This window comes from Mastigoproctus giganteus, chromosome 8 (genome assembly GCF_048544385.1).
Source record: "Mastigoproctus giganteus isolate SK-2022 chromosome 8, ASM4854438v1, whole genome shotgun sequence".
NCBI classification, from domain to species: Eukaryota; Metazoa; Arthropoda; class Arachnida; order Uropygi; family Thelyphonidae; genus Mastigoproctus; species Mastigoproctus giganteus.
Window position 1 is genome coordinate 10,858,250 of NC_143582.1, and position 144,179 is coordinate 11,002,428.

General features: G+C 36.5%; 3 protein-coding genes across 4 annotated transcripts in view; 1 reads left to right on the forward strand and 2 right to left on the reverse strand.

Annotated features, from left to right (window-relative positions):
* Positions 1-843: 843 nt before the first annotated feature.
* On the forward strand, positions 844-18,868 carry LOC150081244 (uncharacterized). Its single transcript, XM_090379793.1, has 5 exons — positions 844-908; positions 6,137-6,175; positions 7,753-7,835; positions 14,180-14,443; positions 18,308-18,868. Exons 2-5 carry the CDS (start codon positions 6,139-6,141, stop codon positions 18,830-18,832), a joined length of 909 nt encoding a protein of 302 aa, XP_090235919.1. The 5' UTR covers positions 844-908; positions 6,137-6,138; the 3' UTR covers positions 18,833-18,868.
* Positions 18,869-21,872: 3,004 nt separating this feature from the next.
* Positions 21,873-73,750, reverse strand: Pex7 (peroxisomal biogenesis factor 7). The gene is made up of 10 exons (XM_090378983.1): positions 73,448-73,750; positions 63,906-64,081; positions 59,960-59,995; positions 48,935-49,012; positions 44,214-44,322; positions 34,400-34,509; positions 30,139-30,252; positions 28,517-28,572; positions 23,198-23,294; positions 21,873-22,014 (listed from the first exon to the last, which is right to left on the reverse strand). Exons 1-10 carry the CDS (start codon positions 73,557-73,559, stop codon positions 21,952-21,954), a joined length of 951 nt encoding a protein of 316 aa, XP_090235109.1. The 5' UTR covers positions 73,560-73,750; the 3' UTR covers positions 21,873-21,951.
* Positions 73,751-138,905: 65,155 nt separating this feature from the next.
* The window catches only part of LOC150081246 (glutamate receptor ionotropic, kainate 2-like), a 53,097-nt gene continuing 47,823 nt past the window's right edge, over positions 138,906-144,179 (reverse strand). The window contains exons 11-15 of one of the 2 annotated variants that reach the window (XM_090379527.1): positions 143,262-143,623; positions 142,189-142,387; positions 141,253-141,478; positions 140,835-141,103; positions 138,906-140,717 (exon numbers count right to left, since the gene is read on the reverse strand). In XM_090379527.1, the coding sequence (XP_090235653.1) occupies positions 140,553-140,717; positions 140,835-141,103; positions 141,253-141,478; positions 142,189-142,387; positions 143,262-143,623 (1,221 nt within the window). In that variant the 3' untranslated portion in view covers positions 138,906-140,552. The remainder of the gene's footprint in view (positions 140,718-140,834; positions 141,104-141,252; positions 141,479-142,188; positions 142,388-143,261; positions 143,624-144,179) is intronic. The other variant, XM_090379526.1, reaches the window with a different exon arrangement.

Genomic DNA, 144,179 nt, shown 5'->3' on the forward strand with positions numbered 1-144,179 from the left:
TTGAAGTATGGGCGCTCAGTCGGTTTGTGGGGGAACTAAGTTAAACCAGCGTCAACGCTTCGCTGACGTGGGTTGTTTTCATGTTACATTTTTAAAAATGGGTTCGAACCAAAGTTCTGAAGGCGTCTGCTTGCTAGTCATTCAAACTGTAACGTTCTGGCACTTGCAATCCAACGCAAAAGTTGTCTTAGCCATCTCTACAATAAGGACCGACTTCAAATTTAGGATTAGAACCAGAATCTAAAATTTAGGATTTGGGATTAGACCTAGATTAGAAAGGACCACTTACGAATCAAGGGTATTTAAGCACAAATAGGACGAAAGTATTGGAGAATACGCATGATTTGATTAACTTGGATTTAACAGAGTGATCGTGTGGAAAGATAAGACGAAGAGGAATAATGGATGAGAATTGGACCGAAGGTGAATGTAAGCTCGGTTATAATGAAAATGCTATGTATAGTACGAAGTGGACATAAGAATCAGTTGCTAAGCAACCGGTTGACTGGCAACGTGTGCAGCATCAATGGAAAAACGCAAGCCATCTGCGGACAGATAATAATAAACGCTTATTTTAAATGTCGCTCTCCGTTGTTTTGCGTTCTAATTCCGTGATCGGAGCGGGGGCCCGATGCAGTGTCGGTATTATGTTCGCCATGGTCAGCACGTGGCTCAATAGCCGACAATCACAAAGACAATGCAGTCACTATCAAGGACCACTAACCCATTTTTGAGGAGAAGAGCCAATTAGAGAATGACAGGAGCCACCCCGGCTCCACCCACCTATAAGATAAAACGAAGGTTCCAGTGGCGTTTGTCCGTACACATCTCGTGCTGCTTCGAGTGGGAAAACGTGACGGATTATTTTCGAGATCAGCAGGGACTTAAGCTGGACTGCTACAAGACAGGTGGGTGCCCTTCGGTTGCTTTCGGGACTTCGTTCAATTATGAAATAACAAAACGTTTTTAATGAATTTAAGATAGTTTAAGAGTAAAAGTGTAACATTTCTCTGTTTATATTTCTCTCCCTCTTTCTCTCTGTGTTTCACCTTATCTCTCTCTGTACCTCTCTCTCTCTCTCTCTCTCTATCTATCTATCTCTCTCTCTCTCGCTCTGTTTCTATTTCTCTCTCTGTACCTCTCTTTATTGTTTATATTTCTTTCTACATATGTTTCTGTATTTTTCTTACTTTTTTTTCATGATGATAACTATTTCTCTCTCTCTCCCTTTCTTTATCTGTTCCTCTATCTTTTTCTTCTGCCTATCCGTCTTCTTCTCCGCTGCCTTTCCCTTTTATCCCTCTCTCTCTCTCTCTCTCTCTCTCTCTCTCTCTCTCTCTCTCTCTCTCTCTCTCTGTGTGTTTCTGCCTTTCTCTCTGTTCACTCACTATGTGTGCCTCTCGCTCTCTTTCTTTCTCTATGCCTCTCACTTTTTCTCTTTATATTTCTCTCTATATATATTTCTGTCGTTTTCTTACTTTTCTTTCTCTCTTTCTTATATCTCTGTGTTTCTCTATCATTGTGTTTCTATTTCTCTCTCTCTTTCTAAGTTTTTGTCTCTTTCGCTCTCTCTCTCTCTCTCTCTCTCTCTCTCTCTCTCTCTCTGTTTATATTTATACCTTTCTTTTACTTTCTTTCCCTTTCTTATCTCACTTTTTCTTTCTCTTTCTCTCTCTTTCGTTCTATTACTATTTTTTTCTCTCTGTGTTTCTCTCGCTCTGGTTCTATTTCTTTCTCTCTTCGTTTCTATCTGCGATTTTATCTTTCATTCTGTGTTTCATTCACTTTGTCTCTCTCTCTCTCTCTCTCTCTCTCTCTCTCTCTCTCTCTGTGGCTTTCTTTTTCCCTCTGTATCTCTCACTTTTTCTGTTTATATTTCTCTCTCTCTCTATATATATATTTCTGTCGTTTTCTTACTTTTCTTTCTTATATCTCTGTCTTTCTCTATCTTTGTGTTTCTATTTTTCTTTCCCGGTTTCTGTTTCTTTTGCGCTCTCTCTCTCTCTCTCATCTATTTATAGATTTATCTTTCTTTCCCTAATCTATATAATCATTTGCTTTATGTCCCTTTGTCCGGAACGCTCTTTGAACTTGAATAACTCGAAGACTAAACGAGCCTTTGACCTCATTCCTTTTGCAATAGGTTTTATTTAACAGTAAAATTCTGTCATCGCAATCAACAAATCTCAGGGTCACACTTCAAAGCTGGAAGGATGGACAACTTTCTAACGTTGTTGTTGTGAAAGGGTTGAAATGTACTCACCCCGAAGTTCAATACACTTATTGCCTCAACGCTTGTTGGAATCCAAGTGCCAGTGACCAATTGGTTGTGTCTCGGAACCAGATCACCAAAAATGCTGCAATCCAAACGGATATCCCTTTCCCAGTCAATGGCCTGTCTGTCCATGAAGGAGAACACAAAGCCAGAAATCCGAAATGAGTCAATAACTAAGTCTTTTGCACATGAGTCGCAAAATAAATTTTTGCCTGTATTAACTGATAAACTGCTCTTAGTGATCTGTATACTAATATGCAAATCAAAGACGGATGCTTCAAGGCTCAGGAGCCTCCAAAAATAACCGAACCGACATTCAAATCATCACCCAATCAGCTGAGCTAGTTATTTTGACTTGTCACAATCCCACTGAATTTTAATGTCGTCCAAATACTTCAAATACTCAGAGAGTCAATCACCTTACAGATGAACCTAATTTTTCTAATTTAGCAATCAACCAAGTTTTAGTCATGAATCCATGTCACGCCCCTGAACAGACATGCTCCCCTCCAACTGCTGAACAGGCCTGATAGCCGTGAACGATCGATATAAGGATGTCTATAAGATTCTATGACAACAAATCCCATTCTTCCACCAGCGCAGACCTTAGCTTACCAAGTGACCAAGGAATTGACTGTCGTTGGCGACGTACAGGGGACATTCCACATTTATTCAATCGGATTTAAGTCTGTTGATCGTGCTGGCCATGTCAGTCGTTGAATATCTTCCACCAACACGAGAAAACCGCCTCCACCATAAGTGTCCCTTTCTCAGATGGAGGGATGGTACCACATTCCTCGTTGTCTACAGGTGAAATAACGTCTAGAATCTGTTTGTAAGCTAAAACGGGACTCATGAGAGAAGAGAACTGTACCCAATTTTTTCCCACTTCATCGCAAGCTGCACGAGCTACACCACTTTTTCTACGTGCTCTCTTAATTTTGTCGAGCAGTGTATTAATATATCCCTGTTCTCAGAAATCTTTGATCACCTCCTGTGTCTGTTAATGAAGTTCATTTAGTGAAGTTTCTCCATCTCTGGCGGTCCAAGAAATGAAAGAAAAATTGCCCTCAATATTTTGCAAACAAACATCCAGCATATAGAGTACAATGTTATCAAAAAGATCTATAAAATAATTCTATCTTTCTTTCATACACAACGGAATTTTATCTTGATAACTGCAAATGCTAACTAGAGACTTGCTGTTCTATAAGTCTTGGCTGTTATCCAATTCTGAGCTCGCAGTTCAAAGAGGTAGCGGATTTTAGATGGAAAGAACAAGCTATATTAGGGTCTATCCAGTTTTGAACAACCATTGTGTAGAAATCCATTTTTATAGGTCAAACAATTTCGTCAGAACAGCAAAAGAAATGCTATAACGAACTTGGATTGAGTTCATTATAGTAGAATATTAATAGAGGTAATTGGAAAAACAAAAAAGAGAAAAACCCCAATCATTCCAGAATTATAAGGTCTGCTATAACATCATTGATGGAGAAAACTTGCTTTTCCATTTACCGTTACTGTTTTCTTTCAATTTATACATGTGAAGGGGAAAGTTGAACCTCTTATTATTTCCTTCAGAGGTCACCAATTACCGAATACGTAATTTCTCACTCTGAATGATTCAACTGTCCTCTAATTCAATGGACACAAGTGTTAACAAACTCTTTTGATCCTTTCTACATCTTTGATGCCACACGGTTTCACTGAATGGATCCATAAAAATGACAGACAACCACGATGAATGTCTCATACAATTGGAGTTTCGGACATTTTCAGTTCTTCATAAATGAATGTTCACTGTACCAAACCCATGCACTGACATCGAACTCATTTCCATTTAATTGGCTCTAACGTTTTTTAAACGTTAACGTACTCCAGTAGAGGTCCAGTGAAGCGTGTGATGATATTCTTAACCACAATAGAAGTGGTGAAGAATTATACCATTCTTTCAGGTGTACTAATCGAAGCAAAACGGGTGCAACCAAAACTATCTGAAGGGCATCGCTTCTTGTTATGGACGCTTAATGCAGTTGAATGGGCGCTTTGGTCGCCCTGGGCTTTGATTATCTAAGTGCTTGTGATCCTTTTGTAGAACTGAGAGGCATTGAAAGATATTTCGGTATTCGTGGCGTGAAAAAAGGTCCTTAAACTTTATTGGAGCTGGAAAGGTTTCTCTATTATCCAAGCAAACAGGGAAAGTTCACCTGATAATACAAGGATGGATCTTCTGCCGAGATTGTTTAATGGGGTCAAGGTATCTGTAAGTTGTGCCAGACTTATTCATTGATCTCTTTCTTTTAATATGGAAACTTCTTGTTTTCTTAGAAGATCCTAAGGAAAAATGACCTTACTCAATTTAAAGTTACAACTCATAAAGTTATTTTTGTTCAAGATTTTGGCGTTCAAAAAAACGCCAAAAAAAGTGGCGATATTAGCATCCTTCACCAATCTGGTTGGCTTTTTTTCGAATCCTTTCTGGAAACTATACATCCTCGTTCAAATGGCTCCCAGATCTCAACACAATATTCCAAATACAGTTTCGGCTTATATAAGAGGGCGTTTGTAAAGTTCATGCCTGAGCATGAAGGGTTTACTTAGGAGTCTTCTAACACATTACTTTTCAACATAGTCCACTTTGGAGTCAATAGACTTTTTCCACCAATGCTGTAATGCATTAATTCCATCTTTGAAGACACTTTTATCTCGGGCCTTTAGGAATTCATCCACGGAGCAATGATGTTACTGTCAGTTGGAAAATGGACGACAGCCAAGTATTTTTTAAAATTAGGAAATTGTGCAAGTCCGATGATACTAGATCTAGTGAAGGGGATGGTCCAAGATTTGAAAGCCGCATTCATGCAAGGCAGCCATAGCAATGACAGACTTGTGATCAGGTTAGTTATCCTGGTGGAAGGACTAATCTTCTCAGTTTTCCTCAGCGTTATTGTCTCTGATGTTTTCACGCAAACGCCTTACAACATTTGCGTGTAATATGCTTCTGTGACTATCTGCTCTTTCTGAATGCAATCCACTAGCAACTCTCCATCAGCATCCCAAAAATCCAACGCAACCCTGCCAGCAGAAGGAATCGACTTGGCTTTCTTTGGAGGGGGGAAGAGTTTCCGCTGTTTGGAGTGCTTCTCTTGTCTCTGGCTGAAAGTGGTGGACCACGTTCCATCCATGGTCACAAATCGTGACCATGGAACGAACGATGCAAATATTAACTTGACTTGACAACTCTTGTGTATTTTTCAGCTGCTTTCAACAACTTTGGGTACCATCATGTTTGAACCTTTTTTCATAGCGAGAACCTCTGTTAATACGTGTTATTAACAGCTACTAACAAATGTTCTCTCTATGATCTTGTTCTCCCTTAATCTTTTTAATAATCTCTGTTATTAACACGTTCATATGAGATGCCCAAGACGTTGCACTGAACAGTCACTGGTCGGTTACTCAAGACTGGATCACGCACCCTATTATCAACTTCTGGAGTGATATATATTGCAGGTCTTCCACAGAGTAGGCCATCTTCCAAGTTTCCCTTCCTCCTTTAAATTCTGCTACCCACTTCTTAACCATAAAAATAGGAAGGGGCATCAACCCCAAATGATTTGACCACATCCTCATCAATTGCCTTTGGTGTTAGTCCTTTTCTCTCAAATAGTGGATGACTGATTTGGCCCGTCTTTCCTCAATCATACAACTTTGTTGGCTTCAGGATTGGTAATTTTAAAAAAATGGGTTATTGAAACTACATGAAACTTGCTGAATGTAATCAAATATATTTTTGTTTTTCTAACAATTAAGATAAAGAAGGTATTAGCTTTTCAACTGCTACTTTCTGTATTTCAGATATGCTTTGGAAAATGCTGTTGTTTCTTCCATTAATAGGTAAGTAGAAAATATTTATCGAGATATAAGTAACTCAATGTATCAGAGAGACTGATTGTAATAAATAAAACCATTAATGTCTAAAACAGTGAATATTTTAAGTCTATTAATACACTGCTCGACAAAATTAACAGAACACGTAGAAACCGTGGCGCAATTCAAGCAGCTGGCCATGAAGATGGACAACATTTGGTGTGGTGGTGGGGTAGAAGACGATAAAAGATGCTCGAAAACATGGTCACATTAAGATTCTGTAGTAACAAATTTAAGATTCTATGGCAATAAATCCTATTCTTCCACCAGCGCAGACCTTAGTTCACCAAGTGACCAAGGAGTTGGCTGTCAGTGTACAATGCGAAGCCCAAGGGCGTCCAACACATTTTGATTGGATTTATGTCTGATGATCGTGCTGGCCATGGCAGTCCTTGGATACCTTCAGTTTCAAGATATTCCTCCACCACTCTATGTGCAGTGGTGTTGCCTTGTATGAAAAGAAAATCTGGGCCAACCACACCCCTAAAAGGTCGCACATAGGGTTCGAGGATCTGTTCTCGGTACCTCTGGACAGTTACGATACTCCTAACAAAAACATGGAGGGGTGCGGCCGTTAATTATTATACCGCCCCACACTAGAACATCGCCTCCACCATAAGTGTCCCTTTCTCTGGTGTTGGAGGAATGGTACCGCATTCCTCGTTGTCTCCATATGAAACACTAGAATGTTTGTAGGCTGAAACGGGACACATCAGAGAACAGAGCTGTACCGCATTTGCCAGGACTCCAAGTCACATGTTCATGGCACCAGTTTCGATGAGCACTGCATTGGGTTTGGGGTTAATCGGAACAAACCACTGGGTTCCTTGCATACAGTCCACTTGAATTAAGCCTTCTGAACTGAGAGTCCGGTTGGAAGTGTTGCCAAAGGTTCGGTTGGACCTGTGGCCGCAGCAACCTCAAGAGACTGTTGATAACAGGACATTGTAGAGTTTCGTTTTCCTGTTAAAGCCAGATAGCAGTCTGTTCTGGATGATAGAGCTCGGGACCTTGACCAGCTTTCTTGTAATGGTTCCTGTCTCTTTAAATTGTTCTCATTGCTCCAAGATGACACTGCGTGACACATTAAACTAAAGTGCCGCCCTCGCCTATTAATGCCCGTCTTAAAGTGCTCCAACGGCCTGCCATCTCAAAGGATCATGCCCTGCCAACCTGAGTATTGGAGGTGTGGCTGTCCCACTGAGCAAGCCAAAAAACTGGAATGAAGTGATGTGGTCGCAAGCTGTGTTTTTATTGGCATGAATAATTTGCATCATGTGCGGCTCTGTAAGGTGGTAGATCGATTTCTATTGGATATTCAGAATTTGCATGCCACGATGCCTATTGTATCCAATAATCACCTTCGATGACACTTTTCACAATAAAATATTCATGGAAAACATTTTGTTCTATTATTTCGTCAAGCAGCGTATAAATGATAGTCATTCTCTGACATTAGACTAATCGAAGATTGCACAAAAATGTATAAATCTAGAATCTAGAATACAAATCATGACAGCTATTGTGTTCGTTCTTTTCTTTAGGAATATCGAATAGTCTTAAGAAAGAAGAAAAACAAAGGATCAAAGAAGCAAAGAATGCAACAAAAGATGAACACCAACAGTCGGTATGCATTCATATATTTTAATATTATAAATATCATTCCAGAATGAATGATATTAGCAGGTTTTAATAAAAATCCTATTAATATAGAACAATCCCATCAGGGTTACTATTTGAGGAAAAATCCCTTAATACCTCCGTCATATCAACTCGCAGTGCCTAGTCTCCAGAAGCTGCAATTGCACACCTGAAGCCTTTCTTGGCAAAAGCACGCCTCTGTTCCCCTCACCAATCTCGTTGCTCTTCTCTGTACTCGATCCAGCAGCTCCACATCCTTATTAAAATGCGACCTTCAATAAATTCAAATAGATGAGGTGGTAGCTGAAAAAGCTATTTCATCAGCCTTTATGCGTGATTGATGAGAGGAATTCTGTGGCACTCTACACTGTGCTGCCACTTTATTAGGTACACCTACCTAGTAGCGTGTTGAGCCTCCTTTAGCCTTCAAAACAGCCTGAATTCGTCTAAGCATGGATTGAACAAGATGCTGAAAATGTTGTGCAGGAATGGAGTACCATGCAGACATGAGTGTGTCGCCCAGTTCCTTGAGATTCGACAGAGGTGTAGGTCTGCAGCGAACAGCTCTTTCCATCTCATCCCAAAGATGTTCAATAGGATTGAGATCCGTGGACTAAGCGGGCCACTGCAGCAAAGAAAAGTCATTATCATGTTCCTGGAACCATTCCATAGTGATTCGGGCTTTGTGCACTGCGCATTATTCTGCTGGAAGTAACCACCTGACTGAGGATAAACTGTCAACATGAACGGATGCACTTGGTCAGCAACGATGTTTAGGTACGATGTGGCCATACGTGAATCGATGGGTATCAATGGACCCAACGTGTGCCAAGAAAACATTCGTCACACCATAACACTGCCCCCAACACCTTGTACAGTAGTCGTCAGACATGACGGGTCCAAGGATTCATGTTGTTTTCGCCAAATTCTGAGCCTTCCATCAACATGATGCACCAGGAACTTCGACTCGTCAGACCAAGCAACTGTTTTCCAATACTCGATAGTCCAGTGCTGGTGTTGCTGTGCCCACAGGAGGCGTGCTCTCTTGTTCTTCATTGATAACAAAGGTACGCGATGTGGCCGTCGGCTGTTGTAGCCCATTCGCGACAACGTGCGACTAATGGTCCGTTGCGATATTCGGTTATAGCTGTATTCCGACGTTATGTGCGACATTGTGGCCCGTCTGTTTGCTTGCACAATTCTAGCCATCCTCCTCTGACCTCTCTCATCAACAAGCGATTTTCTTCCACAGGAGCGCCATTGAGAGGATGTTTTCTGTTCGTTGCACCATTCTCGATACATCCTTGAAACTGTTGTGCGCGAAAAGTTCAGGAGAACTGCCGTTTCAGAGATGCTTTGTCGATCACGTCTTACACCTACTACCATGCCACGGGCTTTAGATCACTCGTTTTCCACATTCTTGCTACGGTTTGTACGCTTAACTGATACTAGAAAGGTTGTTGTGCTGTATTTATATCCGCAACTGTGGTCATGTGACTTGCAACGTTCTTGGGACAAACAATTTGTGTGCACAACAGGGGTGTACCTAATAAAGTGGCAGCACAGTGTATGTTATCCATGATGACTAAACAGCTCTCCAGGAATGATCAGCAATTGACAAGTACATTCATTACGCATGCGGCACTTTCTTTCTTTCAACGTTTTCCAGCTATTGTTTGTTATTTAATTTTAGCATACAAACTGCTTTTATTGAAGTGTCAAAAGATGGGTTGAATCTTTACTTTCTTCCGCGGATACTTCATTCTTGAAGAGAATTAAAAGTGCTCCAAAAAGTTCATTCAAATAACCTACTTCATTCGCTTGGCATTGCTGGCCTTTCTCCTCTGTCCTTTTGATGCTTATTAACTTAGAGATCAGTGACCAATTCAAACAATGCCCATTAACCACCCCAAATGACACATCGTGCCCAGTACCAACAAATCAAAGTCATCAACCAAAACTGGACTAGATGTTCTCATTCATGTTAACCTATTTGGTCACTGCAGACTAATGAGATGCAATTAAAGAGTCCGGTTTTGTTTTATTTTTTTATACAAACTTGTGTGTTCTATGGGTAACCCTTTGCAGATAGAGAGCGCTGTTTTCAAATGTCTGCCTCAATGCCTTAAGGTAATTTTCGTAGGTGGGCACACAACGTGAAATTTGTTACACTTCGTTGAACACTGACTTTACTTTTGTTTTATGGCGTTGGGACTCAGAGTAGAAGCTTGTAAAATACAAAACAAACTATACTAATGAGTTGGTGAGATAATGGCAGAAAGGAGAGGCAAGAACGAAAGAAATAGAGTAGAAAAACAGGAGTGTAGATATTTAACTACCTTATACAATATAACGCGCTTAAAATGCAGGCACACGTTTCGAAGTATGTTCCAATTTGATCGAAATAACAAAGACGTTTTTAAGTAAATTATAAATTAGATTGGTTTCGATTTGGATTGTTTAAATTCTAAGGCAGCTAAGGGTCGTGGGGTATCAGTCCATGACAAATACAGCATGATGGGACAATGTATTACGCCTGAAATTGCGTGTCTTCTATGGCTTGGTTTTGATAGGGAGGATGGGCTATGCTCATAGTTAAGAAACACATAAAATCTAAGGAAGTGCAATCTTCTGTCAGTTTGGCACTGGGAAAGGGAAAATGAGAGTAAGAATGTGTTATAGGCCTAATGACTGTCATCGGTATATTGACTGGACCTTGTGGATTGGTCACTCGCACACTAGCAAGGCTTTTGTGAAATAATTGGATGATTGTTTTATACACAGCATGTTCGAGGGGCAACCAGAGGGAGTAATACTCTTGATCTGATTATCAGCAATGATTGTTCATGCATTAAGAATCAACAGATAAAAGAACCACTAGGTGGAGATGATCACAGCGTATTGATTTGAGATTTACTTAAAGAGGTAACTGCAATCAAGGGTAAAGGGAAGGTTTTTTGCTTTAGTAAAGGCGACTACAGTGGTCTCAGACAGTTTTAAGTTCTATACAATGGGACCAAATGATGGTGTTTCCAGTGGTGAATTCTAAATAGGAAGCCTTCAGGGACTTAATCTTGGAGGCTACTAGGCTTTTCATAACAAATAAGAAACACTGGATGTCAGATGAACTGATCAAATTCGTGGCAGAGAAGAAATTGCATGGAATGCATATAAATTATCGAGCGACACAGAAGCCTATGGCAGATATAAGTTAGTCTGTAATCAAGTCACAAAGGAGGTTAGGCAAGCGAAGGCAGATTACGAGAAATCTTTGGCAAATGTTTCAAAGAAAAACAGCAAACACTACAAGGAAGGGAATGAATCAGATTGGTTCACTCGCTATAGATGGTTTGACTGATGATGATCCTGGTGAGGAATACTTTAGGGAAGGGGATGCCAGAAGTTCGTCAAGCAGAGATATATGATTTTGCAATAACTGAGAGGAATGTGGAAGAGAAATTGTGCAGTAACATAAGAAAGGCACCCTGGGGTGGATGAAATCTATTCAGTTATAAGGGAGGCAGCGAAGGAAGTAAGCAAACCCTTAGTTATAATTACGACAGCATCGTTGGATTCAGGGGAGATCCCTGTGGACTGGAGATGTATGAATGTATCCCCAGTTCACAAAGGGGAATGAAATGGTGACACAAGTAATTATAGACTAGTTAGTTTAACTTCTGTTCCAGGTAAAATAACGAAGTCATTGGTAAAAGAAGTAATGCAGGATCATCTAGACATGGTGGAAGTTAGCAGCATGGGTTTGTTAAGGGGATATCTTATCTAACCAGTTTGATTGGATACTACGATGTGGTCACAAAAGAACTTGATGCAAAAAAAAAAATTTGATATCATATACTTGGATTTCGGAAACGCTTTAGTGTTGTACATAAAAGACTGTTGTTCAAATTTTAGCAGAGTGCCATTATTTAAGTCCCTCAGGGTTCGTTGTTGAGCACATTGTTGCTTTGTACATTTATCAATGATATTGATGAAGACATCAGGCCTAAGGTACAAATATTCATACGATATTCAGTTGGCAGAGTGGTTAATAACAGTAATGAGAGTACGTTACTGCAACAGGATCTAGAAATATTAGGCTGAGAAATGGTAACTGAAGTTTAACATTGAAAAATGCAAAGTACTGCATATGGATAGCAGTAACCCCAGAGTAACGTAAACTGTGTAATACCACACTCAGGAAAATGAAAAAGACCTTAACGGAATTGTGCAGTCGGATATGAAGTTTTCTCAGCAATTCAGACAGGCTGCCAGGACAATGATGTACAGGAAATTTGTTAGAAAAACGGAGGTGACAATTAAGAAAAAAAAGAAAAGAAAATAGAAATAAGAAAAAATAAGGTAATTATCCCATTATTTTAAGCAATGGTCAGCCACATCTTGAAAACGCATACAGGTCTGGAGGTTTCATTTTAGGAAGGATGTAGAGCTGCTGGAACGAGTACAGAGAAGGTCAAGGAGATTGGTGAGTGGAACAAAGGGATGCTTTTACCAAGAAAGGGTTCAGTTCTGCAAATTGCAGCATCTGGAGACTAGTCTATCCTCTTGCTCAGACTACACACATAAGATGGTACAAATTAAAATTTAGATAACACAGTTGCAGGATAGATCTGCGGTAGTTTGCCTATTAGCCAGCGACTGGTTTATTGATAGTTTAAATAAACGGAAGAAGTAGACAAAACTATTGGAGGGATCATCATCATCATCAGCCATTTTCAATCCACTGCAGGATGAAGGCCTCTCCAGCAACTTTCCAGTTCCTTCTGTTTTGAGCACTGGCCATCCATTTACTACCCACAAACTCATGAATTTCATCTATCCATCTCCGCCGTTGTCTTCCAGGTTTTCTTCTAACTCCTCTTGGATACCATTCTGTTATTTTCTTAGTCCATCTGTCATGTCTTCGAGCTATGTGTCCTGCCCAAGACCATCTTAGCTCTTTAGTTTGCTAAGAATGTCCTTTACTTGAGTTTGCTGCCTAATCCATGTGTTTCTCTTCTTATCTAACAGTCTGATTCCCAATATAATTCGTTCCATTCTTCGCTGTGTAGTTCTCAGCTTCTCTTCCATTCTTTTGGTGAGTTGCCCAAGTTTCACTTCCATAAGTCATGGTGGGAAGTATACATTGGTTCATTAATTGGAGGGAATGAATAGACAAAATGGGAGACGTCGATATATATATATATATATATATATATATATATATATATATATATATATAACGTACTCCATTTCCGACCCCACATTGCTATATGATTTCGAGTTGTCAGGATGTACCCTACCCCTCTTAGAAGTTCTGAAACGTTTAACTGAAACATCCTGTATATATATATATATATATATATATATATATATATTTTAGCTGATGCTGTATAAGCTTGGTTTCTGCATCATTTACCACTGCTAATGCTAATTAAGCCAATAGGTGATCACGTAAGGCACCAAAAACCTCATACATTTTCACTTAGATTTTTGGGGACCAGTGCAGACTGTATGGTTTGCCCAGGACACTAGTTGGTAACTAATCTAGGGCTGCTTCTGCAGAAGCTGATATTACTACGTGGACGATATATAGGGACCATATCTAACTGGATTATATGGAAAAACTACAGCATACAAACCGAACATCACAGTTTGGCAGAGGTAGTGTCATCGTCTGGGATTTACTCAAGGTTTCAGCTTGGATTATTGGTCGTCGTTCCTTTATCAACGAATTCTGTGGTACATGGACATTTTGGACAATTCTGCTCTTTGTGCACTGCTGCTAGAGCTGGAACGGCAGGATTTTCCAGCACGACAATGCTCTGTCCCATACTGCACAGCGTGCAGTGACTTGATTTGAAGACATGGGCATGTATATTACTTCTCTCCTGAAATTGTTTTCTTCTTTGAAACATCACATTTGTGTGGACATTTAGGACTCATTTGCCGCCACCAATAATTTACGGATACTTCCATCTCTTTTATCGTATTTTACCACAATAGATCATTCATATAGGGACCAAGTTCCATTGATTACAAAATTTTACTGAACTGTGCCTGGTATCTGATCATAATCCTCGTAAGCGATGCATGGTCAGCCCACCATAGTTACATATTAGTCATGTATGCATTTTTAATAGGTAAAAATAAATTTTCCGTTTCTACTCAGTTACTTGATCAATTTGCACCATTTCAGTTCAATTTAAAATACGTAAGCACGACTCTAACTTTTGTCCATGAATGTATTCACTATATCCTATACTTGCGTTTCTTAAAATATAGCATCTCGAGTTATTTTTGATGTCTCATAACATCCATTTTGTATTCCAGGAAACCCAATACTATCCAGTATATGCACCTGATGCACAATCTCACTCTGAGTCCGACCAAGACATCTACTACGATGATCCTTTTTACATTTCTGGCCCAGCTCCACCCGAAGATCTGAGCGTTGAGTACCATTATAAGGTGAATCCCATTCCCGGAATACCAGGCAAGGACTACCCAATATTTGACAAAGTTCCATATACCAGTTTTAGCTGTAATCGCGTGAAACATCCAGGTTTCTATGCTGATGTGGAGACAAAATGCCAGGTATTGTGTCAAACTATACCAATTTTAAATAGTTGAAGTTGAAGACAAATCCATTTTGACATTAATCGTCTAATATTAATTATTATTTTGGGGCCGTAGCCAGGTGGGAAGGAGCAGCAGTGCGCTTAGTATAGACATACGCTTCTTGATTAGACCGGGGTTCGAGCCCGTCACCACCAAATACGGAGGATGCGGAAAGGTCAGGGAATGACCACCGCATATCCCGGAGCAATATGGCCATAGTTGCTAATGCTCCTAAAAATCAAATAACAACAAACAAACAATATTAATTAAGTATATTAGGAATCAAAATTTAACTCGGTTAATTGGTTAAAATGTGTTAACGAACATAGGTGATGCCCGTTTTCTAGTTCAGCGATATAATTGAACCAATCAAATTCTGCCATATTGAAGTCCCATGGTCTTAGTTACTATGCCTTAGAAAAGTAACTACTGTACAGTCTTTATAGCAACCCTCTTTTTAACACCCCACATGTAATAACATCCTATGCTGTAGGTCCCGGCCAATTTCTCATTAATAAAATAAATTTTCTGTTTATACTCCAGGACAACCAAACGGTCAGAGGAGTTCACAAGATAGACAGATTACAAGAAACAGCACCGTATTCAGCAGTCACGGGCTTGAACCCCAGTCACGTGTACTTATGTACCCACGCGCCTGCCCACTAGGCTACGGCGGCCTCCACCTAATGCTATTTTATGAATCGATATAACGACCATTTTCTCATTCCCCTGTAGGTAGTTATATAGAGCTTCGACTGAAATACTATATAGCAATAATAGTAGCGTTTTAGGAATATCTAACGCCATATCGCTCCGAGTATAGTCTGTAAATTGCATGTTCTGAGCTCGATTTTCTGTTCACTGGCGAAAAACACGAGTTTCCGGGAGTAAAAACAATGCGATCATTGCCTGTGACCGTCTAACTCAGCCACGTTATGAAAAAGGCCCATAAACTAATACTATGAGATTTCTGTAAATAGGTGCATTTGCAGTCAGTTTGCTGCTTTTTTTTTTTTCTCTCCAAAACAAAACCATGCACCCATTGCCTGATACTGATGAACTCTGCTATGTTCTTATCAGTTGCAAGATACAAACAGGCTAGTGCTTTTTATTTGGGGTATTCCAATACTAAAGAAATTTGTTGTGATTTTGGTGTCTCCATACAGGAGACTAATGCTATTATAGGTACATACACTGGCCAAAAAAATACGAACTTTTCTATTAAGTCACGGATGCCCTTGTGATTGCACAGGTGGTAGACTAGCTGTACTACCAAAAACCGGCGGAAAAGTCCCAAGTTCCAGTACTGTCAATAACGTGAGGAATTTTTAAAGTCCATTTTCAAACATGGCTGAATTAGTCAGTCTCAGGAAAGGGTAGAATGGTTTTTCCTCAAGGACATTCGGGTTTTCATCCAGTAAACACAATCGATCACGGAATGCACAGTTGACATACTGTATACTCAGAGCAATACGTCCATAGTTGCCAATGCTCCTAAAACCCTACATCAACATTTGCAGAAAGAAGAAATGGGAATAAATGCAAAGAAAACTGTGATGTCGGGTATTGATGTGATGCAAAGAAAACTCTGATATGGCACATTGATCTGTTGTCTCATTCAGTATAGACTGCACAGGCTGTTGCAGTAATCTGAAGCGAGAATGGCAAAAACACATGATCGACACTGAGTGGACAGAAATCATTGGATACCTATCTAGAAATGCATAGGCCCTTTTGCCCTGATAAAGGGATAGTGCAATTTCTGTGCCACCTGCGCGATAGAGTGACCCATAAGTCGGTCTCTTGGCACCACTGCAAGCAGTGGTGCCAAGGTCGTGATTGGATAGTGGAACAAATTACCATCTACGTGAATGCAATGTACCTATTACCTGACAAGCGGTGGGTTCATCCACTAACAAGAGGGGTGACAGCATCATTGCGCAGGAACCAGGTATCCCGTGAATTGTCCTTTCAGTGTATTATGATTGCAAAAGGTCTTATTGTGGGAGCATGTGTAACAGGTACCGTGATTCAAGAAACGGAAGACATAACTGCTTTCTCAAAAGTATCCATCTCAAAGGTTTTTAATATTTGTATAGCAAGCAGTTCTGCTACATCCCAAAGGTGTAACTGGCAGAAAACCAATACTTCTAGAGAACCCGTTGTACTCTGAGGGCTGTACAGAAAAATTGAACATCCAGTGTGCAGCATATAACATCTGAATTTAACCAAGCCCAGAATTTCCCTATTTCAACCCATACTATGTGCAGAGAATTGGAGAAATTTTGGTTTCGCAGTTGCCTGCCTATTTGGAAGCCACTTGTTTCAGAGAAAAATCTGCTTGCAGTGGTGCCAAGGTCGTGATTGGATAGTGGAACAATGGAAGAAAGTTATGTTGTCAGATGAAACAATGCCTTGCTTTGCACTGATGGTAGGCAGAGTGGCGAGAATTTCTCAAAGTGATGGACACTGATTGCCTTATGACAACCCATCTGGAGGTGGTATCGAACAGGGAATGTTTTGTTGGCACGGACTGAATCCATTGATACTAGTGGAAGGTCAAATATCCAGGTAGTAACATCAGTTTTGTACTAGATCTGTGACACCCTGCAATGTTACCCTTGTATCCTGACGGTGATGGCCACTTTATGGATAACTGCAACAGCATATCATACCAGAATCATGCAAGAATAGTTCAGAAAACGTGACATGGATTTCCACCATTTTCCCTGGCTCCCACATTAATCTGAAACAGCCCTTTTGAGAATGTGTGGATTATTCTGGAGAGCCATTGGGCAACAAAGTCCTCTTCCTTCAACTTTGTTGCAACCATATAATTTGCTGGAAGAATGGCTAAAATTCAACCAAAATACACTAAAACACTTCATAGAATTCATGCTGCACTACACACTTGCTGTTAGTCAAAACAAAGGCAGCCCGATTCAATACTGAATAAAGGGGGTTTTTTGTGGGTCAGTGTGTGTATATTAGATTATAAATACCCTACAAAAAATATTCAGACATCCTTCCAATATAGTGAAGGGTGCAAAAGAGATGTATTCAAAACAGGAACATGTTTACAAGTATGCAGCCAGTAGTAGAGATATCATGAGCAGACGAGTCTCTGTGGGTGGCATTTCAGAGACTTAATCGTCAAATACTACAACAGCAATTTGTAACTGAGATCCTCACAACTGAACCTTATAAAGTTGACTGTAATTAATCAATGTAATGAAAACACGGATGGGGAGAAAATGTAGGTGTGCACAAACACCTACATTCACACAGGAAAAAAAATACAAGGCAGTAGGAACCCTTGACCCTGAAGAAACTGAAAAAAAAACAAAGCTACACTATCCTTAAAAATCGTTGGAGTTCTAGATACCATAGGAACATCCATAAGTGTGTCCAACGTTTTTAAGTAGATGCAAATCAGATTTTTCATGGCAGGGCTGCTGCTAACAAAGCCCACATTCATAACCGATTGCTAAACATCACTTGAAGGACCACACTTATCCTACCAATTATGATTGTGCAAGAGATTTTTTCCACGGCAAAAGAATGTATTGAGAATGCTAATTATATATTCCCCCAAAATTCCCCAACATTAAATATTTTGGTCAACACGGGGAAATAATCACTAAATTGTAAATTTTATAATATGCTATTAAAAGAATTAAATTAAAATAATGTAATAAATAAAGAAAAATACATTTGTTCAGTCTAATGTCAGTAACAAAATACATAATAAATGAGGTGACATGTTAATTATATCTAAGTATTTCTTGTCTTTTGAAGGCTATAAATTCATAAATTAATATTTATTGAATTATCTTATAGGTGTGGCATTACTGCCAACTAGACGGCCGCCACGACAGCTTCTTATGTGCCAATGGGACAGTATTTGATCAGCTGCACCGTGTATGTAACTGGTGGTACAATGTTCACTGCGAAGAGGCACCATATCTCTATGAAATCAATTCCGATTTATATCATGAGCCAGTAAAAAAGGATTTTCCTTCACCAGCATTAATAAAACTGGCACCTGATGATGACATATCAGTTTATGAAAGTCCAAATGATGTCGACTCTTTTCAGTATTCTAAGAAGCCATCCCATATCGTGCAGGAAGTGCCTATTGTTCTGGTCTCTTCGCCAAAAGATTCAGCTCAGCTGTACGATTCTTCATCACTTTCTGTAGATGATGTTGTTAAGCAAGTGGAATTAGATAGACCAGATGAAAGTTATATATATCCAAAATCCAAATCTGTTGTTTATGAAGATGATATTCCAACATACAGAGAACACACGCGGCGTCCATACCATCCAAAAAAGAAAGAAAAGAAATACTCTCGACATGGTTAGATCTCCATCCAGTGATTCACTTATCAAATTTGCCATTGTCACCATCAGATCAAGAGCATTTTACCACTGGAGTCCATTGCCTCATAGCTAAAGTACCAAAAATGGTATTTGTAAAATAAGTGATATTTCACTAAATCATGTTTCTATGTCATTATGCCATTGCTCAGAAATACGCCCTGCCATTACAGAATAAATAAAAAGCTTATTTTACTCAGTGACTTTTATTTTAGCAATAAACACTCACTAATACTAACTACTGGCAGTAATTAATTCTTTGAAGTTAATAATAAATGTATAATTTCACATTAGTGTAATAATTGTTTACAGTCAAACCTCTGAAATCCAACAACCTTGAGTATTAGTTCTCAGATAATATGCAAGGATTAGGGACCTCATCCTTCCTGGACCTTGGTAAATAAATTGTACCCTTGTCAAAGAATTGGAGAGATTCAGATCAGAGCTGAATATAACAACTTCAATAGGAATAGCAGTTATACAATAAGAAGGCACCCTACCACTGAATATTCCAAAAGACTGCATTTCTGTAGTTGACTAATTAGAAAACAACCTCAATTAACACGATGAAAATAAGCAAAAATGGTATTATATAAGGAGCGAAGTGAAGAGCGGAAGAGAAGTGCGGAGATTAAAAAAAAAGTTAATTTCTACATTGGCCAGAATGCATTGATGGGCCAAATAACATGAAAATAATATGCAACTAAAATACATGGATGCATATTTTATTATTACTACTATTTTTTTTTTTTTTATTTGCACATTTGGCTATTTGATGTATGCTGATCAACAAAATTTATACCTGCCCACAGAAGACAACATTCTTCACATCTTACTCGTTATATAACACCAGCTTGCTTATTTCCAGTGTTTCTTCAGGCCTTCTACCACTTCATATTAGGCATTTTTTTGTAATAGCTTTTTTGCTGAGGATTGCATAAAGCACCTATTGATCCTTTGCCATTAGTGCAGTCAAATTGGGTTTATTATCAAAGTAAATTTCTAGATCAATTCATACTGGTTAAACCTGTTTATTTCATTTATAGCTGCTTTTAGTCTATGCTTTCAGTGTGACCCAGCCATAGGGTTAGGATTTAATGGCATATTAGTGACATAACACATTATTATGCACCAGGACAACCCCTGTCATAGACATGGAGCACTTAAATTACTCACTCCAACATACATTTGATCAGCAAGGTTGGTGAATGATCCTACAATTCTTGAATGAATAGTGGTAGCTAAAAGATTGAGTAGGGCTTACATCTTTTTGACATGTGCATACCAAATTTTAACCTGATATATGCTAGTCAAGCAGAAAGCTGCTTTGATTGACCACATGCCATTCACATTTTAGCATTAGCAGAGCATATGATGTAAGAAAGCAAGCTTATACAGCATCAGCCAAAAAAAAAAAAAAAAAACCTTCCCATTTCACCCATCCGGTCGCTCGAAATGTTTGTCTAGTTCAGCCTTAAATTTATTTAAGCTATCAACTTCTACAACAGATGGAAGTCTGCAACTACCCGCTGGCTAAAGGTACATTTCTGCACATCAATTCTACAACTGTCTTTCCTCAATTTGAATCTATGCCCCCTCAGGTTCTTAATCTGAGCAAGTGGAAGTATCCCATCAGCATTGAGCCTGTTCAAACCATTCAAGGCTTATACACCTCGATCAGATCACCTCACAGGTGCCTAGTCTCCAGATGCTGCAACTGTTTGTCATAAACTCAGATCAATGGCTGACCACTAAAGAAATTGTAGGAAGGTCTCATTCATTCAGTTTGTATTAGGCTAAATACAAACCAGAGAATAAGGTCTAAAGCTTCCAACAGAAAGCATCATCACCAAAGCTTAAAAAGCAGTCAAAATAACCTTCACATATGAAGGTCATGTTGACTCTTTTTTTTTTTTTTTTTTGTTTTTTTAATAGGAGATTAGTATTATCAGAATTCTTTCTGGAAGGTGACACTGTTATTGCAGCCTACTATCACGCTATTTTAAAATGGTTGAGAGATGCAACCCACCATATGCAACTTGAAAAATAATAAAATAGTTGGCTCATTCACTATGACAAGGCTCCACATCACTTGCCATCTGGCAATTTTTGACCAACAAAAACGTTACCGTTGTGCTAATTAACTGAGTTAATTAATATTCCCTTCCCCATGTCTCCGAACACTAAATGTTGTGGTCATCATGTCATATAAACACTTGATTGTAATTTTTATAAAAAAGAAATTTAACAAACAATGCCCTAAATCACATATCACTTGCCATTTGGCAATTTTCACTGAAAAAAACATTACCATCATGCTGGATCGAGCTTATTTTCCTGATTTGGCACTTTTTCTGCTGGCTTTTCCTACAACAGTTTCATCTCAGAATTGAATACCACAAGATTGAGTCAATCTGGATTGGAAAGGGTAGAAACATTTTTGGGCTTTCTTCTCACTATGATTGAATTAATCACCTCCGGTGAACGTTACTTGACAAAAAATATCCAGTTTTTTTTTCTGTCAAATTGGAAGAAAAGGTTCTAAAAGCAGGGTGGCAAATGTGTTAAAACAGGACAAGAAAGGAAAATGATCTGAGTCAATTTAAAAAATCCAATCTAATCAAACGTAATGCATCACCAAAAAAGAATAAACAAAGGGCACAAAAATATTTTGATCAGTGGTTGGCATAATGGAACGAGTGTATAGTTGCAAGAGAATATTTTATTCAGATCCTGAAGGTTGATGAAGGCACTTCCAAAATAGTACCACTTAAGATAGTACTATTTTAGAAGTGCCAGATGAATAAAACACTGAGTTACAACAAGTAAAAATGTATTTTTATTACTGCATGATAAATTTTAAGTCTGCTGCCCATTACAATACTTCACTGTAAGAGGACAGATAACTGCAAACAGATTTAGATAAGCTTTTTGTTTTGTCATTTTTACAGTTTAAGTGAAATTTTACACAATAATTTGTAGTGTTATCACATTTATAAAAGCTATTAAATCTCAATTGGATTAAAAGAAAACTGTACAGAAAACCTCATCCAATTGTTTTCAATTTGTACACCTGGTTACAGATCACTTCTATATTACTGATATCAAGGTTGTACCTTGGTAATCTTAAAGATATTGACTACCTCGTCCCAGCCACAATCTGCCACCTAAAAAAAAATACAAAAACTTATAAAATATGTGCAAGAATAAAATACAATTTTCAATTTAACAAGGAAACAGTATAATACAAAGAAGTGGTGGGCAAATGTATCAACATTTTCCCACCACTTCTTTGTAGCTTATTTAAATCTGGCACTAGTGTTTGTGGTGCCTGAGGCAAAACCTTGTAATGACACCTAATTCATATCGTATCTTAACATGCATACATATGCAGTAGCGCATCTAGCAATGCCTATTTTAGGCGGCACCTGTGGAAAGTGCCTCACTTGCGCACCTCTAGCACCAGGCCTGATTATGCTTATAAATTACAGCAGTTGTTCTCAATCACTAGCCTGCAGTCTAGTGTCAATCAGTGATTTCTTACAGAAGAAAGAAATTAAGGAACAAAATATTGTGTGCCATTAGATTTCAAAGCAGCAGGTAAAAACTGCACATTTACCATTAGAATTTTACAGGTCAGCAAGACTGAAAGTCTAAGCAAAAATGACCTATAGGAAGATAATCTTCTCCCATCCACTAGATAACATTTCTCCCATCCAGAGATAACATTTCCTACACTGTATAAAGTACCTCTGAAGTTGAACAGGTATACATACAGCACATTAAAGTATAGTCATTGTTATAGGTTTGTATAACTAAAAAAATGGCTAAAGTATAGTCTGTTGTAGTTTATTTAAATCAGGCAGCTTCCTAGCCTTTTTATTTTCATGCCTTTATGAAGTGGTGCCAGAATCCTAAAGTTGCGAATGTCAGTTATAGGTCTTGAGTTCTCTTTCTATTGACTTTTGGACCATCAATCTTACTGCAGAGGTAACTGAGGAGAGTATTAACCACCCTCTTCGGGGTTTGCTGATCCCTTGTGTAAGTGTTGTGTTCACTGGAACACATTTTGATTCTGTATCAGCCTTTTTTTATCAGCTACAGTTGACTTTGAAAGGTTCAAATGGAATGAGCAACAACATGAAGAGAAAATTACTAACATTGCATCAAACCTTGAAATTCAAAGTGCCACACTGTATCTATAATAGCTATGAGCTCATATAACTGACATCTGTAGTGCTTCTTTACTAATTTTATATCTGTTTCTATTTGAATATTGTCTATGATTTTTTTTTTTAATATTCAATATGAATAGTACTTGGGAATGAATTCAATAACATTTAAACATACCTGATCAGGAACATGGAGACTGAAATCCAAACCATAAACAAATTCTCGATGGTGCTGAAGAGTATCTACAGGATGTGGGTTGTCCCAATTCCAAACCCTAAGTCAAGAAATAATAATTATCATTAGTTATGTAAAGATTCATTAAAGCAGTTGCTTGTATATGAAAAATATATAACAAAAATAAAAATCATTTATGCAATTCATTGGTTTGAGAGTACAAAATGTCTAATAAAAAGTGTCATTTATCCTCATCAATACCACCTACAACAATTTAACACATTAACCACTGTGAGCCAGACACAAGTCATGTCTCAGTTTTTCAGTTTGACAGGCCTCAAGACCCATGTGCAGTTTATTCGTTCAAGCTATGTGAGACAGAAGTCGCTTCTCATATGGACATTTAAAACAGGTGGTTGGGAGAACCTAAATATAATTTTATCTTGAAGTTATGTGAAACCATTTAATAGGCTGTTTAATTAAATACCTCTTAATGTTTATTTAGTGCCACTAGGTACAGTAGGCTTTCAGAATAACGGCACCTTCACGGATTCAAGGTGCCATTATTTTGATTTTTCTGTTATCTAGAAAGTTTTATTTTTAATATATTTAATGCAGAAAGAATGAGGCTAAATAAGAAATAGAGATATTAAGAATGTAATTTTATTAACTGGACATAAAATACATAAACATGTTGATGATCCAATGTTATATTCTGCGATTAATATACTCCTGCTTACGTCCCATTCTATTTTCTTTATTATATCGTTTGTCAGTGCGGGTAGCACAGTGGTATCGTCACCGTTCTCCTCACAGTGGGTGCAAAAGGCCCAGGTTCAAATTCCATCAATGACATCGGCTTTTTGCACTCTATGGCTGAGTTAGTCGGTCTCAAGGTCCCCTGCGATAACTGTGGTTTTTTATCCAGCACAACAGGCAAATCGACCAGAGAACATGCACAATTTACACACACACACAATACACATGGGCATATGAATTAACTTTTGAATTAACTAATAGTTTGGATAAAAGAAGAACAACTAATAGTTGTTCTTTTTTTCTTCTCTGTATAAGGTTTATTAACTTTAGGAACCATACTGAGGGGTTTTTAATTTAAAATAAATGTAAAACAGTAATATAATCCATGATATCAGTACAGAATTCACTTTCAAAATGGTGAACATAAACAAATACAGTAATCACGACTTGCTGTTTTTTCTTTTCGGCACTGCAAGATATCTGTGCTGTACGTAAACATCCAATCTCGATGTGCCATTAGCTCGAATATTCCGTTATTTAGGGTGCCGTTATTTCGACAGTCTACTGTAACATGAAAGTCGGATATGCTACAAACCAGAAGATTGTGAAGAGGATGACAAGAGCTTCTACATACAGATTGAATGGACAAACAAGTGTGAATATCTTATTATGGGTGATTTCAATTTGCCTTTATTGAATGGAGTAAGCAAGAGTGACACTCACAATGGGACAAAATTTTTAAATAAACTAAATGATTATTATTTGCCTCAGCAAGTTAAGGAAAATACTAAAAGTAAGATTTTAGACCTGATTATTACACACTAGCCAGATAAAATTATAAGATTCACAGTAGAGAAATCATTAGCAGGAAGTGATCATGCAGTCCTCAGTTGGAAGATGAAAAAAAGGTTGCTAACAGTAAAGGCATGGGATTTAATTTCAGGAAAGGGAACTAGTTTAAGATGTTACATGGCCTCTATGAACTGGATAGAGGAGAACCAGACAACAGAGGGAGGAATGGAGGATATATACATTAGAATTATGTAAGATCTTTAAAGCAATAGTCACAAAAGCCATGAATATATATATATCATTAAGAAAATATAGCAAGAGAAGGATTACAAGAAAGATGAACAGAGTGGGCTATTGAAATAGAGCAGAAAAAGAGGTGAGTTACAAGTAATGGAATGTACTGAAGCCTATAGCAACTACAAGTTCATGTAGTTGCTACATCTCTTATATGAAATGAAGTTGTTTTTTAAAGATTTTATCAATTTAAATATTTTAATACATGGTTCAGAAGCGGAGATACACTTGTCAGAAACTAGGGTCTGATTACTGCTTAAAAAAAAGGGAACACTCCCTCATATTCAGATTCAAAAGTTGATGAAACTGAATCAAGTGAAATAAATTGATATAGAGGGCATTAGCACATTAAAGGAAAGAAAAATAATAATGAGTTTTTTATAAAAATTTTAACAATATTTTTTATAAATATTTTATAATTTTTTTTTTTTAAATTTTGATTTATTTTTTAAAATAATTTCACTTTAATACTGAGAAATCAAGTCCAAGCAAGAACCACTTAATATCTAAAAGCATTTATGCATAAAGTTTTCATATTTAAAAAAATTAAATTCCAAAAAAAAAATCTTCAGAGCCTGCTACTAGCAGAAACAGCCCTTGAGGCCACATATTTTAGCTAAATACTGAGAAATCAAGTCCAAGCAAGAACCACTTAATATCTAAAAGCATTTATGCATAAAGTTTTCATATTTAAAAAAATTAAATTCCAAAAAAAAAATTTTCAGAGCCTGCTACTAGCAGAAACAGCCCTTGAGGCCACATATATTGAGCAAACAAACTACAGAATCAGTTAATGCAAGTAAACATTATCATCATAAATGGAAAATATTTATAGTCCAAGGTTCAATGGGTGTTTGAAAATCTTATGGTTGTGTGTGTAGGGGTGGCAGAATTTGTAGTTTTGCCTCTGCTTGGAGAAAAAACAATAAAAAATGTAGAGCAGGGAGTGTACAAAGCTAGATAAACAAATTCATTTGGATCAAAAGGGAGAAATTAGCTAAAAGATAACATTAACTGTTTATAACCGTTTTTAAGTCTAGTTTAACTCATGCAGCTGAGAGCTGGGTAAGCAATAAAGAACTGACAAAAAAAGAAAATCTTCAGAAATGAGAGTTTTAAGAAAAATAAATGGAACAGATGGAAAGAGTGGCAAGATCACATTACAAGTGACGAAATAGCTAAAAATCTTGAGTAATCAAATATATAATCAAAAGTAAGTAAAGCAAACTTAAAATAGTATGGTCATGTAAAAAGGATGGAAGTGGGAGGTTAGCTACACAGATATTTGAAGCAAAAATGAATAGTAACAGGATAAGAGGTACACCACGAATAAGATGGCTCAATGGCACCAAACAAACACTAGAAGAAAGAGGAATTACTTTGGCTAGGGCTAAAAATCTAACTAGAAATAAGACAACATGGAGGAAAAGTGAAAATGGAAAGTTGAGAGTACAGGAGGACTGATTGTACTACTATCACAGCGATCTTTACAATCATTGAATTTAATATATTTAGTTGATAATTCTGATGTACTTTTGTTCTTACAGATTTCTCTTCTTCATAGCAACTCATTCTAATTCTGCCAAAACTATTTTATGGTTACTGAACATTACATATGATTCAAATCTGTCTTCATTTTTGCAGTACCTATATTAACAGCCTCCGCTCTACAGTTTCCTTCTGAATGTCAGCATTGTCTAGTGCTATAATGGAAATTCTCTATTGTTTTCAACATGAACTTTGTTTCAATTTCTATTACTATATTTGAAATTCTATATATTACTTTAGCATCTCCACATAGACTCTGTACTAAAACAAGTTCTCAAAAAAAAACTTGGTTTTGTGTGAGGTGCTTAAAGCACCTCACAGATAAAATTAATCTAAAAATTCAAAATTAAAGCAGATGATAATATATTTCTGCACAATTCTAATATTATAACTTTAGATTATTATTAAATATGAAGTTATTAAATGAGGAAAACCCAAGAGCATTACGTGAGGATGGAGAGACAAATGAAAGAGTAGTGGAAGGCAAGAAGTGGAAAGCGCACTCAGAAAAATGAAGAGAGGAAAGCAGTAGGTGTTGATCAGATACCAGTAGAGGTATGGAGAAGTCTGAGCGAAGAAGGGATCGATATCCTATGGGACTTTAGGGAAAAACTGTGACAACAGGAGAGGATGATGTGCAGGAATGCAGGAACTACAGGGAAATAAAGTTAATGTCTCATTCGATGAAGATCTGGGAAAGAATTGTGGAAGGAAGGATACGGCAGGAGACGGAAATAGGAGAGGAACAGTTTGGTTTCATGCCGGGAAGAGGAACAATAAATGCGGTCTTTACTTTAAGGCAGGCGATGGAAAGATACAGGGAGATGCAAGTAGAGTTGCACGTGGTGTTCATAGACCTGGAAAAAGCATATGAGAGTGCCCAGACAAGAGGTATGGAGATGCACGAGGGAGAAGGGTGCATGAGAAAAGTACGTAAGGCTTGTGAAGGAAATGTACGAGGGAGCGGTGACTCAGGTTAAGAGTAGTGTAGGTATGACTGAGGGGTTCTCTGTAGAAGTTGGACTGCACCAGGGATCAGCTCTCAGCCCATATCTGTTTGATCTGGTAATGGATGTGTTGGTGAGAGAAGTGAAGAGTAGAGCACTATGGAATATGCGGTTCGCAGATGATATTGTACTGCGCAAACCATCCCAAGGAAAGGTAGAGAAGAAATTGGAGGAATGGAGGAAACCGTTGGAAGAGAGAGGATAAGTAGAACAAAGACAGAATATATGGTATTGAATGGAGAAGATGAGAGTTCTATAAAACTACAGGAGGAAAAGCTACCATAAGTATCTGGGATCAAACGTTGAGAGGGATGGAGGATTGAGTGCAGAAATACAGCATAGAGTGCAATGTGGATGGTTGAACTGGAGAAAGATGAGTGGGGTGCTGTGTGACAAGAAAGTAAATTGTAGAATGAAGAGAAGAGTGTATAAAACTGTGGTTAGACCCACATTGATGTACGGTGCTGAGACATAGGAGATTACAAGGGCCCAGGAGAAGAAGATGGAAGTGGTGGAGATGAGGATGCTAAGATGGATGTGTGGTGTGACGAGGAAGGACAGGATAAGAAATGACTACATCAGAGGTACGGTTAAGGTTGGGTCTCTGAGTAAAAAAATGCAGGAATCTAGGTTGAGGTGGCTTGGACATGTGGAATGAAGAAGTGAGGAGTATGTGGGGAAGAGGTGTGGAAAGTTGGAGGTGATAGGGAAGAGGGGGGGAGACCTAAGCTGAGATGGAAGGACAGAATGGCAGAGGATTTAAAAGAGAAAGGATGGAGGAGAGAGGAAGCCCAGGATAGGAAGGAATGGAGGAAAAGAATTAAGGACGGAAATGCCGACCCCATATAAACGTGGGAAGAAAGCGAAGATAAAGAAGATTATTATTAAATATATTTCAGTAACAACACAAATGTTAACTTACCTAGTTGTGAGATCATATGACACTGACAGAAGAAGTGACTCCCTATGTGGAGAAAACTAAAAAAATAAAAAATAATAAAAATCTGTTAATTTCAAAAAATATATTTACACTCTCTAAATTTAAAATTTCATGTATACTATACAGAAACAACCGAAAATAGTATAATAATTGCCGAGATATATATTACATCACAATTAGTGTAGATTTCCTTCGATAATTTAAAGAATAATCTTCCCAAACTAATTTTTCAGATACTAGAATAAAATTGCAATCCTAATAAACTAAAAATTTTAAATAAACAAAGGCAACTGTGAATTGTAAAGCAGAACATTAATTAAAATACTCCAAATTATGGTAATGGCAGCACTCATGTTTCTGTTATGTAAATAAACCATTTCACAGTAAAAGAGGGAAACCAACATCTACTAGTAGAGAAGACAGGGCATCATCAAGTAACCAATTTTTGGTATTACTGAAATAAATTTTATGTGGCATGCAACAAAGTGACAAGTTTCATGGCAAATATTTTCATAAAGTGTTTCCTAATATTTCATTCTTCACAATGTGTGCAACTAACCTCAGCAGGGAAGCCTTTCCTTCAAGTATAATCATATTTGAATAAATGTATAATGTTCTTGCTGATGAAAATCAAAAGGAGAAATGACACTGGAAAAGTCATTAAGAGTGATGTCATATCATCACTTATGCTTGCAGATTTTGGTTTTGTGGTTATCTACATAGTGGAGTATTGTACATGCTAATTGCTTTCTTTACAATTTAATGTGCAGTGTAATAAAATGTCACAATATACTCTTTTAAAAGAAAGAACAGAAATAATTGAATTAAACAGTAGAGAGTGAAAACTGATGCATATTTTAGTATAATACACCACTACACCAGATGTGGAAGATGACTATAAATGACAAATATATGATTATGCATGAATTTAAGACAAAAAACAGAAGTCAACTTACATACCAGAACACAAAATATAATTCAGCAATGACAATATACTCACTTCCATAGAGTCATTGACTAAGTATTAGTAGACTATTATCCTATAAATTTAATAGTCCAAAACACAGAAAAGGAAATAAGCATGCAGGAGCTGCAGTTTAATAAAGAATCCAGCTTCCTAACTTACTGTCAATCCATGACTCCTTTTATAATTCCATAAAAAGTTATGTTATTTGGTTTTTATTTGGTTTTTAGGAGCATTAGCAACTAAGGCCATATTGCTCTGGGATATGCGGTGGTCATTCCCTGACCTTTCTGCTTCCTCCGTATTTGGTGGTGACGGACTCGAACCCCGGTCTAATCAAGAAGCATGTGCTACGCACTGCTGCTCCTTCCCACCCGGCTACGGAGGCGCCCATAAAAAGTTATGGATTGAGACAACGGTGCAGTGAGAGGGACATATGCTTGTCCAATCTTTGCAATTATAGTGAAGAACACCTAAAAGGATAGCCCAGCAGGAAATCACTTCAACTGAAATACTTAAAACTGATAACTGACTTCCTGCATAGATGGAATTCCTAAAAGTTCTTGAAATTCAAAAATAATTGTTTTTAAAAAAGTACGTTACACAATTTAAGCAAGTAAGCACATAATTATAGACTCACCTTCACTTTACGAACAGCATAAGTATGGCCTATAAATTGAAAAACAGGACCTTTAGGATGGCGCAAGTCCCACCCTCGGATCATCCCTTCAGTTCCTCCAGTTGCAATAATATTCTGAAATAAACAATAATTATAAATATACATAAAAACACAAAGAGTAGTAAGCACTACAAAAAGTTATTATAATCCATTAATAAAAGCAAAGCATTTAATTATGTAAAAATTCATACATCAAATTTTGGCAGTGATTGTCCACTATGTGGCATCACAAGCCACAATATAATTAATGAAAATTAATGAAAACCAATGAAAAGTGACAATAAGCAATCAATATGAAATAAATGATGCAAAAAATACAGAAATAAAACATTTTTTGCAGAAAATACTTTTTTCTGATTGGGTTTGTGATATTTGAAAATTAATCAAATTCACTTATTTGTTACTTTTATCAGCAAATTTTTATTTAACAATTTAGTCAATTTTTATTAGTTAAGTTTAATTGAAAAATTTTCCAGTGAGCTGAATACTGCATGATATTTCATAACAGTATGCATTCAGTGAAATGCCAATATAACAAATCTATGCATGCAACCAAAATATATTTATTTCAATGAAATTTCATTATGCTGAAATACAATAAAAAATGCCAGAATGACAGTTAACATATTACAAAATGATTACAATGAATTACATTTTCATGCAATTTTATATTTCTAATGAAAAATTTTTAAAAATTTATCTTTTTTATGCTTGTTATTTTCAACAAAATAAAATTAAAAAATTTTTAAAAGCTTTATTACAGATTTTAAACTTATTAAAGTTTCAAAACTGCTGGTAAAAAGAAAAATATCATTACTACGAAACTAGTCTTTTCCATTTTCAAATTAATAAAACTGTAACAAGTGCAACCATCAGATTATACTATGTAAACAACAGTACTTTACATAAAACTGTAAACAAACATAATTTCAATGCTGGCACCTCATCTACCAACATATTTCCCTAACATGCAACTGTATGTAAACAAAAGCCACTAATCTTAAAGTGGCAATTAACTGCCTAATTAATAAATCACTGCAGTACTGCCAGATGACAAAGAGCAAAGATCAATATACTGTTTAAGGATTTTCTTTTTATGAATTTCATTATAATGGTTATATTTTCTGGAGCAGAATAAATTTTTCTAGAACTAAATTGGTATTCTTGTTAAAATGAAATATTAATGAAGGCAGGGAAACAGCAGAAATTTCATTATTCTGAACAATTCATTACTCTGGCATTCATTATACAACATATCTCCACAGCACAGACACATGTCACAAATCAATCAACAGCCATATTGTTTGTTTGTTTGGTTTTTAGGAGCATTAGCAACTAAGGCCATATTGCTCCGGGAATATGCGGTGGTCATTCCCTTGACCTTTCCGCATCCTCCGTATTTGGTGGTGATGGGCTCGAACTCCGGTCTAATCAAGAAGCGTGTGCTACGCACTGCTGCTCCTTCCCACCTGGCTACGGAGACGCCAACAGCCATATTATTAGTTATAGAAGTTTAATTCATCTTATGGTACTCTGCTGCTATAGTTTTGCTTCTGGGTCTGAAAACCAATGAAACCTACATTACCTAGCCAGTGTCCTTCCTAATGTGCTCTGTTAAATGTCCATGAATTATTGACAATTACTAACCCAGTCGATATGGTCTATCAACTTTCCATTCGCTATTTTCTTTCATGCCACCTATTTCCTGTTAAATCATTGTCTTTATCCAAATTAAATCCTTTACTTTAATGCATGTTTGATATCATCAATCCACATCACATTCCTCTAGGTGGACTGCCTTTAGCCCTATTACCATTAATATTTGTTTAAAACATCAAAAATCTCTATAGTTTACGCTCTTTCCTTGTCCTTTTTACACAACCACACAACCTTAACTTTGCTTTACTTATCTTTGACTGAATGCTCTTTATCCAAAGATTTTTTTTTTTTTTTATTTCCTCAGTTTCAATATGATCTTTCAACTGTTTCCATCTGTCAGTTCCATTTATATTTCTTAAAAATCTCATTTCTGAAATTCAAATTTTGAGCAATTCCTTTAATTTCTTCCTTATCTCTCAGATCCACATGTTAAAACTGGCTTAAAATCAGTGTTATTAATAGCTAATAATTCTGTCTTTGGCTCCCTACATGTCCTGTGGTCAGGGAATGACCACCGCATAGAAGGAAGAGGATGAATCAGATTGGTCCACTTGATATCGATGGGTCAACTGTTGATGATTCTGCTCAGGTAGCTAACAAACTAAATGAATATTTTGCATCGACATTCACACATGAGGAGTTATTCAGCGAGGGGAATGCCAGAGGTGTATTCAACTCTGGCAGTAAGCTAGAGAATCTTGTAATAACTGAGAGTAAAGTGGAGGAGAAATTGTTGAAGATAAACACAAGAAAGGCACCTGGGGTGGATGGGATCTATCCAGTTATATTAAAGGAGGCAGCAAAGGAAGTAAGCAAACCCTTAGCCATAATTATGAGAGCTTCTTTGGACTCAGGGGAGGTACCCATGGACTGGAGATGTGCAAATGTGACCCCAATTCACAAAGGAGGATCAAAGGCTGACACAAGTAATTATAGACGTGTGAGTTTAACTTCTGTTCCCGGAAAATTAATGGAGGCACTGGTTAGAGAAGCACCGCAGGATCATCTAGACAAGACTTCAGTTATAGCTCGGACACAGCATGGTTTTGTTAAGGGGAAGTCTTGCCTGACCAATTTGATCGGATACTATGATGCAGTCACAAAAGACTGGATGCAGGGAATAACTTTGATATTATATACTTGGATCTTAGAAAGGCTTTTGATACTGTTGCACATGGAAGACTGCTGCACAAATTGGAGTAGTGTGGCATTGGAGGCAAATTGCTGTTATGGATAAAGGGGTGGTTGAGGGGGAGAAGACAGAGTGGTAATCAATGGACACTGCTCATCGTGGACTAATGTTATTAGTGGAGTCCCTCAGGGTTCAGTACTGGGTCCATTATTGTTTTCTGTATTTATAAATGATATTGATGATGGTATATCATGATGATGGTATATCAAGCTTAATGTCCAAGTTTGCAGACGATATGAAGGTTGGCAGGGTTGTCAACACTATGCTACTGCAACAGGATCTGGAAAGGTTGAGCAGATGGGCTGAGTGGTGGCAAATGAAGTTTGACATTGATAAATGTAAAGTACTACATATGGGAAACAGCAACCCCAGAGCAACGTATCAACTCTGTGGTACTACACTGACAGTGGTAGAGAATGAAAAGGACCTGGGGGTGGTTGTGCAGGTAGATATGAAGTTCTCTGAGCAGTGCAGACGGGCTGCAAGAGTAGCTCATGGTGTATTGTCAATGATATATAGGAATTTTTCTAGCAGGGATAAGGAGGTGATTATTCCCTTGTATAAGGCAATAGTCAGACCACACCTAGCGTACTGTATACAGGCCTGGAGGCCTCATTTCAGGAAGGATGTAGAGATGCTGGAACGAGTACAGAGAAAGGCAACAAGATTGGTGAATGGAACAAAGGGGTGCTCTTATGAAGAAAGGCTTAAGTTTTGCAAATTACAGTGTCTGGAGATTAGGCACCAGCGAGGTGATCTGATAGAGGTGTATAAAGCCTTGAATGGTTTTAGCATGCTCAATGCTGATGGGATTCTTCCTCTTGCTCAGAATAATCACCTGAGAGGGAATAAATTCAAATTGAGGAAAGACAGATGTAGGATAGAGGTGCGGAAATTTGCCTTTAGCCAGCGGGTGGTTGGTTGGTGGAACAGACTTCCATCCCTTGTCGTAGAAGTTGATAGCCTAAATAAGTTTAAGGCTCAGCTGGACAGGTATTTCGAACGAAGAGAGGGGTGAAGTGGTTATTTTTTATTTATTTATTTATTTTTATTTTATTTTTTTATTTTTTTTTTTATTTTTATTTTTATTTTTTGGCTGATGCTGCATAAGCTTGCTTTCTTGCATCAAATGCCTCTACTAATGCTAATACCATGGAAATCTGTCCCTTAGATTTCTACACTGAGTAGCAACTCAGTAAAATCTCACTCAGATGCCATTTTTAACATTGAAATCTACTTGCAAGTCTCATGACCTTTCCTGGTGATACAAAGCACATGACACAAAGATATCTGCATATATTTATGTTGGTGAGCATAAACATTTTTAGCAACAGTACATATAGGGCATACAAATTTTTAACATATTTGTACCTGATTATATTTACACCAGTCACAACTTAGGACTTCTGCACCATGTGCTGGAATTGACATTACAGGATGGTCTGGTATCTTTGAATTCCAAATTTTAAGTGTACCATCAGCTACAACAAAAAAAAAAAAATAAATAACATCATTATTATTTATTTTTATCATTATTGGTTAAAAATTTTAATGCATTAAAAATACTTCTAAAATTTCTCCCTGTACGATCAGGGAGCTCCAGATGGAACTCCCTGATCATACAGGGAGTACTATGATGGTATTATGAATCCATGAAATCAATAATATCTATATAACAATAATTTTTTTTTTTTTTTTTTTTTTTTTATGAGAACCCCAAACACGAGAGGTATTATAACCTATAGTACTTAGTACCGTGCTTGGGTTGGAGGTTGAGAAGACGAAAGAAGATATTTGTTGATATTGGACTTGAACTTCTGTAGATTGTAATTTTCAGGAAATATGTATGAAGGAAGGTTGTTCCAGAAAACGGCAGTTGAATGAATAAATGAGGAAGATGAAAAGTTGGTTCTGTGGGTTTGAAGTTGGACAGTAAATGGATGTTGGCTGGTGGCGGCACGTGTTCGGACTGTTTTGAAAGAGAGAGCGGGAATTATAGAAGCCAATTCAGAAGAACAGTGCCCATGGAAGTATCTGTAGAAGAGGCATGCAGCAGAAACAGTGCGTCTATGAGACAGCGAGTGGAGAGACTCTGTTAGAGATGAATCATTAATTAACCTAACTGCCCTCTTCTGAATGGAATCAAGAAGCCTGAGAGAGGTTTTGGGGGCACCACCCCAGATGTGGGAACAATATTCCATGGCAGGGCGGATTTGCGATTTATACAGAGTGAGCAGCTGTTTGGGAGAAAAGTAACGCCGAGAGCGAAAGAGAAAACCAAGTTTTTTAGATGCAGAGGAAACAATATTTGTAATGTGCTTGTGCCAAGAGAGATTAGGTCAGGGTAATCCCCAAAAGAGATATATCATTTTGCCTAGAAATCGGAATGTCACTAAAGATAAGCATAGGAGCAGAAGAATCCTTTTTGCGAGATATAAGACAAGATTGAGTTTTAGAAGGGTTGAAATCAACTAAGTTGTCTTTGCCCCACTGGAGAATTACCTGAAGATCGGCATTTAAGGAATTGGCAGCAGATTTTCGAGAACTTGAAGCTGATTGAGCTGGACAAGGTTTCTCAAAATGGAAAGTTGAATGCAATGTGCTATCATCGGCAAAACTATGGATAGGATTTCCAGTCAATGGAAGAAGGTCATTGATATACAAGAGGAAAAGAGTGGGGGAAAGAACTGAACCTTGGGGGACACCGGCATTAGTGGAGAAGTTAGAAGACAGAGAGCCATCTACCATCACCCTCAGTGAGCGATCAGAGAGAAAACTGGATAACCAATTACTAAAAACAGTTGGCAAACCATAAGATAGAAGCTTGTTTAGAAGACCTTTATGCCAAACACGATCAAAAGCCTTTGAGATGTCAAGAGCAACTACTTGTGTTTCACCGAACCTTTCCATTGAATTAGTCCATAAATGGGTAACATAAGCCAGAATATCACCAGTGGATCGACACTGATGGAATCCATACTGGCGATCGTTGATCAGACGGAAGGTTTCTAGGTAGTTTAAGAGTTGGCGGTTAATTGATTTCTCCATTCCTTTAGAAAGAGTAGAAGTAATTGCAATGGGACGATAATTGAATGGGAGGGATTTGTCACCCTTTTTAGGAACTGGCTGGATATGAGCAAATTTCCAAGCAGAAGGAAAAACACCTTTGGAATAAGAAAGTGAAAAAAGGCGGCAAAGAATAGGAGTAAGTTCAGGAGCACAGGTTTTGAGAACAAGTGGAGAAATACCATCAGGACCTGGAGCTTTCTTAGCATCAAGATTCATCAAAATCCTTCTGATATCCTTTTGACGGAAGACCACAGGAGGCATTGAATGGAGCGTGTTAGGAATGGTGGGAGGTGTTTTACCAAGATCATTAATACATGAGCTCAAAGAAAAATGGGATGCTAGCAGGTCAGCTTTATCCTTGGCTGAAGTGACAACAGAACCATCTGGTTTGGACAGAGGTGGGAGCAGAGATGGGCAAAAGTTGCGGCCAATAGCTTTGGCAAGAGACCAGAATGCTCGGCTACCATTAGGGCAAGAAGCAAGTTTTCTACTCTTAGCCTGTTCAAACTCTAGTTTGGACTGATTAATAACTGCTTTACAATTGTTACGAGCTTTGGTGTAGGCAGAAAATGAAACTGAAGAATTAGAAACAAGCCAATTACGATATGCAACGTTCTTCTCTTGGACAGCCTTAGCACATTTATTGGAAAACCAAGGTTTAGATAAAGGACGAGATTTTAAAGTGGAGTGTGGGATAAAGGATTCCATTCCTGCAAGAATAATTTCACTGACACGATCTGAGCAAACGTTGACATCAGAAGTTTTGAAACAGTAATCAGACCAAGGAAAAGAAGAAAAGAAGTCTCGCAGGTTATCCCATTTTGCATTCTTGTAATGCCAAACAATACGAGGTTGGGAATAGCCATGAGATAAAGGTTCCATTGGAGAAGAGGCAATCACCAAGTTGTGATCTGAAGTGCCTAAAGGACCTCTCACTTCAACCTTGTACTTAGAAGGGTTGTTTGTGAGAAAAAGATCAAGCGTATTGGCTGTATGATTAGGATTGTCTGGTATTCTTGTAGGTAAATGAACAATCTGTGCTAGGTCATTAGTAATTGCAAAAGCCTCAGCATCTCGATCTGCTGGGTCGGTGTGACTAGAAAACTGAAGCCAGCTGGAGTTGTGAACGTTAAAATCACCAAGGAAAATTACCTCACTGTTAGGAAAGTTGGACTGGAGAAAGTCAAGTTGCAAAGAGAGGAAGTCAAAGAGCTCCAAGTGATTAGTGGAGTTTGGAGAACGGTAGAGACAACAGATGAATTTTACACAATGAGGTAGAGAGATTTTAAGCCAGAGAAGATCAAAGAGAGGAGATTCCAAATTGCCAAGTCTCTGACAGGGAATATCAGAACGGACATATGCACAAGTACCTCCTTTGAGGCGAAAGGAATCATACAGCAAATAATTTGGACATCTGAGATGAGCAGTAGTTGAATCAACTGATAACTGAGATTCAGTCAGAAAAAGTACATGGGGTTTGGAAGACTGCAAGTGGAAATGGACATCGTTGAGATTAGAATTGAGACCACGTATATTTGTGAAATGAATTAGGAAGTCCTTGGGAGGTTTAGATCTTTTCGCAGATAAGCTTGCTCTATTATTTTGACAATTCATGGTGTATTCAATAGTAAGAAAAAGTGGGTGGGACATGCTGTATGAAGTAATGAAATTTTTGGATATGGCATACATGTGGTAAGAATATACCCAGATCCTTGACATAACGTGGCCTCGACAATGCTCCCCGCATACACACTACTCGGACTCCCTCCAGTCACTATCTGGCAGAGTAGAGGTAGCAAGATTATACACTAGCTGATCCGGAAGCTTCCTAGAGAGTTACCAATAGGTTCAGTCCGGTGTACTAACTAGCGGCCAGCCTGTGAACACCGTTTTAGAGCTGTACCCTCGAAATGTAAGGAATATTGGATCTCGCCACGACATTCATCATAACCTCAAAAATCATCAATCATACTGCATGATGGAAGAGATAGGGAAGGGTTGGCCGGAACTTAGCTCTAGAGACTAAACATGGGTTCCACCACTTCAAGCCTCCAATAAGCAAAGTGGTGGTATTTCACCGGTTGATGAGAGTCATCTACCACCTAGTACTGCCTGGTAACATAGAGGGGCGGCATTCCTCCATGTGGTGTGGGCGCCACACCTCGACCCCTGCTTACGTTGGTTCACACCTGGGTTGTCACCCACCATGTACTTGTGCATGAAGGTTATACCCAGGATTACTAACAGTCCCACCATCGTGAAGGTGCAAGCAGAGGATTTGGCTGTCATAGACCGTCCGGACTTCGCCGAAATTGGGTCCACTTTGACTAGAGTGTCACCCGAATATCAGTTCCATCAGCGTTTTAGACTCCCAGGTAGTAAGAACAGCTTGTCTGGCATATCTGAGAGAATGTCTGTGACAACCTCAAGGACCATTTTGAAAACATAATTTAAGATATCCTGAACTATGTGAAATAAATCCAAATCATAAGAAATGCTAAAAGAGCATGTTGCCAATATCCAGACACACCTCGACAAAATGTCTCAAATTCTAGAAAACCTGCCATCAGTACACCTTTATGATCCTCGCCAGGTTGCTGATTTAATCCCTTCAGATTTTTTTTTATGGAAACTACTAAAGGGACACATATTCAAAACTAAGCCTCATGATATCACAGGTCTGAAGAACAGTATATAAATGATACAGTTATGCTACACGTTTCTATAACTGGTTCATCATGTTTAGGTATGTTTCTATAACTGGTTCATCATGTTTAAGTATGTTTCTATAACTGGATCATCATGTTTAAGTATGTTTCTATAACTGGATCATCATGTTTAAGTATGTTTCTATAACTGGATCATCATGTTTAAGTATGTTTCTATAACTGGATCATCATATTTAAGTATGTTTCTATAACTGGATCATCGTGTTTAAGTATGTTTCTATAACTGGATCATCATGTTTAGGTATGCTTCTATAACTGGATTATTGTTTATTTTAATTATTGCTTCCACTGGCTCTGCTGTATTCTCTTCTTCTATAATAACAGTATCTCAAGTGCAAGAATCAGTGGTTCACTCCTAATGGAAATAACCTGAAAAGTAAACAACTCATTTAGTCCTGATTAGCTCAGCAGTTTCATTCACATATTTTTAAAATATCGGTATGAATCTACAAAAAATATATTTTACAGTAAAACTCCAGGCCTGAAACTTGTTGAAAACAGTCTCTACAGCTGTTGTATAAGAATATAGAAAAAAATGTAAAAATGCATAACTCGTTTGTTTATAAATAAATTTTAGTTATCATCAGTATGCATCTTAGTATTTTATCTTTGTATTTCATTGGTATGCATCTTAGTATTAGTATCAGTATGCATTTTATTATGCATTGGTACAGTGAGATAAACAATTTTCAGGGAACCAACAGCATAATGAAGAAAAAAAAAAAGTCAAAAATCAAGAAAACACTAGATATGGCTGTGTTGGTAAATTTAATGAACATTTTTAAGTTAGGACAGTTAGTTTTTTTTGTTTTTAATACATATTATAATTTCCTGTGGATTCATAACTTTTCCTAAAATATGCCTCTCTATGTAGATATACATTATTTATTTATCTATTATTATTTTTTTAATTATTTGAAAAATAAAGACTACATATTGTTATGCCAATAAATATGGCCACAGTCAATCTTGACATAACATGTTTGCCTGAAATGTCCTTCTCAAAATATTTTTACAATGTTTTCAATGCCTTTTTTTGTAAGGCCTGGTGTCACTTTTACTTGGGCTATAAAATATTGATGCAAATGCATAGTTGTACTATATTACTTACAGCCAAGTTCAGGGCTGCATTTGCTCATATTTTAAAACAAATTTTATCAGAATTACTGTTTTGTTTTGTGTACAAATGGAATGTCCACTTCTCTGCAGCTAATTAAAATAAAGAGTTAAGATGTGTAAATATATTCTTCAGTGCATAGCATATACATACTGAAGTAAAATTATCCTAATTTCCTTCTTTTATTATGTGTTATATGCATTGTTATGTATTATTTGTAAAACAAATGAAGTCAAATTGTGGACTTATGACTTACGCAACAGTAAGCTCTAGATTACCTATCAGAATAATAAATTATCTGAAAGTGATTCAGGTGTGCCAAGTAATGACTGGAAATAATTACACTTTTATGGAGTCTAGCAACAGCTACTGATGTAAAAATAAGCCAACTGAAAATAATAGTTCAACACTCAAAAAATTTTCTACATGAGCTATCAAATTCCCAGAAATTGAATAAGTCAGATATTGAATTAGCTGAGGATAAAACAAAATGGAGTAAAATATCTATAAATGTTCCTACTTCAGGGAGATTTTAAAAGAAACAGTAAGATATTCCAAGTACAAAACAGTATCCAAAAGATACTTTCATTTGGTTTCTGTTTTGAGTGCATTTCATCTTTTTCATTAATGAAAAAGATGAAATATCATACAATGAAATGTCATACAATGCTTTGATATACAAAATTGGGAAGTTTTATTACAAGAACTGGTTGCATTTCTTGGCCTACTTTAATTAAAACTTCAATTAGAAGAGTTTGTGATATCAGAATTGGAGGGAGGGAGACTAATATTTTCACCAATGTTTCCTGTAAACATTTCATATTGTTTTATTGAAATTAGGATATATAATCAGTTTTACAAAAAAGAGACGGCAATATAATAAACTTTCTTTAACATCTGAAATTTGGAATAAATTTATAAATAACTATAGAATGTGTTACACTCCAAGTGAAACAATGTCAATTAAAGAACCTGATAAATCTAGCATAAAATTTTGAATAGTTACTGACAAAACAAAATTTTTTTTCAATGATTTTCCATATTTGTAAAAAGATCAACTGAGAGCTAACACAACCTTTCAAAAAGGAAAGAATGTAACTAGTTATATTTTTATTTCAGTTTACTTCAAAAATATTGTTAAGCAAAAATACAATATTGTGGGTACTATACAAAAATCATGAATAATATACGAGGGCTATTCAATAAAGAATGAGCATAATTTTTCATGAACAACCATACCGCTTGCTATTTCTGGGTGAGCTGTAAATTTAAGCAGTTAACTAACATGCACGGTGTGACCTTGGTAGTCAGTTTATGCCAGTTCAGTTTTGCCTACATAACAATGGACATGATATGCAAGGAACAGTATACAGTTCTCAAATTTTGTGTCCATTTTAAGAAAACATCAGCTGAAGTGTATGAAATGTTAAAAGAGGCTTAAGGTGAATCTACACTTCCATATAGCATAATTCCCAAGTGGTTTAAAATATTTAAGGATGGATATGATTCAATCACAAAAATCAGCAGTCATGGAGCTCCAACCACTGCTGTCACCACAGAAACCATAAATACTACTTCTGTAATCATGAGAGATGATCATCATATAACAGTAAGGCAACTGACAGAGATATTGAGAATATCAGTAGGAAGCATGCAGGGTATTCTCCGTGACTATTTGCATATGAATATGACAAGTTTGTGCACGCTGGTTTCCAAGACTACTCACACACCTGAGCAACAGCAAGTTTGCATGGAGATTTGTCAGGAGCTGCAACAGATGGTTACTGAAGATGATGAGATTCTGCACAAGGTGTTAACAGTGGATCAGACATGGCTTTCGATTCAGAAAATAAGCAACAAAGCTCTGTTTGGAAGTCTATGTCATTCTCAGCACCAAAAAAAAGCAAAACTTGTGGCTTCTGTAGGTAAGATTATGGTTATTTCTTTCTTTTTGACATTCAAGAAATGGTTTACTATAATGTTATGTCATATGACTGTTACAGGCCCTTACTACAGAACTGCACTGCACACTTTGTGGGATCATATCCACTGCAAATAACTACAAATGCACGCAAGTGGGTGGATGCTGCGTCACAACAATGCAAGCCCTCAACATTGCTCATACTGTCATTGAGTACTTAGCCAGCATTAATGTCAAATGTGTTCCTCATCTGCCCGATAGCCCTGACCTTGTGCCCTCTAATTTTTTTTATTTCCAAAGTTAAAGAAGGAGCTGTGAGAAAAACATTTTCAGTCATCAGAAGAAGTTATAAAGAAAGTCAGAGGTAATTCTCAAATATGTATGTCAAAAAATGACTTCCATCATATTTTAAAGAATGTCAGAAATGTTGGAGTAAGTGCATTCATTTCACCAAATGAAGAGTACTTTTAAAAGGACCATCAAAATATGGATGGCCCTCATAAAAAATAGAGAATTATCCACCTCATTAAAAGCAAAAGAGAGTGATCATTTATTCCACTAAAAATTACGAAGCACAATGATTGTTTATTGATAAGTTAACAAGGGAAACTAAAAAAGAATGTTGTAATTCTAAGTACCTCACTCACATTTGTGTGTTAATAATTCAATAAAATATGCACATATATGGTTGATCAGATGATAAGGAAATATTCCATCAAAGTAAGTTCTAGATGATTCGTTACAAATCTTTTATGTTTTTGGATTTAGCTGTTATAAAAAAGTGATTCTTTTTCAAAAAAATTACAACTCAAAAATTTATTATCAAACTGGTTGAAGATAAATTTACGAAAAATGTTTATAAAGCTAAACAGATGCTCCATCAACATCACAGAAATCATAATCAGGAACCAATAGAAAACAAGTTTCAACTAAAAAAAGTACAAAAACAAAACCAGAGATATTTGTAATAAAAGTTAAAAACATGCATATAGAATATACAGTAGTTCTACAAGTAACACTCCAGTTACTAGTAGAAACTGCTGCTGAAATTAATTTTACTTTTTCTGTAATACTTCATAAAATTTAATTTTGTATTTAATTAGTAATACAAAATTAAATGTGGTGCTTTTTTAAATATTTATATAAGGTTTATTATATTAATAATGATTTTTTTTTTATGAATTTGTATCAGTTTTCAACTTTAAATGAAGAAAAATAATATTAAACACTAGTAAATTACATATGAAGTTGTACCTATAAGTACAGAAGTGGCCAAACTCATTAAATAATCGATTATGTATTCATATTTTCACTGCTGTACTTATAGGTAGCATTTAAAATCACCTTAACCCTAGTTTTAATGAAAATTTGGACTAGCCATCTCTCCATAAGTTTTGTCATCTTTTTAAGCATCACACATCTTAAAATTTGAGCTCACATATCCCTTTATACTTTTTTCTGTTTTTAATGTTACTAATTATGTGTATATAATAAAAAATAACTGATAATAAACATTTATCAGATAAAACTATATCTGATCAGTGGTGCGTCATCCTATAGGCAAAAAAGACATCTGCCTAGGGCCCCGATCAAAGGGGAGCCCCAAAATCATTGTTTCAAAAACTCATTGCTGTTTTTTACTAATATTTTTAAGTGATTTTTATCAGAAACTGGACTTTCTACATGCCAAGGTCAATGAACTTTACTTGAAGATTATTTGAAAATTAAGTTTTTTTTCAAAAATGGTTTTAACAATTTTGATAAAATTTTATATTTAGTTATGTCATATAATTTATTTGTTTCATTGTCACAATAAAAAGAAATTGAAAATGTTCTTTATTACTTTTTTTCTTTAGATGGGGCCCCCAAATTCAATTTTGCCTTGGGCCCCATGAAGGTATAACGTACCACTGTACATGACGAACCCAATTTTAAAACAGAAATTGTTTCTCATTTGTTCTATATACCTATTTGCAGTGGACAAGCACAGCTTTAAGATTTCTGGCAGTAAAATGGCTGAGAAGTAATAAACACTACTAGATAGTATGGTCTGGCATTTAAAGTAAGCTATCTAAAGATAATTTGGAAAGACTACAATTTCTAACTAAATAAATATTAAAACTGTGTATACAATTTTATAGTTACATAATTTAATTACTTTTAGCTTACTTTTGTACTTTAATAAATATATTTCTGTGTTCATATTTTACAAGTTAAATCCATATGAGAATTTTATAATTTACTGAGTTCCCTCTGATTTCACTATATTTAAATTTTTTAATTTAATTATAACATGAAATCAAGATTGACCTATCCACAAATAATTTTTTTCAAATATTTCCAAATTACCTGATGTTGAAGCAAAACATCCTGGGATGTGTGGTGACCAAGCTGCTGCATATACCATATTAGTATGACCTACAAATGTCAGGAGCATAAATGCTCTTTGTGGATCCCACTGCCAAAATAAATTCATAAAATTATGGAACATAATTACAGATAGAATAAAACACAACTAAAGAAATATTGAAAATAATCCTACACAAAAAGATAAAAATGGGATTTACTAAAATCAAATTTCACTTAACTGATAGTGAAATCAGAAAAATTATAATACATTCCATCAACTAAGTTAACTACAAATTGTAACTTTACATTTAATTTAAAATAAATAATCCGGGAAACAACTTATTAGTAAAACTTTAGCTTTCTAGTGGTATTCTTCAGAGATAATTAATAAACAAATCAGAAAGAAATTAAGACTTACATGATTGGTTGATAATTAAACACACAAAAGAAATATATTAAAGTTCAATAAAAACTGGAGTAGAGTTCCTCACAGGCAGCCCTTGATTTTGCTCACAGTAAAAAAATCTCTGCTCCAGGTCTTACAGATTTTATATATCACATAATTTTCACATAGAATTTTATATCTGCCTGTTCTAATACTTTATCCCATTTGTCTACAGTACCATCTGAAATATATATCTCTTCCTAGACTTTCTAATTTAAGGAGTTTTTTTTTCTATTCTTTTCTAATTAAAGATTATTTGCAATTTTAAGTCACTCTGCTAGGCTGCTGGTTACATTATATGTAATGTCCACATTTCAGTTTTTATTACAGCTTTTTTTTATTTTGCATACGGTTCATACTAAAGAGACATTTTTGTTCAAATGTTTCCATTTGCACTAAGAGAGCACTATCTAAGGATTTTTAGCAGTTTATTTCAAAGCATCTCAGGTCTTTATCCAAGTAGTTACTGTGAAATTGAGGCTGTCACACCATGGAGCCTGTTTTTTGGGGAAATTGTTTCTCTTGCATTTTATTTTGGGGGGGGAGGAGGATTTTTGAGAAAATTACATTTATGTTACATTTCATTTCCCCCCAACTTGGAAGTTAACATCATAATTTGCACCAAGTGGGTGTTCCCTAAGCAACTGGTAAAGGAGGAGACAAATTGTCTTAGCAGGTTCATAGAATATTTTGTTGGATTTTATCTTTTTCTTTTTTTTTGCAATATTTTACATTCTTCTAATGCACATAGTGAGCAGAAAAGACAAGACAGTCTTAGTATGCACAGTAACTTTTCATTGGTGCTTTGTAAAACTCTTTCAAAATGATGGGGAGAATGCCATGAAGTGCAGTATGACAAACAGACATTTGTATTTCCTTTGAAAATCACCCTTGGATTAAGACAGGCTAAAAATCCACTCTCTCCAAGAACATAATTTTCTTGGTACAGATACCATGAGAACAATTTCATTATATACTTTTCTCAGGAAGATACATTTTTCTATTGCCACAATGTCTGGATTAATAACTGCCTTAGGACCATCCAGTATATAAGCTAAGAGAGGAACCTGTTCATTGAGTCCCCCAAAGCTGGCCGGAAAGGAATTCTCCTCTATAAGGGAAATATTTATGCTACTCTTCAAATTTCACATTTGGTTCACTTAGAGAGGTAAAAGTTTCTTAATATATTTAAATGTGAAGGCTATTTTTATGATGGCTACTTTGTGGAGTTGTTGGGTTAGTTAGATTACATTAAGCCATGTTCCATATGTGAACTGGACAGCAGAAAATAATCTGTTCCAATGGACAAAGAGGAAATGGCTACACAGAGAAAGCTTTGGAATAGGTTCAAAAAAGTACTGACTGTAAGTCTGGTGGACCAAACAAAAGTCTTACCTTTAGTTCATGTCAAATTAAGATTAATAAGCAATTTGAAATGCTTCAGACAAGGATGGTAATTGTTTCAAGTATCTTTGTAATCATTTCCAAGTATATCTGATGTAAAACTCAGAGAAGGTTTTTCCATTTGGTCGCAGATATGAAAATTATTTGAAACAAGCAAGTTGAAGTAAAGATGACCACAGCTCAAAAAGAAGCAGAGAAGAAATGTTGTTTGCGACTTCTTAAGAAGTGAGAAAATGACAATTATGAAAGTATCATAGAAAATATTGAATATTTTTCATGAATTATTCAATAAATGCTAAAAATTAGAATGTAAGATGCTTGAAAGTTATTGATGAGATGAGCTTATTGCACTCCCACATGGTTTAAGCAGTGAGAAACAGGATGAGCAATTTAATCAAGATATAAAGGAGATGAAAATATACCAAGGAAGATGGAATGTAAATGTGATGAAAGATTACTGCAGTCTTTGAAAAAGAAAATGCTAGCATAATGCATAACCACAAAACATTCATTAGAGACCACAAGACCCAGAATTTATGCCAAAAAATCTGGTGATTCTGGAATAAATATTCGCTTTTGTATTAAAAATATTTTTCTTCTCTGCCACATGTCTCAATAGTTCATCTAACATCCATTTAGGTCTAAGCCTTGAATTGTATTTCCCAATTGGTATGAAAAGCCTAATAGCTTCTATGATTATTTCCCTTAATGCCTCCCATTTAAAATTTGTTGACAACATTAGTTGTCCCACTGTATAGAATTTAAAAACTGATGTCTGAGACCACTGTAGTCACCTTTACGAAAGCAAAAACCCTTCCTGTTACTCTTGATGGTAGTTACGTCCTTAAGTAAATCCTACACTGTGATCACTGCTGATAATCAAATCAACAGTATTACTCTCTCTGGTTGCCTCTTGAACATGTTGCTGTAGAAAACAGTCATACAATAAATCCATAAAAGTTTTGCTAGTGTATGAGTGACCAACTCACAAGTTCCAGTCAATATCTGGAAAGTTAAAATTGCCCATTGATGAAAAGATCAAATTTAAAATTGAAACAGAAAACAACAGCTTTCCTTGACATCTTGTTCACCATAAAACACACAGAACCCATTGTATGAGAGTCTAAAGGAAGACTAAAGACACTGGGATCTTCTTAAACTACAAATTCTGCCACCTGTTCTCAACAAAAATTGAGGTTCTCAAATCCTTCATCCTCAGAGCATACAGAATTTGTAAAGAAGAAAACCTCCAACAAGAACTCCAAACAATAACCATGATTGCCTTCAAGAATGGATATTCTTCACATGTTATTAACAGAGCAATAGCAGACATCCCCAAGACCTTCACAGAACTCAACACAGCAGGGACAGGAGAACCACCATATGCTTTCTTTGTTCATTCGTTATTTGGTTTTTAGGAGCATTAGCAACTAAGGCCATATTGCTCCGGGATATGCGGTGGTTATTCCCTGACCTTTCCGCATCCTCCGTATTTGGTGGTGACGGGCTCGAACCCCGGTCTAATCAAGAAGCGTGTGCTACGCACTGCTGCTCCTTCCCACCTGGCTACAGAGGCGCCTCCACCATATGCATACCTTACATACCAACAATAGAAAAGAAGCAAGAAAATATCGAATCCCTACTTTCTTCAATAGCTCTACCTCAGTGAAGATCCTAAAACAACAGACCAATAACCCCAACAACCCTAGAGGTCCTATTTATAAAATAGACTGTAGGTGTGGGGATACATAGGAGAATCGTTTAGAAGACTCAACTGCAGAATTAAAGAACATAAAAAAGATGTGCAATATGGAAGAATCCTAAAATCTGACTCAGCCCTACATGCATTCCAATGTGGCGACACATGCCAAACAATACCAAACACCTCTACAATACCAAAATCCCCTCTACAGACAACCAGTAAAACAGAAGTAAATTTAAAGCCTTCATAAAAATGTTCAGAACCTCATCAATTAAGAGGAAACAAGGAGTTGAATTTAACCCTTAATATTTCCACCTGTTCAACAAGAAAATAAAGGAAGATACAGAAAAAGAAAATACTCAAAAAAATCCAGAAGAGCAGTCCACACACAACTCCCCTCCAGGTCCACAGTACCAGCCTGCAGATGATCCGAGGATGAAGGTAGTATACCTCAAACAAGAACCACTGGATCCAGGATATTAGACTTGCCACCCTACTATAGGATTAAATCTATTGGTCAATAGATTTAATCCTATAATGTAATGTTAGCAGCACTTCTTGCCAGTATGCACAACAGGTTTGGTGGAATCGACAAGCAGGAGTAGGACAGCAGGTAAGAATTTTTAATTTTTATGTAGGTGTATCCGTACGTATTTACTTTAATCTAAAGTACAACCCTGTGTAACCCTAATGTAATTGAAAACCCTTATAATTCACAATTAATAATAAATTACAAATGCTCCCAAAATTGTAACCCTTGATATTTTCTCCCCATAACAGCCAATGTTTGTTCTGATGATAAGCAGGGGTAAGTTGCCTGAAACATTAACTTGAATGTATAGTTGTTTGGGCTATAAGCTTAATAAACTATATTATTACTATTATGTGGTAGACGAGTGGTTATTATAACAATTAATTTTCATAATATGAGAAAGTTCTTGTTCGGCAGTTCTTATCTAAATGTCCTGCATAACAAGAACAAGAAAAACCATAGGTGACCATTTAATCTCTTACATGTAGTACATTTTTTTTTAATAATGAAATGCAAGTAAAATTCAAAAGCATTTTGAAAATTTGGAATCTTTATTTCAATTTGTAATCAAAAAATACATCCTAATATATTATGAATACCTAGGAAAAAAAGTCTGACCGTGATACTATGATACTTACTAATTTTAGCGTGCCATCCCAAGAAGCTGATAAAAGAAGCTGTTCTTGTCTAGTCTGGCTCCAATCTATGCTGTAAACCTAAGAAACAATTATGAAAATCATCAATTCCTATTAACAATGGCATTTCAGATTTGAATCTTAAACCAGTAATACAATTCATCAATTCTTATCGCTTTTTCTGTTTGCATCATCATTCTGCTGAGTGATGATGCAAACAGAATGAAATAGTGAAACTCAAAGACATTTATGACTCAAAAGGATCCAATAAATACGTTTTATAAATACAAGGTGTCCATAAATAGTGAGAACACTTTCAATAATTTATTGCACATGGAGTAAGAGAGATACCATTTACTTATTTATACCATGTGAAAGAGAAAACATGAAAGTTTCCCGGTTGTTACTGCCAAAGCGTGTAGTTCCATCATTCATCACCAGAAGCGTTTCCAATTTTGTTGTGAACTGCAAGTACTGACAGAAGAACCTGAGGACTTCTTTAATCGCATAGTGTTTAGCAATGAGGCCACATTTCACACCAATGGGAAGGTCAACTGACACAATTGTCAAATCTAGGGCACCCAGAAACCTGAAAAGATAATTGAATACGAGTGTGATTCACCGAAGATGAATGTTTTCTGCGCCTTGTCATGCCAAAAACTGTATGGACCTTTCTTCTTTGCCGAGGGCACTGTAACTGGGCAATCCTATCTCGATATGCTGCAGCAATGAATGATGCCTCAAGTTCAGGAAGATAGTGATGACTTTATTTATCAGCTAGATGGGGGGCCCTCCCCACTTCCATAATGACGTTCAGGCCTACCTTAACACTGAGCTACACAAGCGCTGGATCAGACGTGCTGGAGAAAGGGACGAATGTTTCTTGAAATGGCCGCCGAGATCACCGGATTTAACTCCGTGTGATTTCTTCTTGTGGAGCTACATAAAGAATCGTGTATGAACCACCCTTGCCACGTGATGTCTAGGAACTAATGCACAGAAATGAAGAAGCTACCACCACCGTCACACAGGATATGCTGGACAGGGTGTGTCAAGAGTTCGATTACCGTGTGGACATTTGCCGTGTCACACGTGGTTCCCACACTGAATCGTTGTGAAGTGATGTGATGTAAAAAAAAATTTGACATTTTCTCTTTCACAAGGTATGTATATGGCACTGATAACTGTCCTACTCTTTGTGCAATAAATCACTGAAAGTGTTCCCACCATTTACAAACACCCTGTACAAAGTGAGATAATCTCTGTTTTATGAATATGGTAATGGAAGAATTATTAATTTATAATTATCATAGATTTATATATTAAAATACAAATCTTAATCTACAGGCAGTACCTTACATAAACTTAATGCACAGTAGATATTCTAGAAAAAAAATTTATGAAATCTCATAATTTTGATATCTCAAACTCAAATGAAGAAACTAATGATCTTCTGGTGTTTGCATCCCAACCAGTATGGTCTGTTCTCATGTGAGCAATGCGTGAAACATTTTTTTTTAATTCATCAGCAGGAATTTGCTCTGTGCATGTCTTGGTAATAACAACATCATATCTACATATGCACAATGCATAATTGGAAAGAGTGCTATTATCCACCCCATATATTCTACCAAGAGAAAGGCAAATTATCATTTTCACTGTTGCTGCCCTTAGTAATGTCACTGCTGATTCCTCTGAAGTGAACCAAGAATGAACTAAAGCAGTTTCAGATGAGTTTTTGGCTTTGCTTCATTCTTTTATTTTTTCAATTCTCCAAACAATATCCAAGAGCATTACCATACAGCCGTGATTCTTTTCAATGTACTCTCTCTAGCTCAGCAATATCAATTTTCAGAAATGGTTTAGAGTATTCCTCTTTAATCCAAAGGCTGCTGTACTCATAGTGCCTTCCTAAAGTACACGTAAAGATCATATCCATAATAGAGTTCAGGCACTCCTCAACTTACGTACTTAATTGGTATTTTTTGTTCATGTACGTAAGTCCAACTTCGGTCTTGTAGATACAAAATACATGTATAGTACAATACAATGCACCGAGATTATAACTCCCAACAAACTTAGCATTAGCATTAGTAGAGGCATTTGATGCAAGAAAGCAAGCTTATGCAGCATCAGCCAAAAAAAAAAAAAAAAAAAAGTAACATAAATAAATAAAAATAACCACTTCCACTTCACCCCTCTGTTCGTTCGAAATACCTGTCCAGCTGAGCCTTAAACTTATTTAGGCTATCAACTTCCACGACAAGGGATGGAAGTCTGTTCCACCCACCAACCACCCGCTGGCTAAAGGCAAATTTCCGCACATCTATCCTACATCTGTCTTTCCTCAATTTGAATTTATGCCCTCTCAGGTGATTTTTCTGAGCTAGAGGAAGAATCCCATCAGCATTGAGCATGCTCAAACCATTCAAGGCTTTGTACACCTCTATCAGATCACCCCGCTGGTGCCTAGTTTCCAGACACTGTAATTTGCAAAACTTAAGCCTTTCTTCGTAAGAGAACCCCTTTGTCCCATTCACCAATCTAGTTGCCCTTCTCTGTACTCGTTCCAGCAGCTCTACATCCTTCCTGAAATGAGGCCTCCAGGCCTGTATACAGTACTCTAGGTGTGGCCTGACCATTGCCTTATACAAGGGAATAATCACCTCCTTATCCCTGCTAGAAAAATTCCTATATATCATTGACAATACACCATGAGCTACTCTTGCAGCTCGTCTGCACTGCTCAGAGAACTTCATATCTGCCTGCACCACCACCCCCAGGTCCCTTTCATTCTCTACCACTGTCAGTGTAGTACCACAGAGTTGATACGTTGCTCTGGGGTTGCTGTTTCCCATATGTAGTACTTTACATTTGTCAATGTTAAACTTCATTTGCCACCTCGACGCCCATCTGCTCAACCTTTCCAAATCCTGTTGCAGCAGCATAGTGTCAGTAGTGTCCTTGACAACCCTGCCAACCTTCGTATCGTCTGCAAACTTGGACATTAAGCCTGATATACCATCATCAATATCATTTATAAATACAGAAAACAATAAAGGCCCCAATACTGAACCCTGAGGGACTCCACTAATAACATTAGTCCACGATGAGCAGTGTCCATTGATTACCACTCTCTGTCTTCTCCCCCTCAACCACCCCTTTATCCATAGCAGCAACTTGCCTCCAATGCCACACTGCTCCAATTTGTGCAGCAGTCTTCCATGTGCAACAGTATCAAAAGCCTTTCTAAGATCCAAGTATATAATATCAAAGTTATTCCCTGCATCCAGTTCTTTTGTGACTGCATCATAGTATCCAATCAAATTGGTCAGGCAAGACTTCCCCTTAACAAAACCATGCTGTGTCCTAGCTATAACTGAAGTCTTGTCTAGATGATCCTGCAGTGCTTCTTTCACCAGTGCCTCCATTAATTTTCCGGGAACGGAAGTTAAACTCACAGGTCTATAATTACTTGTGTCAGCCTTTGATCCCCCTTTGTGAATTGGGGTCACATTTGCACATCTCCAGTCAATGGGTACAGCATTTTACGATTTGTAACAGAGTTAAATGAGGCTGAAAAAACATACAATGAATAATAATGTAAAGTACAGTATTTATTCATAACTAATTTAATCTAAATAAGATACATAATTTAATTTCATCTATGATCAAATCACTGTACAATGGACTCTCCAAAATAAAATCACGTTCACTATACAATACATAGTAAGCACCAGTCATTGTGATCACATTTGTGAACTGAATTTTAATTGTATTAAACGGCTATTCAAATAAGCAAAAATAGGAGAAATACAATCCACAGGCTATAAAAGTAACGATATAGAGCACAAATTTACACTTTACTTCCTCTAATTAGCAAAATTAAATGATACGTGAAAATTGGAAGAATATTTCCCACAGGTTAGCAAAATAAAAATAAATTTATGCTTATGTACACAGCTTAATTAATAGTGTAACTAATTGATATTTCTGTTCACTAACATTTTTTTTTTTATTGTAAAATTTAAAACAATAAGAAAATAAGCAATCAATAACCAACACACAAATTGCAACTAACACAATACGCGGAGTAACAACTCTACGAAGCTCAAAAAACAGGAATGAAGAGAAGATTGAAAATTTATTTATGCTTTTTATATGATTGAAGATTTCAGTGAAGGGGAAGCACATTTCACCATAATAGCATAAAATTCCAGAGAATTCAAGCTATCGATATTATCACAAATGCAATAAGATCGAGTTTACTACCCATTTATAATTACACTGCACTAACAGAAAAGTCCAATAAACTGGAAACTGCTAATTGTTTATATTGTTTTATGGTGGTGACCTCCAGAAATCTGCTTTAGAAAAATATCACGAAGGTGTTCAAAATTGATTCTTATAACATAGCAACAGCTTTGTACGTATCTACAAGTTGTACTTAAGTCGTTTGTACGTAAGTAGAGGAGTGCCTGTACTTTAAAATTCATCTTAATAGTGAATACTAATAAAGAAAATAGGGACAAAAATGTGTTGTTAAACGAACACTAAAGACATAACTGTTTTTAATTAAGGAATGATTTTCAGGCTTTATTTCTGTGAATGTGTGTGTGTGTTCTTCTGATTGACTCATGATATGTGAAAGTTAGCTTTTGAATCATAAGGTCTATCATTGTTTATGAGCAAAATTAGATCTAGATAATATATATATATATATATTTTTTTTTATGTGAACCCCAAACACGAGAGGTATTAGATGTTAGTTTGTTATTTGGTGTTTAGGAGCATTAGCAACTAAGGCCATATTGCTCCGGGATATGCGGTGGTCATTCCCTGACCTTTCCGCATCCTCCGTATTTGGTGGTGATGGGCTCGAACCCCGGTCTAATCAAGAAGCGTGTGCTACGCACTGCTGCTCCTTCCCACCTGGCTACGGAGGCGCCCGGCAAAAAGGTATTAGAACCTATAGTACTTAGTACCGTGCTTGGGTTATATTACTGCAGCTCTAGAGAACTTAATGGCTTTGTGGTTTCATGGGCCTTATATAATGTATCAAGCCAACATCATTTAATTCACTTTAAGTGAATTAAATAATGTTGGCTTGATACATTACTAGTTAGTTAGTTAGTTAGTTATTTGGTTTTTAGGAGCATTAGCAACTAAGGCCATATTGCTCCGGGATATGCAGTGGTCATTCCCTGACCTTTCCACATCCTCCGTATTTGGTGGTTACGGGCTCGAACCCCGGTCTAATCAAGAAGCGTGTGCACGCACTGCTGCTCCTGCCCACTTGGCTACGGAGGTGCCTTAGCATTAGTAAAGGCACATGATGCAAGAAAGCAAGCTTATATAGCATCAGCCAAAAAAATAAAAAATTCTTCTCTCATGTCGCCGATCCACTCGATCCAAATGTTTGTCTAGTTCTGCCTTCAATCTATTTAAGCTATCAACTTCTACAGCGACAGATGGAAGTTTGTTCCAGCCATCAACCACCCGCAGGATAAAGGCAAACTTCTGCACATCTATCCTACAACTGTCTTTCCTCAATTTGAATTGACTGTATAATTAAATCGCACAGCAATTATATGATGAACCGTATATCTTAACTTATATCACTGCTGGCATTACTAAATATATATTGAAAACCTGGGCACCTCCGTAGCCAGGTGGGAAGGAGCAGCAGTACTTAGCACATGCTTCTTAGCATTAGCATTAGAAGAGGCATATGATGCAAGAAAGCAAGTTATGCAGCATCAGCCCAAAAAAAAAAAAAAAAAACCCCTTCCACTTCACCCCTCCATTCATTCGAAATACATTTCCAGCTGAGCCTTAAATTTATTTAGGCTATCAACTTCCACAACAAGGGATGGAAGTCTCTTCACCAACCAACTACCCACTGGCTAAAGGCAAATTTCTGCACATCTATCCTACATCTGTCTTTCCTCAATTTGAATTTATGCCCTCTCAGGTGATTATTCTGAGCAAGAGGCAGTATCCCATCAGCATTGAGCATGCTCAAACCATTCAAGGCTTTGTACACCTCTATCAGATCACCTTGCCGGTGCCTAGTCTCCAGACACCGTAATTTGCAAAACTTAAGCCTTTCTTCGTAAGAGCAACCCTTCGTTCCGTTCACTAACCTTGTTGCCCTTCTCTGTACTCGATCCAGCAGCTCTACATCCTTCTTGAAATGAGGCCTCCAGACCTGTACACAGTACTCAAGGTGCGGCCTGACCATTGCCTTATACAAGGGAATAATCACCTCCTTATCCCTGCTAGAAAAATTCATGTATATCATTGATAAGACACCATGAGCTATTCTTGCAGCCCGTCTGCACTGCCAGAGAACTTCATATCTGCCTGCACAATTACCCCCAGGTCCTTTTCATTCTCTACCACTGTCAGTGTAGTACCACAGAGTTGATACGTTGCTCTGGGGTTGCTGTTTCCCATATGTAGTACTTTACATTTGTCAATGTTAAACTTCATTTGCCACCTCTCAGCCCATCTGCTCAACCTTTCCAGATCCTGTTGCAGCAGCATAGCATCAGTAGCGTACTTAACAACCCTGCCAAACTTTGTATCGTCTGCATACTTGGACATTAAGCTTGATATACCATCATCAATATTATTTATAAATACAGAAAACAACAATGGACCCAACACTGAACTCTGAGGGACTCCACTAATAACATTAGTCCACGATGAGCAGTGTCCATTAATTACCACTCTCTGCCTTCTGCCACTCAACCATCCCTTTATCCATAGCAACAATTTGCCACCAATGCCACACTGCTCCAATTTGTACAGCAGTCTTCCATGTGCAACAGTACCAAAAGCCTTTCTAAGATCCAAATATATAATATCAAAGTTATTCCCTGCATCCAATTCTTTTGTGACTACATCATAGTATCCAATCAAATTGGTTAGGCAAGACCTTCCCTTAACAAAACCATGCTGTGTCTGAGCTATAACTGAATTCTTGTCAAGATGATCCTTCAGTGCTTCTTTAACCAGTGCTTCCATTAATTTTCCTGGAACAGAAGTTAAACTCACAGGTCTATAATTACTTGTGTCAGCCTTTGATCCTCCTTTGTGAATTGGGGTTACATTTGCACATCTCCAGTCTGTGGGTATCTCTCTTGAGTCCAAGTAAGCTCTCATAATTATGGCTAACGGATTGCTTACTTCCTTTGCTGCCTCCTTTAATATAACTGGATAGATCCCATCCACCCCGGGTGCCTTTCTTGTATTTATCTTCAACAATTTCTCCTCCACTTTACTCTCAATTATTACAAGATCATCTAGTTCACTGCCAGTGTTTACTTCATCTATGGCATTCCCCTTCCTGAATAACTCCTCATGTGTGAATGTAGATGCAAAATATTGATTTAGTTTGTTAGCTACCTGAGCAGGATCGTGAACAGTTGAACCATCGATATCAAGTGGACCAATCTGATTCATCCCCTTCCTTCTAGAGTTTACATAAGTAAAGAACTTCTTGCTGTTTTTCTTTGCATCCCTTGCCAAAGATTTCTCGTAATCTGCCTTCGCCTGCCTAACCTCCTTTGTAACTTAGTTACAGATCAACTTATATCTATCATAGGCTTCTATGTCACGTGTTAATTTATATGTATCCCATGCATTTTTCTTCTCTGCCATATGTCTCATTAGTTCATCTGACATCCATTTAGGCCTGAACCTTGAACAATATTTCTTAGTTGGTATGTAAAACCTAGTAGCTTCCAAGATAAGTTCTTTGAATGCTTCCCATTTTGAGTTTGCTGTTGGTAACATCAGCAGTTGGTCCCACTGTATAGAATTTAAATACTGTCTCAGACCATCGTAGTCGCCTTTACGAAAGCAATAACCCTTCCCTTTATCCCTGATGGTAGTTACCTCCTTGAGTAAATCCCACTTCAGCACACTGTGATCACTGCCACCTAGTGGTTCCTGTACCTGCAGATTCTTAATGCATGAAGAATCACTACTGATAATCAAATCAGGAGTATTGCTCCCTCTAGTTGCCTCCCGAACATGCTGATTTAGAAAACAATCATCCAATAAATCCACGAAAGCCTTGCTAGTGTGTGAGTGACCAACCCACAAATTCCAGTCAATATCTGGGAAATTAAAATCCCACATTATAAGACTCTGATTTACTGGCCCACTCTATTTCCCTGTTCTTGATTAGACCGGGATTCGAGCCCGTCACCACCAAATACGGAGGATGCGGAAAGGTCAGGAATGACCACCGCATATTCCTGGAGCAATATGGCCTTAGTTGCTAATGCGCCTAAAAAAAACCAAATAACAATAACAAACTTTTTGGTGGATGATACAGTGGTAACTCAAAAAATCTGGGAATTCATCATCCTTTTGGCATAATGCGATGAATCCGTTAAGATGCCCTGCCATTGCTTTAACTCCATCTGTTGTTATTGATACGAGCTTAAATAGTGGTGATTTAATTTTTTCAATAAAATTTTTGAATTTGTTAAATATATCAAGACCTCTAGTTCTTTCTTTTAACAAAACCATACCCAGCAGTTCTTCTCTAGTGGCAGAATCATCGAAAACCATACAAATAACAACGAGCAACTGAGCTATATCACTGACATCTGTTGTAAAGAAAAGGACACACAATTACCAATATGAGCACGCAATTGTTCGCTCACATTTTTACTCATTTTTTCGATGCATCGTATCACAGTATTTAAAGATAATTGTAGATCTTGAAGAACACTTTTAATTCCACTTTTGTTCTTAAAATTTTCAAAAAGAGAATCTGTTATTTCTAAAAACATGTCTTTGATGAGCTGACATTCAGAAAATGATTTGCACTTTTTTACAAGAAATGACTCACTTTAAATGATGCTACAGTTACTGCTTTAGATTGTAAGTTAGGTGTCACAAAGAAATTTTGTTGTGCAAATAATCTGGATTTAAGTTCTTTTAATTTATTTTTTTTTAAGGTCACTATTAGGTGTAAAATCCTATTGGTATTGACCATGGAGCGCTTTGAAGTGCCTTTCTAAATTTGCTTTCTTGGGTATAGCCACAGAAGCATTGCAAATCAAATAACAACATTTTTCTTTTATCATTACAAAAAAGTATTCTAGTTCCCACTCTTGATGAAAATTATACGTTTTACCCTTTTTCGTAGGATTCATTTTAAATCAAAGGGTATTAAATTAACATATAAGCACTGTCCAGTTATTAATATTAAGTAAGCCAAATAAGAATTGAACACATACGCTATGCTCTCCTCAACATAACTGGGTGAATTTTCACTAGACAAGTCTACCGGCTGCGCAACGACAAGAGTGGTCATGTGGTTCAACGGATTTGTAATAAGTATATGCAGTGGGGCGCATAATAATAATAACATTTAGATTTTGACTAATCTATTTTTTATATTTATTTAAAATTCATCGTGATCGACAGAAATTAAAGCCGCGATCGACTGGTAGATCGCAATCGACTTCTTGGCCACCCCTGCTATATAGTAATTTGAATTTCTAATTTCTTGAAAAAAAAAAAAAAAAAAAGACATGTGGGAAATAACTAATTTTAATACCAGATTATGAAACCACTGCACTCTACATAATTTTTTTTATAGGCAAAACATGAAAGAAATAAAATATATATGGAAGAGCAAAAAGATATAGTGTTATTTTTTGGTTAAGAAAATTTATGTGAAGTACAGTGTTAATTTTTAATCTGTTATTAGAATTAATCTTTATTTTATTCATTTTTTGCAGTTTTTCCAAGTAGATGTAGAAGAAATTAAATTATTTCAACAGGTGAATGAGAGCTTTGGTTCTAAACCCAGAGTTTACGAGAGTGATCATACATACACTTCATGTATGTCATTCCATAGTAGGGGCAAAACTGACTCAGCGTCAGTTTAACCTCGGATGTATACATTATATCTAATGTTTTTTACTTCCTTAGAGAGAAAGTCTTATTTTACTATTTTTAACCTAAGCTGAATCTTTCAATGAGCTACTGCCAGTGCAGTGTTTTCTTCTTTTCTCAAAGTTTTATTCTCCTGCCCACATGAAAAACTGGTGTGTTTCTGTACTAAGAAGACAATTTATTTTATTTTATTCTGATTAATTTAATCAATGTTACTATTATATACTTGTTTTACTCCATAAATGATTAATTCTGCTGATCCCACTTTTAATTAATTTTATTAGAGGATGCTGAGCAGGAGAGATCATCAAAGGAGTTCCATCTTGCTTTCTTTTTGTCCTCTGGCTTCAATAAATAGTGCAATTTGTTTGTAAGTGGTCTGATAGCATAGGTTTTCAACCCAACCCTTAGGCAGATTTAGAAATTAGTGAAATACCATGTCACTTAGTTTCGGATGCCAACACCTTGTCGTTCCTGATGAGATGGCACACTGGGGCAGATGAAAGCCTTTATTCTATCATATTTTTATTTATCTTATCATTCATCTTTTGGTCTTTCAGTTCACAAATCTAACAATGTCAATGCACTACATCAAATTAGACACAGTTATCTCAGTAACATTGTGTACTTTTGTAAGAAATGATATTTGACTTTTGTCAAATATCATACAAAATCTTCCTATATCTGTACATTTCTCTTGCCATATGTAATTATTTATTTTAATTTTTATGTACATTTGATTGTAAAATTTAAATTTTCATATATATATATATATATATATATATATACACACACACATATATTTGTAATTTCTTTACTCTTCTTACTCTTTATTTTTTCTATATTTCTTCTCTCTTTTACTATTCTTATGATTTGCATAATCAATTATTAATCATTCAATTAAGGTAATCATTTGATTATGCCCATCACTAGTTTTAAACAAATAGTTTGTAATTCCTGCATATTTGTTCCCTTAGTTTGCACACTTCTGAAATTTCTAACTTTTATTTTAGGTAAATTCAAAGTTAATCAAAGGACAGATTTTTAAATATAAATCAAAAACTAAATATCAAGTGTCATACAATAATGCTTAATACTCACCTCCTTGGTATGCCCTTCAAGTACAGATATAGGAATCTATAAAGATAAAGATATTTTTAGGCATAATAATCTTTTTTGGGGAAGGAGGAGGATATCATAGTTAAATAACTACATTTAATTAGATGTTCTACGGAGAAAAACAGAACTCAAATTTACTGCAATCATAAATAAAATAATTTAAAACCTATTTTAAATTATTTTATCAATGTGGCTAATGCTTTAATAGAAATTTTGTCTTGAGATTAAGAAGATAAAAAGAAGCCAAGTAAATATCATTGTAATCACTGTCATCTTTTCATAACTTTTCTATATTATTTAGATATTTTGTGGAAAATATTTCCAGTTTCTGTATAACTCCTAGAGTTACAGAAACTGGAAATTCTGTAATTCTAGGAGTTACGGAAAAATACTTAAGCATGACTTCACCACGAAACAAAAAAGCGATATTATTAAGAAGTGTCGTGGCAGAACAAGTATCAGCTGGTTTTCAAAATTTTGGCAGTTCCTGATCTCATCAGTCGCACTACCAATTGTTATTCTATAAAATATTTATTCTCATCTTCAAGGTACTTTTTTTTTTCTCAGTGTGATCCTTCCTAGCATTAGTCAGGGGCTTTTGGGAAACCTCTAACTTGAATTAACTGGTTAGAGCTAAGGGTAGGGTGTTAGAGGTTAAAACCATCCTTGGCTACAGTTAAGGGTGGTTTTAATCTCTGGTCACTTAACTGGCTACAGCTAAGGGTAGCATGGAATGAGATTTTTTACTGTGTGTGATGTGAGCCTGTTTTTGTCTTTTGGCCAAGTTTTTTTTTTTTTTTTTTCCCTTCTTATTTCCCTTCTTGTATATCTACTACTCAGTGACCCCAATTATGTCTGTTATAATATGGGCCTGTCTAGTCATCCCAAAAACTACTACTCCTTACTACTGGACTACTTTTTGACCTTTGAAATAACTACTTATTCCCAAGAGAGCATCATTATATCACAGCATAATGAAAGGATTCTTGCACAGCCTTCAAGCAGTTTTTGTTTAATTCAAGAATAAACATATGCATAGAGAGGGAGATGCGGCGCCTCCGTAGCCAGGTGGGAAGGAGCAGCAGTGCACAGCACACGCTTCTTGATTAGACCGGGGTTCGAGCCCGTGACCACCAAATACGGAGGATGCGGAAAGGTCAGGGAATGACCATCACATATTCCCAGAGCAATATGGCCTTAGTTGCTAATGCTCCTAAAAACCAAATAACAACAAACAGAGGGAAATGCAACTAGCTATATCCATCAACTATGTACTACAACTGTATTTACTTTCAAGAGCTACAACATGTTGGCAAAGTGCAAGCTGAGCTACACTAGACTATCAACTATAAGATTCAACACCCAAATTCAACAGCCAAATCAGAGAAAAATGGTTAAGAAATGCAATCTATACCTCCAATTTTCAAAGCTATTTTTGTATTGCCATCTATTATAAACTTGCATCTACTTGGAAATAGATAAAAGATAGTGGCACCTATTGGATGACCCAAAAAAATTTGCCAATAAACAGCCAAATTATAATGACCATTTCAAAATTAAACCTTGACAATGTAAACACGTCATGCTAGAATAACTGTATAATTCTCACACGAAAATCATAAACATACCATATATATGTAATCCACAAAGAGTTAAATATAAACAGAAGCAAAAAAAAAAAAAAAAAAAAGTAGTGGCATATACACTGGTGTTCAAGGAACACATTTCTAACCCTTTTTCACGATGGTATGATACATAAATGACTAGCATCACAAATAGAAATATAAACAAAAGATATTTATTAATAGTTAAGGCAAAACTAAGTAATATTTGACAGGTGCTCTCAAAATATTCCAAAATGAGCATTTGCAACCACTATACAACAGTTTTGGTAAACACAACAATTATGGCTGAAATGTTATCAGAAGCCCTCAGTTTGCTTCAGTTTATCATTTTAAATGGAAAACAAAATGAAAAGTTCACCAAGTGCAAACTAATATTTAGTTGAATCGCCTCTGGCCCTGATGACAGTAGCACACAGTTGAGGCATTAACAAGATCAATTTCTGAAGATAATCAACTGATAGTTCATGGTTCCAAACACGAATTATGGCTTCCTGAAGTTCACAAAGGGTCTTTGCAACTGCAGATTCCATGCGATGCCAACAGTTCTTTATAGGATTCAGGTCCGGGCTGTTTCCTGGTCAGCTAAGAGTTGTAATGGACCATTCTTCCAACCATTTTTTCCCCTGTAACAAATGTAAACACTTTGTTGTCGAACCTCTAATGCAGAAATGAAGCTAAAGTAAATACAGAAGTGCCTACTTACACTTTTCGCCCAATGACAAGGAGCAGAATCATCCTGAAAGATGCAGTTACTTGGCAGGTTGAAATGGTCTCTAATGGTAAGCAGCAATTTAATTTGCCTTCCAATATAGCCAGGTACCCATTGGCATTTACGAAACCTTTTATAAACTGCAGGTGACCTACTCTGCAATACGAAATGCACCCCTATACCATTTGGCTGGTAGGGAATTTCACTGTAGACACCACGTCTATGGAAAATCGTTTGCTTCCCATCAGAGCCATACAGGTTGGATTTCTTCTCATCCGAGAAAATAACTGACTTGACATGCTCCTTACACCAAATTAATTGGGCTTTTTTTCATTTTTTTTGTGTGAGGAGGGGCTTCTTAGGACAACGGGCTACAAGTCCATTTTTGAAGAGGCATCTTCTGACTGTTACTGCACTTGTTACCACTCCTGTTTGTTCTTCCCATTCTCTTTTCAGCTCAGATGAAGAAGCTTTACTGTTTTTAAGGCATAAGCGCTTCAAAATGCAGTCCTATTTTGGCATAGATACTCGTTTGCGTCCAGTTCCTTTTTTCCTATCAGCAGAACCAGTATTCTTGAGTTTGGAAAGAAATCTACTCATTGTCGACTGATTACAAGACACTCTATAAGCAATATGATGGGAAGAATATCCTTCCTCACGTAAGGCAACAATAGCACTCTTTCTTCACTAATTGCATGTAACTCGCCATCCTGACTCAAGCAAGGAATTACTGCAACTCTTGCAGAGCGTGCTTTTATAGTTGAAAGTAAAAGCTGATGCAATATTATGTCATCACCTATGCATGTCACTGTTATCTGATGCAATCTGTAAGGTTGCCATATACTTAAATTATTCAGATGTCAATTACAATTTTAAGGGGTGATGCACTTTTTTTGAACACCAGTGTATATTATTAGTTGAATGCGTATGAAAAATTTCTGTGAACAGTTTAAAGCTACCCCGATAAATTATTCACTCACTGTTAACTCATGGATATTTCATTGCATCTAATCGTTAAAGAATTGACTAAAAACCAAGAAAAAAAGGATACATTATAGTCAAATGACCAAAGTTGGAAACAGCCAATCAGAAAAGCACTCCCTTTTTGGAAAGGGGTGATTTTCTGATAAAAACTGGAAATTGAGCAATGGGGTATGATAAAAGACGAATAAAAAATGCATACAGCTCCAAGAAATCTCAAATAAAGAAAAAAGGGATAAATTACATAAATCCTAATTAATAAAACACCATTTTCAATTCAACAGAAATGTTAAAAATTAAATTTTTATACAAAATAGTCATTTGTTACACACCATGAAATCACTTATGTTTTTGTTAGGGATATGATGGGTCAAAGATTAATGCCCCACCATTTTTTTATAATCTTCCTTTCATCTGATATGTTACATTGTCTTTTCAAGACACACGTAACATATCAGATGAAAGAAATATTAATGCACTTATTCGCCATTTGAAATGGTGAATAAATTCATTAAAACATTTTAAATATGATTTCAGAAAAAAGTAGCAAATAATGACAATAATATGCATACTCATTACAAATAGTTATATGAATGAAAATATTGACACATACCTGTGGCTTACTTATATTCCATATCTGAATTGTCCCATCTCCACTAGCTGTAATAACTGTATCCTCATTCACTTCACTCCATGTAACGTCAAATAATCCATCTTTCCATTCATATATTCCAACAGGATTAACAGTGCCTTCTGGTGCATGTTGCAGAAGAAACAGTTTGCCAATTCCTGGAAAAAAAAATTTATAATTAATAAATAAATACAGTATTATTACCTTCAAGAAAGCAATTTAATATATTATAAATTATATCATGAATATATTAATGAATTAGAATTTTTTAATAAAAATTTACTAATGCAATCAATACTCAAACAGTGTTACCCATCAAGATAATCTCCTTCTATCATCTTTTTGCTAACTTTCAAATGCCTTTTCTGAAGAAGTTATGTTGTTTGAACCATAACTGGATGGCTTCAATGACATCCTTGTTATTTGGAAATAACACCACCTTAAAAAGCATATCATATTGTGGAAGGCTCTTCCACAGTTCCCTTACCACTCATGAGTGGTAAGGGAGCTGTGGAAGAGACTTCATTTCAGATTCCCTCTGTGGGTATTCACTGACCTCATTCTGTGTGAGACCTGGCATTATCTTGGTGGAGATTCCTCTGGACTACTGAACTCTACTTCTTGACAATATTTCCAGCTTTACTTTTCCTTCATTTGTAATAGCATCTGTGCTAACAGTTGTCTATACTCTATGACAGTAAAGTGTTTTAGCAGTTATCACTTGTTTGGAAAGGTCTGGGTTATTTTGTCTGATTCTTTTACATTCAGAAATTCCTCCAGTCCTGTTAAAGACTTGGCATCTTTAATCGGGGCAGTAGTTAGCCAAGCTAAGGCAGAGGGAGTAGAGTTCCTCTGTTAGTTATTCCAGGCTTATCAGTCTGACCAACTTGCATATCAGCCTGTGAAAACACACTTGGACAGACAAAATACAGAATGGTGCAATATGACCTAAGTTGTGGATGCACCTAAAAACCAATAACAACTGGAACAAGTTTTCTGCTCTACAACACATTCATAGTCATATTGAACTTTAAATGCCGAACAGGCAACCTTTCAGGAGTGGTGTACCACATTCACTCCATTTGGGTGGGGGACTATGTGAAAACTATTTTTTTTTTTTTTTTTTTTTTTTTTTTATATAAAACTGAATGAGTGCAGAAAGAGGCCTTTGGCATATAGCTAAGGGCTTCAATTTTAAATTATACTGCAACAGCCATGCTTGTCTTTATGATGATTTTTTTTCCATAATACTTCTGCAACATTTAGACCTCTGCCAGGCACACTAGTGGTTAATGTCCACAAAAAATTCCTAAATTTGAAAATAAAAATATCTATTAAAGTGATATCAATGTCAATGTGAATTTTAGTTTCGTTTTTTTTTTCTTCGTCACTGGATTGACTTTTGACCTGTATCACTAACTGTTTTGTTATTGAAGAAATGTGGATATAAAAAAAAGAAAATGTTATTTTTAGGCTTTTAAGCTTCTCCATATAATTATCAAGTGCTCTAAAATGTGAATTAAGATTAGCAGCTTTTTTTATTGTCCAGTCAAGTGCACTGGCTCCATGTCTGAGCATATCATATTGCAATGATGATGCTTTGCTTGCGTCAGATGTCGTTCACATTTATCATCATTTTAATGCAATGGTCAGGCCACACCTTGAGTACTGTATACAGGTCTTGAGGCCACATTTTAGGAAGAATGTAGAGCTGCTGGAAGGAGCACAGAGAAGGGCAACAAGATTGGTAAATGGAACAAGGAATTGCTCTTACAAAGAAAGGCTTAAGTTTTGCAAATTACAGTGTCTGGAGACTAGACCCCTGCAAGGTGATCTGATTAAAGTGTATAAGGCCTTGATTGGTTTGAGCATGCTGAATGCTGATGGGACTCTTCCTCTTGCCCAGATTAATCACCTGAGGGGACATAATTCAAATTGAGGAAAGACAGTTGTAGAATAGATATGTGAAAATTTGCCTTTAGCCAGCGGGTGGTTGATTGCTGGAACAAACTTCTATCTGTCATTGTAGAAGTTGACAGCTTAAATAAATTCAAGGCAGAAATAGACAAACAATTGGAGCGAATGGATGGGTGAAATGGGAAGGGTTTTTTTTTTTTTTTTTTTTGCTGATGCTGTATAAGCTTGCTTTTTTGCATCATATGCCTCTTCTAATGCTAATGTTATCCAACCACTGAAGCTTGCAGGTTTTTTGATTCTTGTTTATTTCAAGTTTCACACACCAACAGTGAAGATAATGCCACATGCAGGCATTAATAAACAAGTTATAAAAGCATGTCTAAAGTGCAAATGTAAAGCATGTCAGGAGGTATTTTAAAACAATTAATTAAAAATGTCTTCAAAAAGAGAACAATTTTCAATTATTTCATGCCTTTATTACAAGCATAATAATGGTGGAAAAAGTCAACCAACATGCCTGCTAATGTTATATTTTATCATGCCCAGTAGAGGGTAAATTAAACTGTTTTCTTATGCCATTTGGGCAACTCCTTAGTGCTGTATTTGGCACCAGCAATGTTGGTTGTCAAGAGAAACAAAAAAAAGTTACTGAATTTGTTTACCACTATTAATTAACAGCAAATTCAAACTATATTCTATCATATCACAAACTGTAATTATTATTTTTAAATATTAAAAGGGTTATGTTAATTGGAACTAAAATGCAGGAAAATCATTTAAGCATTTTAATGATATTTATCCATAATGCTGGTCATCAACTAAGACTACATTTGTTCATTACTGATTAACACATATTTATACACAGAGTACTTCAAAAAATATTAACACTTTAGAAAATATTTTGGTTTTCTTTGCATTTGGCTGAAATAGCAACAAGATTGACTTTGGAGCAAAGAAAAGTTTCTGCATGGATGGAGGTCTTTCAGTCACCCACAGTGGTTCACAACAAATATCGAGATTGACAATTTATCACGTTTGCAACAAAGTCATCAAAACCGGCTCACTTTCTGACAATTACAGAGGTACTATATATTACACAGAACGCCACACTCAATAAGTGGCAACTTCTTGCACATGTTGGAGAACTATGCAGAAGACAAACAGCCACTATGAATCTGACTTACCAAATACTTTTATTTGGATGGTGCTCCATCCCACTTTGCTTTGAATGGCCGTGCCCATCTTAACAGTAAACTTCGACTTGATGGATTGGCAGAGGAGGGCCTCTGAATGGGCAGCACATTCACCAGACCTTATGCCTTGTGACTACTGGCTGTGAGGTATGGTAAAAGAACATGTTTATGCAACCAAGCCCCATGATGTGCAACACCCCTGACAGAAAATTGAAAATATAATTGCAACAATATCACATTTTCTTGTGATACTACCTTGGAGAAGATTTCAGGCATGTGTTTGGGACCAGCAATGATGGAAAACATGTGGAGACTCTTTGAAGCTATGAACATACATTTGCTATCATATTACAGTGTATTATCCATTCTGTTTCCATTAAAAATGATAACCCCATATAAGTGTTAAATTTTTTTGAAGCCCCTGTATGTAATTTTTAAAAAAATACTTTCACTGTGTGTCATGTGCGAATAACGGCTGACAGAGTGGGAGTAAATGTTCACTCATCTCAACCCAAAAAATTCTTGAATGAATTTATTAAATTACTGAAAACATGGCTAAGAATCCCGGTTCATCTGTGACCAGTGGGACTGGAAATTTGCCTTTCAATCAAATTTGTTCTAATTGAAAATGCAATTTTCAATCAGAACAATTGTGATGTTCACTCCCAGTTCTATAAATTTTGGATTATATAGACAGAGGGCCTATTTATGGATTTTATATTAGTATTAAAATGGCATAATGATGCTAGAAAGCCAACTTAATCTGCATCTACCAGGAAAAAAATAAAAAATAATAAAAAAAACTCTCTCCCATCATCAAATGTGCCTCTCCCAAATTCTTCCTTGAAGAATACAATGTAAATTAATTACATTGTATGAGGAAGCCCATACTTATGATGGTATGGCACTGACCAAGGGATACCCTTAATGACACCTTAAAATGAAAGTGCCTGATATGATAGCCTCATCTGTACAGGACTAGTTACAGAAAGCTTTGCTTTCATTTTGTTAATAAGAAGCAGTAACCTTCAAAATATCATTTTGTTTTGCATCATTACTTTGTCCACTTTTACAAAAAAAAAAAAAAAAAAATCACATTTCTGTATTAACAACCAGAGTCTGTGTTGCAATGTTATCATCCTTCACTGTAACTACTGGGAAACTATATTTTTATTTTTATACTTTTAACAATTAAGCAACTGTTAAGCTATATTACTTACTTAATTATTAGCTATTGTTACTTTAATAATAAAGTAGCTTAACCTAATGCAATAGGCTAATGTTTCGCTAGGTTACATAACTAATTATTTTCAACAAATCGCATTACAGCAATCAGGTACTGTGATTTAATAACGGCTAAATAATAAAAAAAAAAAAAAAAAAAAAAAGAAAGTGAAATTGTTATTGGAACAGCATTGACAGTTATTTCATATCTAAAAATGTTTATTTGTTTACAGAAGTGTGCTCGCTGATTTTAATGTTCTCCGAGCTGAAAAACCCACAAGTAGCTCAAGTTGAAGGGAGGGGGGGGGTCCCCTGTTCCCTCTACCAAAAGTCAGAAAAATACAACCATTCTATAATTAAGTAGCCAATCAGAGTTCTTTGTGTATTTAATACAATAAATAACAAAAATATGTAACACTTATAAGAGAGAAGATAAATCATTCTCAATTCACATATCATAACATGTCACAAAAGTACAGCCAGTTTACTGAGAGTAAAACAATGCCAAAAAAAAAAAATAATAAAACAGTTTTCTGTCGCACTGCATTCAGTTTCATTATCATTCATATAAGGTTGGATCTGAAATTTAAAAGTAGCCAAATGAAATGTGTGCTTACCCAAAGAAAAAACATTTAGAAAACATCAAACACCACTAGAGAGTTCGATCTTTCTAACAAGACTGTCTAGCATGCAATTCCAATATTGCACCATAACAGTAATAAAAGATCAAACTCATAATAAAACAAACAATCATATCACAGCAACAAATTAGTAATGCTAAATTTTTAATTCTCCTCCAATCCTCCTCTGATCTTTTTTTTTTTTTTTCATCCAAAAGTCATCCATGAATTTCTTGTAGAATTAAAGGCTTGTAGGTCTTTTGCCTTGACACCAGTCATTATCAAGATGCATACCACGTACTTTACAATGTGCAACCCTCTTATATGTGTGCCACCAGATTTAGAAAAACCACCTCTCAGATCAGTGTGGTTCACTCTTTAAGTGCACCCTGAATATAGAATTTTGGTTAACAAATCACAGACCAGTTTCTTCAAAATTTTGCTCCCTTGTCATATGTTACAAAGGAGCTTTGTGTGTTTGTAATAACTGGGAGCAAAGTGCAGGAGAAATTATTGATGTTAAACATAAGAAGGGCACCTGGGGTGGCTGGTATCTATCAAGTTATATTCAGGGGAGGTTCCCACGGACTGGAGATGTGCAAATCTATCCTAAATTCATAAAGGGGATCAAAGGGTGACACGAATAATTACAGACCTGTTCGTTTAACTTCTGTTCTGGGAAAACTAATGGAGTCACTGGTTAAAGAGTTGATACAGGATCACCTAGACAAGACAGCAGTAACAGCTCAGACACAGCATGTGTCTGAGCTATTTCTATTATTATTAAATGTTAAGGGGAAGTCTTGTCTGACCAATTTAAATGGATACTACGATGTGGCCACAAAGGAACTGGATACAAAAACTAATTTTGATATCATATACTTGGATTTCAGGAACGCTTTTGATACTGTTGCACATGGAAGACTGCTGTACAAAGTGGAGAAGTATGGCATTAAGGGCAAGTTGCTGCTATGGATAAAGGGATAATTGAGTGGGAGAAGACAGAGAGTCGTAAAAAATGGACACTGCTCTTCATGGACTAATGTTATTAGCAGAATCATCCAGGGTTCAGTGTTGGGTCCATTATTGTTTTTATTTATCAATGACATTGGTGAAGTTATAACAGGCTTAATGTCCAAGTTTGCAGATGATACAAAGGTTGGCAGGGTTGTTAATGACACTAATGACAGTACACTACTGCAACAGGATCTAGAAAAGTTGAGCAAATGGGCTAAGAGGTGGTAACTGAAGCTTAACATTGACAAATATGAAGTACTGCATACGGGTAGCAGTAACCCCAGAGTAACGTATCAACTGTGTGGTACTACACTCAGGGTGGTAGTAAATGAAAACGACCTGGGGTAATTGTGCAGTCAGATATGAAGTTTTCTGAGCAGTGAAAATGGTCTGCAAGAGTAGCTCATGGTGTCTTGTCAATGATATACAGGAATTTTTCTAGCAGGAATAAGGAGGCAATTATCCCCTTGTATAAAGCAATGGTCAGGCCACACCTTGAGTAATATATACAGGTCTGGAGGCCTCATTTTAGGAAGGATGTAGAGCTGCTGGAACGAGTACAGAGAAGGACAACAACAAGATTAGTGAACGGAACAAAGGGTTGCTCTTATGAGGAAAGGCTTAAGTTTTACAAATTACAGTGTCTGGAGACTAGGCACCAGCGAGGTGATCTGATTGTGGTGTTTAAGGCTTTGAATGGTTTGAACAAGCTCAATACTGATGGGTTTCTTCCTCTTGCTCAGATTACACACTTGAGGGGGGGCATAAATTCAAATTGAGGAAAGACAGTTGCAGAATATGACAAATTATGGTTGTGCATGGTGAATCAATGTTTGCAAAATATATATTTTCAAATGATGTCAACTATGTTAAGGAAGGAAGAAGCAATTTGCAGGATAAACAGTTTAGTTGCCCATACACCAAACACTGCTGCTAATGTTGCCAAAGCTGAACACACACACCATTAAAGAGACACATCATGTAACTGTAAAAGACAATGATATGCTTGACATTTCATATGGTACAGCTTGAATCATCAATTAGGAATTGAATTTCCAGTAATGATACATTATTAATGCTGTTATGCATTTCTATGACAGAGATTTAAAAAATTTCATCAAACACTGAAATAATTGCTTGAATGTTCATGGTGATTATAAACCGATGCTCTGACATTTAGATTATGTATTGCTTTGTAACCACACACAATTTCATTTCTATATCCAATTTTTGGATATAAGACACTGATGATCTTATTTTCCTGATTTTCACACATAATTTTATAGGATGCATCAAAAGTTTTATTTATTTCTCTCCCTCCTTACAAGGTAATTCTAATAATTTGGAGAATTTTTTTGTCAGTTCAGTTAATTTTTTTTTGACTTCCACTGCTAGTGGCATCTCTCAGATGTGGCATCTGAGAAAGGCCACTGTTTTAAATTTTTCTGTTTTTTTTTTTTTTTTTTTTTTAATTTGTAAATGAAATCATATTTTTCTGTGTACCTTTGTCTACCAATATTTTCTAACTCATTAAGCAGTATTTTCTGTTTTCATTTTGATATATTATGGAATATGAAACATTAATTTCTTTGTTTACATTTAACAGGCAAGTGTATCTTTCTTCTAGGCAATTTCCGTGCCCATGTGGTGTCTGTGAAACACCCACCAACAGGTGTCTAATCTTTCCGTACAACTTCGGTAACGCCAGCTAAATGTGAAACAGCTGACAAAAATAGACACACTCATGTTACATCTACCAGGTGCCCTGCGAGCATTTGCATTTCAATCCATGGATGAGTGATATTAAAAAAATACAATAAAAATTTATTATTATTGTTTTCTCTTACTTATTTTAGTTCAATATTTTTGAACTGTGTTTAGCAAGTCATTATTAAAATATCACTATTTATTTTCAATTCAGTAAAAAGGCTAAAATTTAATTCTCATAACTAAAACAAAAGGTGGTATCTCATAAGCATATGAGATACCACCTTTTGTTTTAGTGAGATACCACACCTCACAAGTGTCTTTTTAAATTGCAGGCACAAGTATTGGAAGGTTAAATATGTGAAGCATTTAAGTATGGAAAGATGTGTTTGTTGTTTATCTAAATGTGTGCTGGCTTGGCATGTGCAGGAAAAGCGTGGACTTCTGTAATGCCTCAGATAAAACCATTACACCAAAATCAAATATAACTTCGTTACAGGGTCACTACTGGTGTAAAGTCAGGTGCAAGAGTTCCCATTCATTCCAACAGCTACAGATCTGGGTTACGTGGGACACTGTCATAGCAGTAAATGATGAAATGAAATCTGGACAGGGAGAGACTATGATATTATTAACTCCACACACAATCACAGCAAGGGTGGGGCAACCAGTGCAACTGTCAATGGGACACACAGTTGTCTGTTCCATCAGGGCTGGAGTTTAAGAGACAAAATATTTAATCTTCACAAAGAGTGCAAAATTAGCCAGTTACAAAACTTTGATGACTACTACTTTACATTATGCTTTCAAAGGGTTGATGACATGTAGCTCAACCAATTATTAAAGCCCTTTAATTCTTGTATGGTATTACCAAAGTCGTAGCTAATGTGAAGCAATTGACCTAGCTGTATCAGAGGGTGCAAAAACACGGAATTTAAGAGATGTATATATTAATTTTTTAAATTTGAAATATAAAAAAATTCGCATGCATGACACACATTATGCAGTATTTCATTACTTATTTATTCACTATTAATTTAAGAGTCTATGGGGTACAAAAAACAACCCACTATGCTTTTTAGTGGGTTTTGCTGAAATTTTCACTTTTGTAAGTTTTTTGTCATATAACTAAAGCCCTGTGAGATAGCACTGCTATTCATAAATAACAATTTACTTAATATTATGGAAATTCTGATTATTACAGATGCAATATTAGAACAACGTAATGTTACCATTTCAACTAAGAGAATGAAGTCAAGCATAATTAATTTTATTTATTTCACATCTAGATTGCAAATGGATCCAAGTTCTACGTTTTAAACCCTTAAGCTGTTAATTAGGGAAAGGGGGATGGGGAAAGCAGTTTCTCGAATGGTAATCCACCAAGATATCCTTCAGATTTAATTTTCTGGCTCCATTAGTGGTATGCAAGTGTGCAGAACTTATGTTTCTATTTGTTTACTATGACTTGAAAAATGTCAGGTGGTAGGAAGGGTCTTTGTCCCCGTCATTTCCACTGAAAACAATCCTCTAAAAATAATTATTCCTTTTTCTATTTTAAAATTATCGACTTTCACTATGAATGTTTCTGGCTATGCCACTGATCCCTGAAACAGAAAATGCTTTGTCGCAGGTGTTAAAGGAATAAAATACATAGTTATATGTGCAGTTTATGGATGGACCACGAAAATTTTCTCAACATATAGACCGGTGAGATGTGCTATATGTCGAGAAAGACCCTCTAAAACGCAGAAATCATATGCGAATGTTTATTGATCTGTAACCTCGCCTACTGTTCACCTTAACTGATAATGTTAGAAACTTTTTTTTAGCCGATTATACTAACCTGCGATGCCATAATGCTGGCATGCTGCACAAGCTAAAATCTGTGGATGAAAAGGAGAAAATTTAACACCATATCCATGACAGCCAGGAGTACGAAAAACTGAAGGGTACATCTTGTAATGTCAAGACCGTGAAGCTAATGAGGCGCTAGTTTTGAAGGCTCAGCTAGAACGTAGCGTGAATGACGAATATTTGTACATAAGACCTCAGGATAAGTAAAATAAACATATACCATTAATTCCTTAAAAAGTGACATGCACTCCATTATTTCTTTACATTTTTATGTTTCATATCGCTTCCTCGTATTTGTTTACAAAGACTGCACTGCCCTCTTTCGGAAGCAGAACTAACAAGATATACTAAATATTTTAAATACCAAAAGGCGGCAGTTCTCAAACTTCATCGGGGGGGGGGGAGGGGAGGGCAATAGTGATGAAAATACGACGAAAAAATTGTGGGTGGGCCGTATACCGGGTTAAAGTGTGATGTCACCCTCGTATGAAAAGGTTTGCAGGTGCTGCGATGCAACTGTTCATCAAAAATTGGTTTGATTTATCGGAGTTTTGTAAATAAATATCAAATCAATAATGAATTAGCATTAGCACACATCACTCGTAAGAATTTTTTCCCCGAAATATAGTCCATATACTTCATGTCACAGATTTCGGTGTCTGGTGGGTAGTCTAACAGAATCCCTCAAACAGATTTAACTATTCATCGATCACAATATTTGACAGCAGCTGTACTGTGATCTGTAGAGAACTGCGGGGCCGAAATGGCCTTTCCAACATATCCTAGACGTTTTCAATTGGATCCAGATCCAGAATTAGGCAGGCCGAGTAGATTTGGAAATCCTAGGAATGTTTCTCGAACCATTCAGATACAATTGAAAACAAAACTCTTCCCCTTGCAAAAATTATTATTATTATTAATAATAATAATAATAATTTTTGCAAGGGGAAGAGTTTCGTTGTCATATTAAAAGAATACATCACAGTGCGGGTAAAAATGAAATACTGCAGGGTGAAGCTAGCCCGATACGACAGAGAGATACTCGTTGGGGGTAACACGACCGTCTAACAATATGAGAAGACCAGTATACGTACCGCCAGAACATAGCCCACAATATGATACCACCTTCAGCCATTTGAGTGGTGGACATGAGACACCTTGATTGCATTGTTTCATGAGGTTCAAGGCACAATATAGCATTAGTAGCCCTTGTGCCATTAAACAAGCCATTAAACAGACTATTATGAGGTTCATGCCAAACTTTCATACCATTGGTGCAAAAAAGAAAAGTGCAAGACTCCTCAGGCCACATGGTCTGCCCTGGTCCACTGTTCCATAGTCCAGTCTTGGTACTCGATTTTTTACAGAAATAAGTTGGATTCGTATAGGCACACACCTAACAAAGTCCCAGATTCAACTCCCGACGCAGAGTTCGGTTGGAAATGGGTTTTTCCTCACCTAAATTGAATTTTTCAATCATTTGCTGAACACTGAAACTTCTTATCTGACTCGCAATTCGTTTTGACTTGCTGTAGTACCGTTTCTGGAAGACCAAACTTTATCTCACAGTTCTTCTCTTCAGAGCTGCATTACAGTTTGGTCTTCCACTCATTTTATACTTTTGAGACGGTTACTTTCAACACACCAGCGATTTCCTTTTTTCTGAATTGTGGTTTCTTTTAACCGTGCACCCATCCATAACACCTTTCTGAAAATCGGAAAGATCACCTGTCTTCTCCATGTGTTGCTGAGTTTTAGGCCATACTGCGCCGTATATAATATATTTGCAAATTACGTGATGTTCTGTGATCAATTTGCTATTTTGCTGGGCAAAACCTGTAGTTTCTGGGAGAATAAATTATACTAACCTATCCAGAGACCGACTAACGTCTTCCCCATTATCAGATCCACTAAGCCCCTGGAGAGCATACAGTATATATATATATGATACCAAAGAACTTGTGATTATTCCATGTGATAACTCATATTTGCAAAGCGTTTGTTAATCTCTTGACGTTAATTCCAAAATGTTTCTAATTTTCTGGCCGTGAACGTAAAAGCCAATGTCACAATAATACACTGTTTGAATGGTACCAAAACACATACGGGATAAGATGGGCAACACTGAATCCTGAGGACACAGTTGAGTAATAGCATCTTCCACCGAAGATCAAGTGCAAGTTTTGTGAGTATTGATATATAAACTTTTAATGGGGTGGTTCTATAGGCAGTAAAGACAATTCTGAGGGCAGCATTAGTTTGGATAAATAAATTGAAGTAGTTTGTACAAAATGGAGAGAATGGCTCATTATATTATAAAATTTATATGACAGTTGTACCTAAGTGTGCTAAGCAGCAACAAAGGATACAAAAGTATATACTCAAGGTATTAAAATAATTAAGTGAGCTAAAGAACTGACATGGAATTTAAAGAACACAAGGCGGTGCCAAAACTAATAGGGAAGGATAGACAGAAAGGGAAGTATTAAAGGTAGATAAAAGGGAAAGAATGTGAAAAACCTAAATGATATATTGAATTATTGGAAATTAAAGGCTGAATTAGAAAGCCAAATTTAGCAGGATGAAACCATAAAGGAAAAATAAATGATTAAAATAATTGCAAAGAGAAAGCAAACATCAAATAAAAAGGGACGAAAGGGTATTTTGATATCATAAAATCAAAATAAGAAAAGAGATAAATTATTAGAATATTTGAAATATTTGATGCATACTACAGTGGCGGACAAAAAAACTGCATCACTTGTGAATTTTGCATGTTTTGTGCTGCATTGTGGGTTGCAGAAATGTTCGAAATGCATTTGTTAGATAGGATATATATATATCTGTGATTGAAATCCAATAAAAAGACTCCACCTGATATACCTAATTGCCCTAAATATCTTCCCAAAGGGTAAAATGCGTAATTAATGGAAATATGAGAAATCATGCAAATGGCAATCATGACAGCCAAACATACATTTTATTGCATATACGTGTACAAACTGAAATGGCAAGTTAAGGTAATGTACCGTAAATCAGCAAAATAAGTCCTCAATATTTTGTTGTTCTTCCTCGAGCTGCAATTACAGCCTTGCAACGATCTGGCATAGAGTTAATCAACTTCTGGATATACGGTTGCCCAATTTCGCAATTTCGTGGTACCACACCCTTATAATGCTCTCCTGCAGCTGAATCTTACTTGTTGGCTCCTTCTGAGCAATTTTAGTCATTATGTACCAGCAATTTTCAATAGGGTTCAAATCTGCACTATTGCCGGGCCAGTTCAACACTGTAATACTAGTGTAATTTCTGATGTATGACTGAACCTTAAGGGAGAAAAACGAGGGAAAACATTGGTGTAAGCATGTTTTAAGCCTTATGAGATAAGAAGACAAACTCATCATTAAATCTAAATAGCATAAAACTTACCAATTTTGCTGAGTCCTGTTGAAAAATGCAGTTTTGGATGTCTGTGTAGTGATCCCTAATAACGGGTTTCAGGCACTCCTCCAAGATAGCAGTGTAGGTTTCTGTATTCATCATTCCGTTAATAAACTTAATTCGCCCCACCCCTTTGCTTGTTATGCATCTCCAGACCATCTGACTGGCGGGGAACTTTACAGTCGGTGTTACGCAATTAGATGGTATGCCTCCGATTTTCGTCTTCTGACATATCTCTTTCCATCCGAGCCATGCAGGTTGAATTTCAATTCGTCAGAAAAGATGACGTTGTCCCATTGCTCTTTTGTCAATGAAACATGTGTTTTAGCCCAAGCAAGTCGCTTCTTCCTCATTTGTTGCGTCAAGAAAGGCTTCTTCTTGGGCCGATAGTCATGCACACCACATTCCGAAAGCCGTCTTTGGATAGTTCGTGTACTTGTTTCAACACCAGAGGCCATCTCAAAGTCAAGTTTCAGATCAGGAGCACTAGCATGGCGATTACGAAGGCATAGCCGTTTCAAATATCGATCTTGGGAAGGCGTAGTCACTCTCTTATGGCCTGATCCAGGTCTTCTCTTCACATCACCGGTTTCACGCTTCAATTTCAGCACCCAGGATACTGTTGACTGGTGGCATCCTATTTTATCAGCGATAGTACGCGTAGAAAGCCCTTCCTGCGACTTGGTGTCAGCTGAACATATGGAGCCATGCTTACACCTCCGCAAAACAGGATACTAATGAGCGTGTATACCCTTCCAATGCCGTATTTATAGAAAAGGCTGATGCAATACTTCGCAATTACACTCTGATGCAATAGAAGCGTTATCTGACGAAATAACTTTGCTTTGCGAAAAGCAAAATGACTGTAATTAAACAATAACTTATACGTTTCACTACAAATGTTACTTTTTAAGGTGATGCAGTTTTTTTGTCTACCACTGTATATAAGATTGATACCTAACGCAGGTATTTCATCGGAGGACTACACCTGATTATGTAACGGTAAACTGTGTTTCTATGCCTACCTATAGCTATGGAATAAAAATATTAAAAGCAAACTCTAATAGTGAAAAAAAAAATCAAGAGGGGGTGTTCTGTTAGTCAGTCTCAGGCGAGGGTATCATGGTTTTTTCTCCCGGAATTATGTAACTGATTATGTAACGGTAAACTGTGTTTCTATGCCTACCTATAGCTATGGAATAAAAATATTAAAAGCAAACTCTAATAGTGAAAAAAAAATTAAGAGGGGGGGGTGTTCTGTTAGTCAGTCTCAGGCGAGGGTATCATGGTTTTTTCTCCCGGAAACTCGAGTTTTTCGTCCAGCAAACAGAAAATCGACCTCAGAACACACACCATTTACATACAATGTACACAATGCAACATGGTCATAGTCGCCTTTGCTACTAAAACCCAACAACAACCATCAAACAGAAAATCAATGACAGAACTAGTAATTTACAGACAGTATATACAGAACAATACGGCCTTAGTCGCTAATACTCCAAAAACTCTACAACAACGAACAATATCCTACAGAGATAGGGAGATCATAGACCTCATCTGAAAACACACACTGAGCCTCTTGAAAGAGTCCAAAGAAGGGCAATAATCTGCTTGGAGAATTTTTGATTGGAGCTACAAGGCATGTCACAGCCATTTATGACATAATGTTGGCATTAAGTTCTCCTGATCATATGAGATATGAAACACCACCCAAACGAGAAAGGCAGGCTTGACCTTTTTCTTAGAACGTATCAGATGTAAAATCCAGCCCAGGTGCTTTACATCAGACGTGTGCGCCCAGTTTCAACAGGATAAAAAACTTAACTAGCAGCGAACAGCCTCAAAAGTAATCTAATACATCAATTTTCTCAAGGCACAAGTTGCAATGTCTCTCATTATTACCTGTAACTGGACCAACCTAAAAATATGACCATACACGGAGAAACTATGATTTTCTCTCGACAGCTTAGACGTACTGCTGGGTTGGAATATCAGCTGAAGCAAGAGTATCATATCAGATCTGGTGCTATTTCAATCAAGGCATGAGCATTAGCATTACTTGAGGCATATGATGCAAGAAAGAAAGCTTATATAGCATCAGCCAAAAGAAAAAAAAAAAGAAACCCTTCCCATTTCACCCATCCAGTCACTCCAAATGTTTGTCTAGTTCAGCCTTAAATTTATTAAATCTATCAACTTCCACAACAACAGATGGAAGTCTGTTCCAGCAATCAACTACACGCTCGCTAAAGGCAAACTTCCGCACATCTATTCTACAACTGTCTTTCCTTAATTTGAATCTATGCACTCTCAGGTTATTAATCTGAGCAAGTGGAAGTGTCCCATCAGCGTTGGTTGAGCCTGCTGGAACCATTCAAGGCCTTATACACCTCAATTAGATCACCGCCCAGTGCCTAGTCTCCAGATGCTGCATTTTGCAGAACTTAAGCCTCTCTTGGTAAGATCACCATTTGTTTCTCTCACCAATCTTGCTGTACTTCTCTGTACTCGTTCTAGCAACACTACATCGTTCCTAAAATGAAGCCTCCAGACCTGTACGCAGTACTCAAGGTGTGACCTGACCATTGTCTTATACAAGGGGATAATCACCTCCTGTCTCTGCTAGAAAAATTCCTATATATCATTGACAAAACTCCATGACCTGCTCTGACAACTCCATATCTGACTGCACAAAAACCCCCGGGTCTTTTTCATTCTCCACCTCCCTGACACAGTTGGTACGTTTCTCTTGGGTTACAGCTGCCATATGCAGTACTTTGCAATTGCCATTGTTAAACTTTAGTTGCCACTTCTCAGCCCATCTGCTTAACTTTTCTAGGTCCTATTGCAGTAGCATACTGTCTTTACTGCCATTAACAACCCTGACAACCTTTGTGTCATCGGCAAACTTGGACATTAAGTCTGATATACCTTCATAGATATCATATAAATACATAAAACAACAATGGGCCCAGCACCGAACCCTTGGGGACTGCCACTAATGACATTAGTTCACGTAGAGCAGTGACCATTTATTACCACTCTTTCCCACTCAACCATCCCTTTATCCATTGCAGCAACTTGCCCTTAATGCCATACTGCTCCAATTTGTAAAGCAGTCTTCCGTATGCAACAGTATCAAAAGCTTTCCTGAAATCCAAGTATATGATATCAAAATTATTTTTTGCATCCAGTTCCTTTGTGACCACATCGTACTATCCAAACAAATTGGTCAGACAAGACTTCCCTTGAACAAACCCATGCTGTGTCTGAATCATTACTACAGTCTTTTCTAGGTGATCCACCATCACCTCTTTAACCAGTGACTCCATTATTTTTCCCGGAACAGAAGTTAAACTAACAGGTCTAAAATTTTGTCACCCTTTGAAGCCCCTTTGTGAATTGGGAATACAAAAAAAAAAAAAAAAAAAATTAAATCATTATATTAGTGTCTCCCGTAAATTATTACATATATCCGTTTACGTGTCGTGTCTGTAAATTGCGTATGTTCTATAGTCTATTTGCCTGTTTTGCTCGACGAAAAACCCCAGTTTCTGGGGGAAAAAACCTTTCTATCTACGCCTGAGATCGATTATCTCAGCCACGGAGTGAAAAAAGCCCATTAAAGTTCCTCGCGTCATCGACGGGATTCGAACTTGGGCCTTTTCCACCCGGTGTGGGGTGGACGGTGACGATACCATTGTGCTACAGGCGCAGTGAACTGGGGATACATTTGTACATCTCCAGTCCATGGGGACCTCCCCCTGAATCTAAGGATGCTCTCATGGCTAAGAGTTTGCAAACTTCCCTCTCTGCCTCCTTCAATATAACTGGATAGATTCCATCCACCCCAGGAGCCTTTCTTATGTTTAACTTCAACAATTTCTCCTCCACTTTGCTCTCCGTTATTACAAAATCATTTAGATCCCAGTTAGAGTTTAGTAAACTTCTGCCCTCCCCTTCCTTACAGATTTCCTCATGTGTGAATGTAGATGCAAAATACTCATTCAGTTTATCAGCTATCTGAGCAGGATCATCAACAGTCGAACCACCAAAATCAAGTGGACCAATCTGATTCATTCCCTTCCTTGTAGGGTTTACATAAGTAAAGAAGTCTTTGTTGTTTTTCTTTGCATCCTTTGCCAAGGATTTCTCCTAATCAGCCTTCGCTTGCCTAACCGCCTTTGTGACTTGAAGAGGACGTCCACAGGAAATCGTGCTCTTACCCTCAATCCAAAAAAAAAGACATTGAGTATCTTGAAAGGGTCCATAGGCGGGCAACTCGCATGATGAGATCGGCAAAAGGGCGTCCGTACGACGAAATACTCCAATTATGTAGGCTACAGAGCTTGGCATCTCAGAGGTAACCTGATTGAGGTTTATAAGGCTCTGAGGGATTAGTAAAATTAATGAAGGAGAAATTTTCACTGTTATAAAGAATTCCAGAACTAGGTGCCATAAATTCAAATTACAGGGGAAGAGGTTTGGACAAGATTGTGGGAAGTTTTCTTTTAGCCAGCGAACGATTGCTGGAACACGTTGTAATCTCAAGTAGTTGAGGCTGGCTATTTGAATAAATTCAAAGATCAACTGAATAGTTACCTATGTGAGAGGGATGCACATAATTTGTATTTTCTTATCTACTTGTTTTATTTATTTATTTATTTTGCAATATATACATTGATTGATATATTGGTAGATTGGACTGACAAGCTTTTCAAGGATCAGCAAGAAAGCAAGAAGTCATTGATTAAAGAAGTAATGCAGGACCATCTAGATAGGAAGGCAGCGAGTCAGTTATGTGGAGGTCAATTAAGGAGACTTCTAAAGTTGGTTGGTTAGTTGTTGGATTTTAGGCGCATTAGCAACTTAGGCCATATTGCCCGTATATAGTATGGCTGTAAATTGCATGTTTTTTGGTCGATTTGCTGTAACTCAGTCACGTTGTGAAGAAGACCTATAAAAATTCCTCGCGCCATTGACGAGTTCGAATTCAAGTCTCTACCACCCATTGTAGGGAGGGCGGCGATTATACCAACTGTGCTACACACAAGAGCAGGGCTTCTACTATATGAGCACGACTATACTTGTACTTTCTAAAGACTTTCCAGGAGGGGATTTATTTTTAAAAGAAGAAAGCAGATTGATTTGAAAGCAAGTAGTCGGAAATAATTCTCCTTCGGTACTTCCGACAGATGGCTCCATCTATCAGAATCAAAGAGAAAACCATTTATTTCTAGAAAAAAAAAATCTTAATTACTTTTTACCACAAAAACGAGTATTCACTAACTGCAAAGGATAAGGATATATCGGAAATGCCCTTTGGATAATTTGAAAAATCCTTGGGCATCTGTATTTTTCTCTATAAAATATACAAACTGCGTGTATTCTTTCTTCGGTTTGTTTGTTTGTTTTGGAGGTTGGAAAACCAAATGAACCACTCAGAGGCCAAAAAGATCAACTCCACTTTCTGTAATTTTGTCAATTTTAATACCAGAGCACATGATTAGTGCTTAAATTTTCAGAAGCCAAACTATTAACCTCGATAATTCTATTTATCACCAAGAGATGGCAGAACCATGTATGGCTTCGCAGAAGTCATTTCGTTTAACTCCAATTTGGTGTCAACAGTTGTCCATAATCGAGGTTTTTGTGAAGTATTAAACAAGAAACGTCATGTTAATTATAAAAGTACATTGTTTTAATAAAAGAAACAAAATTTATGGGTGTTAAATAAAGATGGCAAGTAATTATTATTGTGACATGCAGAGTAATGGATCAGATAGCGATCCTCCAATACTCAGAAACCCCAATTCAAGGAAACGTTTTCGGATTCATCGTCAGATTCAAACAAGGAATATTGCCCAGAACCCAGCTAACAAAACAAATCATTCAATACTGGAAGGAAACGGAGCTGGAATCCTGACAAATGGGCTCGAAATATTGAGAAACGTAAAAGACTACAGTACAAAAACAGGAATGGATGTTTAATGTCTGCAAAAGAATTCCAAGATAAACCCTGTCAGTGTGCTCGGAAATGTAATCAAAATATCACTTCTGATCAAAAAGAACAAGCCATGAGGGCATTTTACAACTTGGAGAGTCAAGTTAAACAAAATATTTTAATATGGGGGTTCTCTTAGGATTGCAACAATAAAAAAGACAAGACATAGTCCCAAAGATAACAGAAACCAGGATCTCATTCTTTCACATTTTATATTTTAAAACTGTTCTAAGTTTATTAAAACTGGCTCAAAATACAGAGATATAAGCCGAATCGATTGAAATGAAATTTTTGATAAGTGGACATAGTTATTTGCCTAATGATTCAGATTTTGCCATTATCGAATTACATGCGAAGAATCAAAACATTTTTTCTCCCGCTGATTGGTACGAAATCATCAGAACTTCTAAGAAAAACTGTTTGATGTAGTCGAGATGACTCATCAGGACTTTCTTTCCACAAAACCATTAGAAGATTCCATCTAACAGAAAGAAAACAATTATGGGATTATCAGTCAACTGGCTCAATATGCAATGGATTAAATTAGAGAGATCGAAACCACAAATTATACAATTCAAATGCAAGTTTAACGAAGATTGATTCAATAAATATTATAAAATCCCAAGCAGGTGGACCATCAGTACTGAAAAACATAGACCAGCCCTTGTTATATCCTTCTAGTAGATCTGTAACAAAAGAAAAGATATGATGAACCTATTGAAGTACATTCCTTCCATTAAATATAACTATCTCAAAAATTTAAAGACAAATCGAGGTGATGGTACATTGGATGCATCTGACATTGAAGATATTGTTTATGTTGATAATAATAATAGAATGAAAACAATAATAATAATAATAATAAAACAGGTCCTATATCAATTTTCTGTTGAAAGTTCCATAATAAAAATGTTATAATGACTTTTATTGTATTTATTTTTTGGCAATTTCCATATTTTCAGTTGCCAAATCGATTAACTCCATAAGTTTATAGAAAATTTGTAAAAACATCAACAAATTTTTTTGATATATTTATTTTTATGAATTTTATATCTTGTAATATAAACTAAGTATTTTAAGAAGTACGTGTCCAAGAACATAGGAAAATCCTAAGTAGAATAAGATCAACTAGACTGAAATGGTGGGCCACGTGATTCGACACGGTGGTTTGATTTTGGATGTAAAGGAGGGGACTGTGGAGGGAAAACGCCCTAGGAGTAGACCAAAAAAGACCTTCATCTGGACGTTGCTAGATGAATTAGGACTTAATTTTAAGGAACTAAAACAAACGGCACAGGAGAGACAAAGATGGCGACAGTTCATCAGAGGAACTGACCAGTCACAAGACTGGTCAGTTGGTAAGTATATTTCAAGCTAAATTTAAAAAATATATATTTATAATTTTCTTTACTTTTTATTTCCTGGAGTTCATCAGTTTGGTTTCCGAGTGGCTCAAATGTCGCAGAAGAAAACTCGTGTATCCCTCGTCTTTTATGGTTTTTTATACAAGATGGGTAAAAAGTCCCTAAATAGTTCTCCCTTCTAGACAGGAGAGAAACTTAATCTGTCTTAACTAGTCCAAAAATGCAGTGCCAATATCAGAGATGGTGATCCACAAGTTCGTGAGTTCAAAAGAAAATCCAAAAAAGGAAAAACTAAAGCTTCTGTTTATAAGGTCATTTGAAGGAAATATCAAATTAGTATTAGAAGGAACTCCTTTATTACCTTACATACCAGAAATATAAGATCCAACGGTCCAACCGATAAGACACAAAATCAAAGGCGAACAAGGAATGTTTATGCGCGCAATCAATAGATGGCAGCATAATCCAACGCAAAGAGTTTAAAGCTAGTGTGTAGTTGAAAATTAAGTTAAATATAAAGAAACCCCTTTACTTCAATTGCCCTCACGTGTAGCGAAGTGTATATAACCACAGTCCCTTCTGCCCCAATCTGATGGAAAAGGCCTGGATTCGAATTCTGTCAATGACGCAAGGAATTTTTATGACCATTTGGCACAAAGTGGCTGAGTTAGTTGGTTTCAGGAGAGGGATGAGTGGTTTTATCTTCTAGAAGTCGGTTTTTCATCCAGAAAATCGATTGAAGAATACACGTAATTTGCAGACAACATACTGACGCCTTACAGCCTTCTTTCTTAGGCGCTTAACATATACAAACACTCTTTTCTTCTTTCATTTTCAAGACAAACTTCACTGAAAAAAGAGAAATAAAACCACGAGTTGGGAAACCAAGTTCCCGTTGCATTAATAACTAGAATAAAGATGTATTGCGCAGTTGCCAATATCAACTGCGCAAAGCATTTTGGGGGCTGTTGATAATGATATCAACTGGGCAAACAAGTTAACATATTTATGATGATATTATGGTATTTTTCTTGATTAATGAATCATCTTTTAACTTTATTATTCATTCCTGCTTTGCAATTTTTTTTTTCCAGGCTATCCTCGCTACAAATAACCAAACTGGAGGCTTATCTTGTTTCTTCCCGACTCAATTCGCATGAAATATCGCCCATGCTGTCAGATGCAGGTGATTTCTTACGCAATTTATCACTCCATGTACAGGCATTCACTATTTTCTAGCTCGGCAGATAAACAGCTCACCAATGTACGTCCATCCGTGATAGTGTGATTGTCTTACAGCTGTTCTGGTCGATCCATACCAAGTAGAGTTGGGGCGAAACAACAAATGGGCTTCGGAAACACTTGCTGAAGGTGGTTGGAGACGCGACACCTCGTGAAGCATCTAGTAATCTGTTTAGATTACATAAATAAATCTCCATTGTAGTTAGTAACAAGAGGTATTTATCATCCATTCCCAACTTCAGTAATGAACACAGCGATGCTAAATCTTTTTAAGTTCGATTCGTAGTTTATTAGTAGTAGTTTGTAGTTTTAATATGAACTCTGGACGTTCTACACTGCTTGGTCACTTATTAGGATCAATAGCATGACCATTAATTGAAAGATTGATTGGTTGGTTGTTCTAGGGTTTCAGGCGCATCAACAACTTAGGCCCTATATAATATGTCTGTAAACTGTGTGTTCTTCGGTCGATTTGCTGGAAGAAAAACCCGAGCTTCCGGGAGAAAAACCATGTCACCTTAGCCTGAGAGCGTCTAACTCAGCCATATTGTGAAAAATATCCATAAAAATTCCTCGCATCATTGACGACATTCGATCTCAGGTCTTTTCTACCAAGTGTGGAGAGAACGGTAATTATATGAACTGTGCTACCCACGAGGGTGAGTATTTGGGAATGTCCAATGTTTGTGCAAGACCGCTCTAATGTGATACCAAAGGAACATTACGTTGTGTAAGAGAAAACATTTATAATCTGTAAAAATGAAAAGTTGAATGCCTAGAAACGTCTCCATTCATGTCACAGATCAGGAGGTTGAGTCATCAAAGAGAATTTAATATTAATTCTTGCTAATCCAGATAGATTTTCATCCCGTTTGGTGACGAAACTTGGCTACATTTTTATGATCCTGAATCCAAATTAAAAAGCATGCAGTGGAAGCACAAGGGATTACCAACCACGAAAAAGTTTCGCACTCAAACTTCAGCTGGAACAGTGCTGGCCTCAATTTTCTGGTACACAAAAGGATTGTTGTTAATTAATTTGCACCTAAAACCACAATAACAGCGGAGTGCAGTAGCACGCGCTCTTTGAGTGGACCGGGGTTCAAGTCCGTTACTGCTAAATACGATTAACATTTGTATTGATGATTTATTGTAAACTCCACTGACCTGGTGGTCGGGCCGGAGTATACACAAGGACATTTTTACGTCAGCCCTATGCCAAAGTGAAAAGCTGTAATTCTGGGAAAAAGGAGGAAAGGTAGGTCATCTGGTTTTGATTCTCCATGACAATACACCCGTCCATAAATCCCGGACTGCACGAGCAAAAATTCATGAATGCGGATTTGAGCAATTAAATCAGAAACATGAAGTCTCATCTGCATAGAACTTACTTTAAAAAAATGAACTTGGTGAATGTATTGAAAAATAAAAACATAATTTTTTTAACTTCGTCTTTTTATACTCCATTTTCGAAACTTTTTGGCTATCTGTCGTACAGACCACACCTTCGTAGTCCTAATAAAGTGAGTAGGCAGTGTATATTCGATTCATGGTTTTGTTTCCCTTTTTTTTTTTTTTTGTCTCTACATGAGCTAAAAGCATTATATTGGATTCACACTGTGCACTCTTGCAAAAAACCAAAGAAATCATTGAACCGAAGAGAACTATACAAAAGCATAGACCACAGACAAGAAAAACGTAATATCCTTAAGTGTCTTCTCACGGGGAAAGCTCTGCCCTTAGTGTAATCTCAAACGGCTGCATCTGAGCCAATCCAAAATGCAGCCCTATAAACAATGCATAAATAGACTCTGTATAACCGAAAGATTCAGAAAGGCTACCACTCTAATGTGGTACCAGAGGAACATCACATTGTCTAAGATAAAACATTTATAATCTGTAAAAATGAAAAGTTTAAAACATACGGGTAACTTCACTGGATTCCCCAGATATCTTTACAATGTTAGCATCGTCCATCGAGGCCATATATCACTCGAATGAATATTCGATTTAATGTCTCTAGTGGTACATCATACTGGATCTTTGTTGGGAAACACGCCGACTTCAAGTCAGAACATTCAGCGAATATTAATTTAAAAGATTAATCTTTTTTTTTTTTTTATTGCAGTCTAAAAGACAGCGATGGGAAATATGAAAGAAAATGTATTCTGATAGCTGGCATATTAATATATATGTACACTTCCCGAACAAAATAATAGAAACCGAATCCCTATTGTGATTTGTGTTGCTTACATTCTATACTGCTAGACAAAATTAACAGAACAAAATGTTTTTCATGAATATTTGATAAAATAGGCATCCTAGCATGCATATTCCAAGTATCCAATAGAAACCGATCTATCACCATACAGAGCTGCACATTAGGCAAATATTCATGTCTGTAAAAACAGGAGTTGCGACCACATCACTTCATTCCGCCGTTTTTGGCTTGCTCACTCAGTGGGATAGCCACATCTCGAGTACTCAGGATGGTAAATGATCATCATTCAGATGATCCTTTGAGGTGGCAGGTCGTTGGACGACTTGAAGCCGGGCAGCGGCAGACAGAGGTGGCACGCTGGCTTAATGCGTCACGCAGTGTCGTCTCGGCACTATGGAAGCAATGTCAGGAGACAGGAACCATTGCAAGAGGAGCTGATCAAGGTCGCCAGAGGGCTACGTTAACCAGAACAGACTGCTCTCTGGCTTTATCAGCAAGATGGAACCATATGATGTGCTGTCATCAATTGTCTCTTAAGGTTGCTGTCGCAACAGGTCTGTGTTAAGAAGGCTCAATTCAAGTGGACTTTACAAAAGGAAGCCGTGTTTTCTGTCCCATTAACCCCAAACCACTGTAGAGCTAGTCAAAACTAGTGCCATGAACATGTGACTTGGAGCCCTGACAAATGGGGTAGAACTCTGTTTTCTGATGAGTCCCGTTTTAGCCTACAAACAGATTATAGATGTTATTTTATCTGGAGACAATGAAGAATGCGGTCCATACATCAAAGAATGGGACACTTACGGTGGAGGCGATGTTCTCGTGTGGGGTGGAATAACGATCAACAGTCGCACCCGTCTTCACATTTTTGATAGGGGTAATGTAACTGCGCAGATGTACTGAGAACAGATCTGTTCTCAGTACATCTGCGCAGGGGTGCGGTTGGCCCAGATTTTCTTTTCATGCATAACAACATCACTGCACTCAAGTGGTGAAGGAATATCTTGAAACTGAAGATATCCAACGACTTCCGTGGCCAGCATAATCACAGACTTCAATCCGATCGAACATGTGTGGGACGTCCTTGGGCGTCGCATTGCACACCGACAGCCAACTCCTTGGTCAATTGGTGAGCTAAGGTCTGCACTGGTGGAAGAATGGGATGTTGCTACAGAATCTTATAGACACCCTTATATCGAGCGTGGTTCACCGCTGTCAGATCTGTTTAGCCTTTGGAGGGGATCACACGCCACACTTATGTCATGTGACCATATTTTAAACCCCCTTGTATCGACTTCTCTAATGAGGCCTTATCGGTAATTCTTATTGCTCGAGATAAAAACATCGTCCCTTAACAATAATTCCACTGATCCCCTTGGATGATGGAATTATCTGGAAAAGCAGAAATTCGACGTAATGCTGGTGGATAATTTGTTCAGCCCAATGTAACCCGTATTAGTTATACATGAAAAGTAGATGGCCTGAGACGGTGACCTGACCACTAATTACACTTCCTGGCCTGACCACTAATTACATTTTTTTAACAAAGTATTGGGGCTAAAAAATATATACATTTTATGACAATTATTGGTTATACAAATATTGAGAATGCGCAAGGGTACACATGACATATACACTTACTGGCTAAAAAATTAGAAACTTTTTTGCAACTGGCATCAACAAATGATTAAACGTACGGTATGAAAATATAAATTGTCACAAGGTACAGCAAATGACTGAAAAATTCAATTTAGATTTAAGCAAAGAAAAGCCCATTTCCAACCGAAGAATCGAGGGAAACACCTTTCTAACCGAATTTTCCCTTCTATCAAGGCGTAGCCAGGTGGGCTGGAGCAGCAGTGCGTAGCACACGCTTCTTGATTAGACCGGGGTTCGAGCCCATGACCACTAAATACGGAGGATGCGGAAGGTCAGGGAATGAACACCGCATATCCCCGGAGCAATATGGCCTTAGTTGCTAATGCTCCTAAAAACCAAATGACAACAAACTTCTATCGAGGGTCAAGGATCCCCTCTATCAAGGAAAATTTTTCTAGATCTTGTTGCAATGGCTTACCTTGATTACTGTCATTAACCATCCTGTTAACCTTTGTATCTCCTATTTCGCTGTATAAGTTCCAGATGATAAAAAGATTAACAGGGTGTTTAATGACAGTGATCTCTGGTCGATTTGCCTGTTTGCTGGACGAAAAAAACCCGAGTTTCTGGGGGGGAAACCTTGCTATCAACGCCTGAGACCGACTAACTCAGCCATGGAGTGAAAAAAGCCCATTAAAGTTGCTCGCATCATCAATGGGATTCGAACCCGGGCCTTTTCCACCCGGTGTGGGGAGGACGGTGACGATACCACTGTGCTACCTGCGCAGACGCATTAACAGTGACACTTCGCGGAATGAATTCTTATAACGCCATTCCCTCGTTGTTAAAAACTGCAATCAGCATGTCCTTCACATGTGATTTTGACTGCCGCGCCTCTTTTGTCCTTGAAGAAAGAGTTGTTTTCAATTGAGAGATTCGAACCTTGGTCTCTGAATCATATCCATACACCAAGACTCATCACTTTTATAATTTCATGAAAAAATACAAGTTCCTTGAAACGCGAAAAGGAAGAAAATAGTGTTAGCTACCACTCCGTGTTTCAAAAGTATAAGACCATTCACCAAAGTTTCTAATAAAACCTTGAAACTGGACATTCGTCGTCCATTTAGGTTAACTATAAGTCTGAACCGCGAAGGAGTCAATTCTACAAGGCAAAGCGCGTTAGCAAAGATGGAACAATCAGGGTGGAATTTGCATGTGTTAATTTGGAGACGTGCATGGTTAAAGTTGTGATCTTGGTGCAATAGAGAGGATATGTAATAAAAGAATTTTATTTTTTACTGACAGACATCGCTGCGATTTTTTTTTTAATTTTTTGGAATTAAATATTACTCTACCGAGTCCAGTTATAAGGGCCAAGTCAGATTTTTTGACATTGCGGGGAGCATTCTAGGTTGGGAATGGATGCATTCTACTCAAGTTGCATTGTGCACGTCTAGTATCATGCTCTCAATGCATACGAGGTGAATTCTGGGTGTTGAGCTCTTATGGGGAGGGAATATGAAAGGGGGTCGACCCTTTAACGCAGTCGAAGGTCCTACAAAACCACACGAGGGGCTTAGTTAGTACGCTGTAGGCCTTATACTGAAAGAAGGTTGGGGAATGCTGGCTTCATCTATGAGCTGAATTTCTAAGCAACCAAACTGGTAGTCAAGTGGTCAAACACGAGGGCACATTAGTTGCTGTTGTAGTAGGGTTTTAGGAGCATCAGCGACTAAAGCCATACTGCTCCATGAATATTTCTGTAAATTGCGTGTTCTGAGGTCGATTTTCTGTTTCTGGACGAAAAACCCGAGTTTCCGGGAGGGAAAACCATGCTACTCGCGCCTGAGACCGAATAACTCAGCCACGTTATGAAAAAGGCCATAAAATTCCTCCCGTCATCGACAGGATTTGAATTCAGGTCTTTTCCACCCGGTATGGGGAGGACGGCGATCCCACCAACTGTGCTACCACCGAGGACAAAGCGACAGAGATTACAAAAATACCACTTAAATATGGTGAAGTGCTTGTATTCTCTCTATTATGCGAATTCCTGTGACCTTATGTGGCTGTTCCGGAATATAAACAGATTTTTTTATACATTTTTCTAAACAAATTAGAGCCACTTCTGTTGCACAAAATTATCTTTTCGATTGACCACAATAACTTCATTTTTGCAATCCAATCCATCTGCTCCTGCTTCAGATATGTGCATAAAGCATAGGACTAGGAATTAGAAATGGCATCGATTTAATTGTATCTCATATTGTGGCTACCTTCACAACGAGTTGCCTTATTGCACTACCTCGAATAAGTAACGCTTCATTAGAAAAGACTTTTGTTACTTATTCTCGGCGGATACCACCACTCAGACAACACCGTTTCAATGATAGGCCAATAAACCTTGAAACGGTGCTGTCTGGGTGGTGGTAACCGCCGATAATAAGCAACAATAGTCTTTTCTATTAGTGAAGCGTTACTTATTCGAGGTAGTGTAATATCAAGGCAACTCGTTGTGAAGGTAGTCATAATATGAGATGCAATTTAATCGATGCCATTTCAACTACTTCCGAGTTCACTATGAACAAAATATTGTGTATCTACACTGAACGTTTATTAGTGATCTTCTCCAGCTGTACATTAAATATTGTGTTCATCTAATGAAAAATAAATATTATAAATAAATGGTCGTCAACTATTTGCACATATTAAATCTTTATCCTTTGCATATTCTAACAGCTACTCAAATATGTTTGCATCAATAAATTTGGTATTAATAAAGGATAAATCTTTACTAAATTTTCTTTTAATTTAATTTTGAAATGCTGCTACAATTCGTATCACGTGCAATGAAGATTAATTTAAATTCTTAATGAAAATAATTATGATCTAAAAGGCCATACAGGTTTAAATTAATGGCCGTTTTTTAATAAAAAATATATAAATTTATTCTTACTTGTGTAGAATTCTCATCCTTTCCACTTTCCTGCATTTTCTAAATAAATGTTATTTTTCTAACAACTCGCTAGTAAAATGGACGTTCTTTTCACACCACGCCACAAATACTTTGTATACAATATTATATTCATTTATACTTCAGCTGAATGACCTTATTTTAAAACTACTATCCAGTTTGAGCACGACTCTTCTTCACAAAGAATGTTCACTCATTTACATACATATTGCTTCATTTTCCACGCCATCAGATGAATACAAGAACAAGCCTTTACTCGAAAAGACAAACTGAATGGACGTGTAATAATTGCGCATTAGGCCTAAAACCAACACCGGAAGTTTGGGAACTCTGGTGTTTAAAAAAGTAAATACATTACGTGCAAACGAAAATATAATAAATAAATAAATAATAATTTTTGAAGGAAATATTTCTTTTGTGTTAATATTTTATTAAATTCGAAAAAGGTAAAATAATATATGCATCTATGAGCTGCGAATGTTTAATTCATATACAATTAATATTTTTGTTTCTGAAAGGAATGTTTACTTAATATTTCCCTTCGACGTTTTTAATGTTTATTTTTAAAATTAGCAGCATGGAATTTGTTTTATCCAACGGTCATTTCGAAAGCATTTATCGATCAACATTGCAGATGTTTAAAAAATAAAAAGTTCATTCTAGTGGGGGGTGGTTTATTTATCTTCGGCACTCCATTAGCTAGAGGCATACTTGAAGTATTAAAAACTTCCACGGTTAACGGGAACTTCGCTTCTTTCTTTGACTCTCCTAGAGTTTTCTTAGTGTGATTAATGGAATTTTACCGCCTAGCTCTTGTTGTGCTGTTGTGTAGAAGCTGAGATGAAGTACTTTGAAACTTCGCTCGCTATCTATAAGTATCCATTTAAAAGATCTTTCCGCTAATTGTTATGAACTTGCGTTCAGGCGGTAAATTATTTGCTACTAGGTGAATATTAGTTTGGGCAAAGGTGAGTCTAGTAATCTCTTTGAATATATACCGCGAGATTATCAACAAACTCTGACATCAGCGCCATATTAATTATCTTCCGAGGATAATTAATCGTTCAAGAGCTAAATGAATACAATTAATCAGATATGGAATTTGGATACACATCAATGATCCAATATAAATTGATTCATTTACCGAGTTTACTTCAATTATCCTTCCCTATTCCCTGAACATTAATGCCCTAGTTCTAACTGCAAAAAAAAGCTAATTACAGTCATGGAAGCGGAACTTTGCCAGCTTTCTATTTATATATTTAAATTTGAGCTGGGTAAACAAATAAATATATATATTTCCTCCACTTCTATATGGAGTATTTGTTTATCAGAACCTTGGTACTAAATATATCATTACAGTACAAATAGTTATTTGCGTTTACCAGTTCTGCAGTTCTCAAATGCAACAAGTTTTTTTTGTCAGTCGTGACTACTTTTTCATATTGCCTTTATAATAAGCAATTTCTATGCGACTATAATTGAAAATCAATGTCACTCTCCTAGAGGTTTTAAATTACTCAACGTCAAAGAAAAATCACTGCGTTCTTTCTATGGGCCGTCTACGGTTTTTAAAGTGCGTTTCTGTATTTAAATTTAAGACTATTTTTTTTAATTTTTCGTTTAAAATTCAGATTCGATTCGATTAGAAACGTGGTAATAACAGTTACAGATCAAGACTAAATAAACACTTCGGCTATTGGTTAATTAATTTAGTTTTTGAAACTTTAAACAGCAGAATCGACAAATGTTTATCTGATTAATTAATTTTGTGCGTGTGAAAGAAAGAGATCATTCACATGAATGATCTCTCTCTCGTCTTGAAAATTTGATAATTCATTTTTTAGCAACATTCAGTAAACAGTTGGTGTAGAGGAGCTTTGATTCAATGAGCATCAACAGATGATCTTAAACCTGTTGTAGCGAGCAGTACACACAATTTCTACCAAACTTCGATTCAAAAAATTCATTTGCAGGTGACGTTTTTTAACATCTTTTGGGTTTAGGTCATTATGGATAAATTTTTTTTAAATTTTTCAAAATAAACTGAGGTAAATCCTTTTAATAAATATATTGCACACAGATCACTGACTAAAGTGTCTATTATGTTTATATGAAAAAACAATATTTGCAGAACTAATACAACTGAATTAAATGTCATTTTTCGAATCTCTCTCTCTCTCTCTCTCTCTCTCTCTCTCTCTCTTTGAAACTATCTGCCTGTAAAAATCAACGCCCATACTTAAAATTGTTCTTAAGCTTAAAACAAAAAAAAATCGTCATTTAAAGTTCTGTTACTACGCAGGTAGTCAAGACATAATGGTATGGTCTATAACCACTGTGCAGTGACATTTGACATTTTCTTCTACGAGCGAGGAGCACATTTGTGTACGGAAAAAGGATATTTCTACTACGAATGACGTGAACTTGTGATGTATGGGATCCAACTGTTTCAGGCGGCTGGCTAAAGCAACGATCTGAATTACTTCGGAAACTGGAGAGGCAGCGGCTTTAACGATGCACGTATATCTGAATGTGCTGTTTTTTTTTTGTTCCAGTAAACGTTCACTCCACAGCGTTATTTTTACATTCTTATATCTCCTGGTTATGATCGTTCATAAAGGGCCTTTTGTAAGTAAAGATAACTATGTGCTGCATTGTAATATTTATGATGAAGCATTTCTGTTGTAAGGAACAAAAGTATTTCGTAATGTATGGAATTCGAAAATGGAATGTTACTGCCTAAAACTCTCGGCCAGACTGGCATTTGAAGTTTTTGTAAAGTCATTTTTGACTTCAATAGAGATGACAGTTTATATATAAGTGTCCAAATAAATAAAACTGTAAGTACCAAAACATTTTTGAGTTATGAAATATATTAAATCTTTGTATCAGCGATTCTGGGCGAATATCATATATCGGAACTAGTAACTTTTACTGTAGTGCATGATAGTGTTGTTGTTATTGGGTTTTAGGAGCATCGGCAACTAAGGCCATGTTGCTCTGGTATATGTCTATAAACTGCGGGTGTTCTAAAGTCGATTTTCTTTTTTGCTGGACTTTTGTCCGGCAAAACCCGAGTTTCCGTGAGAAAAAACCATGCTACCCTCTCCTGAGACCGACTAACTCAGCCACGTTGTGAAAAAGGCCCATAAAAATCACTCATGCCGTCTATTGGACTCGAACTTAGGTCTTTTCCACTCGGTGTGAGGAGGATTTCGACTCTACCAACCGTGCTGCTCTCGAGGACATGCATGGTAGTGCAATTGTAGTGTTTTACTTGTGGTAAATAAGTAGCTCGAAGGTTCTAATCACGTAAGTTAGTATGCAGTTTTTGTTTTTAGCTAAGAAGTTTTATTATCTAGTACAGCTATAGCTAATTTATAGCATTACGAAAATAATAGTATAGAGTATTATATATAAAATGTATACTTGAGAGCGTAATATATACGCTCTTCAAACATGGCTTTTTGTGTGGTTTTTTTCTCCCGGAAACTCGGGTTTTTTGTCCAGTAAACAGAAAATCGACCACAGAACAGACGCAATTTACAGACAGTATACATGGAGCGATTAACCTTAGTCGCTGATGCTCGTAAAGCCCTACTACAACACCAACATCATATCTGATAACAGAATATTGTTTTTGCTTCTGTATCTTAGAGCTGTGGATTGCCATCTTCTGTTTTACTTTCTCAGAAATTTCTATCCCAGTCCCTACTCATACTGTGACTATAATTTCTGCCAAAATGGATTATTAGTGCAGACATCCCTGCTAGTAAAAATAAAGCCTATAAATTTTACTTAAGTGGTAGATAATTTTATCTTGGACATACACTGACCAGCCACTGTATTAGGACCAAATGAGGACTTGTACGCATAAGTGTATGCATGGAAATCTATGCAAATGAACACAATATAGGCCGCCGTAGCCTAGTGGTCAGGCGCGCGGGTGCATAAGTACACGTGCCTTGAGTGACCGGGGTTCAAGCCCGTGACTGCTGAATACGGTGCTGTTTCTTGTATTCTGTCTATTTGTGAACTCCTCTGACCGTTTGGTCGTCCCGGAGTATAAACAGAAAATTTATTTTTATTAATTGTGTGGTGTGATGTATGCGAATTTTCTATGAATCTGTGCTGGGGTAACGTTGCCGTATTCTCACCTTCAGCAACATTAAAAAAAAATAAAAGAAAGCTGCCACTAACTTCAAACGAGATATGACCTTGTATTCTAGGATCCTTTAACTACATTTTCTCTTTACAAACAGTTTCAACTAATATCTGCGCAAGAAGCTGTATTGAGAATCCTTAAACAAAACGGATACAAGCCAGATAACGCTTCTAATTTTTCTTTGTATCTTCTAAATGTGTGACCTAGTCTCTACCTGCACCAAACTGAGCTGGGTGAACATCGTGTAACATTCTGTACCAAACACAGAGATAAGACACGAGACATTTTATTTTCTCTTGCGTTAGTGACAGGTCTTATCTTGCCTGCCCGACTTCTTTTGTGCTGTTTTCTTTTGGAGATAATTTCACTCTAAGAAAGAAAGAGATCCTTTATTGATCATTCTCTGAGTAAGTACAAAACTTTCTTCACATTGACTTCAACAATTACAGTTGCTTTAAAAACCATCGATTTTGCCATTTATAAAGAAAAATTTCGCTTAATATTTAAAAGAAATTAATTAATATTATTTTGAGAATCGGGGGCTAGATTTCTTTAGGGAACTATCTACTGAGGGACGATACGTTAACACTAAGAAATGTCTCTTTGCATGGTATGAACACCTGATTATGCTTTTGCAGGAATACTCATTTCACGAAAAGAGGACGTGTACCTAATAAAGTGGCCACTCGGTGTAAGTGAATTCATTTTAGTTTGTTCAATTTTTCATCATTTCATTAAAAAGTGGATTTATCCTTTGTTTTGCAAGAAAAACTTTCACAACTAAATTTTAAAAATATATTTCGCATAGATTCTTTGAAAATGTTGCGAATCTTTCTCATTCAGTCGATTTTCCTTCCAGTACTGACAAAAATTAGAGCCTCCTTTTACATGTCAAACAAGTCTGGTGACAACTGGAAGGCTAAAACTTTCAACTTAATCTTGACTGAAAGAAATGAGAGACCAGATGTCACGTGTCGATGAACTGATTAATCTGTCAGCGAAAAGATATGGATAATGGAAGAGGTAATTCTTTTACCACTGAAAACGTTTTAATCGTAATTGAGAATCAGACTGAAAAAAAATCCTTTCTTTACTGAAAGATGCAATTAGAATAAAAATTCACCAAAAATAGAATCAATGGGTCTGGATTTAGTTACATGACAATGCATCTGCAGATTGGTCCATTTTGGCAAATCAAATTTAACATTAAATTTTTATCCCATACTCGCTTTGTAATTAACCAAAGAAATTTGAAGCTTCAAAAGAAAATTATCACGTGATAAATTCCATCGGGAGGGACAGTTATCGAATTGCTCGACCTTAACGTAAAAAATGGCGAGGTTTTTGCTTTTTGTTACAGAAAAATCTTGTGGCGCATGACGAAACTTTATCGTAACCGGTGAATCTTAAGTAAGATTTCCCTGTTGAGTTCGCGCACAATGCATCGCTTACTTTTGTACGTCACCAGTATTTGAACAGAGATGTCCCTGCACACCCATTAGGAAGACAAAGGCGACCAAATGTAATTAAACTTTACGAAGCTACCAAAGAATGGCTCGTATGCTTGGCAAAAATAGAGAGAGCAGCGAAAGAGATGGAAGGAGACAAGCGGAAACGAATAACTTTGTCAAACTTGAAGGAGTAAAAAGTTTTTATTTTCTCTCTTCTTTCTAAAGTTCACGTAGTGAACTTTAGAAAGAAGAGAGAAAATAAAAAAACAAGATATAATAAGAAACAAGACATTATCGCCATAGGGGATATTAATCCCCTTTGGTGATAACATCACCAAATAATTTACCAATAATCAATTTTCCTCTTTTCTTAAACAAGCAATTGGTTTACCATTAGATACCAATGAGGAGGTTAAGAATAATTTTGTTGCTCTTAGCCAATTCTTAAACCTCTTTAATGTATTGCGCAAATGCTAATGCACAGATGGAAACTTTAGATGTCAGTGATGCAATCTGCTGAGTTGAACCTTAGAATTCAATGGATGTTTCTTGAGCAAAACTGCATGATCAAGATCATGCAGTTTTGAACAAGCAACACCCATAAATTTGCATGAAAACAATAAGCATTTCCACTCATTCTCTATTGGTGTTTCACAAGGATGCGTCTGAGATCACAACTCAATGATCTTGGGATAAAGATTGATTATTTTTCTAATAAAAGAATACTTGTCTATATGTCTATCCACAGACAAACTTGGTCATTAAAGGACTGCCCTCGTTCGAAGCAATTAGGCTGAATACACATCACCTCACCTGTCTCCCACAGCGTTGCTCTAATGACATGCGTTGAGTTCAGTTTAATTTCCTGAACTTAATTACTGAGCACAAGGAGAATCAAAGTCTCCTTCTCTCACCAGGAGGTGCCAAAGTTAATGTGACAGAAGCTATCAGGCAAGGATAAATGCAAAACGAATCTGCAGTAATTTCAAAATATTGAAACAGGAATTAGTAGAAACAAATTCAGCATGAGATTAACAAAATAAACTCCTTCCCCTTCCTGTATAATATTTCCTGAAGTTGCAATTTTTGCATTATTTTCATATCAGGCAATCTCCTTTGTCGCATAAAAATAAACGTTAAATTTCGTATTAAAAATGCATCAGTTTCGCATAGAAAAGACGAATTGCAAATGCTCTTAGATCACTTTTCTTCAAGAAATTTAAGAGTATAATTTAAAACAACCAAACAACAAAAAAAAACTCATATTACAAATAGGAAAATTTTTAAAAAAATCATCCATCTTTCACAATACCATAACGTAGAAGTTTTCAACAGAAAGCTTTAACAGTTTTTTTAAATTTTTTTCTCTTTAAAGAAAATTTAAGATCGTGACTGTTGTGTCTAGAGAAAAAAAATAGAGCGATATCTGAAAATAAAAATCGAAACACGATGAAGTAAAAAAATTTAAGAGATTTTTAAAAATTAATCCAATGAGATGTAACAGAGCTAGAAACTAGTTTGACTAGATAATTGTAAGATAATTGACAAGATTTGGCACTTGGCCAACTTTAATGACATCTATTGGAAAAACTGACTAGAAAAAATAGAAAAGAAAAAGAAAATAAACGAAAAAACTACTACTCGAACAAAAAAAATGGCAATTGTGCAATTTACAACTATAAAATCCACCACAATTTTTTTCCCGATAGAACAAATGATTTTTTGTAACAAGATTCTCAAAAATCCTGAATATGCTGAGGATCTTTTTGATGATCTTGAAAATTCTGAATATTCTGAGGATCTTTTTGACGATCTGAAAAATTCTGAATATTCTGAGGATCTGAAAAATTCTGAATATTCTGATGATCTGAAAATTCTGAATATTCTGATGATCTGAAAATTCTGAATATTCTGAGATCTTTTCATCATTTCAGTAAACCCTTTTCTTTCTAAGATGGCGCTTTTAAACATATTCTGAATATTCGGAACAATTCTTAAAATATTCTGAATAATGCTGAATATTCTGATGATCTTTTCTTCACTTCAATGATTAATATATGTATATTCATTTCGACTCCTTTTCTTTCTAAGATGGTACTTTTAAATATATCCTGGTTAATTCTGAATATCCTGATGATCTTTTGTAAAAACTATTGTGAATAATTCTGAATATTCTGATGATTGTTGCAACGTAACAAAATATTCTGAATAATTGTGAATATTTCGAATGATCTTTAGTAACAAAAAATTCTGAATATTTCGAATGATCTTTAGTAACAAAATATTCTGAATATCCCAATGATCTTTTGATAATCTGAATAATTCTGAATATTCTGACGATCTTTTGATGATCTATTCTGATGAACTTTTTTAGCAAAATATTTTCAATAATTCTGAATATTCTGATGATCTTTCTTAAAAAATATTCTGAATAATTCTGGATACATGCTTTTTGCGTGCATTGTTAACACTTGTGAGTGAGTGCCCCTTGTTCCGAATATTCTGCAATCTTTTCTTCATTTCAGTGATTAATATATGTGTATTCTTTCTGAACCCTTATCTTTCTAAGATGACGCTTTCAAATATATTCCAAATATTCTGAACATTCTGATGATCTTTCTTAAAAAAATATTCTGAATAATTCTGAATACATGCTTTTTGCGTGCATTGTTAACACTTGTGAGTGTAGTGCCCCTTGTTCCGAATATTCTGCAATCTTTTCTTCGTTTCAGTGATTAATATATGGGTATTTATTCGGAACCCTTATCTTTCTAAGATGACGCTTTCAAATATATTCCAAATATTCTGAAAATTCTGAAATATTCTGAATAAATCTGATGATCTTTAGGTGACCTGTAATTCTGAATATTCTGATGATCTTTTGATGACCTGAATAATTCTGAATATTCCGATGTCTTTTGATGATCTGAATAATTCTGATGACCTTTTGATTATCTGAATAATTCTGATGACCTTTTGATTATCTGAATAATTCTAAATATTCTTAGGTCCTTTCTTCATTTCAGTGATTTAAATATGTATATTTATTAGGACCCTTTTCTTTCTAAAATGGCGCTTTCAAATATATTCTGAATATTCTGAACAATTATGAAAATATTCTGAATAAATCTAATGATCTTTTGATGACCTGAATAATTCCGAATATTCCGAGATCTTTTCTTCATTTCAATGATTAAAATATGTATATTTATTAGGACCCTTTTATTTCTAAGATGGCGCTTTTAAATATATTCTGGATAATTCTGAATACACATGCTTTTCGTGTATTGTTAACGCTTGTAAATATAATGTCCCTATAGACAGACAGATAGATGGATAGATATTAGAGAGAAGAAGATGAAGGAACTTAAAAAAACACAGGAGAAAAGTAATAAAATATTAAATCTAATATTTTAAATGAGATCCAAATATTGACGCTAGGATATTTACCACCAAAGCTTTTAAAGACACAAACGTGACCTTTATTTTATATTTTCGTTCTTTTCTTTTTTTCCTAAAAGAACTTAAGAGTATTCTAGAACAAGAAACCAAATGAAAATGAATTTTCCACTAAGTGTAACAATCTTTTATAGACTGTAGCTTCTAGAAATTGAAGTAATTATCATTAATGCTCTTCGCTCTAGAAACAAAAGAAAAATGAATCGGAATAATGATTAGTTTTTTCTCTTCATCGATGCTTGAAATGAAGTCATTTAAAACCGAAGTAATTATCATTAATGGAGTAACTCCTCAGTCAAATGCAGTGAAAGTTGGTGATAGTGATTTATGGCAGTCTAGCAGCTAAGCCTACCTAACTAATGGGACTGGTTCACTAAAAGATAATTTTTTCCTTTATTTTTTCTCTTCATCCCTTCTTTCTTTTCAAGTATCCATCCTCCATTGGTCGTTGCCTAATAAAAGCAGCTAAAGAGAAACTCCGGAGTGATTTAGCTTCCAAACACAAGTTCAAAGAAGTGTTTCGAATCTTTAGAATTTCACAAGAGAGCCACCTAGTGGTCGTAGTTGTTAATAATGTGTCAGTCGTTCACAAACTTACGTAAATATTTGCTTTTAGCGAGATAATAGTAACTATTAGAGTGTTTAAAGGAGGTAAAATTACCAACAAAAAACTAATTTAGTAGCTGTTATTGGTAATTGTGCTCTCCTAGAAAAACCACTTATCTTTCTTTCTTTCTTTCGTATGTGCGTTTGCGTGTTATCGAACGAAGAAAATTGCTTCAAAGCCCACAGGAGCTGGCAATCTAAGGGTCTACCAAAATGTGCCGTGATTACGAAAATGGTTTTGTAAGTATACAATAAGAAAAAAAAAAAGGCATCGTGCTCTATAAGAGTCTATTCTTAATCTTTTATATCTCGTCAATTTGGTTTTGTGTCTTGCAAAAGATCTCTTTCCTGTAGAAAGCTCCAAACAACTCCAGATATTTTTCCAAAGGTTGTGTTATAAAACATACGATGAGTGGTGAATAAATATTTACCTTCACTTTGGAGTTAGGGATTTGATATTATATTATTGGAAAAGACAGTTGATTGTGTGGGCTATTAACCCAAGAGAAGAATGGGCCCAGCTCAGAAGACCCTGGAATTTTGGCTAAAATGATACAGCTAGTCCTACGACAGATGTGTGACTATAAATTTCATGGTAAATGAAGTGAAAATTAGACATGGGTATGATTGCGCCATAATGCATGAGTTCCTGAATATGAGTAAGTGCATGGTTTCAAGATTGTTGACGCCTCCTCAAAATCTCGACAATAAATGGTTGTTCCGCACAACCGTTGGAGCTTTGTAAAGAGAATTTAGATGTTTTTGATCAAGTTGTGATTATGGATGAATGATGAATAAACCACTATGACCCAGAAATAAAACAGATGAGAAAAAAAAGGAAAATTCATCTTGATCAACCACCAAAAAAGTCAAGGTTCAATCGTTTACCAATTAGGTCATTTTGTCAGTCTTCTGGGACTGTAAAGGTATTATCCTTACAGATTAACTCCCAGAAGGCAAGAGCATCACTGGGGAGTACTACAGAAACATACTGGGAAGGTATAAGAGAGGTTATTAAATTCAGGAGACGTGGGAATCTATCCAAAGTCTCCTAGGTCCAAGCGTGGGATTCTATCCATGGTCTTCATCTCTTAGCCGACAATGCTTCTGCTCGTAAAGCTGCTCTCACAGTGTATTTTCAATCAGATGTGGCTTTGAAAATCTGCAACACTTATCTTATTCTTCGGATCTCTCACTTTCAGACTTTAACTCGATAATTACCTCCTCATCAGTCTGGAATCTTTGACCAAGTAATAGTTTTCTGCTCAAAGTGAGGAGCTGTATTGAAAAGGCACGAAAGAGATGGAAAAAATGCTGCTCTACAAGGTGGAAATTGCCAGGCGAGTTTCAAATCCCTAACTCAAAAAATATTTCTAGGTGAGGGTAAAAATTTATTGACCACCCTCTTGTCTATTTTATCGAAAATATTCATTGAAAATTAAAATTATTTAGAGAAATGAAATAGATGAAGCTTCGTGTTTATGGCTTCAAATGCAGGATAATTATTTGATGATATACAGAAGGTTATTTTCTGCTTTAATGCTCTCCTTCCACCTTGTTCTGGAGAATCCTGGAGATCTGCTGGGTTCTCTTGCAATTATTATCGTGTTGACTCGTGTCTTCATGCTATATATCTGTCAGAATTAATTGATATACATAACTAGGAAGTTATTATTTGTGCCCCTCAGGGATCCAAAGTTTGTCCAGACATTAGATAAACACTATCTGTTGAGATCCTTCTCCTTTCATTTAGTGCGCACCAATAATCCCACTCATTCTTGTGGGAAAGCTGACATTTTTCTATAGTTGGAAAGTAAACGAATGTTTCTTATCGGAAGTCTTTAATTATGTCTTTCATTGGAGCTGAAACAGCCCTAATGAAACATGATATTAAAATTTGGCTGCAGTGCATCTCGTGCGCACTAATTAATATTCATATTTTCAGCATTCATTTTTAATTTGATTTTTTTAATAAAAAGTGTTTGGAGTTTTTAAGATAATTGCGAATTGTGGACTGTAAGAACAGTCTCTTCATTTCAGTGCTTACCCCTTTTCTTTCTAAGATGGTGCTTTTAAATATAAATGCAAGCAGTGATGTGATTAATTTTGGTTTTTTTCATAAAAGGGTCTCAAGCCTTTCTATCGGGTTCAAATCTGCATTCCAAACTTGACTTAAAAGTGAAAAAGTTAATTAAAACAATCCTGCACTTGCTTTCCACTTTTGTACTAATTATAAAGTTTTTTTAGGTATTTCAATTTAAAGTGTTTTTAAATTTGCAATATTTAAAAGTTTAAAATTTTTATGCTTTAAAAAGTTTAACATTTTTAATTTACCAGAACTGAGTTAGGTGGAAAGAGGATAGCACTGGGTTTCTGCAGCAGAGATCGAGGATAGCACTGGATCTCTGCAGCAGAGATCCAGTGCTGTCCAATTTGCAAAAACTGTGGAAAGCAATTGAGTCAACATGGTATCCATGCCAGCATTCCTGTGGCACGCTTTCGACATCTCGTTGAATCCGTGCCACGAATCTAGGCTTGTCTCAGGATTAAAGATGTACATAATAAAGTGACCACTCAGGAGACAAGCCTAGATTCGTCGTGGCACGGATTCAATAAGATGTCGAAAGCGTGCCACAGGGATCCTGGCATAGGATGCCACAACTCAATTGCTTCCCACTGTTGTTCCAAATTGGATAGCACTAGATCTCTACTCCAGAGAACTTTCCGCCTAACCGTACACGTGTTCAATTGAACCCAGATCTGGTAAACTAAACTGACCTAGACAATTAGTTTACCAGAACTGAGTCCAATTGAGCATCTGTAGGATTAGGTGGAAAGATCTCTGGATCAGAGATTCAATGCTATCCAATTTGCAACAACTGTGGGAAGCAATTGAGTCAACGTAGTATTCCATGCCAGCATTCCTGTGGCATGCTTTCTACATCTCGCTGAATCCATGCCACGACGAATCTAGGCTTCTCTCAGGGCTAAAAGTGTACATAATAAAGTGACCACTCAGGAGACAAGCCTAGATTCGTCGCGGTACGAATTCAACGAGAGCGTGCCACAGGGATGGCATGACTCAACTGCTTCCCACAGTTATTCCAAATTGGATCTTTATTCCACAGATCTTTCCACCTAATTCTATAGGGGCTCAACTACTCAGATCTGGATAGTAGAAACACAACTGAAGTAGGCTGAAGGAGCATTCGGTTTAATTAAAAAAGTAAGTATACCCAATATAGTGCATACCCAGTGTATATTTTACTTTTTTTTTTAATTTCCTATATTTATTTTTCAAGATGACATTTCCTTGCTCTATTCTTCTCTGTGCTACCTCCTACAATGCATTTTCCAAATCAATGAACAACAGAGTTAATTTTCCAGCAATACCTGGGTTGTATATGAGCAGCCATCACCAAATATATGAGCAACAGACCTTTTTGTATCGACGTCATGAAAATATTCTGCACTTAACCAACATTATTCCATCCTAGGACACATTCCACCGCAGTAAGTACGTACAATATTTTAGCGTGCCTTCCACAACACTGGTTTTATCTTCGGGGTCACTGATGCACGAGCGATTCTGCAGCCCAGGCACATGGGTTATCAAAACCATTTGTTATCCAACAGACCAAGAAATGTGATATCGGGGTTACGTTTATGAGACGCGGGCTATTTTTGGGGAAAATATTGAACTCATTCCGTTGGAAAATAAATAGAATTTACGCAGCGTTCATGCCAGGACCTTTGATAGAGCCATAATGCGATTATAAGGATTTAAAATAGATAATAAAGTGCAAGAATGGCATTAATAGGGGCCCATTTTCACTATAAACACCGATTACAAAGAAGTGAATTAAAAGCAACAGGATATTATTCACCAGCAACCTCAAAATACTGTCATGGTGTGTAACATGTAAGAAATATCTATTTCCCCTCACAGCAACTTCGAGTAGAGATATTTCTTTACAGATTCTTGGTGAAAAGTGACAGTGAGAAATGGTAATTGGATGGAAATTGTTTATGGTACCCATCAGCAGACATTCACAGTCGCACATGCGCAAGAAATCGATATATTTAGTCTTCCAGAGAGTCAAGACCATCAGAAGGCGAATATATTATAAAATAAAGGATTGTTAAGCTTAAAATATCTATCTGTGGTGAAAAGCACACCACATACGAAAGACAGCAGTGAAAAAAGCAAACTGTGTTTGCCACAAATGTAATATAAAAAAAAAAAAAAAAAAAAAAAAACACCACGAGTTGCCTCAACTCTGCACCACAAATAAACAGCTGTCGCTAATCTTCTGTTTATTTGTAGTGGGAGCTGAGGAAACTCGTTGTGGCTGAAAGGCTGCACGTGTGATGAAGACGAGTCCTGGGAGCACGTTATGTACCTTTGTCCTGACTATGATAAATACCAGACCAGACTCCAAGACCATCACCAGAATCCAAGATAACGCATGAAACTGTGAGTACCTATTTCTCACAGAAGGACGCTTCTACACAGCCCTTACAAATATGGGGCAGACCCCCAGTGCTTCCACACAATTAACACTCTCACTATGCTGTAGGTGCTTAAAGACATAATATACTGATGCCTCAAAGCCTTAGTTTCTTTTTTAACACATAAACGCATGCATGTGAATCTTTTTTCAGCTTTCCAGCTTTCTATTGTTTTATAATATTGTGAATATGAAATAAATATAGATTAACAATTATTTTTATTGTGTATACATCGCCAAGGTTGCATTTAAAAACATAAATTACTGGATAACCAACAGTGATGGGAATATATGAATGATACTATTAGCACCATCTACTGACAAAATATAAAATATGAATATATAAATGATATTCATATAATAGCGCCATCTACTGACGAAAAAATGAATATTAGCTCCATCTACTGACAAAAAAAAAATATCAATTTTATTGCCATCTGATAACCGATGGTCATGGGAATATATGAATGATGCTATTAGTGCCATCTATTGACAAGAACTGAAATATGAATATATAAATGATATTCATATATTAGCGGCATCTACCGACGAAAAAATGAATATTAGCCCCATCTATTGACGAAAAAATAAAATATCAATTTTAGTGTCGTCTAATAGCCAATGGTCATGGCAATATATGAATGATGCTATTAGTGCCATCTACTGACAAAAAATGAAATATGAATATGGAAATGATATTCATATATTAGCGCCATCTACTGACGAAAAAATCAATATTAGCTCCATCTACTGACAAAAAAATAAAATATCAATTTTAGTGCCATCTAATAACCAATGGTCATGGGAATATATGAATGATGTTATTAGTGCCATCTATCCAGAAAAAATGAAATATGAATGATACCATTAGCGCCGTCTACTGGTGAAAGTGTAAACTACATCTAATTACATGACGTTAAATTACGTCATTTAATTTGACGTAAGGATTCCTAACAATGAAATTTACAATTACCATCTCGCGCCACATTATTTCCATTGTTACAACAATTGTTTATTTCACGAAAAACGTGAAAAATGACGTAATATCCTGCTTTAAAAATTAGTGGTTAGCTTGTTTGCTCACTGGATTACTGATTGCCGAGAGAACAAACAGAGTTACGTCGTCCCAGCAGAATTTATTCAATCCGTTTAATAAACAGCGACGTTGCAGCTAAAAATAAAACACAAAATGGCAGCTGCGTTCTTTTTAAACCCCTTTTAAGCCTCGCATGTTAAATTAGTAAAAGATAAATGCATACTGTATTCATCACTCCTTTCATTGATCTACCATTAGATACGTTCCAGAGCGAATCCATTTCCAGTTATATCTTTCCTAATCTACCGTTATTTCTTTTCTTTTGAAATGTTGCAAACCCATCAACTCTGTGCAAAGGTAGAAATTTAAATTTTTTATTTATGTAAGAATTGTTGTGATGTATTTCATTCTCTTATGGAAAAACCATTCTCATCTTCTTACAGACTCGACCTGCGCTTACCTGTTCGTCAATACTTTATCTTATTTCTATCGCTATTACGAGAGGCACGTCCCGAATTCTTTTATATTGATTTCGCCATCTTTCTGATTTGCTAGCAGCGATAAATACATTCCCTCTGCTCGACAGTTTCGGAAGTGGGTAGGGGAACTGTCGAGACATCATTCAACGAGGAAAAATTCTATTGGAACTTTAAAATTTCTTAGATTTTGATATTTCTGAGATATTTGTGAGTTAGTTCAAAATAAATTTTTAAAGGAACAAATCATAAAGAGAAGGGATTTTTTTTACCGGGTACTATTTAAAAAAAAATGCGTACTTCGTAATAATGCATATTTCAGAGTTCAAACACGGTTTAAACCGAATTAAATTCGTTTTCAACTCTGTTTGACATGGGTTAAATTCGGTTTCAACCTGTTTTGAATTCCATTGTAACTACCACATTTTGTAGTTTCAATGATCGTAATTTACCCGGGCCTATCATTCATTTATACGAGTAATTTTCATAATGCGCATGCGCAGTCACGAAAATTGGTTTAGGCTTGGTTTCTCCATCAGGATAAGCAAAAGGTGTAAACAATGAAATGATTCGACTCATGAGAGCCACGTGCGACAGCATATTGTAGATTTCGCCATTGTGCTTTTGTCACGCAAATCGCCAAACGAGACGCGATTAGCGACATTGTTACACTAATAGCGTTGTGAGCGGAATATCACTTTGAGTAATTATACGCTGATCCTGTCGTTTCAGTCGCCGGCCCTTTATGACTAATAGCGAAAATTAAATTGAATCTATTCTGAAACTGCTGCAGATCAAGCCATTCATTCAATAAAAGAAAAAATTTTCATAACACGCCACTAGGTGGCGCAGTCGTTTAAAAATTTGCATTTTATAGTCCTTATGAACGAATTTCACAACGATTCACTAAAGACCGAAACATTGGAAAACAATATGCAGTGCCACACACTCTGGTGGCAATTTTAGGAACTATTTTTCCGTTTCAGATGGTGTCACTTTAATTTTTGACCTTCCCATTGCTAACAGAACCCTTGTGATTTTATATACGTTTCGTAGGGTAGTATATATTACACGTATTTTCAATAATGAGCGTATACTTTTGGTAATAGAGTGTATATTATTACCTGCATTTGGAATGATGTATGCTTTTGACAACATAGTGTATAATGCATGCATCTCAAGTGATGGAACTTTGACAGTATTGCGTATATTACATGCATTTGAAGTCAGGGACTTATACTTTTGATAGTATAATGTATGCGTCTTTAATAAAGGGCATTTCATTTCTACCATCTTCCTCTCTTCTTCTATCTTTCTGTGGGAATTTTAGTTCCGTAGTTGCATACCACTGTAATTACATGAATTTCTAATGGTGGACATATACTTTTGACAATATAACTGCATTTGTAATGATGGGCGTATACTTTTGGTGGTGTGGTGTATATAGCTATTCCTACCAATCCGTGAGAGTTAAAAATGGCTAATTTCCAATATTTTTTAATCTTAAGGACCAAATGTAAACACTTCGTTACATCTCTCCTATTTGTCCTTGTTCACCTTGATTGTCTCTCCGGCGTCCGTGATGCAATGGGGTGGATCACCTTTTTTCGCACCGATATTTATTTTGATTATCAGAAGACGCTGTCGACAGACGAGTATTATTTGGAACGAACGAAGAATGCATACTCGCATACCGGTGCTGCGAGGGGGAGGAAGATTTATTTTCATTACTTTTCTTACTTTGACATATTTCTCCTTATAGAATACACCCTCAAGCTTTACGCTACGAGTACAACGATAAATCAACCGAATAATGGCCGATCACGTGCACAAAACTTCTGCTACTAAAATGCGCGCTTTTTTTTTTTTTTTTTGTATTGTTGCCAAGAAAAAATCACAAATTGCGCATAAACATACATTTCGCTGGTTCTCGTGCAGTTCTAGGTATCAACAAGCGCGTGCAGAATTATCTTTTTTGTATTGTTGCCAAGAAAAAATCAGAAATTGCATATAAACATGTACATTTCTCTGGTTCTCGTGCGGTTCTAGAAATCAACATGCGCGTGCAGAATTATCACTTTTTTTTTGTATTGTTGCCAAGAAAAAATCAGAAATCGCTCATAAACTTGTACATTTCTCTGGTTCTCGTGCGGTTCTAGGTATCAACATGCGCGTGCAGAATTATCACTTTTTTTTTATTGTTGCCAAGAAAAAATCAGAAATTGCTCATAAACATGCACATTTCTCTGGTTCTCGTGCGGTTCTAGAAATCAACTTGCGCGTGCAGAATTATCACTTTATTTGTATTGTTGCCAAGAAAAAATCAGAAATTGCTCATAAACATGCACATTTCTCTGGTTCTCGTGCGGTTCTAAAAATCAACATGCGCGTGCATGTTGATTTTTAGAACCATTTTATTTAATAACCAGCAAAAAAAAAAAACTTTAAAAATTTACCAAAAAGCAAATTTTGACTGAAGTAAAGCAAAAACTATTTTTTCCAACAATTACTTAAAACTGATTATCTTCTGTTACCAAAATGTGTGTTCGTTTTGTATTGTTGCCAAGAAAAAATCAAATGTACATATCTGTGGTTCTCGTGCGGGTCTAGAAATCAATGTGCGCGTGCAGAATTGCCATTTATTTATTTTTTTTTTCTTTTTAATAATTAGAAAAAAAAATTGTTTATAAATCTACAGTCCAGCAAATTTTGATCGCAGTAAAGCAAAATCCATTTATTTCCAATAATTACTTAAAATGGACGACTTTCTTGGCACAAGTACTGTCATTATTATTTAAATAAACGCATTATGTTCCCTTTGAATGAGATGTTGGAGATTTTAATCTCAAAAACTGCACTTTAAATGAGAAAACTTTAACTACCTTTTCCATTAAGCCCCCAAATGGGTCTTCCGAGCCTTCTTTTATTATCTGTTTAATATTTTGTTCGATTTATGTGTAATCCCAGGAATTCTTTGTCACGTGTGCGAATTCCAATTTATTTTCTGAAATATCTGTTATTCCAAGATATAAATGCAAATCTTCTCTTAATAGTTATAAAGTATATTTCTCTTAAGGAGGAGGAGGATTTCAATTTTTCTTCTTAATAGCTTCAAGATATATTTTAAACGTCGGGGAAGGATATCGCAGGTTTGGTTTGAATCATCGAATATTGGAGATAAAACCTAATATTTTTTTCCCTTGCCAACTATGATTATCAGGATTTCTAAAATAAGTCGTTTGTTGTTTTTCGCAGAAAAAAAGTTTTGAAAAGGTCCAGAGAAACTGCATGAGATTCGCTGAAATAATTCCATCGAATCTATCCAAAGATGACGTACACTGGTTAATTTATCACCAATCTATTCTAATATATTCCGATCGACACTGATGGAATCCATATTGGTGATCACTGATCAGATGGAAGGTTTCGAGATAAAGAGTTGGCTGTCGATGGATTTCTCCATTATTTTGAAAAGAGTAGAAATAAGTGTAATAGGACTTGACCTCCTAGAGATCACTTCAAGTCGCAAAGTTCAGTTCCACAGATGTCAAACTTTAACACGCGCCAAAAAACTCACTGACATCTCAAGGACATTCTTACCTGTTTGAATCCATTAAAGTCCTACCTCGACTCATTCTGTTCAAAGATTTAGAGAGGGTAGCCTATCCAGGATATTTTTTATTCTGTTATTTTTCTTTATTACTTTAATACCAAAAACCCAAGTGTGCCTCTTCCCAAAGGAGACACGACTTAAGTATGATGAAGACCACTTCATGCGTGCGTAATAGGATCCCCTTTGCTATCATTCCAAGGACATATTTCATGTCTCATAACTTGTTTCTAATCCTATAGTCATCAAAATAATTTCCTCCTCACTCATCCTTATCTTAAAAGCAACGAATCCCCCGTAGCTGAAATTAAGAAACTTTCTAAGAAACAAAGTAGCTAAGAGCGATTTTAGCTAAAGTAAGGAGAAAATTAAGTTATTTATTTAGCATATCCTTGTTGAGAAACCATGAATATAGAATTACCTAAATGCACGCATTCAGCTACTCCGCCTCTGCATTTGCATTACAGAATAGATGGTGGAAAAAACATCCCGATTTTTAATGTAAGATCAAAAAGAGGAAAGACTACACCACACAGTAAAATTCCGGGAAAAAAGTCGCTGGCCAGATAACGGTTTCTTGTATCTTCACTCTAAACTGACTCCACTTACCCTGTTCATAGATTGACAGACCATTTCCATCAATCACTGGAACGAATAGCAGGATTAGTATCTTCCACTCGATAACCCAGCGATATTTTTGGTGTATTTCATACGCAATTTCTGAAATATTTGCCCACCAAATGATTCCCAAGTCTGCCAATCTTCTTTCTAAATGTCCACTGGGATTACCATTTTGTCTTCGGGCTATCATCCGAAAGCCCTCGTAAATTATCTCCTCAACCTCAATCTTATGATAATCAATATCTTTCTTAAACTTCCTAAGATGATGCGATTAATCAGGGAACAAAAGACTCCTGAAAGCGTATTTGAACACCCTCGTGAACTATTCAAAGATAGCATTTAATACCAGCTTATTCCTGAATTAACTTCCCATAATACTTTAAGGTGTGTACACATTTCGTTTATAAAATTTAATCTGCGCGTTCCTTTGTCTTCTGATAACATTTCTATTCTCCTCATGCGAAACTGTCTCGTGAATAATTTAGCTGTAAAACAGAGGAAGGGAAAACTTGTCGAACAACATTGCACATTTTTCATAATTCATGAAGTTGGAATTTCGTGTTTTACTTCCAACAGATAAACGCCATTGCAAGAACCCCAAAAAGACACACACGTACTGACAGAAAAATACGTGAGCCTCTTACTGCAGCAGAAATAATGCGATTTTTAGCCTTCGTCCAAAGAATCACAATGTGGTTTTTTCTCTTTTTGTTTGTTTTGCCTTGGGCCTGAAGCGAACTTTGATTTTCTTTCAAAAGAAATCTGATAACCTAAGAAAACAATATGTTTTCCTTGTCCCAGATTGGTACGAACCATATTATGTCGAACGGGTAGAAACCGCGTTGTTCTAAAAGCGGAATCGCTGATCAAAGCGCTATTTCCCGTTCTGGATAAAACAGAAGTTTTTTTAGATGAAAACATTAAAAAGTAAATAAAGCGGTCAGATTTTAATCGATTGGGTTTTGTGTGTTGTTAAAAGGATCAGCGTTGACCACTACTCCGTGTATCAATATCTCATTTGTATTATTTTATCTGTACTGATAACTTATACTAATACTTGTATTTTTGGCAAAATATTAATTTCAATTTATAGATTTATGCTCAAAATCCATGAACGTTTAGAAACAAGCAATTCCATTCTTTTCGCACGCATTCATTTCGAAATGTACAATTTTACGCGAAAAACCCTGGTTCTATTCACGTGATAGAACCACATGCAGCTTCTTCGAAAACTACAATTTTTGTACGAGATATATCCAAACGATAGAATCACGTGCAGCCGCTTCGATAAGTACAATTCTGCTCGAGATACACTATATCCAAACGATAGAACCACGTGCAGCTCCCTTGAAAAGTACAAATTTCTGCGCGAGATGCATCCAAACGATAGAAACACGTGCAGCCGTTTCGAAAATCACAATTTCTGAGCGAGATATATACAAACGGTAGAACCACGTGCAGCTGCTTTGAAAACTACAATTTCTGCACGAGATACAGTATATCCAAACGATAGAACTTCGTGCAGCTCATTTGAAAAGTACAATTTCTGCGCAGGATGCATCCAAACGATAGAATCACATGCAATCGCTTCGAAAGGTACAAATTTCTGTGCGAGATGCATCCAAACGATAGAACCACGTGCAGCCGCTTCGAAAAGTACAATTTCTGCAAGAGATACAGTATATGCAAACGAAAGAACCACGTGCAGCTCTTTGAAAAGTACAATTTCTGCGCGAGATGAATCCAAACGATAGAAGCAGTGCGGCCGCTTCGAAAATTAGAATTCCTGACCGAGATATTTGCAAACGATAGAACCATGTGCAGCTGCTTCGAAAAGTACAATTGCTGCGCGAGATATATCCAAATGATAGAACCACTTGCAAATGCTTCAAAAAGTACAAATTTTTGCGCGAGACATATCCAAACGATAGAAGCACGTGCAGCCCCTTCGAAAATTACAATTCCTGAGCGAAATATATTCAAACGATAGAACCCCGTGCAGCCGCTTCGAAAAGTACAATTTCTGCATGAGACACGGTATATCCAAACGAAAGAACCACGTGCAACTCTTTGAAAAGTACAATTTCTGCGCGAGATGCATCCAAACGATAGAAACAGATGCAGCCGCTTCGAAAATTACAATTCCTGAGCGAAATATATCCAAACGATCGTGCAGCTCTTTGAAAAGTACAATTTCTGCGCGAGATACATTCAAACGATAAAAACACGTGCGGCTGCTTTGAAAAGTACAATATCTGAGCGAGACGCATTCAAACGATAGAAACACGTGCAATCGCTTCGAAAAGTACAAATTTCTGCGCGAGACATATCCAAACGATAGAAACACGTACAGCTCCTTTGCAAAGTACAATTTCTGCGTGAGATGCATCCAAATGATAAAAACAGGTGCAGCTGCTTTGAAAAGTTCAATTTCTGCGCGAGTACAGTATATCCAAACAATAAAACCACGTGCAGCCATTTGGAAAAGTACACCTTCTGCACGAGATCAGTAAACTGTATATCCAAGCGATAGAACCGCGTGCAGCTGTCTTGAAAAGTACAATTTCTGCGCGAGATATATCCAAACGATAGAAGCACAATGTGCAATTTCTCTGTAAAGTTCAGAAAAAAGTTTGCTCATCTTCAATACAAAAAATAAAATAAATTAAATTAAAATATTAAAAAATTCCCTAAAAGTTTTTTGGAGATTTTCCATTAAGCATATATAGTGGTTTAGTGACCCCCCTTAAACATAAAGCGATTCAGATGAGGTATTGAACTTCTCCTGAAGAAAGACGGGGGAAAAAAAGTAGTTTCAAACAGAACTAGAAGAGTTCTGGATGAAATTGATTTTCAATATGGACTGGAAAGTAAAAAAAAAAAAAGAAAAAATCATTGAATGAACTACACCACGTGACTACTGCAATCTATAACAAAACTTCGACCCACATTGCAAGTTAGAAGTGTTTGGAAAGTTCGGACAGCTACAAACGTTTCGAATAAATAAAAAAGAAAGAAAATGTGAAATTTGCTTAAGGTTGTAAAAAAGTGATTTTGTGATTTATTGGAGAATCCATTGGAGAATTTCTTATTAATCCTCGTGGTAACGAGACGCGACAGGGCCCTAATGTTTCAACTTCAACAGTTTTCTGAAGATAATTACAAGCTGTGCAGGGGTTGTTAGAGCGGACAGCTAGGATTCAAAGTTCGCATCTTTGCTGACGGAATATTAGATCCTCGCGTGTCAGATCTGGGAACAGGCAGAGGGGAGCTTGACAGGCCGATGTCTGCCAAACCATTTTTCTCTTCGGGGCTCAAGTTAACGGTATTAGCCAGGATTACAGTAGCCTTGCGGTTACCTTGGCAACGGTCAACAATCTAGGAAAGTAGGAGGCAAGTGCCAAGTTACCGGTAATACCTCAGCTCGCAAGAAACTAACGAGCGTTGCATTAAATGTGTACCAGTTTCTAGTCCCTCTGATCCGCATTCTCCCTCGTGGAAGCTCACCGATGATTACAAGAGGGAATCTGGGATTTAATACCGGATTCGTGTTGGAAATCAAGATCTAAATAAATTTTATCGCTTCGTTTATCACGATTGTTTACAAGATGGCTTTAGAGTATCGAAATTGCGGCTCTTTCGTGTGTGACCAACCACTGACCAACCATCTGTCCACGGTTGAAATCATTTTTGTTGTAAACAGTTCCTTTCTAATTTTATTGAACAGTTCGCTCAAAACTCAATTTTCATTGGATAAGTAACAAGTCGTGATGGTTTTGCCATGAACAAACCTGCATTCGTGTAATTGTAACCTAGTAATTCGTGTTCTGTATGCGAAAGAATTGAGTACGGTTGCCCAAATGAGAGAAATTAGGTCTTTCATTTTTGGTTTGGCGCGAATTTCGAATCACTCCATAGTTGTATCCAAAGTGGACACCAACAATCCGTCCCAGATTAAAATCCTTTTAGTTTTAAAGAGTTAATGATGCCGAGTGATCCATTCATTAGACTATTTTGATGATGGGTCCCTGCACTTAGCCAACAACGATCCATCCACGATTAAAATCTTTTTTTTTTTTTTTTAATTTGAAACAATTCCTGATTTTCTCGACTGTTTTCCTCTGAGTCCAATGACACATTCGAACTAGTCGAAATCAATTCAACTCTAAAAAATCGCCAACCACTCTCCCATTAAAATCCCTTGTCATCAAACGTGGCGCTGCTATCGGTCACCTGGTTCCCATTATGCCGGTTACGACACTTTATTTTATCCAAACCAGAAGTTCAATTACAGCTGCGCCATCTAACTGGCGTTCAATGTCACAATAAATTACCCGACCCCAACTTATACGATCATCTAAATCTGTTCCATGATCGAAAATTGAATTGCTTTTTTTTTTTAAATCTCGTACCAGCTCACTCCAAAATCGTATTATTTGAACAATCTAAGGGACGGTCGATTTTAAGGGAGGAGGGGTAACCTGTTGTGGTTTTGTTGTCTGACTTCGGCAACCTAGAAATGTAAAAACTGATATATCCTTAGAGAAGAAGTCTAGAATGCACAAAGAAATGCCTTTGTTCAACGTGAAGGATTTTCTTCACAAATCTAAGCTTTGTCTTCTAAAACCATAAATTTATGTCCTTGGGAGTGCGTTAGAATATAAACCAGTGTATTTCCCAGGGGGCAGCAGTAGTCCCAGTGAAGCAACACGATTTTGTTATAAAATGTGCCGGTCTTCAGTTATAAGCAATTGAATACAGATGGGGAAAATCGGGTTGTCAAACTTACTTTCTGTCTCGTCTTATACGTGAATAATATATATACTCCTGGAAAAAATATTGGAACCTCATCCTTCCAAAGCAGGAACAACTACATTAAATTATATTGTTCCTAAAAATACCATTCCCTCGTATTTCGAGGAACCACGTGGTTGTAATCACCATCTTCCCCCACAGAGGGTGGAAAAAAACTAGGTTCGAATCCTGTCAATGATGAGAGGAATTTTAGGCTTTTCTTTCACAAAGTCTCTAAGTTAGTTGCTCTCAGTTGAAGGGTGTTCCAGGAAATTCGGGTTTTTCATCCAGGAAACAGGCATTTAACCACATAATGCATGTAATATACAGATCGTTATGCTGAATCATTATTTTAAGTTGTTTAAAGAGTCAGAAATGTGTAGACAATTCGGGCATGTTTAGACATGTCCGAATTGTCTACTCTGTAGGACTGAGGTCAGGGCTTGAAATCACCAGTCCAACTTTTCAAACTGGTCATCACAACGTGAGCAGTGTGACATGGAGTGTCCTGCTGATACAGTATGAGCCTTTCCCAACGTGCTACCATATCACAGGTAATGCATCATTGCCCCTGACGTCTAGATAGACTTCAGTATTCATGGTTTTGTCCAAAATGATCAATAATCCAGAACAAACCATGAAAAACAGTCCCAGACCATCAGGCAGACTCCTCTTAACTTCACTGCCAGGAATATACAGACCGGCTGGTACCATCCCTGGGCATCTGCCACATCCACGCCTAATCATCAGACTGCTAGATCAGGTACTCGTCACTCCAAAGCACGGCTTACCATTGGTCTACAGTCCAAACAGTATACAGTGGGAAACAAAACCTAAACTCAATGATCATGAATTATGACCAGATGGTCATAATTCAGTGATCACTGAGTGTATTTTGAAGGATATAACTTCAAATTATTAGGTCATGGTATGGTATTAGATACCATGTTGGGTCACCGTTCGCACAGATAACAGACACTATTCGCCTAAACATTGACCCACTTAGATATCTCAAGGCGTCCATAGGGGATCCGTAGCCATGTGCCTGCAAGGTCCGAATAGGTGACAGTTGGTGTTCATTCTCCTCACTTCCCGTTCCAAAATATCCAATGTTCATTTGGATTTTCGGGCAAATTTGGAGACCAATCAAGATGAGTGATATCTTCACTGTTTTCCTCCAACCACTCCAACCATCAAGCCTGTACTCATGTACAGGCTTGATGACAAGGCGCATTATCGTCTTGGAAGATTCCATTTCTGTCTGAGAAAAAACGCAGCATGGCATGGCACACATGGTCACCTAAGAGCTGCGGTAGAGCTCACCATTGAAACTTTGGTCCATTCGAACCAGAGATCTAGTTCTTATGAGCAAAAAATGTCCCATATTAAGTAATCATTACCACCTGCCTGTACAGTGGGCACCATGCACGATGGGTCCATGGGCTCGTGTTGTTTACACTGCACAGGAAAGTCTGTCGGCACTTTTCCCATTCTCAAATCTTCAGTTAAATTTTGTCTAAAGGATTCTTTGTCCATATTGAGTTCTGATGCCATCAATTTAATGCTTAAAGGATGATCAAAGAATGAATGTCCTCACCAGGTCTAGATTTTCATCAGTTGTCATGGATACCGGAAGTCCTGGTTGTTAAATGTGTCCACATTGTCTTCTTTCTAAGAATGTTTATACCATTCAATGCGACCCCTTGCATCCCCATAAACTTGACATAAGAACTCATAAGTTTCAATTGACGTTTCCCTTAGTTGTGTTAGAATGTGACTTGGCAGACAACTAAGGAAAGGTTCAAGGTCAACCGGTGTGCCTTTGTTTCACAGGTGGCGCTTGGCGTCTAGTGGCGCAGTCTTTGTACTTTCTTAAAGAGATAAGAAACCCTTCATTGAAAGGTGAGAGGAATAAAAGATCTAGAACAGTTCGCCGTTGGCTGCGATGGCTTATTTTCTTAGGATGTCCAATTTCATTACAAGTTTGAAGTACTTTCTAGAAATTAGAGTAATTTTCACCGAATCACTTTGGCAATGTCATTTAGGAAGTTCTTTTTCTTCTAGGAGTACCCACTAAGTTCGATTGCATTGCCTTTGAGCTGCGCAAATAATGTATGTGCGCGTGGTCTCGTGTGGGAAGACTATCAATGAGGTAGCCATCTGCAAATCTCATTTTCTCTCCACGCATATCGGTTTTATTGAGTAAAGCACACTAGTGATTCTTGTCACGTGCCTTCAATAGTACCTGTCTGGTACCGATGTTTATTGTCCAATAATTCTTCCAGTCCTTTAGATTGCATACGAAATGGGGTAGATGGAGGAAAAGAAGAGAGAGAATTAACCTTCCCTAACTGTATTATCGGTCAAACTTAAATTTTGGAAAGATATACACTGGTGGAACAAAAGTTAAAGAATTGTATGGTCCATATTTACCCTCAATTTGACCTCTTTGGAATCCAGACAGGTCGCTAAATTTGTTCACCTTCCCTGTAGATCAAGTATAAAGAGCGCTCTAATAACATTTAAAATACACAATACTTAAGACCATTCCATTAATTCCTAATCATTTTAGTATGCACTCTAGTGGTGGTAATCTGAACTAATATCCGATGAATAATTAACAACCTCCTGACAATCTGAAAGTAGAGGCCCTTATACCTCTTCAGATCCTCCAATGCCCAGTCTACAGGAGTTCCACAAGGGGAAGTCTTGTCTGGACTCCTCTAAACCACAGAAGAGTGTAATGGCAATGTATCTGAAGAACTCGTCAACGTTCTTACAACTGGAACTAAATGGCATAGGATAACCGGAGGTTCCAATTTTTTGGAATTTGTTCCAATTTTCAATATTTGATCCCAGTTTCCTGAAAGTTTCTTTTTAGGAAACTATAAAGGTAAGATTATCGTGAAATGGAAGCGTGATGTCACCCACATCACGTGATGTCATCCAGTCACCCACAACAAGACCACGGAGACTCACACCAGAGGATCGCGAAAGAATAGCACGACACTCTCATAAAGCATCCCCTGAAAAAATATTATCCAGGAGTTTAAGGCATCAACAGGAGTTGAAGCCCATATGAACACGCTGTGGAGAACTCTAGAGCCTCAGTTTTCTTATGGCAGCGGCGATGCATGAGCCAAATATCACCATCCACAATCAGATTGGATTTACCACAGTAGCTTCAGTGAGAAGGACACAGTATTTTTGTTTTTTTGCAGGATAGTGCGTATACAGTATTTGAGGTTCCTCTAGTAGATTACGAACATTTAAAACAGCGCCTCATGGTGGTGGTAATATGAACTAACTCGATTTAGTGTATTTTAATTCTTCTCTACCTCTTAAAATTTAAATAGCACGATTATAATAGGGCGAAGTTCCTTGCTTCATTCTCCAATAAACTCAATGCAGATTCAGTCAATTGACGAGTTTATTTTTGAAACTTATTTTGCATTCTGCGAACAAACAGCGAAGTGAATCTGCGAGATCGTGTGGCTGTCAACGAATTCTCGACTTAACGACTTTTCGATTTTTATAACCTCCCCCCTCCCCCCCAAAAAAACATCTTCGTTGTTAAACTTTCCAAGGTACATAAGAAACTTACCTCATATCATTTTTCTCTGCTTTCAAAGAACCTCCTGGGAAGGAATCAAAAATGTCAACAAAGAATTTCATAACTGCAAGCAACTGTCAGAATATAAAATGCATGAAAAAAATTTTGATGGGATGCAGAAGCGTGGTACTGATTGGTATATTATTCGTTTACTTTTCATGAATAAAGAATTGCAAGCCGAGGTGGTAGATTACTTTGGAGAAAGTATACACCCTGTTGATTTTATTTTTTTTCTGTCACCAGCGTGCGTCACTATTATGGATAACCCTATGTGTTCACTATTATTATGGATAGGCTTATATCTATGCGTCACCATTGCGCTATATTCTAGAGTGAAGGCTTTCTTTTATACACTGGTGTGCAAAATTTAAGGACCAGTCAGGTTTTCACCTGTAGTTTCTCATAGGAGTGGCCTGGATATGGGAAAAGCATACCAAAGGAACCTCTTGAGGTACAGAAATGATAAAGGAAACAATAAAAACAAAACGGTACAGAGGGACTTTATTCAAAAAGGGCAACTGACTGCCATGATACAGCTGCTTCATTGCCAAAGATAGAACAAAGGGAAGAGGTGGGCTTCAGTAGGAGATATGGCCACCCCTAATGTCGATGCAGCTTTGCACCGCCTGTCCATACTGAGAACAATGTTGTTGATAAGTTCTTGCGGTAACATCGTCCATTCTTCTGTCAACGCCATCTTCAGCTGGTGAACATTTTCTGGCGGATGTGGACGTGCCGCTAGGCGTCTCCCCAGAGCGTCCCATATGTGTTCGATGGGATTTAGATCATCAGAACGGGCAGGCCAATTCATACGAACAATGTCCTCACTTTCCAAAAGCATATCAACAGCTGCAGTGCGATGGGGTGTGGCGTTATCATCCATAAACACGAACTCGAAGCCAATGGCACCTCGGAACAGACGCACAACGGTAAGGATTACCTCAGTACAGTAGCGTGCACCGGTTACAATACCGCCTTCCCTCCACTTTGGTCTCAGTTATAACAACGCTGAACATGGAATTGACTTCCAGGTGCTACCTCAGCCATCTAGTTCGCTGGATTTGAATCCCATATAACAACTTTGGGATTATGTGGATCGACATAACAGGCGTTGGGATCCTGCACCACGGACTATTGCAGAACTACTGGACACATTGTGGTTAGGTGGTGCTACGATAAATCCACTCCTTATATGTAGGCGGTCATAATGTTTTGATGGACAATGAATGGCTAGTGGATATGGTTCACTTTTATTCTCAAAATATAAGGGTTGTCCTGATACTTTTGGCAATGGAGTGTGGTTGTTAATGTGAAGACAGTCTATATTTATCAAAAGTTCCAATATTTTTTATCCTCTGTCCAATACCTGTATTCATTTTAAAGGACAAATGTTTCTTTGGCTTTTTAAATATTGGAAACAAACAAAACAGCCTTAGAACACAATTATAATTCGCTGATGGCACATGGTTTAACTTGTTCTTTTAAGCAATCCAATCTTTTTTTATTTATTCTTGCAGAGGAACTAGAAAGCTCCATTTAAATCTCAGCTGACTTCTGTATTTCTTAAGAAATATCTTTGATCTTTATTTCTAATTAGTGAATCTTTTCAGAATGGTACTGACGAAGAGGACCTACAAAACAGGTACCAAAACCCTTTTTATACATTTCCGGTTGAAGAAATAGGGTAATGCAACTTGATAAAAATATGACCAAACATTACCTAAAAGAAAAAATAAAGAAAAAATCCGTCCAAAGAAAATTTTCTTATTTGTTATCTCTTCTTACACGTGTTCTTGTTTAAGGGCGCTTGTTCTACTAATGCCAGTTGCACTCCAAGAAAAAAATTTCAAAGAAGAAAGATTTTCCGCAAGATATCCAATGTTTATTTTTCTAAGGATGCCGAAGAGAACTTCAGAAGATTGTCCAGGAATGGAAGTAGCTGACAAATAGATCGAAGAAAGCTCTTTCAGAGACAGATAGTACAAAAACCAAGATTTCTGAAACCAACCCAGAATGAATAAAATTTTACATTCCTATTTTCATCCCGGTTTCCCTAAAATAAATATAAAACTGCTGTCTTCTTAACTAAGAAGATTTATTTTAAAAGCCCTGTTTTATTGTGTGTATATATACACTATATTCCCAAAAATATTCGGACACTCCTCGACTGCGCACCCTCGTTGTAGCACAGTTAGTACGAACGTCGTCCTCTCCATACTGGGTGGAAAAGACCTGAGTTCGAGTCCTGTGGATGGTAGGACGAATTTTTATGGGCCTTCTGGGAGTGTCGCTGACAAGCTCAAGAACATAGGTAGCCCAAATATTTGCTTTAAGATCATGGAATTGGGCAACCTCTTAGCCCAATGCAAAAGAAGGTTGGCTTGAAAATATCTTCTGGAGTTAGTTTAGTCTGTTGTTAAAAGTGTAATCAAAACTGAATAGTTTTAAAATTCTTTTCAAAGTGAAGTCACCATCTACGTTCATGGAGGTTAATAGAATCCAATGAATTCTTATGGAAACTTAGACGTGCAGATTATGTTCGTGTTATAAGGACTGCAGTTTCTTGGTACTGAATAGGGGACACTGTTTACAAGTCGAAGATAGGTCATCCTTCTTTATGGCACAGCAATGTGTGCAGAGAACGTGAATTTGGAATTGAAGATGACTCTCAGATTTCACTGAGGGGCAAACAGTAGAGTACATCTAAAGGTGGTTACAATATGTGTAGTGATTTGTTTAGTGAATATTTCACCAACTGTTTTTTTTTTTATGGATTGGAGGTAAATATCCTTTCGGAGGTTAGAAGAGGAGATTAAAAATAGGTAAACTGCAGCCTTTATCAACCACTGCAGGATGGAAGCCTCCTCAATGATTCATGTTGAAGGAAATGGACCATAATCTGCAACAGTCGTCCAGTGCGGGTTGGCAGATCGACCGTATTTTGCAGTCAGTGATTTAAACCCCGGTCGAAAAAGCGCGTGCTCATACTGCACTCCCGCTCCTGACCACTCTGCTACTTAGGCCTAGAAGAGATGAGCAGAGCTGTAAATAGTAGTCCCGACAGGACTACCCCCGTGAGGCATGCTAGGAAGAATTGGTCACGTGGTAGATAATTATTTACACGAAGAGTTATTGGTATGCATTTTAGGAGAGCCTGTAGGAAGAAAGAATGGTTTCTTTGAGAAGGCGTTTTCCAGTAAGGGGAGTAAACTTCACATTAAGAGAATTAGAGGCGACCTGTATATCTAAACAGCTCACAAGTTTAGCTTTTGCCTGAAAGGAATTTAGTATTTCATTTTGAACTGCAAAGAGGTTAATCGTTTTGTTTGCATAACCCATTGTGGCAGAACCTTGGTTTTTGGTAGCGCTTTGGCAGTAGACATGGGAATCGTTGTTTTCGGGTTTTAGTCGCATCACCAACTTAAACCATATTGCTCCGTATATAATATCTCCAAAAAGTTGCGTGTGTTCCGTGGTCCCTTTACTGTTCGATGGACAAAAAACCCGAATTTATTGAATAAAAAACCATGCTGCCCTCTCCTGAGAACTACTAGCTCAGCCACGTTGTGAAAAAGACAATAAAATTCCTCGCGTTATTGACGGGATTCGAACTCAAGTCTTTTCTACCCAGTGTGTGGTGATTATATCACCTGCTATTCACCAGGTCCAGAAATGAACCTATTGTGGCTTCGGACATGGGATTGATATCGAGATATCGTTGCATTTTTACAGCGGAAGATGATTTACATCTGGACAAAGACACTTCATCGTAAAGTGGGAAACATCGTTCACTTCTGCAGTCTTCGGCATGCTTAAGGACTTGATTATAAAAATTGGTTGTTCTCTATTGATAGTATTTGGGTGAAGTTCATTCTTCTGAGGTAAGTTGACAATCTGCTGATGATTACATCTTCTGTTGTTTGCGCAAAATGATTTTTTGCTGGAAGAATTTTGATAAGTCGGGTGTCCACAATTCTTTCGCTCTGGACCACTTAGAAACAACTGTAGCTGAAGCAAATCTAGCAACCAAGTTGATCAAATTGATAGATGATCAACTGTTATGAAGAGGACAATATCTATTTGTTCTTTCTTTCTTAAGTGATACACTGATCTGCGTTAAACCTTAAAGACCAACACTATTTCTAAAGGTTACAACCACAAAATCTTTACTTAAAGTAGAAGAAGAAAATCTTTATTGTACAGTAAAGATACAATAATGTGCCCGCCACAGCCAGGAGGCCAGGGGCTTGACAATGATATAGGGTAATATAAAAATATGTACAGTAAAAAAAATTGTGCAGTATAAAAGATTACATAACAATTAAAAACGTAGCATTAGCCATTCAATAGATATGAGTATGTACTCTTTACTGATGAAAGTACATTCAGTCTCAGCAGCGATTCTGGACGACAGCTAGTCTGAGGAGAGGTTGGCACACGGTAGTACCCCACAAACATCACTGCAAGGTATCGATATGGCAGTCGACGTGTTCTCGTCTGGGGAGGTGTTATCTTGGATGGATGTACACAACTCCAGATACTGGAAAGCAGTGCTGTAACCGATGCACGCTACTGTACTGAGGAAATCCTTCCCCAAGTGCGTCTGTTCCGAGGTGCCATTGGCCTCGAGTTCGTTTTTCTGGATGATAACGCCACACCCCATCGCACTGCATCTGTTGATATGCTTTTGGAAAGTGAGGACATTGTTCGTGTGGATTGACCTGCACGTTCCATCGATCTAAATCCCATCGAACAAATATGGGACGCTCTGGGGAGACGCCTAGCGGCACGTCCACACCTACCAGAAAGTGTTCACCAGCTGAAGATGGCGCTGACAGAGGAATGGACGATGCTACCGGAAGAACTTATCAACAACATTGTTCTTAGTATGAACAGGCGGTGCAAAGCCTGCATTGACACTGGGGTGGCCATATCTCCTACTGAGGACCACCACTTACCTTTGTTCCATCTTTGTCAGGGATGCATCTGTATTATGACAACCAGTGTTATGTTGCCATTTTTGAATAAAGTCCCTCTGTACTGTTTTGTTTCCGTTGTTGCGTCGGTGTTGTTTCCTTCATCATCTGTGCACCTCACGAGATTCCTTTGGTATGCTTTTCCCATATTAAGGCCACTGCTATGAGAAGCTACAGGTGAAACCCTGACTGGTCCTTAAATTTTGCACACCAGTATAGCATCAGTAAAAAAAAAAAAAAAAAAAATTCACACATCTATTCCATCTAAACGTTTGTTCAGTTTCTCCTTAAATTTATTTAAGCTTTCAACTTACATAACGACAGATGGAAGTTTTTTTTCCAGCAATCAACTACCCGCTGGCTAAATGCAAATTTCCGCACATCTATTCTACTACTCTTTCCTCAATTTGAATTTATGTCCCCTCGGGCGATTAACCTGGGCAAGAGGAAGAATCTCATTAGCATTTAGCTTGCTCAACCCATTCAAAGCCTTGTACACCTTAATCAGATCACCTAGCAGGTGCCTAGTCTCCAGCCACTGCAATTTGCAGAACTTAATCCTCTCTTGGTAAGAGTATCCCTTCATTCTCCTCACCAATCTTGTTGCCCTTCTCTGCACACGCTCAAGCAAATCTACATCCTTCCAAAATGAGGCTGTTATTGTTATTGTCATTTGGTTTTTAGGAGCATTAGCAACTAAGGCCATATTGCTCCAGGGATATGCGGTGGTCATTTCCTGACCTTTCCGCATCCTCCGTATTGGGTGGTCACAGGCTCGAACCCCAGTCTAATCAAGAAGCGTGTGTGCTACGCACTGCTGCTCCTGCCCACCTGGCTACGGATGCGCCAAAAATGAGGCCTCCAGTCCTGTACGCTGTACTCAAGGCGTTGCCTGACCATTGCCTTATACACAGGGACAATCACTTCCCTTTTCCCTGCTAGCAAAATTCCTGTAATATCATTGACAAAACCCCATGACCTGCCCTGGCCGCCTGTCTGCATTGCTCAGAAAACTTCATATCTGACTGCACAATTACTCCCAAGTCTTTTTCATTTTCTGCCACCGTAAGTGTAGTACCACACAGTTGGTACGTTTCTCTGGGGTCACTTCTACCCATATGCAGTACTTTGCATTTGTCATTATTAAACTTCAGTTGCCACTGAAATTTAATATCTCAGCCCATCTTCGCAAATTTTCTAGATCATGTTGGTAGCACACTATCATTAACAACCCTGCCAACCTTTGTATCATCTGAAAACTTCGACATTAAGTCTGATATATATCTTCATCAATATCACTGATAAATATACAAAACAACGGTGGGTCCAACACACCCCTTCAACCCTGAGAGACTCCGATGATAACATTAGTCCACGTAGAGCAGTATTCATTGATTACCACCCTCTGTCTTCTCCCACTTAACCATCCTTTTATCCATTGTAGGAACTTACCCTTAATACCATTCTGCTCCAATTGGTACAGTAGTCTCCCATGCACAACAGTGTCAAAAGCCTTCCTGGAACTGGATGCAAAAAAATTATTTTTTGCATCCAGTTCCTTTTTAACCACATCATAATATCCTATCAAATTTGTCAGACAAGACTTTCCCTTAACAAACACATGGTGAGTTTGAATTATTGCTGCAGTCTTGTCTAGATGATGGTTTGGCGTCCTCGTGAGTAGCACGGTTGATACAATTGCCGTGTTCCCACACCGGTAGGAAAAGACCTGAGTTCGAACCCGTCGATGACGAGAGCAATTTTTATGAGTCTTTTTCACAACGTGGATAAGTTAGTCGGTCTCAGGAGATGATAGCATGGTTTTTTCTCCAGGAAACTCCGGTTTGTTGCCCAGAACACACGCAATTTACAGACAGTAAACACGGAGCAGCATGGCCTTAGTCGCCGATGCTCCTAAAATCCCAATAACAACAAAACTGGTTTGGCAAAAGCAACTGCTTCTGAAGAAAAAAGTGGTTCTCCAAGGATGAAACCGCAGGAATATAAAAAATAATTTTGTGTCAGAATAGGTTTATGTGCAGCAAATAATCGAAATTTTCAATTCAGGCAAAAGAAGACTCATTTCCAACTGAAGTATGCGTCTGGAGTTAAAGAATTTGGGAGTTGGTAGTCGTGTGCCTCTAGGAAATCAACTTCTTTCTCTAGAAAATCGAAAGATTCGACTTGAGCGGTGCGACCAAAGTAGAAAAAAGTTAAGTGGTCTGGAGAGTTTCTAGTTACACTTTTTTGCACCAATGGTAGGGTGAAATTATGGCCTGAACCTCTTGAACCTCTTGAACTCTCCTGTTGACCGATCAAGACGCTGGAGGTGTTATCATGGTATATTCTCTTGTTAGATTGGATCAGCTCATTATCTCCAATAGATATCTCTCTGGCGTATTGGAGTTCACCCTGAATTTCTTCATTTGTAAGCGGATTGCAATGGATTCTTTCAAGACGATAACGCAGCTATCCACTGTCCAAAAATGGAATCTGAATGATTCGAAGAACATTCCCAAGATTTTCAACATCTATCCTGGTTGCCTAATTCTCAAACTCTGAATCCAATAATCGCTATTTTTGTAAGAAACTGTAATTAAGAATGTTTAGGTAACATTTTAAATCGAACGTGATTGGAATTGGTTTGTTAGGGACAACCCTTCAATGGTTATCCCAGCAATGATGGCAGTACCTAATACTTCTACTCTTAATGGTAAAAAAACAGCCATAACTTTGGAATAATCGCTTCTGATTAAAGTTTATGGAAAAATATTCGCTAACCGAAGTTCATGGAAGTCTCTTTAATGAGGAAACTCTTTTGTTTTGAAGGGAATGTTTGCAGCTGCTTTCCGAAACACAAATAAAAATTGCAAATTAGCAGAAGTATTAATTAGCAAGTGCTTCGCTGCTGTGAAGGAAATGCCGAGAAGTACGGAAGGTCGAGCTCCAATCTTAGCAAAAGTATTCTTTTTATAAAGAGTTAATGAAATTCTAGATCCTTCGTTCGATCCCTCTTTCCTTTCCAGGTATTATATTTACATTCCCTCCATATCTTGATGGATCGTCCACCATCTTCCATGACGGACCCAAACCTTTCCTTATAAAGACTATGAGGGAAGGGAGTGAAAGAAAAGAAAAGAATCTTCAAGTTGAACATTTTAAAGCCAGTTATTGCTTCTGTCTCAATTGTGAACAGTGGTGGGCATAATCCAATTATTTTCTACAATGGAATGAATTCTTCGAATAATATGAGTATAATCGAATGAGTTTATATAATCGGATGATTTTCTATAATGGAATGATTTTCCATAATCGAATGAAATAATTGGTTTATATCATTCGAGTAAAATAACCAATGCTTCGTCATAATCTAATGAAAAATCAATTGCTATGTATTGTTATATATGCGTGTAATCAATCATGAATAAATAATTGAATAAATCATTCCAATGATATGAGTATAATCGAAATAATCGCATGATTTGTCATAAACGAATGATTTCCATAGTCCAATTATTTGCCATAATGGAATGAGTTTCCTTAATAGAATGAATTATCATGGTCAATTGATTTGTCATAATCGAATGAAATAATTGCAGTATATTATTCTGTAGTAAAATAACCGAATAATTAGTCATAAGCGAATAAATTATTCGAATAATATCACTATAATCGAAATAATGTACTGCTTTTCTATAATCGAATGATTTTATATAATAGAAATAATCTAATGATTTTATATAACAGAAATAATGTAATGATTTTCTACATCTAAATAATCGAATGTATCATTTAAGTAAAATCGGAATAATCGAATGAATCATTTAAGTAAAATCGAAATAATCGAAAGAACCATTCGAATGATATAAGTACATAATCTAATGATTTTCTATAATCGAAATAAATAATCGAATGATTTTCTATAATAGAAATAATCGATTGATTTTCTATATCTAAATAATGGAATGAATCATTTGAATGACATAAGTAAAATCGAAATAATCGAATGAATCATTCCAATGATTTTCTATAATCGAAATAAATAATTTAATGATTTTCTATGATCTATATAATCAAATGAATCATTAGAATAATACGAATATAATCAAATGAATCATTCGAATAATACGAATATAATCAAATGATTTTCTATAATCGAAATAAATAATCTAATGATTTTCTATAATCGAAATAAATAATCTAATGATTTTCTATAATCGAAATAATCAAATGAATCATTTGAATGATACGAATATAATCAAATGATTTTCTATAATCGATTGAATCATTCGAATGATTTTCTACAATCGAATGATTTTCTATAATCATAATAATGGAATGAATCATTCGAATGATACAAGTATAATCGAATGATTTTTCATGATAATGATTGTGTATAATCTAAGAATTGCTATAATCTGTAAGATGTAAAATCTTACAAGTAAATTGTATATAAAGATAACAGATCGTCGTTCCCAAAATGAGAATTTAATAAGAAAGGATACGTTAGGAATAGTTATATTGTAAAATAAAATATAACAAATCAAATAAATTGAACAAAGTGGATCGTTAAAAATATGGGGGAGATTAAATTAAGGAAGGGGCTAATCGGAGGGAAGGGAGAGTCGTGAGAATTACTGCACGAAATTTCTACCAACAGATGGATAAACACTCAGCTATAAGTACCGTACACAAATCTGAAGATCTAAAACATGTAGCAGAGCCATTGCTGAATAGACGACAAAGGGTAAGGTCGCACGAAAACAATTTAAACAGCAGCGGCTATTGGCGAGTAGCTGTGAATAACTATGGCCCCGAAAGAACAATACGGCAAAGGACTGAGTTTGTCGGGACATTCCTTTGATTGGTGACACTTAGAGAAGAGACGGGTAGTAAATACGGGACAAATGCGGGTGAGATTTAAGACTGCCATCTTACTGTCGGTGATACCAAGTTTTGGGATCTTAGGAAGAAAAAGTGTTAAGTGAAACAGAAAGATGGCAGCGAACTTCAAAGCAGCAGACTGCCTGGGAAAATTTACAAATTTCTTAAAATGAGGAGTTGGATAGAGCATTGAAGAGACAACTTGAGAAAAATTAAAATGGGTGAATAGGACAGAGTGAAAGTTTGATAAAATGAGAAGATTGGTTAAGACTGAGAACTAGGGTTAGCCTGACATATAGGGGCGGTACGTAATTTAGATGAACAAAAAGTGAGTGAAAGGGGGGAGACACATGACAGTTGAGATTTTTGTCAGTGTTTGTGGAAATTGGTTAAAATAGACAGATAGTTGAGTTTTTTCGTCGGTGTAAGTAAAAATGAGTTAGGAGATGACAGTTGAGAGTTTTGTCGTGGTAGAAAATATGTGTTAGTAATATTAACAGTTGAGTTTTGACGTGTTAGAATATATGGAGTGTAAGGAGAATAAGCCTGTCCGTCATTGGAAGGCAAGGGCAGTGGCCGAAAGCAGAAAGTCTAATCCGTCATGGAGGAAGGCAAGGGTAGGGGACCGTATGCAAACGAGCGCTGTGAAATAATTTTTAGTGAACGAGTTTTAATTAAAAGGTGGAGCGGAGCAGAGAGGGTAGCGCCCTGTGAAGTTTTCTTCTTGTGAAAGAGTTTCTTAAAAGGTGGAGCGGAGAAGCGAGGGTAGCGCCCTGTGAGCTTTCTCCTTGTGAATGTGTTTTTTTTAATGTGTTTTTTAAAAAGGTGGAGAGACGAAAGTAACGGAGAAAGTAAAGGAGTGGAATGATAGAAATCAGCAAAAGCAAAGGTGCCTGGAAAAAGAAGAAGCCTCTTTTGATGAAGACATCGAGTTCCGATGTCCCAGACGGTAGGAAGCAGCCCCTGTATCGAAACTAACAGGTGGTGAGGGTAAAGCGCCAGCCCGATTAGATGAAGCGAAGCCGAAAAATTAATAGTAGCCCGATCAGGTGGAGAAAGGACGCCAGACCCATGCAGCCAAGAGTTCCGGAAAATTATCTGTAGCAGATTCAGGAGAAGTAAGATAATGGAAAGCCTTATAAGACAGCCTGGAGAGCCTAAGATGGAAGCTTGAAACCTCCCTGGAGGAGAAAGAAACAAGATAGAAGCAGGTGAGCGATATATTAAGTACACTAAGTTAAAAAGAAGGACTGTTAGTGAAATAGTATAGTAATTAATTAAAGAGGGGATAGCACTAGAAGGTAAAGTGAAAGATAAATTATCTCTGAGGTAGATATACTAACAGAGTTATTATGTTAAAAACAGGTTAATGTTTAATGCAAGGGAAACGTAGGAATGAGTAATAGATTAAATTTATGTACAAATAGCTATAATGTGTTAGAAGGGTAGTAAAGTTTATAAAGAGGGATTCTGAATATGTTTTAATGATAGATAATTGAGTTATATGAGCAACCTTGAATATGTTTTAATGATAGATAATTGAGTTATATGAGCAACTCCGAATATGTTGTAATGATAGATAATTGAGTTATATGAGCAACTCTGAATATATTGTTTTATTGATGAAGATTTGTTGGTTTATCAGAAAGACTAATAACAAATAGAGACTTTAAGAAGGTTAAGATTGGTCTACAAGTATATTGTAACAGAATGGTGAGAACACCGAGCTGAATGATGAAAGTAGCATATTTGATTGTTAATACAAACAGGAATAAAAATAATATATGCAAGGTATCCTTGATTTAACTTTGTATGTCATATTACATGCTATCTAGTTCAGTTGTATCTCATGTTGTATATATATATATGAAAATAAACTTTGTTGTTTATTAATTAGAGAGTTTGTTAATCTTGAACACTCAGCCATTCCGAAGGGAATTATACGTAATTGAGAAGTTCTCTTGAATCTGGAATTCTCCTGTGAAGCAAAGTCAGATGTGTAAGTGGGGGTGTAAGAAAAAAGAGGTCTATATATAGTTATAAGGGAACAAAACAAAATAAGGAATATTTAATAACATTATTATTATTAATATTCAAATAAAATTAAAGAAGAGTAAAGACCCATACAACTCAAATTAACTTCCTCTTAATTTCCCCCCCGCAACAAATCAAATGATTTTCTATGATCGAATAATTGGATTCTATCATTCGAATCAAATAATTCGTTTATATCATTCGAATAAAATAATCGAATAATTTTCCATAATCGAATGATTTTCCATAATCGAATGATTTTCCATAATCGAATAATTTCCATAATCGTATGACTTTCATTAATCGAATGATTTTCCTTAATTCAATGATTTTTCCATAATCGATGATTTGTCATATTCGTATGTTTATGGTGATAATTGAAGAAAATATTTCTAAATAATCGAAGTATAACATAAAGTACAATCTAAATAATCCAATGATACGAGTATAATCAAAATAATACTCGAAATAATAGAATGATTTCCTGTAATCGAAATAATAGATTATGGCCATCACTAACTACGACCATCGTTCCTTCGAATTGCATGTGTCAAGGTTTATCAGTGGCCCAATAAAAAGACCCTTTTGCATTATACGATCTAGGAACTTGATTGAAAACGATTGCTGATCCTTTTCAATCAAGATTCCATGCTTTTACTGAATCATTGAGAAGCCAATTATAGCCTTCGTATCTAAATTCAGTTTTTGTGCTACTACAATTTTTTTTCCAAAAATATCTTGCAAGCTTTTTTGGAATTCATTTTTACTGATGATCAAAACCGTTCAAAACTAAAATAAATGTCAGAGACAAAAAAAATCCTAGAAATCAATAAAAAAAGTTAATTTAGCTGATAACGAAAAAAATATATAAAAAGAATAGAGCCAAATGTAAATTGGAAATGCTCCTGTAAGAAAAGTAATCTAACATAATCATGGAATTTTGAATAATCTATTGTCAGCTTTCTTATCTAATGGAAGGATCTACCTCTATCTGTATCAGCAGAAAAAAAAAAAAAAAAATAGAAAAAGTGAAAAAAATAATCCATTTGCACGCGCAACTTCTGTTTATTCCTTAAAGCAGTAAAATCAAATACGGTTTTGTAGATTGGTTGTTTTGTTGCCATGGCAACGCACTGTCTAATTCCCGCGAAGCAGATGTTGTTTTGTGAGACGCAAAAAAAAACAGAGAAAAAAATTTTCAAATGAAAGTAAGCATGAGAAGAATGCGTTTGATTTGTTCTTCAGAACCAATTAAAGGGATTAAGAACATGCGGATGACTTGTAGGGGGAGCAGTTACTGTCGAATTAACGGAAAGGAATGCAATTTAATATTAATGCATTCATTACAACCTACAGAGAATAGGAGAGAATGAAAAAAGAATTTTTTTTAAATTTCTACTCATTTTAATATTAAAACGCTGTGAATTGAGAACATTTCGTTACTAATTTATGCAAAAAACAATTACGAAATTAAAATAAATTTCCAAGATGAAATCGCGCCACCTACGCATGCGCGCTGGGAATTTCTGTAGGTGTCGCTGTGTCGTTGTCTGAGTGTGCGCACTTGGAATTTACGAGAATAAATACGGGACTGTTCACAAATTACGTACCGCGATTTTTTAAGCGTCTATAAAATTAAAATTAATTTTGATGTTTTTGTGCCGTTATCTACGCATGCGTACTTGGAATTTATGAGGATACGGGGCTGTACACAAATTGCGATGAGATTTTAATTTTTTTAACTCTCGACTATTTGCTTGCTAAACATTTTTCATGTTAATTATTCAGTCCGAAGATATTTTTTTTAAACATTAAAGAATTTAAAACTGGTTGAAACCATTCAAAAAAAAAGTTAACTTCTCCTTAATTCTTCTTGTCATTAAATTGGATGGACTGTTGCTTTCCTTTCGTACTATTCCAATTAAAATCTCCAAGAGCCTGTTGGATTTTTTACTTCATTCTTTCGAACATATGCCAACATCTCGTTATAGGACAAGTGAGGTTGTAATCACCAGCCTTACATTTTTTTCCTTTTAATTTCTTCTCTTTAAAAAAAAGCGTTTTTTAAAGAGAAATAAATGTTTTTTTTTTTTTTTATTTACTAGCCTCATCGGCGTTTGTGGGTTGTATAGTGTTTTTATAACGCGCTACAACCAAAAAATTTCTTTCATATAAAAACTTAGCTAAAAATAAATAGGTGAGTATTTTTAATCCCTTGAGGTTCCCCTCTACATCTGCAGGAAATTCTTTAGCTACGTATTAAAAATAAAACGAAATTTTACAAACTATTCATTACCATTTTGAAAGGAAAGCATCCATTATTGGGGTCAAAGATTACATCGCTAGCTACTGCAGCAAAGACAAGAAAAAGAAAGAAAGAAGGAGGAAATATTGATGTCCTCAGTCCAAACTTGACTTTACTGCCATTATTTCAGCTGATATTTCTGTAAAATCATCCGTTTACTGTCGCTATAACACGCGTCTACACCCAAACATCGATTTACAGTGCGGACAAGAGTTATCACCTCCCCTTCGGTGCTTACCATGATAGAGAAGAACACACGAGAGGTCAGAGGTCACAGATTTCGTACGCACTGACACGTAAAACTTGGCAGTAATGAATCTAAGTGAAGCACTTGCGCATTAAAAAGACCAAACATTTGGAAGGATTTCCAATTAAGAAGGGCAATTTATCTCTGAGAAAATAAAACCGTGAGGGTTTACAACCAGCTGACATATTCCAATTAAAACTTTTCCTTAAAATATGAATGCGCAGTTCTAAATAAAAACAGGAATTTTTAAGATTTTTCAACATAATCTCTTGAAATTGCTCCACTAATTACAAAAACATCGAGACGTAGCTCCATCTTACAAGTGCATCTTTTGACACTAATTGAGAAAATTAGAATTGTTTTAGCTTTAAGATAAACCATCGACTGCACTTTATATATTTAAATATGAAAAATGGCATTTACAGACTCATTTTAGAATGTTCCCGGTTAAAAGTTACACTAATTGGATTTAAATGATGTTTTCTGCTTATTTGGCTTTCGTTTTAATTACGTTTTGTATTTTTGTTTTATTTTTTGGTTGTTTGTAAAGCACGTAAATTGATATCGCGGCTATTAAAGAATCCCCCTCACACAAAAAAAAAAGAAAAAAAAAGTATTCTGGATGACATAGAGTTTTAATTTGCAGTGAAACATGGATAAAATCGATTTTAATTTCAATAAAGATGCACTTCACGTTTTTAAATATGTAATGAAGCTCACGTTCTGAGTTTTGATAAATTGCAGTTTTCATGCTTTAATTCATGCGCGTTACCAAAAATAATAAGCTTTCATCAGCAGATCATGTTTTTATTAATACTCTCACGCGCAGCGTGCAAATATTTTCGTTTGCCATTGTGTGTGAAATTTACATCGTTTAATGGACATGCGCTGTGTACATTTATGATTTAGTTCATGCGCGCTACTAAAAATGATAAGCTTTCATCAGCAGATCATGTTTTTTTATTGTTAATACTCTCACGCGCAGCATGCGGTTGTGTGTGAAATTTACTTCGTTTTATGGACATGCGCTGTGCATGTTTATGTTGTTAAGAGACTTTTCATTTTAACACGTGCGGTGAATGATTTATGAAATGAACATTTAGAAATGAGTTTTAACAAAATTAGTTTGACAACAGAAAGGCGCCCTCGGTGATTAAAAATGAAACTAAAAAGGAAACATGAGATATCTAAGAAGATATATGAGTCTTTGGAGCCAAAAAAACAGCTGTTTAAGCGAAAGAAATGTTAATTCAAAAATGCTTCATTACTAAATCAGCATTTCTAGCATACTCAAGTGGATGTTCCTCTCGGAGGTGCTCTTTCTGGCCTCCTGTTTACTGTTGTAATCTTGTTTCGTTCGCTATAAATTGTTGTAAAAATTAGGTTTTCACAATTGGCGGGATATTTGATCTGGTTCTAACTTTACATGATCGTCTAAAAAAATTATTGTTTAACAACTCAGCTAATACTCTGGATGGGTTGAAGGTTTTAAATTCGGATTTTAATTTTACTTTAATATTTAAAAATTTTAATTTCATTTATTAAATAAATTTATAATACCTGAAATGAATTAAGCATTGATACTGATTGATAAATATTGATATTTATTAAAAATTGAGCAAAAAATTAACTGTTTTCTATTTCTGTTCTGTATATTTTATTTCTGTAAAATATACAGAAATAATATTCTTTCCTATCGGCTGAAAATAAAATTATGATATATGAATTAATGACAGAATTTGGAAATATTTTAACTGGTGCTAATTAATACGGGATGTTAGTTCATTCCATAGGAAAATTTGCTGTTTTACAATTTAAAAATTTAATTTCATCTACCAATGGCTGCTCGAATCGAACAAATTCATCACTACCAATGTTTGGACAGAGAATTGTAACTGGACACAACTTGCTACCTCATGAGGGACCAGTAAGTTGTGAAACAGTGCCCTCGTGGGTAACTTGGTAGAATTGCCGTCATACACACACCTTGTGGAAAAGACCCGAGTTCACAGTCCTGTCGATGATGGGAGAAATAATTTTATGGACCTTTTAAAGAACATGGCTGAGTTAGCTGGTCTCAGGCGGGGGTAGCATGGTTTTCTCCAGGGAACTCGGGTTTTTCCTCCAGAAAACAGCAAATCGACTACAGAACACAAGAAATTTACAGATAATACACATAGAGCAATACGGCCTTAGTTGCTGATGCTCCTAAAACCCTACATGTGAAACAAACAGTCAATAACATTCTCATCTTTTAAATAAATGGCACATTAACTTTCTTTGGAAGTAGTCCATACAAAGGCTTCTTGTGAAGCCTTTATAAAAAAAAAGATTAAACTGTAAGCATAAAAACATTGCGTTAAAATGTATTTATACGCCAGCGCGATCACACAGATCAGAGTTTTACGAGTAATTTCATAAGAATGTTATCGTTAATCATATTTTGTGGTCAAATGGATTTTAAAGGCATTTGTAGGGATGAAGCGTTAGTTTTTTATCACTGTACAAAGAACTGCAACTAACTTCCAACACCTTGTATTATAGACGTATACATTGAGTGATTATTGAATTATGTCCACCTACCTAATACCGTGTTGGGTCACTGTTCGCACTGATATCAGCCACCTTACACCTAGGCATTGACTCCACCAGATGTCTGAATACGCCTGTTGGGATCTGCAGCTGCCTGCAAAGCTTTCCACAGTCGGAATAGCTGACAGTTGCACGTGTCCATAAGTCTCACTCCGTTCAAGAACATCCCACTGGTGTTCAGTTGGATTGAGGTCAGGCAAATCTGAAGGCCAATTAAGATTGGTGATATCTTGCACTGTTCTTCGAAGCACTTGTGCATAGTGCGAGCCCGATGACAAGGCGCATTATCGTTTTCGAAGATCCTGTTTTTGCCCAAGAAAAAATGCGACATAGCAAGGTGCACATGGTCTCCTAAAAGCTGCCGGTAGACCTCACCAGTGAAACGTTGGTCCATACACATCAGATATCCTAGTTTCTTCCTAGCAAAACATGCTCCATATTAAGCAACCGCCACCACCACCTGTCTGGACAGTGGGAACCATGCACGATGTGGCCCTGGACTCGTCTTTCTTGCACTACACACGAAGGCATCCGCGCTGTGGTGTCAACAACCAGCGTGTTGTTGATACTACAGCATTATTAGCGGTGAGGAGGGGATCTCTTGAGTTGTCTACTGTGGAGCCCATACTTCTGAGCATGCGGTGCATCGTCATTTGGGAAATTGTTTTTGAATTCTCCATATTATATTGCGATGTCAACTGTCGCAAAATGACCTGCCCTTGAGCCCATACAACGCGCTGCATCCATCGCTTGCGATGAACATCCACCTTGCGTAATTCTTTACAGTTCTGTCGGAGGGAGGTGGTTTTACCGATTCGACACCATTCTTTGTAGACCTTTACCACAGTGAGCCGTGAGCAACCAACAAGACGAGTTTCCGATATGACAGCACTCATAATCATGCCCTTTCACAACTCCATGATGTCTTTACTACGTCCCATAACTGCTGGTTTATTACTTTGACTTGGACGACCAGATGTAAATTACCACTGCCCTATCATAGAAAGCTGCTTGGTTTTTCATCCTGCGAGCTATGCGGCATAGTCCATTATGGATTGGCTGGTCGTAATTCAGTGATCACTGAGTGTAATATACGATGAAATGATTATCGCAATATTAATTGCAAGGGATTTTCGAAAATGGAGACTGAATTCTGCATTTACCTTCAATGCCTTGTGTGTTTTGTCACTCATAGAAAGAAACACTGAGGCCCTAGAAATATAGTTTTTTTATTCAACTAACAGACTCATTTTTCCTTAATATTTTGTGGGAAGGCTGATCAAAGATAGCAGAGAGCAAATCATCTATATATAAAAAAATGAATCCATAAGCTGGTAGACGCAAAAGAAATTTTTGTAATCTTTGTTTCAAAGCTAAGCTGATATTCCCATGTTTTCAATACTTTGCCAGCTAATGACCAGACTGTAGTAGCCGATAACAAAATTAGCCTCCGGTCGATTTCGGAGAGTCTCGTCAGGCAGACTATAAATTTTCATCCCGAACTTCACACAGTCCCACGTAGATATTAACACAATATACAAAACAGAATTTAACATGGAACACAACGATTTGGATCATCAGCTGGCAGAGAGAAGAAATCAGGGCATCAGCTTGGCTTTGAAATTTGGCGTTAAAGATTTATTAGTTTGGAAATTCTAGTTTATTTTAGATAATTCAAAAGACTTACGGTTTTTCATCAAATTGCTGGTCGTGCATGAAGTTAACTCACCTTGGTAACTTTCAAGATTAATAAAAACACCAGAAATGAGTTTTTATGGAAAATATACTAACATTTCAAAATTATTTCCTTATTTTTAAATAAATAATAGTTATATTCGTGGACTTGCTATGCAGTTCGATATATTTATATACAAGTATAGATATATATACCTGTCTGACGAGACGCCAAGAGCCGAAATTGATCGTAGGCCATCTTAAACTATGTTAGTATGAGGGGTGGTTATGACGAGAGATATTTAAGATTTAAGATCTATTTTAAAAGGAATTAAATTGATTTTCTTTAAGATATTCATAATTTACATATTGGCTATTTGCTTACGATATTTATTAATTTTTACTCTAAGTTCATTTTAAATGGCTACGCTAGCATCTAAATTAAGTTTGAAAAGTAACTTTTTCACATGCGCACTTCTCCAACTGGAAAGTTGAATTCGATTATAATACAGTCTTCAATGAGAATTCTTTAAAGTTTAAAGGGAAGAAAAGCTTTTTGGAGGGAGGAAATTGAAATGCATTCATCCTTAGAAGCCTTAGTAATGAGAGCTACGTGAGGATTAATAAATATTTGCGAAGGAAAAAGAAAATTGCCTTGATTGTTTTAAGTTTAAATGATTCTTTTGTCATCCCAGCTGCTAATAAAATAAAATTTCCAAAGAGGAGCAAATTATATAAAAAAAAAAACTGGGTCGTTATGAAACACGATCGATATGAATTCTGTACAGTTCTTCTGATGAGTAACCCACTGTTCACCAATGTTCTATCGAACAGACACGTACACATATACAAGTAACACTCATAGTCACTGATGACGTAGGACATCTACATGTCCATACATATCTCCATTTTGTGCCACAATCCAAATCAAAAAGCATAGCTGCAATTTTTACAGATGTCAGGAAAACACTGTCTTGATCAAGTCCACAGTTCATATTGCTATTGTCTGTTCAAGAAAGCGATTTTACTTTTTTTTGTGGTTAACGAACGCCGGAAAACAATAGGGAGGTTGGGGATTTGGATGTTACTGGGATTACTAAATGTCCGAGACATCATCTCTTTCGTATCTGTAATAGCTGACACCATCATCTTTGAGGGGTTCAAGCATCAATTCACCATGCTCCTGTCAAGAAAAAGTTTCCTTGGAACTGTCTGTGTTAAAGCCGGTTAAGGGCATAAAAGGTAGACCATTTTCCGGTTGGCGATCATCATCTTTCTTCAGAGGCTTCGTAGACCCTCCACACATAATGGCAAATCTGAACTCTCGACACAAGGATGTGCACAGAGGTTCCTAAAATAATAAAAGAAATATATAAATTGAATGTATTTAATTCGACCAGAACCCAAAATGAACTGAACAGCACAGAACAACATTGAACCCTTCATTGAACAGCACAGAACAACATACCCTCTCTCCACTAGGTATCTTTCTTGACTTCCAGATGAACTCGAAGATGACAATAAAGCAAGCCATGGTCACCCCACAGAAGAGCACCAGGAAAACTCCACCAACGTTTGCTAATCCCAATTCACTGGCGGAACTGGACATGGATGTTTCTTCTTTGGCACACTTGCCAACGCCTTTTTGTTTCCACCAACGTTCTTTTAGAATATGTAGAACTCCCCCTTCTTGCAACTTTAAAATCGCACTTGAGAGATGTCCTCGATATGGGGACCCTAAATAAGAAGAATGTTAGGCAATGAAGATCGTTATAGTTGTTGCTAGGGAAACTGTTGCCTGACAACATCACGGAGCTTGCCAAGCAACTGTTTACCATTGCCAAAAACACATTCACTCTCTCTCTCTCTCTCTGTTGAAATCATACCTTGTGGAGTTGCTATTCCATAGCCTTTTGAATCCAGCATCCCACCAACTTGTGTCAGTTCGCAGTTTCTCTCTACGATGTATTCTATGGTGGTAGATTCCATGAGGAAAGCATAGTTGCCTTTCTTCACCCGTTCCACTCCTTTGGCATTAGTGTCTGTAAATACACTAGGTCTCGTGGACTCCATAAATGACCACATACGTTTGTATGTTGGAAATTCTGATTCCTGCATAAAAACAAAATCATTGAAAAACATCCTTTCTAGCATTGTACCTCACAGTAACAGATACGTATTCTGCAATCTCATTTGTCCCCTTTTGTGAGGCTATTTTCTATGAAATATCAAGATTTTTCGGTCGAAAATGAACATATTAATTCTTTTAATTAATTAAAAGTAACCTAACAACCCCTACTAGATAAATTGGCTGGAAGTTCATTAATTAAAATTAGTAAATCGCGAGTAGTATGACCATAATGAATTCCTTTCGGAATACATTGTTTCCATTTCCAGAGAAAATCTCTTCATTCTTGAAAATTCCCCAACAAATATATAATTGGCCCCGACCAATAATCAAAATTATTATTTATAGAGTAAAATGATGTTAATTCCACATGATTTCTGGCATGCGCAAAAGTTAAATCATTGTAGTGGACAACAGGGATTTGTGGGCAGCATGAATGAGGTGCAAATGAGGTAGCAGAACTAACGCAAGCAACTAATGGGAATTTTTTTGCAATTATTTTAAAATTGCAATGCGCAATTGACCAAATTTAATATTGCTTTCAACTGCCATCTATTGTTAATAACTGTAAACATGCTGAAAACGTAAAAGAAATTGATCCAATGCGCCCTCTTTCGTTAATGGCTGAAATTAAGGAACATGATTTCGACTTTCTGGCTGAAATTGATGTTTATCTTTTTATATCTTCACTCACTCTGAAAAATGATTCTGTAGATCCAGATTCCACGCAGCCATAGGGGATTCGAGTCTGTTTTGCGAGATCTTCGGCCCCTTCAATAGGTGATGCTAAACGTTCTACAGTCAAGAAAGCAGCTAAGTTGGCTGTGTATGATGAAACCATAATGAGAGTAAAAAACCACCACATTCCTGCAATCATTCGGGTAGAAATGGCTCTAGAAATATATCCAAAATGTATTAGACGAAAATTATTAAAAGCGTGGAATGAAAAAATAGAACAGAACACGATTTTAAAATTCTCAAGCAAAGCTTTAAATCTATATAATTAAACAATTTTAATTATTTAAATTTAAAAGCGAATATATTAATAAATGTATTAAATAATTTTAATATTGAATAATACTTGTACTAATATACAATTTAAACAAATTAATTTAATTTGTTTTAATTTTTAAAATTAATTTTTTAATTGTAATTTAATTTAATTTTTAAAACTATTTTTAATTTTAAAAATTAATTAAAGTATTAATTTTTAAAATTAAGACCCATAAACGTTTCTAAATTAAAATAAAATTCATTTCGTAATTTCACTTTATAAATTTCATTAAAATTATTTGCTTTTTATTTAATTAAATAATTTATCTTTATTTAATTAAATAATTTATTTTTATTTAATTAACTTATTTATTTTAATTTAATTAATTTGTTTATTTTTATTTAATTAATGCTTTTATTTAATTTATTTATCTTTAATTAATTAATTAATTTGTTTATTTTTATTTAATTAATGCTTTTATTTAATTAATTAATTTTATTTATTTGTTTATTTTTATTTAATTAATGCTTTTATTTATTTAATTAATTTTATTTATTTGTTTATTTATTTTTATTTAATTAATTGATTTATTTTATTTAATTAATGCTGTTATTTAATTTATTTATTTTTATGATTTCATTCATTTATTTTTTCACCTAATTCATTTTTTTAATAATTATAAATTTCACAAACTGAACTCAATTTCATAATTAAAATTTAAACTATCAATGTAAACACGATTTAATTTATCTAAGTAAACACGATTTCTTTACCTTGGTGTAATGTCACAGCCTTGACACATGAGGCATCCAATGGTGAACCACAAAGTATTCAAAAGGGTGAATTGGTTTTCTAGCTCCTCTGGTTCCGTATCGCAAGGGTGAGGATTCACCCACTCGTACGGACTAAAGCGGGCTACGATAAACAGAAAGAGACTCACCCCAAGGAAGGCTGTGGCCATATACAACCACACTTCTACTGAGAGTGGAGACAGGAAGGAAAAAAGTTTTGGCACTTTTTTGGTAGGTTTCTTGAATAATATGGCAATCCCCAAATTCATGAATGGCATTGTGAAGTCGACAGCCTCTTCCCTTTCGTATGTGATCGTGAGATCCGCTATGACAATATCAGCTTTCTGAAAACAGACGCAGAACAGAATCAGGACATTGGTTGTGGTAAAATTACTCATCTATTTCAATTTACGCACAAAAAATATTATCATACAGGCAAACCGAAAATAGATGGAATTTATATATTTTATTTACTTCGTTACTTTCAGGGAATTTAATAACTTAATTAATCTAAATGATTTCCTTAAATTTCAGCAACTCTCTACAATACAGATATACGTGCCAAAATTATTCGCGATTGATAAATACTGTCAAATGGAAGGCGAGTCGCCAATTTCACAGGAATTGGTTGCCATAGTAACAGGTTACTATAGTAAATGGCATTCTGGAAGTTATGATGTCTGAAGAAAATTTAAAACTCAGTTCCCAATGTCTTAGGAACTGGTTCCCATAGTAACTAGTTGCTAAATGAAATTTATAACTCATTTGCCAATTTCATAGCAACTAGTTACCATAGTAACAAGTTGTTGAATTAAATTTATAACTCAGTTGCCAATTTCATAGCAACTGGTTTCCATAGTAACAAGTTGTTGAATGAAATTTATAACTCATTTGCCAATT

Bases quoted from the DNA above. Each gene is read 5' to 3' on its own strand.
- LOC150081244 (XM_090379793.1), top strand. From the start codon at position 6,139: ATGCTTTGGAAAATGCTGTTGTTTCTTCCATTAATAG. The intron at 6,176-7,752 runs GTAAGTAGAAAA...TCTTTTCTTTAG, and splicing joins GTTGTTTCTTCCATTAATAG to GAATATCGAATAGTCTTAAG. The intron at 14,444-18,307 runs GTATTGTGTCAA...ATTATCTTATAG, and splicing joins ATGTGGAGACAAAATGCCAG to GTGTGGCATTACTGCCAACT.
- Pex7 (XM_090378983.1), bottom strand. From the start codon at position 73,559: ATGTACCCTTCAGTTTTTCGTACTCCTGGCTGTCATGGATATGGTGTT. The intron at 59,996-63,905 runs GTATGTGTCAAT...TTATCTTTATAG, and splicing joins GGAATATAAGTAAGCCACAG to ATTCCTATATCTGTACTTGA. The intron at 22,015-23,197 runs GTATGTTTAAAT...ATTTTTTTTTAG, and splicing joins GTCTCCATGTTCCTGATCAG to GTGGCAGATTGTGGCTGGGA.